Here is a 144179-nt window from a genome sequence, read left to right as displayed (position 1 = left end):
AAAACCCCCTAAAACCCACCCCCGACCCTTTAAATTAAATCCCCCACCCTCCCGAACCCCCCCCCCAAATGACTTAAATAACCTGCGGGTCCAGCGGCGGTCCGGAACGGGCTCCTGCTCCTGAATCTTGTTGTCTTCAGCCGGCGCCATTTTCCAAAATGGCGCCGAAAAATGGCGGCGGCCATAGACGAACACGATTGGATGGCAGGAGGTCCTTCCGGACCCCCGCTGGACTTTTGGCAAGTCTCGTGGGGGTCAGGAGGCCCCCCACAAGCTGGCCAAAAGTTCCTGGAGGTCCAGCGGGGGTCAGGGAGCGATTTCCCGCCGCGAATCGTTTTCGTACGGAAAATGGCGCCGGCCATACGCGTATGGCCAGCGCCATTTTCCGTACGGAAAATGGCGCCGACAGGAGATCGACTGCAGGAGGTCGTTCAGCGAGGGTTCTGGCGCCTCGCTGAACAACCTCCTGCAGTCGATCTCCTGCCGGCGCCATTTTCCGTACGAAAACGATTCGCGGCGGGAAATCGCTCCCTGACCCCCGCTGGACCTCCAGGAACTTTTGGCCAGCTTGTGGGGGGCCTCCTGACCCCCACGAGACTTGCCAAAAGTCCAGCGGGGGTCCGGAAGGACCTCCTGCCGTCCAATCGTGTTCGTCTATGGCCGCCGCCATTTTTCGGCGCCATTTTGGAAAATGGCGCCGGCTGAAGACAACAAGATTCAGGAGCAGGAGCCCGTTCCAGACCGCTGCCGTTCCGGACCGCCGCTGGACCCGCAGGTTATTTAAGTCATTTGGGGGGGGGGGGTTCGGGAGGGTGGGGGATTTAATTTAAAGGGTCGGGGGTGGGTTTTAGGGGGTTTTAGTGTGCCGGCTCACGATTCTAACGATTTATAACGATAAATCGTTAGAATCTCTATTGTATTGTGTTCCATAACGGTTTAAGACGATATTAAAATTATCGGACGATAATTTTAATCGTCCTAAAACGATTCACATCCCTATTTGCTACAATCTTTGCAACAAGATCCTGAAGTACAAGGTTTTAAGTTCAAAGATATAGAATATATAAGCTTTCAGCTTATGCAGATATGTTATTGTTCATCTCTCACCCTGAAGATGTTCTGCCTCTATCATGCATCATATCTCTCTTTTCCACCAATTTAGGAATAGCATATTAATTGGAAGAAATCTGAAATTATGCCACTTAATTTCCAAGCCAGTCTTCTTTCCACCTAGTTACCTAATTTTTGATGGATTCCAGAAGGTCTAAAATACTTGGGGGTTAATTTCTTCTGTACTATCCAATCAAAAAAAAGCTATGTTAATGAAGCTAAATGATGCCATCTCCCAATGGTCACCCCTTCAAATATCATGGTGGGGTGATTGGGCATGATTAAAATGGTAATAGCTCGTTGGATTAATTTTATTTTAAGTATATGTTTCCTATGTATTTTGATCAAACGTTCTATACACATTTAGATTACTTTTTCTCTGTCCAATTTCCATCCTCCTGATGTTGAAGCAGCTGTTAATGCTTGGATTACAATTTTAAATGAAGCCTTAGATGACATTTCTCCCATAAAGAACATCCCGATAATACAGCATTATGAGTATAGGAGTTGGATCACCCCTGTAGTCAGAGATAAGCTATGCCAGTTGCATGGTGTAAAAATCCTCTATGTTCTACAGAAAAATAATGCTTGAATACAAGTCTTTAATAGCATCATCTAAGAAAGGTTTGTATTCTAAACTAATTCAAGAAATTGGGTTCAATCCTAAGATTCTTTTTGGTCTAGCTAAGAAGCTCTCTAATGAGCTGTCTCTAGGTGAGAAAGGTAATGAGTTTAAGGATTACTTAGAGTCCAAAAATTCAATCTTTGATAAATAATTTTCAATCAAGCCTCCTGATGCAGACTAATTCTCTAGATGCTTGTCCTTTACTATGATCCAATTTTAGTCCTACATCCACTTTTGAAATTGTCCAGGCCAGTTCAAAACTAACTCCTCTAGTTGTTCTCACAACATCTGCAGTGTTCCAACCTTGAAATCCTATAGAGAGCTAATTGCCCTTTCTTTGACCAAATTTGTCAATCTTTCTTTATGTGATGGGGTAGTTCTGAAACAATCTGCTGTTAGACCTTTACTTAAAAAAGTTGGTTTAGATCCTTCACTACAGACCTATTTCTTCTTTACCATTTCTTGCTAAACTTCTAGAAAATGTAGTCTTTAAGCAACTGTCCAATTTTGTAGAAGATCACAAGATTTTGGATCCCTTCCAGTTTGGTTTCAGAAAAACTCTCAACACTGAGATTCTACTTGTTTCCCTTCTTGACCGCATTAGACAGGATATTGATCATGGCCATAGTTATGTTTTGGTCATGCTAGATATTTCCTCAGCTTTCAACACTCTTGATTATCATGTTCTTCTTCAGCAGCTGAAGGAAGTGGGATAGATGGGCAAGTTCAAAACTGGTTTACATCCTACTTGCTAATTGTTTTTGACAGGTAAAAATGGGAAACCAGAACTCTTTAGGATTTGCTAATAAAACAGGTTGCTGATCCCACTCAGTGGAATTCCATTCCCATATCACTGAGACTTTTGGAATGTACAAAAAAGGTTTAAAACTGCGTTAAAGACATTCCTGATCAAGCAGGTGTTCAGCTAACTTTACCCTGTTAAGATCTGGACTATGTTGATATTATAGCTTTTTTTTTCTTTTGTTTTATTGCTGTTCGTTAATCTTGTTTTTGTTAAATAATGATTATGTATGTTATTTTGTTAATCACATGACCAAATTTTAAATCCCCTGCACGCACAAAAAATGGGGATTACACCTGTGGCCGGGCTTTGTGCGTGCTGCGCATATCTTCAAAGTAGCCTGCAACGCGCGTAACCTCCATTACATATCAAAGTGCTGGGCCCAGTTAAAGGGACAGTCCAGGCAGCGTGGAGGGGCGGGCTGGAGGTAGCTGCTACAGCGGTTATTTGCCGCTGTACCGGAGAAGGGACAGAAGGCATGCGCAAGTTGCTACTGCTCCGTTAGAGCAGTAAACAACAAAATAAAAAAATTGAAAGGTAGGCAAAAGAGTTTAGAAGGTAGGGAGGAGAGGGGAAGGGTTGAGAAGGTGAGATAGGGAGGTAAGGAAGTTCCCTCTCAGTCTGCTCAAATTAAGGAGTGGACTGGGAGGGAACTGCGGAAGGCTGGGATGCGCTGCCGCGAGGGAATTGCATAGCTGCTCCCCCCCACACGTGCCACACGCACATGTGTGCGCGGATTACAAGATCTACCGTGCATGTGCGTGCACCGCTAATATTTTATATCACGTGCACAGCCATGCGCACATGTTATAAAATTTGCACACCCATGTGCGTGTGCTGGATCCCACACACACATGGACATATGCGCGCTTTGTTTAAAATCTACATCTTAGAGCGTATGCTTTAAGGGGTTGATCTTAAAAGGCATGCACACATGGATGTACCGATTTTATAACATGTGCACGTCAGCATGTTAAACTAAACTAAACTAATCTAATTTTCTATTGAATAATAAACCCCCATGTATTGCTCTCTGTAAATTAAAACTTCCTAGATAAAAGAGGGGATTTAACTTTCCTGACTTTCACTACTATCATATTGCCTTCATATTACAACAAGAAATGGCTTGATTAGAAGGTAAATCTAAGTTGGATTACCACACAATATCATGAGCTTTGGAGGGTGCAAGAGCTTACCCTTTACCATTATGGTCTACACCTGGTTTACTTGCTAAATTCAGTTATAATTCATACCCCCTTATTAAAACTACATATTTTTGCTTTTTGGCTGCTTGAGCATATGGTAGGAGTACTGAAGACTCCATGGACATGGTTGGAACTGACCCCAATTTGGTTGAACTTCACATTTGCAATAGATGCAAGATGCATCAACTGTCCCTTTTTGTGTCAGCTGCATTTGGATAATAGATCAGCTACTCACTGACTTTCAATTCCAGTCTTTTACTCAATTGGCAGCCAAATTTAATGTTCCTTTCTCTCAAAATTTTCCCTTGTTACAATTACAATCCTGCATATGTTCTCTTTCAACAGATGTAGCACCTTATACTAGCTTTCTACAAGTGGTTGCACTTTTAGTATCACTATCCGCATAAGGCCATGTATCATCACATATCTACAAATATCTTAAAGATGTTAGATTTACACGTTGTATTGGTTTAGAAGAGATATGGCTCCATGAATTTTTGTTACCTGAAAATTTTCCTTCAGATTATTTTTGGAACACAACTCTATAACCATCATTGTCTTCTCAAATTACCCAATTCATGTTCTTTTTAGCCCACCAAGCTGTTTGGACCCCGTGGACATTACATAAAGCTGGGTTATCTATCTATCATACCTGTTGCACGTGTGGTGCTATTAAGACTTCCCTCTCTCACCTTTTTTACTATATGCATGCATACCTATACTTTTTGGCAGGCTGTTTGGGGAGAACATTTCCAATACATATTGAATTTTTACAGTCCTCTTACCTTCTTTTTTCTTATATTGAAGTCTTTAGCCCTCCCTATTAAACTTCCCTACTGTAAAGCAAAATAATTAGATTTTCTTTTTACTATTGCCTCTCAAATGATTTTGGTTAATTGGAAAAATGCTTCATTGTTGAATGTACATTTTTTGTGGAACTCCATTAATTTAAATTATAAATATGAGAGAGAAGCCATGATCTGCTATCACAGGATTGATAGTTGGGTTGTGAGGTAGAGGCCAGTGGATTACTACTTTAACTCTTAAAAAAAATTAATATAACTCTTAATTTCATTTGGATTCTTAATGCATGATCTGTGTATCTTTCTGAATTAATATTACTCTGGTATCCTATGCTGTATCCACACTGTTTTGTATTATGATACCAGTGTACAAATGCTATGTTGTACTACCTGTTGCAATTTCTTCTTTCTTTTTCATGCATACTGTGTGTGTATCTCCTGAATCCCTTGAAGGCGCAGAAGGTAACTTATGTGGATAACTCTGCTCCACCCCAGAATGCATCCTGCCTGATCCCAGAATGCCCCCTTCTTTTCTGGCTAAATATAGCTAGGTAAGCCAATTAAACAGATAAATGGCTTTTGAATATGGACCTCTCAATATCTGTGAAGACTCAGTTGGGTATAGTAAGCAACTCGGGTGACACTTATAATAAGATAGTAAAAAAATAATTCATTGCAAAATGTTGGTAGATATATGGTAGAGCCTCCCAATGGACGTGGTAGCATCAGAAAAGCATGGTAAAAAGCCTAGAGAATTACTGGCAAAGAAAGGGTAAATCTGGAAATGTGGTAGGGACTGCAGTATTGGAACAAGAACAGAACATGGGTAAACTAAATGTGCCTTCCCATCATTATCTATAATAATGTTCTATGTTTCTAAGTTATCAGACTATCATGAACTACTATTGCTATGTTCAATTGAAAGATATACAATAGTTTTAAAAATAGAGTTTGTGGGGCCTAATGTCACCTTGACTCTTCTTGAAAGTGTTTATTCTTTGTTGTGTCATGCTATGTTCTTTTTACCCACCAACCTAACTAGAAGAAACTGTTCTCAGAAAAGTGTTTTTTTACAGAAAATACTGAGCTATTACTTCATTTACCCATTATGGATATGAGTTTACTGTTACGTGAATTAATGATGAAAACTAAAAAGACAACTCGGCAATTTAATATTTCTATTTCTATTAAGCAGAAGTAGTGGTATAATATAATGATTTTGAATCCCACCCTTGGGACCCTTCCAGTCAATCTGATTTTCAGGATATCCCTGTGAATGAATAAGTATATTTATTATTTATTTTTATCAGAATAGTATTTTTTATTGGTACATCAAGCAAGTAGCAACCAAAGCACTCCCTAACAACCAGAGCTATATTAACAGTAAACACAGAAACTCAAGGTAAAAGGGATAACAATAGGTACATCAGGGTTGCCACCTCCTGACCCACCTTTTTAACGTAATGTCCAATCTGTACCCTAGATCTCCCCCTCCCCTCCCCCCCTCTCCAAGGCAGCCATCCTTACCGCATTCATTCACACTCATCCCCCACTTTAAGTACCCCCCCCCCCTTGAACAGCCCAATCAGACGCGTACCCATTCGCCCGGAGCTCATCCTGCAATTCTGTAGACAATGTCAATACAAAAGCATCCCAACAAGCACAATAAACCTTGTCCGGTGTCCGGCGGCCCAATATGAAATCCATTCGTTCCAAAAGTACCATTTCGGCCATGCGTCGAGCCCAGGCTTTAAATGTAGGTGTGAGGTCCGGATCCAGCCAGTCACTTAATATGGTGCGGCACGCCTGCATGATTACCACCCTCTCAAATTTAACCTTGGAACGTCTATCCAACAAGGAGGGCGGTAAAGAACTGCTCAGGAGCACCCGCCCTGTGAGTCGAACGGTCACTCCCAGACAGGTACTCAGCACGGTCTCTATGGCGGCCCAGAAAACCCTGAGCGTCGGACAATCAAACAGTCTATGGGCCAAAGTCCCGGGCCGCAAGCCACATTTAATACACAACGACGTGAGGGCCAGTCGCATCTGAAATCGCCGGGTATCGTCACAGTAGAGCCAATGCAAAATCTTGAACTGCATTTCCCGCAGTCCAACATCCGGAAGGAGTTTCTGCAAACGTGCAAATGCGATACGGATATGTGCAGTTGTCACCGAAAAGTCGAAGGCTTCAGTCCAGCGGCCCGCCAAATACGCTGTCCTGTCCATAGTGCGCAATTTTTGTCCCAGAGTCTTCCATCCAGTAATGGTATTAGCAAGATAAGCAGTATCAAAAGTTTCATTAGCAAATTTAATTTCCGCCGCTATGTCCGTTGCAGTCCATGCGCAGGAAGTAATATAGTGACGGGCCTGGAGAAAAGCATAAAATTGCTTGGCTGGAATATGGTATGTACGTTGTATAGCTGCAAAGTCCAAGATGTGGCCTGTCCCCTCATCCAGCATGTGATAAAGAAACAACAACCCTTGAGTAGCCCAAAACTGAAAAATCGCCCCGCTGTCCCGCCCCGGCAAAAATTCCAGATTATGAACCAGAGGAAGCAGGAGAGACCGAACCCCCGATCTTGCGTTCAACCGTCTCCACCATCGCCAGGCTTGGATACAGGGAGAGAGCAAAACAACAGGATATTGGGCAGGGGACCGAATCACGGCCCGAGCCTGGATAATGCTCACTGGAGAGTAAGGTGCCGACATGCACATTAGCATTCCAGCCGCATATACCAGTGTTAGTGGGTACATCACATCAGTTCACATATGAACAACAGGCTAGAAAATTACAATTTAACAGGGTGTGGGAACTGGGAGGGGAAAAACAACAGCGCAGTATAGAAGGATACACCAATAACATTAAATGAAAATTAAAATAACCCTAGTAACATAAAATACATAAAATACATAAAATATTTGTAAAAAGATAGTACATGAAAATATATTTCATGCATTTTCATTGTAGATATACTGAAAATTGGATAGGTCAAGGACAGAGCTGAGAGAACCACTAGTGTAATATATTATTAATCTGCATGCCAGGTTTGGAGATAATTGTGTACAACTTATATAATGGCATTTTTCAGACTGAGATAAAACAAAACTAGGTAGAAGATGGTAACAAAATATTTTGGATGTTTTCAATTTTCTGCAAATGCTATTAATGTGTGAAATATCTGAGAACTGGGTCATGTCCCCTGAGCTCAGATGAAGAATGGAATTTATATTGTTAATTTGGATAACTATCTTTGTTCAATCAAATGGAAAACACTTTGCACAGAAACTGTCATGCATTCCCAAGCACATTATTTTGTCTAATTCCAGAAGATATAGCTTGTGGTTGGCATTTTTTTCCACAGAGAGACAAGAAGGTGAACCTTAAATGCTTCACAGCTTTCTAGGATCCTTTGTGATTTTCTGATTATAATGCTGTGGCTGAATATTACCCTGGTTCTGTTTTTATAAAACTAGATGAAAAGATGTGTTCATGCACTTTGGCACCATTCTCTTGCACAAAGTGGTTTTATTTGCTGATCTTGCAGAATATTTTGTCTTAAAGGTGTGTATGCATCATATTTTTTTATTTCCCCAGAAAATGCTTGTGGCAGGATTCTTTATTGCTCAGATTTTTTTTTGTTAAGGGAAATGAGGGAGTAAGCCCAAATTTGCCTTGAATAATCCTAGGACTCACTCCTTTTGATTTTCCTTTAAAGCAGTGATTGAATAACAAGGCCTCCAGTCACAAGTCAAATTATTTAAGACAAAATGAAATATTTATAAAGATATACAACTTTCTCACACAAATTCTTTTTCTTATGCATAACTACCTTAGAGGCTGATTAAATAAGTATGGTAACCCATGTTGTCATAAATGTGAGTAATGAGTGTGTTTTTTAGTGAACTGGCTCCATTATAATGGGACCCATGGCAATTTATGTGCATGTTGATCCATGTTAACATTAGTGCAAGTTACTGAGGTTTTCTGAAAAGGTTCCTAAAATGTTAATGCACTAAACTATATATACATTTCTGATAGCCTGCATGCTATTTCAGTTTCAGCAATCAATATTTTGCTTTTGAGCATTATATGCAAATGAATCCAGTAGCTAAAAGGGCGACCAAAATGATAAAGGAGATGGAACAGCTCCCATACGAGGAAAGGCTAAAGAGGTTAGGGATGTTCAGCTTGAAGAAGAGATGGCTGAGGGGGGATATGATAGAGGTGTTTAAAATCATGAGAGGTCTAGAACGGATAATTGTGAATTGGTTATTTACTCTTTCAGATAATAGAAGAACTAGAGGACACTCCATGAAGTTAGCAAGTAGCACATTTAAAACTAATCGGAGAAAATTAATTTTCACAAAGCACACAATTAAACTCTGGAATTTGTTGCCAGAGGATGTGGTTAGTGCAGTTAGTGCAACTAGGTTTAAAAAAGGTTTAGATACGTTCTTGGAGGAGAAATCCATTAATTGCTATTAATCAAGTTGACTTATTGAGTAGCCACTGCTATTACTGCCATCAATACCATGGGATCTACTTAGTGTTTGGGTACTTGTCAAGTACTAATAGCCTGGATTGGCCACTGTTGGAAACAGGACGCTGGGCTTGATGGACCCTTGGCTTCACCCAGTATTGCAATCTCTTATGTTCTTAATACTGCATTTAGTTTTCCTATGGACCTTAAAAACAAAATGCTTAACTACACCTCCCTGAGGTATAGTTAAATTTGTTGCAATATTGTAACAGTTCAGAAATTTTCCATGACCTAGACTGGTGCTTCTAGCATTGATAGAGGAATGCTATCTGGAAGCATATATTTCTAGAGTAGCTCCCTTAGAAATGACAGAAACTCGGGGCTTGGGTCGCAATAGGGTGCTACCACAATCTGGGATGAAGTAAATAGTTTAAATCTACTGGGAGGGGGTTTTGGAAGGCAAATTTTTGCAGGACCAGGAAGTGGGCAGGCACTGGGCCCTTAAAATGTACTTTTTTAAGATGACATTGAGGGGAATGGGTGCTGCAGGCATGACACGGCAGGGCCATGTAATTCTAGTTTTGAGTGGGCTGGGCTGCTACCTTTTTACTTATTTAAAACCTGCAGCCTGGCACTTAACCAGCTATATTCTTTTGAATATTGCCAGTTAAAGCTAAAGTTATCCAGCCACTTAAGGCCAGATAACTTTAGATCTGCTTTCAGGCATGTCTAGTGATTAGGGTTGCCAAGTTTCCCACAGACCAGACCAGAAGCTTGAGCATGGAGGGATGATTTGCATAAATTAGCATACATCATGGATCCCATCTCTGTACTATCTCAATAGCTCATGCATAATATTTTTCGTTAATACTTACATAGATCCAATAGAAGCTATCCCAGACTGCAAGAATACAGTTAATCCCAGGAGCCATAGATCAAAGTGTTATATATTGCATTCACTAAACTGAAAATAAAATGCTCACAGGAATTGTTAAGCCCTTTAAAAATGATAAAATTGTGTATGAATATGAATACAAATTCTACATTTACAATAGATTTTATACAGGCTGTGCTCTAAAAGAAATGCACATTAGAATATTACTTTATATGATTTCAGTTCTGCAACTTAGAAACAAGTTTTCTCTTGTAAATGTTCTGTGCAATTTCATGTTCTATTCAAAGGTAGATAGCCCAACAAGTATTTATTGCATTCCTGAAGAATGAATACATTATTTGGATCAACTTTAGCTTTGCTCAGAACAGAGTCAAAACAGTGCTAACTTCCAAGATTCAAAGAGCAAAAACCTTATCCAAGAAAAACTATTACTGCAGATATTACACTGAGCTCTAGAACAATAATACACCTCCAAAGGAAAACTAAAACTGAATAAGCCAGACTGCTATATACCCCTAAACAGAAACTTACATATTCAGAACGCAGTGTTACGATCCTGCCCGCGAGGAGCGCGGGCAGGCCCTCACCTCCATGCGGCCAGTCGGGCTGCTGACGCTGCTGCCTCTGCGGCAGCTCTGCTGCAGTGTCTGGGCTCCTCCCCGGCTGCCTCCAGCCCTGTGCTGCAGGGTCTGCCCACCGGGAGCCTTCCCATGTGGCTGAGTCAGCTGTGTCAGCCCCTGTGTCTCCCCGACGTGTCTCTGCCGATCCCGGGGCTTTCAGACAGCAGGGAGGCCGTCCCTGCTGGTGCCTGCTTCTGCCCGGGTCCTCGACCGGCAGGGAGCCGTCCCTGCTGGTGCCTGCAGTTTCCCACAGCTCCCTGCAGCCAGCCTTACCTCTCTGCCTGCAGCCTGCTATAGCTCCCTGCTCGTCCTGCAGCCAGCACTTCTCTCTCTCTGCTTCAATCCTGGCGGCTGGGAGCCGCTCCAGCAACCTGCATTCACCCAGCTCTAGCCCAGGGCTGCTCCGCTGCTTCCCTGGGTTTTCCACGTGGCTGAGGACGCCACCAGCTTCCAGCACTCATCTCTCCAGCTTCCTAGGGCGCGAGCGCGCACCTCTCGTCTGTTCTTCAAGGGCCAGCCAGGTGTGGCCCCTGCTGGCTCCTCCCTAGGAGTTGTCCACCTCAGCTCTACAAAGGGATTCAATGTTCAGTCTGTCTTTGCCTTCGCAAGGAGTTGGTCACTCCTGAGACCCTCGTTCCAGGAGCTGCCTTGAGTTCCAGCCTTTTGCAAGGTCTAAGTGTTCTTTGTTTTCCGTCGGAGCTTCTTGTCCAGTTGTTCCAGTCCTGATGTGTCCAGTTGTTCCAGTCCTGATGTCTTCAGTTGTTCCAGTCCTGTTGTTCGCTTGTTTCTGTTCCTGCCTTGAGGTCTGATTCCTAATCCGGTATCCATGATCCAGTCCAGATATTACAAGCCTTGCACCTTGTTCCTGAAACTCGCCTGAAAGCTAAGTACCTTGCCTTGAATCTCCTGAAAGCTAGCACCTTGATCCTGTGTCTCCCAATGTCCTGGTACCTCGCGGCAAGCCACGCCGTGGTCCGTGACCAGCCCTCGGGGCGGGCTGTTTAGGGCCATCTGTGACGCAAGCCATGTACCTCGTTTCTAAGTCTCTGAGAAGTCCTTGTTCCTGATCCTGTTACCTGCCTTGGCTGCCGGTGTGCAGCAATCCTGCCTTGGCTGCCGGTGTGCAGCAATCCTGCTTTGGCTGCCGGTGTGCAACAACCAGCTTCTTCCCTGTTACCTTGATGTCGGTGCCAGATCCAGTCCCATATGTTCTGCCCTTCGTCTTGTCTGGCTCCTGAGCCTTCTGGCCTGTTGGGCCCTGGAGTGGCCAACAGGTGGGATTCGTCCCTGTGCTTTGGAGCTTCCCTTCCTGCCAGCTGACGGGGCTTCGGATGTCAGTATCCCAGCATCGGAGTTTGCTTCGCCTGGATCTCTCCTGCATTCTCCTGTTCTCAGCGTGGTCCGTGACCTGCCCTCCAAGGCAGTGTTGGGGATGCGTAGGACAGGGTGGCCCTTGACTCAGTCCCAGGAGTGGTCTGAGCGGGGTGCCCTGAGGGACAATGCCCATGTCTTCCTTCAGCCCTTGTTCCTGAGTCTACATCTGCACCTTCAGTACCTCGCTTCTGAATCTACCTCTGCATCCTCAGTACCTCGCTTCTGAATCTACGTCAGCACGTCCAGTACCTTGCTTCTGAGTCTACGTCTGCACTTCCAGTACCTTGCTTCTGAGTCTCGTCTGAATCTATGTTCCAGCCTTCGCTGTCCTGGCCTCCATCCGGCCTGCCGCTTCGTGCCGTACCCTGCTGCAGGTCCGAAAGGGCTGGGAATGGTCGGAGGACTGTTCACAAGACCAACATTGCGTTGTTGGGTCTTCCGAAGCATGCAGGTCCGGAGGAGGGCCTGTCGCCTGGTCATCACTCCAGTCTTGCTTCCGTCCTACCCATGCTCGGGCATGCCAATCCTCCCACGGCCCTCTTCGGAATCCTCTGGGGTCGAGCCGCGGCCCAAGGACACCTCTCTCAGGAAGTGGGATCGCTCTCCGAGCACTCCGCAACACGCAGACAAATCCTCACCAAATACAAATAATGAATAACGAACCACAAACTACAAACTGAAATGTACAAAAATTGAACTGAAAACCCCCAACAATGGAAAAATAAAAACACTATCAGTGTCCAACACTGCTGCCCCCTGCACCTACCCCGTTTTTCCAAATGCTGCTGATTCTAGGTGTGGACTAGGGCCAAAGGTGCCTCCTCCTCTCACCCCAAAAGATCCCCCACCCTCTTCCCAGTATCTCCCTCAATGCCCTCCCATATCTCTTGCCAAGCATTTCCCTCATTTACTTCCTCTGCCCCATCCTCTTTCCACCATCCCTCTGACTCCCAGCTCAGTGCCCACCATCCTTTACAACCATCCTCTACCCACTCTCCCTACACTCGTCCCATGATGCATGAGCTCCATCTTCACCATCCTCCTCTCTCTGCTCACCATTCCCCTGACCCCACCATCATCCTCCCCTCTGCCCTCATCATCTTCCCACCTCCCCATTAGCTCCCCTCTCTTAGGCTTCTAACCCTGGTCTTTGTCCATCATCCCCCTGACCATTTTCCTAGTATTAACATCTCTCCCTCCCCACTTCCCTACCTAGTAACATGGGTATTTTTATTTTCTCTTCCTCAAAGCTGGCTCCCAGATAGCAGTCTTTCCCTGTTCCTTACTGGTGTAGGATCTCTCCTTTGGACCGGCCAGTCAAGTGTGGATGTGATGACAGCTAAAATTTGAGGCACTCTTTCCTTTGGTTAAGCAACTCGGTCTGTGGCCATGTCTTGCATGGCATTGGAAGGCAGCTTTTCTTTCATGTCAGGTTCATCTAATGGATAGGCTCTTAAAACAGGTAAAACTGAAACTGTGCTTTCCATAAACTGATCCACTGCCATCACCATATCTTACCTCCCCACCCAAGACACAGCACTCATTCTTCACCTCCCCATCACTCCCCTGCAGCTCCAAGATCTGCAGCCTGATCTCGATTTTTTTTTTAAACAGCTTTATCTGCTTATCTACTATTTTCCATTCCTGGCTACCTCACATGCACACATGCAACACACAGTGGAAGCCTTTCATAAGGACCCCTCGCCAGACTCCAGTCAACCCTTGGGTGACCTTCATAGTACCTGTCTGCAATTCCCTTCCAGTTATCACTGATAGTGACTGCAGCTGAGTGCACTACCCCCTCAAGTCTCAGATGCTCAGACCATCTAGAGGGGGAAAACTGAACAGTTGGCAACCCTACTAGTGATAGCCAAAAAACGTATTCAGCTAACTCCAAATATAAAGAGCTAGTCAGATAAGTTATTTGGCTAACTCGTCCCTACCATGGAATGCTCCCAAACACCCCTTTCTTATTCAGCTAAACCTTAGCCGGATAATGATTTAACCAGTTAACTTTTAGCCGGCTAAGCATGGGGTATATTCAAAGCTTGCCATTTAGCAGGACAATGTGAGTTATACCTACAATACCTGAATGTAATTTGCTTTGAAGTGTCAAAAAATGGAATATAAGCAAATAAATAATTAAATAATATCAATACTACTACTACTACTACTACTAATAATAATAAATGGCTTTGAGTATGGAGCTCTTTATGGAACTATATACTTAATTTTGTTAGGGTCGCCGGTCACGGCGGCCCGCAACCGGGACCAGGTGTCATGGTCGCCAGCCACGGCGGGTTGCGACTCAGGTCGGGCCGACGGCCACAGCAATAGTGCTCACTTAGAGTGTCCTGCGGTGGCAGGCAGCCTTCTTCGACCTTCCCGCGTGACTGCTGCTGCTGCTCAGCCCGGCCGCATGGTTCCTCTTGGCCGGGCTGGATCCTCCCCCTCTGTTGCAGCTAAGGGCCACGCGCACGGCTGAAGAAGATATTTAAAGGAGCCATGACAGGAAATGGTCATGGCTCCTCCTGGGACTCCGCCTCCTGGTTCCTGTACTCAGACCTTGCCTTGGTATTGAGGCTCTGTGCTTGGTTCCTGTGTCAGTGTTCCAGATCCGCTCTTTGCCCCACTTCTGCTCTTCTCCTCGTTGGACTGATTCTTTGGCTTCTGACCCTCGGACCGGTGGTGGTGATCTTCTGGTATTGACTTGGACTGGCTCTGGACCCTTCTCCTTCTTTGCTCCTGGATTGGCTTTGGACCATTCTCACATCTGCTCCTGGACTGGCCCTTAGACCTCTCTCTGGACTTCGACCCTTGGACTGAATTGGGACTATTCTACAACGTATACTCCCGGACTTCTCATGACCTGCTGGAGGCACCAGCCATCTGGAACCCACGACCTGCAGGAGGTGCCTGCATCCAGACCATCTTCATTCTTCAGGGAGTCTCCTAAGTCCCAGTGGCCGTGTGCCTACGGGCTCCTCCTGGGGGGATCACAAGCTTCTAGGGTGAAGCCTTCATCTCAACATCTTCAACAGGCCTTGCCATCCGATGGTAGAGACCAACGAGGGTTAACTTCCTTCTTGGCAGTGCTGACTCTACCTCGGAACAGGGGTCCACTCTCCGATTCATAACAGTATACCAAGGCCATGGACCCGGCAGAGGCCTCAGCTCGCCAGGCCATTCCTGGATTAGCCCAGAAGGTCATGGAGCAGCAACTTATACTAGAATCCATGGCGGCTTCCTTGGAACAACTTAACGCCCATCTGGATTCTATAGCTGCAGCTCAAGCCATCCTGCCACCACTGCCCTCGGTGGTGCAGAGTAATACCCGGTCCGTGATTCCATTATTGACTCCTCCACGTTACGCTGGAGACCCTCGCTTGTGTCAAGGATTTCTCGACCAGTGCAGCATGCACTTTCATCTTCAAGCCTCCCTCTTTCCAGATGATCTTACCAAAACTACATATATCCTATCGTTGTTGGAGGGTAAGGCCCTGGCCTGGACTTCCCCTTTCTGGCGACGGTCAGATCCAGTCCTACAAAATCTGCCTAAACTCTTGGAATTGTTTCAAGCGGTGTTTGATGATCCCGGGAAACAAGTGGTTGCGGGTTCCAAGATTTTACAACTCCGGCAAGGAGGGCAATCGCTGGCAGATTATACCATTGAATTCAGAACTCTGGCATCCGAACTCCATTAGGAGGAGAACTGTCTCCGGACCATATTCTTAGAGGGTCTGTCACCCAGAATAAAAGATGAAATGGCAGCCCGAGAGTTACCTCAATCCTTGGATTCCATCGTGGATTTGGTAACCCAAATTGATCGACAACTACAGGAAAGAGCGCGGGAGGAATCAAGCACAAGAAGGCACATAGTGGGTGCTACTTCTTCCCATTCGGTTCCCGCCTCCCAAACGGCACCTAAATCCTTTCTGCAAGTTGTCTTGAATATATTTTATTGCTGGTGTTAAACATAGTTTGATCCTGGGGAACTAGATAGTAAATGGAGCAAGGCAGCAGTAAGAAGTCTTAGAGGTACAGGACATATACTATACATTCTCATAGTCATGAAGCTACGCACTCTTAGAATGCATAGTTTATGTTATGTGACAGCCTAAAGTCAAAGAAAGGTAATGAAAGAGTCTGAATTTACAACTTTGCAGCCTAGAAATATATTTAATAAGTTCCAATAAAATATGAATCATTTACATCTAGTATGAAAACATATCTTCACATTTTTAAATTTTTTAAAGGATGCATAAACCTTGTATCAGTTTTTTCCCAACCAGTGTGCCATGGTTCACTGATGTGCCTTCAGATCTGATGAAATGTGCCACCAAAAAATCATCATTGCTTGAAGCTCAGATACAAGCCAACAGTTATGGTCACTGGTCAGCATCTCACAGCAACAGCATAGCAACAAGAAACACCAGAGATGGTTCTTTATAGGAACTCCTGCATGCATATCTCTTATTCCCAGCTACAGCATGAACCCAGGAGTGTGGCAATTATTGATCAACATGCAGGGCATGGATAGCTAGGCTCACTTTATGCACACAGCACCTCCTCATATTTCTCATCTTTGGGTCCTTCTAGTCTTTCTGTTATCCCCAGAGTGTATACTAGGGATGTGCAGGCAAAAAGTTTTCGTTGAAACGTTGATACGTTGAAGGTGAGGGTTGATTCCATTCAATATGGAAGTATGGAGAAATCCATAAGTTGTGGATCTGTCCATACGTTTCCCGGTTCCCTAAATAAAAATTTAAACCCCCCACCCTCCTTAATCCCCCCCCCAAGACTTACCAAAACTCCCTGGTGGTCCAGCGGGGAGTCAGGTAGCCATCCCTGCACTCCTTTGCGATTTCCTCACGGCGCCGATAGCCTGTGTCACAGGGGCTGCCCGTGCCATTGGACAGCCCCTATCACATGGTCATGGCGCCATCTTGTGCTTCTACCACGTGACAGGTAGGTCATGTGGCAGGAGGTCGCTCCGGGACCCCCGCTGGACCGAACGGAACTTTTGGCCAGCTTGGGGGGGCCTCCTGACTCCCCCAAGCTGGCCAAAAGTTCCGGTTGGGTCCAACGGGGGTCCGGGAGCGGAGGCATGGAGGAGCATGTGACGTCGGCGTCACGTGCTCCTCCGCGCCTCCGCTCCCGGACCCCCGCTGGACCGAACCGGAACTTTTGGCCAGCTTGGGGGTGGGCCTCCTGACCCCCCCAAGCTGGCCAAAAGTTCCGGTTCGGTCCAGCGGGGGTCCCGGAGCGACCTCCTGCCACATGACCTACCTGTCACGTGGTAGAAGTAGTAAGTCTTGGGGGGGTGGGGGGTTAAATTGTTTATTTAGGTTCAACGTATTCAACATAGCTATGTTGAATAAGTTGGAAGTCGCGATGCGTTGTGCATCAAACCTTTTTTTTCTCTTTTAAAAATATAAGTTGCGTTTTACATATGCGTTCAGAACGAATGCACACCCCTAGTGAATACCAAGCACTGGACATAACTCTCTCAGCGTGTTGGGAGCAGCAGCAGTGGAGGAGCTCTGACAGCTATATTCAGCTGCCAAGATATTAAGAGAATTGTTTTAAATTTTGAAAGTGAGTCAGGTGGGGTTTTCAGTGCTTCCCTAATTCTTCTTTTGGCTATATGAGTCCTCTCAAAGTCCTCCCTGCCTGCTTCATGGATGTTGGTATGTCACACAATATTTTGTTAATGTAAATGTGCCTTGGTAGGAAATGGTTGGGAAACAGTGCCTTAGACGGAAGATGCCTGACTTCTTCTAAACCTAACAAAATGTTATCATACTTAAGGACCATCTCTATTAAAGGCGTTCTCTCAATCTTTTCCTGATTTACTGAGTTTTATTTTTCATAAATTCAAAATCAGGCTCTATATCTACAGAGAAAATGTTTGCTTGGTACACAGTGGGGTTCATATATTCAGTGCAGTAGTTACATCTCTCTGCTTTCTTAACCAAGTAACCAGCTATCTTTAGTTTACTTTGCAATTGAATTTATTATGGGACAGCAAACTCTGCTGACATGACATCTTATGTAATTCATTGCAGTGGTTGTCATTCAGCCAATACTAAATAGCCTTAGTGCTGTAGTAACAAACATATAAATAAAATAATGAAAATGCATGCATTACATGATGAATACAATTTTCAGTATCAAACTTTGAGTGGCATAATGATACTTATCTTCATAATCTTTTTAATGTTCTTTTTAGCTCAAGCATTTTGATTATGTAATTATAGTAGTTAGCTATTAAATCTCATTTTATTTCTTACCACAGTTAGCTGGGAATTTGCAATACTGAGACTTAGACCTCTAATAATGAGATGACAGGATGCAATTACTGATGTAATATAATCTTAAAGATAATCATAGTTCTCCATTATCCATAACTAGTAGGGGATCCATATATTGCTTGTATTAAAACTCCTGAAAACATTCTAGCAAGCCTGTGAAAAAATATTGGTGAGTATTAGGGATGTATGCAGAAAGTTTTTTATATTTCAGTTTGTTAATTCATTTTGTATGCCTTCGTAAATTTTTTTGTTAGTTTCAAATGGAAAATAAAGTGTTTGTTTATTTGTGACATTTGTTCATTTGTATCCCATTAAAATCAAAGGGGAAAGCAATTTATTCTATTTTATGCTTCAAACTGGAATTATCAACTCAATTCTGAATCTTGCAGGTGTTGACATCATCAGAAGAGGAAAGAACATTACAAGACACCAAGGCTGTCAAGTGGAACCAAAAGACACATTAATAGTAGGGATGTGCATTCGTTTTGAACATATGTGCAATCTGCAAAGGATAGGTCCCTTTTCGTTGCATTCATTGGTCCATGAAACGTATGGCGAACCCCCACAAATGCAACATATCATTACCAAATTTTTTGTGCGTCTTAAGAAGCGAATATAAAAAAAACTAACTAAATCCCTCACCTCCTGACCACCCCAAGACTTGCCAAAAGTCCTTGGTGGTCCAGCGGGGGTCCGGGAGCGATTTCCTGCACTCGGGCCGTCGGCTGCCAGTATTCAAAATGGTGCCGATAGCCTTTGCCCTTACTATGTCACAGGGGCTACCAGTGCCATTGGTCGGCCCCTATGACATAGTAAGGGCAAAGGGCCATTGGCGCCATTTTGATTACTGGCAGCCAATGGCCCAAGTGCAGGAGATCGCTCCCCGACCCCTGCTGGACCACCAGGGACTTTTGGCAAGTTTTGGGGGGGTCATCAGGATGGGTGGGTTGTAGTTAATTAAATATAAAGGGTTAGGATGGGTTTTTTGTTTCTTTGTTTTTCCAACTTTAATAGAAAACGAATACCAAATGCAACTAATGAACGATTCGGGTTTCCCCCTATGAAAACGGATGCAACAGATTTGGGTCCCGGCGCAACAAATACCGAATAGCAACGCATCTTTTCCCTCTGCACAGCCCTAATTAATGGCAGAAAGCATTATGACAGGGCAAAGTAGCCCAAACAGATGCAGCAAAACTATATTGCACTGTGAGAGGAGCAAAGCAGCACCTAAAATGGCAAAAAAACATCCTAAGAAAGAGAGGGGCAAAAGACACCAACATCAGTGGCTTGAATACCCCAATGGGGAAAAAAGAGAGAAGCAAAGCACCACTGACAATGGCATGAATAGTCCAAGGCATCATGAGAGGGGGAATGCAGTTCCCAAAAGTGGCAGGGATATCCCAAGGCTCCAAAAAGAGGGGCAAAGCAGCACAGACAGTGACATAAACTGTCCAAAGCACCAGGAACGGGCAAAACAGCCACCCACAGTGGCAAGACCACCTGAATGCATGAGTGGGGCAAACAACCTGAAGAATAAGCAGAAACCAAAGGAAACTCTGGAGGAGTCCTGACATTGACAGATTCCCTGTGGCATCAACGGAGGAAAGGAAGAGTGTTACAGTTGGATTGTGGTGAGAGATTGGGGGAAGAGTGCTGAGGAATGACTTTTTACTCATCATTTTTGATAGATAATTCCAATTGTCCTGGGCCCTGCAAACTCTTGGGATTTGTCTTGAAATTATAATTTTACTCAAGCATTTTTTCCTGCTCGCTGTTACTCATCTTAGACTTCAATGTCCTCTTGCTTATTCAACTGTTTTGTTTTGTTTTTTTTTAAATTAAGCAACCAATAAATATAACTATTAACTATCTATTTACTAACTTAATAAGTAACCATAAAAACATAAGATTAGAACAGGGCTTCCAAAACTATGGATTGGGACGCCAAATGGGATCTCAAAATATTCAATTGGGGTGAAAAGTATTTCCAACAGCAAGTGCCAGCAGCATTAAGAGTGAAAGTTGCTCACAGGTAATGCTGAGTGCACATAGGCCAGGGAGACTTCCACTGCTCCTCTCTCATCATCTACCATTGAACCTACTACTCAAGAGAAGAATGTTGTCCCTGCTATCAGCCTGATGTCTTTTCTCATCAGTTGTCATCCATCTTTTGCCTGGGGGCCCAAAGGAAAATATGTTTACCCTTACCAGGGGGATGTTTAGAGGGGATGCCATTTGAAGGGAAGGATCAGATGCAGGTGGGGCTTGAGGATTAGATCAGGTGGAGAGTGAAAGAGAGTGAATGACAGAAGATCGACTTGGAGATGTAAGGGAGGAACTGGGGGATGTGAGAAGATTTGTGAGGAAGTGAGACTGGGAAGGGAGAGGGAGGGATTGGGGATGAAAGTGAGGAGGGAAGGGATGACAGAAGATAAATTTGCATTATAGGAAGGGCTTGGAGTGAGAACAGCTAGGGTGATATGAAAATGACTGGAAGGAGTAAGAGAGGATGGGTTTGGAAGGTGCTGAGGCTGTTAAAGGGGATCAGCTGGAGTGACAGAGATAGAGAGGGGGCTGCTGGAAGTGGGGAAGAGGTTAAGAGAGGAGTTTCTTTGAATTGGGTAAAGGTTGGAAGAAAGTTTTGACTGCAGAGTGTGGAGTTTGATACAGGTGATCACCTGGAGTATGGGGAGGATATGATGAGTGGAGTGATTGCTGGAGAAAGATTGTACCACTGCTAATTTGTTTTGACCATCCTCTGGGGACATGTGAATTTTCAAGTTCTAAAATGGGGTCACACTAGCAAAAGATTTAGGGAGCCCTAGATTAGAGATATGCTTTTCTGGGTCAGATTAAGGTACATCATCTCTAGTAGGTCACAAGTTTTCATTCCGGCAGTTATCATGAATAGGAATGCTAGGGCTGGGATTGGGTGCAGATTGGGGAGTGCTAAATTCACACTGGAAGGGGTATAGGCTAAGTACTGGGGATGAATAGAATGCTGGGATTGTGCTAGGATTTAAGGGGGGGGGGGAGTGCTTGCTAGGGTTGTGCAGCAGGGACGGATTCATCCCATTCGGTATTCGTATTCATTGGGACCCAAATCTGTTGCATCTGTTTTCGGGGGACCCCGATCCATTCATTAGTTACATATGTATTTGTTTCCCCAAAAAACCCCATCCCAACCCTTAAAATTTAATTAACTACAACTCCCCACCCTCCTGAACCCCCCAAGACTTGCCAAAAGTCTCTGGTGGTCCAGCGGGGGTCCTGGAGCAATCTCCTGCACTCGGGCCATCGGCTGCCGGTATTCAAAATGGCGCTGATAGCCTTTGCCCTTACTGTGTCACAGGGGCTACCAGTGCCATTGGTCATCCCCTGTCACATGGTAGGAGCACAAGATGGTGCCGGCCGTCCATTGCTCCTACCATGTGACAGGGGCCGACTCGCACAGGTTGCCAGCTGGTACCAGTGCCACTGGGTTGATCAATCCTAGCAGGGCTAGATCTCAGTCAGATCTGAGGGTCCTCCCACGTGGAGACCCTCCAAGGTGGTCGTCATATTGTCCGCATGGTTGCCGTCACCATCTTCACCTGTTCGCCACCCTGTCCGCCGCCCCGACCCGTGCACACAGAGGCGAGCTGTGTGCACAAATATCTTGTGTGCACAACGTCGCACACACAAGTACCATGTGCACAAGCAATGCGCAAGGCCACACACTTTCTGTACCGGGCGCATAACTTTGGTCTGTGCGCACAACAGCACGCACATCTCTCTGAGCGCGTACCAAGCCTATGCGCACAACTTCGACGCATCAGAGTGCATAACTAAGCCACCCGGGCCCTGTATTTTACGTGCACAAGCCATGGCACCACCGGAGAAGAAGCTCAAGGCTCAAGGCCTTTTCCAAGCATGCCACATCAGAGCTGCGCCGCATAAGGAGGCCATGGCCCTGTGTATACAGTGCGAGGAGGCCCTGGGGTATCCAGCCCATGGTCCTCCACAGCTGGTACTTTGTTCCAGCTTCTCAAACTGTACGCCGGACCTAGCATCCCCCAGTGGGAGCCTCCCTCAAACGGGGCTCCCCAAGGACACAGCGCCTCTTAATTTAGACCCAGCATCTATCTCCTGGGTGAAATTCTTCAAAGGCCTTCATACCTTCATCCACATGCAGCCGGGGCCTCTGATAATATGGCCACAGGCTCAGCCAGAGGACCTCAATATCCCAGGACCCTCTATGCCCAGAGAAGTGCCTCCCCCACCCAGAAGCTCCACCTTTGGGGACACAGACAACTCAGATGAGGATTCATAACCCCTGGAGGAAGGGGAACTTCCCCCAGGGACCGAAACCCACCGAATCATGAGTCGCTTCTTCACCAAAGATGAGCTTCCAGACCTGGTCACACACAGCTTGAAAGAGCTCGCTATCCCGGGCACAAATGCCTCAGGGTAACCTAAAACGAATCCTTTTCTAGAGGGACTTAGTCAGACCTCCCGTTATTTCCCACTGTTACAAGCCGTCCAGCAGCTAATTGACCTGGAATGGGAAGTCCCGGAGACCACGTTGAAAGGGGGGCATGCCCTGGCAGCCATGTACCTTCTGGATCCCGCAGCCAAAGACCTTTTGGTATGTCCGAAAGTGGATGCCATGGTCTGCGCAGTCTCGAAGCCCACTACTATCCCAGTTGAGGGAGGAGCAGCACACAAGGATTCTCAAGACAGACATCTAGAATCTATCCTCAAACAGTCTTTTGACGTCTCCACTATGTCTCTGCAGATCGCGGCCTGCTGTGCCGTGTTGACACATGCCTGCTTATCAAAGACCAGGAACAACACTCTCGGGGAAGCCCTGGAACCAGCAGTGTCATTCCTCATGGATGCTGCTTCAGATCTGGTGAGCACCGCAGCTAGAGGCGTGTCATCCACCGTGGCGGCCAGAAGACAACTCTGGCTCCGAAGCTGGTCGGCCGACACATCGTCCAAAATGAGACTCACAAGGATGCCCTTCAAGGGAACCCTCCTGTTCGGAAGCAAACTATAGAAGCTAGCCAACAAATGGGGTGAATCCCCACTGCCGTGGCTAACGGAGGACAGGAATAAGAGAAACCAGTGACCCTTCCCCTGAACCTCTAGGGGCAGAGACTCACAGCGCTTCAACCCATACAGAAGCACATATCAAGCGGCTCACCCCGCAGGCAGGAGCCAGTCTTTTCAGAACAAGCATAACAAAAGGGGAGCCGGCTCAGGCCCAGGTCCCAGCTGCACCCCACAATGAAAATCATCCGACCCGTCCAAAGGAAGAAGCCATAGGGGGCAGATTTGCCTTATTCTACCAAAGATGGGTTGAGATAACTTCAGACAAGTGGGTCCTAGCCATCATTCGAGAGGGATATTACCTGGATTTCCACCACCTCCCTCCGGACAAGTTTGTGGTATCCCCCTGTCACGATCCTTCCAAGAGGATGGCAGTGGAAGCTACACTGACCAGATTACTAGCCTTAGAGGCTATAACACCGGTGCTCGCACAACAAATAAATACTGGACATTATTCCATCTATTTTATAGTTCCCAAGAAATAAGGAACGTTCTGGCCCATACTGGACCTCAAGTCGGTCAATCACCACCTGAAGATTCCTCATTTCTGCATGGAAACCCTACGCTCAGTAATAAGGGTGATACAACCGGGAGAGTTCCTTACATCCCTGGATCTGTCAGAAGCCTACCTACACATTCCGGTCCATCAAGAGCATCAGCGTTTCCTGCGCTTCACGATCCTGGACCACCACTACCAGTTCCGGGCACTACAATTCGGGTTAGCCACAGCACCCCGGACATTTACCAAAATCATGGTGGTAGTGTCAGCAGCACTGAGGAAGGAAGGAATCCTCATACACCCTTATCTCGATGATTGGCTGATCAGAGTGAAATCCCCAGAGGAAAGTCACCAGGCGACCAACAGAATCAAAACTCTATTGGAGAGCCTCAGGTGGTGGTCAACACAAACAAGAGCTGTTTGCAGCCCTCCCAATCTCTAGAATACCTGGGAGTTCGGTTCAACACCAAACAAGACATGGTCATCCTGACACCGACAAGGAGATCAAAACTGATGACCCAGTTGCGAACCCTATTGAGCGAGGTAGTCCCATGCTGTGGGACGAAGCTCGCATCCACACTGGAAGTAGTGCCATGGGCAAGAGCTCACATGAGACCCCTACAGCCCTCCCTACTATCACGATGGAATCCTCTGTCACAGAACTACACTGTGTATCTTCAGCTCCCGGACAAAGTTCGGACCCAACTATGATGGTGGCTACAAGAAGGCCAACTGAGCCAGGGAGTGAGGCTATCCTCACCGACCTGGATTCTGCTCACCACGGACGCCAGCCTACAAGGATGGGGAGCACACTGCCAGGAGCTAACCGCCCAGGGGCATTGGAACAAAGAAGAGTCGGGATGGAACATCAATCACCTAGAAGCCCGGGCAGTCATACTAGCCTGCCTATGGTTCAGTCACAGACTCCGAGACAAATCGGTCAGAGTCATGTCAGACAATGCCACAACAGTGGCCTACATCAACCATCAGGAAGGAACCAGAAGCCAACAGGTGTCTCTGGAAATAGACCCCCTAATGTCATGGGTGGAAGCAAACCTTCAAGAGATCCCGGCCGTCCACATCGCGGAGAAAGACAACGTCGCTGCGGATTACATCAGCAGAGAAAGTCTAGACCCAGGAGAATGGAGACTGTCGACCACAGCATTCCAGTTGATAGTAAGCCATTGGGGAACACCAACCATGGACCTCCTGGCAAACCGGTCCAATGCCCAAGTGCCCAGCTTCTTCAGCCGCAGACGAGACCCTCAGTCCCAGGGAATTGATGCCCTGGTACAGACCTGGCCACAGGAAACTCTATTATACACCTTACCACCATGACCCCTATTGGGCACAATCATCCACAAGATAGAATACCACAAGGGACCAGTACTTCTAGTGGAACCCGGACTGGCCAAGAAGGCCGTGGTATGCAGACATGCGAAGGCTACTGACAGGGAGCCCTCTCCCGCTACCGTCACACAGGGATCTGCTCCAACAAGGGCCGATCCTCACAAGGATCCAGCTCGATTCTCTCTTATGGCCTAGCCATTGAGAGGACTCGCCTGAGGAAGAGCGGATACTCAGGGGCAGTAATTGACACCCTGCTCCGAGCACGCAAGTTCTCTACATCCCTAACATACATAAGGATTTGGAGTGTATTCGAAGCCTGCTGTGAGGACTGTGACATCATCCCATGCTCAGTCAAAATTCTCATGATTTTGGAATTCCTGCAGAGCGGCCTATAGAAGAGATTGTCTCTCAACTCCATCAAGGTATAGGTGGCCGCATTGTCATGCTACGGAACCAAGAGTGAGGACGGTAGACTAGCCTCTCACCCAGATGTCTCCCACTTCCTGAAAAGAGTCAAGCAGATCCGACCACCCCTAAAGTGGCTGGTACCTCTATGGAACCTCAACCTCCTTCAGACCTCTTCGTGGCCTGTCTCTCCGACTATTAACATTGAAAACAGTCTTCCTGCTGGCAGTATGTTCGGCCCGTCGTATCTCTGAGCTACAAGCACTGTCCTGCCAGGAGCCGTTCCTCAGGCTCACTCCGGGAACCATCCAATAACGCACGGTCCCGTCCTTCCTCCCCAAAGTGGTTTCTCACGTCCACCTCAACCAAATCATCTTGCTTCCATCGCCTGATGAGAATCGTTGAAAAACGTATCTGGTATCGTTGAAAAACGATACCAGATAAGTCGGGACATTTAAATCATGCTTTTTAAATTATTTTTGGCACATAATTTACAAAGAAAAAAATATATGCAGTTTTCACCTAGGGTGTACAGAATCATTGACAAAAACATTGGATGGAGGAGGTTTGGTTGATGATTATACACAAAAAGAGTTCACCCATGGGGGTTTAATACTCATATATATGAAACCCTTCCTCTATCTTTCCAAAAATTTTTCTTTGGTTAAATAGCTGGGCTATAGGAGCCACCAGAGACTCCGCAGCCCTCAGTGAATATCGTTTGGATCAATACATGACTCATTGTTTTGAGCATATAATAGTGTATTTTGAATGTTCAGAGAAAATATATTTATGGGGCATTAATCCATTGATTTGATAGTTTATCATAAATTCCCCAGAATAATTGGGTGCTTTTTGAGGTTTGGTATCTTACCTATAGGAAGTATTGCATAACAGGCATTTGCAACCCAGCAAAGGCTACTGGTGTGTAGCTGCCTGACAACCTTCAACACATATGTAAGAGGTGGGTCATCTGTGGTGCAAGCTAATGCCGTAACTAATGCTGTGCAGCTAAATGTCCTTGGCAGCTGTGCAGTCTGTCCAGCATAGAAACCCATTAGTGAGCCCACATAGAGAATACAGCAGGCTTGCAACATGCAGTGCAGACTGCTCGTGGTACAGGTGTGTGAGGCTGTACAGAAATTGTTGACTATCTTCCTGAAGCCTCAGTAACGGCCCACGTGTAAAGGTACTGTGCCGGCAGCGTGCACAGTGCATGGTTCGAATTCACCTGAGATATTGTAACAGGCACAAAAGGGAGGATAGGAATGGGGTATTTTAGGTTATAAATATGTGCTACATATATAGTGGATCCTCAGTTTAGGATCTGTGGCTTGTTTGCTGCACTTCTTTGGCAGGCCTCTGAAACATGGCCAGAAAAAGAAATGCCCTTGGCCAATAACTAACATACACAACAGCACAATTCAGTTGTAATGCTATGCCACTGATCGTGTCCTCCTGCCCCCACCCCGCCCCATTTTGGGTGCCATTAGTCACATACCCATAGGCAGAGATGGAATTGAGAAAACAAAGTGTGTCTTACCTACGAGCCAGCATCACCGTACAGGCTGGCCTCAAAATTGTCGGAGGGCGGATTACCTAAGTATAAACGAATCATGGGCTGCTCCCAGGTATCTGTCTACCTCGTCCAGGATGTGCATTCAAGTGACACAGACCACTTCCACGTTGAGGGAGTGGAAGAGCTTTCTGTTGCAGTATGTCTCCTCCCTCTGATGGAGTGGAATGATAGCCACCTGAGTGCAGTCAATAGCGCCAATGACATTGGGAAAGTGTGTGAAGGCATAGAAACCTCTCTTCAAGTCCATCAAATCCTGCCAATCCTGAGGAAATTGTATGTATCAATTAATGCGGTCTGTGACAGCTTTGATGACCTGGTCCAGACAGCATTAGAATGTGGTTTGGTACATTCCCCCCCACAAGCCCTACTGTGGTTTGAAAAGAGCTGCTTGCTGTGAAATGGAGGGTGGCAAAGAATTTGGTGAGGCCGGGATGGCATGGGACCTTGTAGTGAAAGGATCCAGATCCCCACAGGTGTCTTCATATAATTCAAGGATTGCCTGAGATGATACCTGCTTACCACAAAGTCCTCTGGCATGCCCAGCAAGAATGTTCGTAGCTGAAAGGTACACTCCCTGTATCTCCTGGGCCATGGCTGGACACGTGCCCGCTCGCTGGGCCGGGGCCTGAGCCAGTGACAGTGGAGCCTCAGCCTGTGCTGCTGGTACTTCCCTTGGACATCTTGGAAGTAGCCTTGGCTGTTGTTCTGGTTATCCATCTTTCACATCTTGTCATCTGCGACAAGCCTGGTGAGGCATGAAGTGTGCTTGTACAAATACACTTGACAGTGACAAAATCATGTTAGGAAGGTTGACCTAGCAAAAACAGGCATTTTGATTGGTCCAGGAATGCTTGGTAGATGTATGGGGATTGTTTGGAATGTTTATTGTGTGCGATATGTGCCGCGATAATACCACAGTTTGCAATTCTGTCTGCATTCGGACCATACTGCCAAGAAAAAAGGTGTATCTATTAGCCACGTTACAGACCTGCGGTAACATACGATACTTATTACATGCTGCACTACCACCCCCCTACTTTACATTTAACCTGTCCCAACTTCTCCCACTTGAATATCAATTTATCTATTTGCATACACATTTTTCAATAGACCGTTTTAGTGCACGGCGCAGTAGTACAGCATGCGATACTGCCGTAATGCGTGTGATAACGGCCTATCGCAATTTGATAAATGACCCTGTAAGATCATTAAGTGACTAAGACACAGTAATCTCAACTTAACTGTCAGTAAAATTGAAGTATTTAAACATGGAACTCCTAAGATGCCTAGTCAAAGTTCCGTTGATAGATTGGAGATTTGGGAGTATTTGTTGACCCTGCTTTTGACCGAGTCCCCCATATTCCAAAGGTAGCATAAAAGCCTCTATGGAAGTAACTGTTAGTCCTCCAGTTGATCCCATTCTTGTCTTTACCCCATTTCAAAATGGTTATGCATGCTATTCTATCCAGTCAAATTGAGTTTGATTTATTTGATTCAAATTCCACCTTCCAGACACTTTGAAGCATATTATATTCAGGTACAGTGATACTTACCTAATCCCAGAGGACTTAGAATCTAAGGCCTGATTTTCTAAAGTTCTGTTTCCATTCTGTATCAATGGGGAAAATGCTTAGCAAATGAGGACCCTAAGTTTGTATCTGAGGCAATAAAAGATGAAGTGACTTGGCCAAGGTCACAAGGAATGGAATCAGGATTTGAACCCCAGTTTCCAACCTCCTGCTTTAACCACTGGTCTACTTTTCCACTCTACATTTCTAACATTATTCTGATAGGACTTCCTAAGAAAGCAGCACACAAGCTGCAGCTAATACAAAAATGCTGAAGCTAGTGTAACTTTGAGAATTCTATGGTGGGAAAGCACACTCTTGGAAGATCTCCACTATCTTCCAGTAGTGTATAGGGTCAGATGTAAGATATTTTCCCTCTCCTTCAAGACCTTGCTGAGAACTGGGCCACAATATTTACGGTCCTGTTCAAACTGGTATGAGCCAAAACAAAATGTTAATATTTAGCCTAGAAGCTTTTCTCAGTGCCCTGGCTATGCAGGAGATTTGTTTGATTAGATTGAGAGCTAAAGCCTTCCTTGCAGCAGCTTTGCTCCTATGGAATGCAATGCTGCCTGAGCTTAAACAAATGTCTAAATTTGGAAGATTTAGGAAACTCCAAAAAAAGTTCTATAGAAGTTGCCAAAAGAGTAAACTATTCAAATGGAAATTGAGTGGATCTATTCAACTTCAGGTGGTGTAATGAAGTTTATGATCAAGAGTAAAAGGGTGAGATGGGCTAAGCTGAGCCTGTGTGTACTTTGTACTCAATATATCTGTTTGTACTCCAGTTGATTTGAGGAAAAACGGTTAAGAGAATTCAAATTATCCCTTTGAGTATGTATGTACATGTGTGTGTGTGTGTGGGGAGAGGGGGGCGGGCTGTATATATGTTGCTTGAATCTTATTTAGGTTTCCTTTTTTGAGTGTTGATATGTATGTGACTGGTGAATTTTGTGTTAGATAGATTCTGTGTTAATTTTTGTCAGTGCTTATCTTAAAGGTTATAATTTGTTTTTGCTTATTTGTATTTTATGTTATTTTCTGGCTGAACATCAGTTGATTGAATCCTTTTTATTTGCTGTAATTTACATTGCTGATTTTGTCACTCTGAAGTAGAATATAAATTCTTGAAATTAATTTAAGTTCAATTTACAATGCAGGTGTGGCATTTCCCAGCCGCATTCACTCCGCAGCCGGGCCTGCTCACCTTTCTCTCCCGTCCACTAGCTCCGGGCTTTCCTCGTCCACAGTCGCAGCCAGTTCACGGTGTCCCTAGCTCCCCTGCGCTCAGGCTCCTGTCCAGGCCTCACGGCGGAGCTCGGTGTCCTCAGTGGTGTTGGCCTCGCCCCTAGGCGCGTGAGAGCGGACCACCCGGCCTCTTAAAGGGCCAGGGGCAGATCCCAGCTCAGTGGCACACCATGATTGAGAGCAGTACTTAAAGAAGTGGTAAGACACCACTTCCTTGCCTTGGCAATCAGGTTGGTTACTCCGGTGTCTCTAGTTTGCCTGTTCCAGTGTCTCTTGTTCCAGTCTCTCCTGTTCCAGCGACTCCTGTTCCAGCATCTCCTGTGTCTCCTGTCCCAGTATCTCCTGTGTCTCCTGTTCCAGCGTCTTCAGTTCCTTCGTGTCTCCATTCCTGATAGTACTCTTCAGACTGATCTCACAGTACTGACCTTTGCTTGCTCCTGACTACTCCTGATTGCTGCCCGGACATGACCTCTGCCTGTTCATTGACTACTCCTTGCTGCCTGGAACCGACCTCTGCCTGTCAACTGACAACTCCTGATCGCTGCCTGGAATCGACCTCTGCCTGTCAACTGACAACTCCTGATCGCTGCCTGGAATCGACCTCTGCCTGTCCACTGACTACTTTTGATTGCTGCCTGGAACTTGACTTCTGCCTGACCTGACTACTCCCAGATTGACTACAGGTACTGACCCCTGCTTTGGCTGACCATTCTGGACTGATACTCTGGCCTTTATCCTTGCTATCCACTTGGACACTCTCTTCTGGCCTCCTGCGACCTCTGGACATTCCTGCTTTGATGTCGACTGTGCACCCTTGTTCGTGGTGGGAACTCCCCTGCGTTTCCTCTCTAGGAGACACTGCGAGGCCCACCTAAGACCAGGAGGCCCAGGTAACCAAGGGCTCAACCTGAGGGAACCTCGGATTGCTATTGACAAAGCTCCAGCTAGCCTCTGTCTCATTCTGTGCTCCATCTCCTGGTGGCAGGAGCTCTCCGGGTCCGACTGGAGGGCTGTACCAATCCTGCACCAGGCCAAGGGTCCACCTCCAGTGTAACAGGTTGCCAAGGCCATGGACTCGGCGGAGTCTCCCACCTTGCAGGCCATCCCTGACCTAGCTGCTCATGTCCGAGAACAACATCGAACCTTGGAAGCATTGACTTCATCTGTGGAGAGGCTACGGTCTCAATTTGAGGATTCTGTTATGGCCAATTCAGGGGGATGGGTTCAAACGCTGCTTCCACAGGCATCATTGGCCCTCCCAGCTCCACCCCATTTTAATGGGGATCCGCGCCTCTGCTGAGGCTTCCTCAACCAATGTTTTATGCAATTCACACTACAGCCTGCATTGTTTCCAAGTGAAACCACCAAGATCAACTTTATCCTCTCATGCCTTGAGGGAAAAGCCCTGACATGGGCTTCCCCACTTTGGGAGCATTCTGATGACATCCTCTGTCGCCTCTCCCACTTCATTTCCATTTTCAAGCGGACCTTCGAGGATCCCGGCCAATAGACAGTTGCAGGACACCAGCTTTTCCACTTCCGTCAAGGCTCGCATTCGCTCACCAAATTCACAGTAGAATTCAGGACACTAGCCACAGAACTAGGGTGGAAAGAGGACTGCCTACGGGCAATCTATCTGGATGGCTTGTCTCCTGCCCTCAAGGATGAGCTGGCTGCTCGTGAGATTCACACATCTCTAGATGACCTGATTTCCTTGGTTGGCAAGATTGACCATCGCCTTCGTCAGCGACACCAGGAGGTAAAGGTCTCCTGGCCACCGGCCTCACTCCCAGTTCATGGTACTAGTCCCAAGTTGAAGGCCTTACTGGTACCTCCTCCATCACCAGAGGAGCCAATGCAGATCGATCGCGCTTGTCTCCTGAAGAGTGCCTTCGACGTAAGAAGGAAGGTCTTTGTTTATACTGTGGTGATTCCGGACATCTCCTGCAATCCTGCCCAGTACGTCTGTGAAACTGCAAAGCCTGAGCCTGGTGGTGGTCCTGAGCTTGGGCGCTACTGTTACTGGCCCCCAATTATTACTCCCTGTGTCCCTCTTCAGGGAATCACGCTCCTTTGCCACCACTTCACTTGTGGACACTGGGGCGAGTGGCAACTTTATTCTGGATGATATTGTTATATTACTCCAGATCCTGCTTCAACCTCTGGAAGTACCTCTTCGCATCACATCAATCCAAGGAGAGCATCTTCCTGGACGCATTACTCATCACACTTTAGCCTTCTGCCTCTCCGTGGGAACCCTCCATGAAGAAGAGATATCTCTGTACATCCTGAAGCGTTCTACGCATCCGGTAATCCTAGGACTTCCTTGGCTCCAGGTACATGGACCTCACTTTGACTGGCAATCCCTGCAGTTAATCCAGTGGGGATCCCAGTACCAGAACTGCTGTCTATCACAGGTTTCTCCAGCGGTCACAGCTCTGAACTCTACAACCCTTACCTGGTTACCTGCTCTGTATTCTGACTTCAAAGATGTGTTCTCCAAACAGAATACTGACATCCTGCCTTCACTCCGAGAATTTAATTGTCCCATTGAGCTCCTACCAGGTACCATAACTCCCAAGGGCAGAACCTACCCTCTCTCGCTACCAGAAACGCAAGCAATGTCTGAGTACATTAAGGAGAATCTGAATATAGGATTCATAAGATCCTCTGATTCCCCTGAGGATCTGGTGAATTCTTCATGAAAAAGAAATATGGAAGTTTACGTCCTTGCATTGACTACCATGGGCTAAATGATGTGACCCTGCAAGGATCACAACTCTCTGCCACTCATTAGCAAACTCTTTCATCGCCTATAAGGTGCCCAGATTTTTACAAAGCTAGATCTCTGAGGGGCATACAATCTTGTACGGATCCAGCCAGAGGATATCTGGAAGACCATTTTCAATACCAGGGACGGCCACTACGAGTACGTAGTAATGCTTTTCGGACTTTGTAAAGCCCCTGTGGTCTTTCAGCACTTGATTAATTGAGATCTTCCAACACCTACTATACTCATTTGTCGTGGTATATCTAGACGATATACTGATCTTTTCCAAGGACCTGCAGTCCCACCACTCACATGTTCAAACAGTTCTCCAACATCTCAGAGACAATCATCTCTATGAAAAATTAGAAAAGTGTATCTTCGAACAGACTCATCTGCCATTTCTGGGCTACATTATCTCCAATCATGGTTTCACCATGGACCCTGAGAAACTCCAAGGAATTCGAGATTTGCCCCAACCAGTAGGCCTCCATGCCTTACAAAGATTCCTTGGATTTACAAACTATTACAGGAACTTCATCACTAACTACTCCACACTAGCTGCTCCACTCACGGCCATGACTAGGAAAGGTAGTAACCTTCAAGTTTGGAGCACCACGGCTCAATCTGCTTTCCAAGTCTTGAAAGAGGCCTTCTGGACTGGACCATGTCTATGTCACCCCAATCCTAACCATCCCTTCATCGTCGAAGTTGATGCCTCCGCCATTGGAGCAGGGGTGGTCGTGAGCCAATATTCCTCCAACGGGGTCTTAGTACCCTGCTCCTTCTATTCTCACAAGTTTTCTCCCACAGAGCAAAACAACATGATTGGGGACCGTGAGCTCTTAGTTGTGAAATTGGCCCTTCAAGAATGACGCCCCTGGTTAGAAGGAGCACAGCATAAATTCACAATCTTTATAGACCACAAGAACCTCAACACTTGAAGGAAGCCCAGCTATTGAACCCCAGACAGGCCCGCTGGACATTGTTCTTCGAACGTTTTAACTTTGAACTCTGCTACTGTCTTACAGCAAAGAACACCAGAGCGGATGCTTTCTCTCACTCTCTCAAGCCCGAAGATACACCCAAAACTCCTAGGCACATCATTCACCCAGCCTACATAACCCTCGCAATCACCAATATGGTGCCAGCCGGGAAGATGGTGGTCCCATGCCATCTCCAAGAGCGTGTCCTCTGCTGGGCCATTGACTTGAAGTTGGCCACCCATCCCGGCCAGGGTCGAACCCTTGAGATGTTAAGAAGACATTACTGGTGGCCTAACATGGTTAAGGACTCCTGCAGTTATGTGGACCCCTGCCCCATCTTTCACATCAAAAACCTCCGACTGGCCACCCTTGTGGGCTCCACCAACCTTTTCCGGCTCCTACCGAACCCTGGTCAAGCATTTCTACTGACTTCATGTCAATCTGCCCCCATCAAAGGGAACACAGTCATCTGGGTTACTATCGACCGTTTTTCAAAAATGGCCCACTTCGTTCCACTACAGAGCCTCCCTTTGTGTCCTGAACTGGCAAAACTCTTCCTGAATGATGTATTCCACTTACATGGATTACCCAAAGAGATTGTTTCCGATCATGGGCCACAGTTTGCTGCCAAGTACTGGAAGTCTCTATGTAAAAAGTTTGATATTACCCTGAATATGACTTTGGCCTACCACCCTCAAGCTAATGGCCAGGCCAAGAGGACAAACCACTCTGAAGACATTCGTAAGATCCTACATCAATGATCAGCAGGATAACTGGGCTGACCTCTTGCCATGGGCCGAATTATCTCACAATACTCATGTCGCCTCTGCCACCGACACTTCTCCCTTCTCCATTGTATTCGGTCACCAGCCATGCCTGCCCCTACCAGTGCCACTTTCAGTATTCTCACCTGCAGCCCAGTCTGCGGCACAGACAATTCACCGTCTCTGGAATCAAGTCAAGGAGAGACTGGTTCAGGCCGCCGAGAAAGCCAAATGCTTCACTGATGCTCACCGTCGCACTGCTCCTCTGTTCCAGCCAGGCCAGAAAGTTTGACTCAGCATGAAACACATTAAGTTATGTCTGCACTCACAACAATTGGCTCCCAGGTTCATTGGACAATTCCCAATCATTCGCGCATAGGAGCAGTTACGTACCAGCTGCAGCTTCCCATTTCCATGGGAATCCACAACATGTCTCCTTATTAAAACCATTGGTCTTGACCTGGCCTTCTTGAAGGCCTCCTGCTCCTTCCCAACTCACAGCTGAACCTGAAGACGTCCTCCAGGTAAAGGAGGTTCTTGACTTCCGATGAAAAAGAGGTAATTAGAAATACCTCCTGTCGTGGGAGGGCTTCGGTCCGGAGGAGAACTGGGAGCCCACCCACCACATCTATGACAAAGATCTCCTCACGGAGTTCCACAGGACACATCCTGACAAGCCCAGGCCAGTAAGGAGGAGGCCTTGAAGGGGGGTACTGTTGCGATTCCCGGCCGCGTTCGCTCCACAGCCGGGCCAGCTCACCTTTCTCTCCCATCACTAGCTCCGGGCTTTCTTCTTCCACAGCTGTAGCCAGTTCGCGGCAACCCCGGCTCCCCAGCAGGGCTCGGCGTCCTCCATGGCGTTGTCTCCACCTCTAGGCACGTGCACGCGGTTTGCCTGCCCTCTTAAAGGGCCAGGGGTGTATCCCAGGTCTATGGCACGCTCTGATTGACAGCAGTACTTAAGGAAGTGGTCAGACACCACTTCCTTGCCTTGGCAATTGGGTGTCTCTAGTTTGCCTGTTCCAGTGTCTCTTGTTCCAGTCTCTCCTGTTCCAGTGTCTCCTGTGTCTCCTGTTCCAGTGTCTTCTGTTCCTTCATCTCTCCAACCCTGGTAGTACCCTTTGAACTGATTTCATGGTACTGATCTTTGCTTGCTCCTGACTACTCCTGATTGCTGCCCGGACCTGACCTCTGCCTGTTCACTGACTACTCCTGATCGCTGCCTGGAACCGACCTCTGCCTGTCCATTGACTACTCCTGATTGCTGCCTGGTACTTGACCTCTGCCTGACCTGACTACTCCTGGATTGACTACAGGTACTGACCCCTGCTTCGGCTGACAATTCTGGACTGATACTCTAGCCTTGATCTTCGCTATCCACTCGGACACTCTCTTCTGGCCTCCTGTGACTTCTGGACATTCCTGCTTTGACATCGACCGTGCACCTTTGTTCGTGGTGGGCACTCCCCTGCGCTTTCTCTCTAGGAGACCCTGCGAGGCCCACTTAAGACCAGGAGGCCCGGATAACCAAAGGCTCAACTTGAGGGAACCCCCGGTTGCTATTGGCGAAGCTCCAGCTAGCCTCTGTCTCCTCCTGTGCTCCGCCTCCTGGTGGCAGGCACTCTCCGGGTCCGACTGGAGGGCCGTACCAATCCTCCACCAGGCCAAGGGTCCACCTCCAGTGCAACAGGAGGCATCTTTTAAATTAGGTAAAATAATTATCTTCTCAAATCAGTGGAATGTATTTTTAAAATGCATAATATAAATTGCAGTAGGAAAGATATATGCCAACATTTTACCTTTTAAATGTGAACATTGCCATTTCACTGTGTGGCATTATACCCAAGTTTTGGTTTTCTAATGCTATTATGATGTGATTCACAAGACTGATGAAATACCTAAATCAGTAGTTCACCCTGTAGATTTCTCTATTGATCAGAGCACAAGATTTGTGTGTTTACAAAATATGTGGCAGGGTAAACAGATTACTTTCACCTGCATCTCTCCTTGAGAAATATATTGGCTATGAGGCTTTCTATCTACACAATGGTATAACGCAGAAAAACTGTTGGCAATCTGTACAAACCCTAGAATAGTTATAGCATAGTAACAAATTTTGCCTTTGAGGTAAAAAATGAGTTTTAGGATTATTCCAGATATTTTTAAATAGCCAAGTCAAGACCAAGGCATTTTTAGCACTGTACATGTTATTTTGTTTTCCTTCTTTTTACATTTCATTGCTATATTCTATCTTTGGTAGATGTTTGCAAGATTCCTTCCAGTTTTCAATTTAAATCCTTGATGTTTTAGTACCCTTACAGGATAATAATCTATGATTAGTAAATCAATGTCTATTTTTCAAACTAGAAAACATCTGAAAATGCCAATAATTTATTTCTGTATTTATACAGCATTGCAAATCAGGATCCTATACAACAAATTTCATACAAGTGCAATGAGTCTTTGCCTCTAATGAAATTGTGATCTAAATGGGTAACTGAGGCAATGGTAAATAAAGTGGCTTCTGCATAAAGCAATTCTAGACTTGAAAGCCCTTGACAAAGGCATATTTTGAAGATTGTTATTTTCACAGAGACAATGTGTAGTAAATCCTAATAGGATATAGCTTTACCAAGCCTAGCAGAAAAGAAAGAATAATAGTACCCTCTTTTAGAAATATACATTAATTTGAAATAAATAGGTAAAATACAACAAATGAGACCATTTTTGATTCATTTGTGGACCCCTGAAACAAATGGAGGGTGCCCACAAATTCAAATGAAAAATTTAATCTCATTAGATTAAGTTCCCCATTCAAGTCTATGGTCCTTTCAAAACTGATGAACTGAGAAAACTGTAGGGCAACTATAACAAGTAATCACCAAAAAATTAAGATGTCTAAAGAGCAAACGCACTGAATGCAATGTCCTAACATTTACCATTTAATAAATGTATTTCTTCTTTGTAATATGCAACAACATATACTTGCCCAGAAGCATTAATATAAGTAATGTGGAATGGGATGATCATAACACCCATGTACATCTAACTAAATTGTTTCAACCTAGAATGCCAAGGGTCATTCATAAGCATGGGTCACCATTTCCACAGGATTTTCATATGATCAATATTATCCTAATTCTACTTTCTCAACAATTTTTCATTTTGTAGTTTAAGAGGGATTGATTCCCTTTTCTTCCTCAAATCCATGCCCCATGCAATATCACAATTTGGATTACTGCTTCACGGCCTGTTAATATATCCTTTGGGAGAATGCCACTGAATATGAATATCCCAATTTGTGCATCTGTGAAAAATAATCAAGAACGGGAATATGAAGCTAAATTTGCACTGTGTAATATATTTTATATCTGCACTGGATATTCTTAACTTACTCACTCCTTCGGTCCCTGTACTCACAATTAGCATTCCTTAGCTCCCAGCATCCATTTTTAAGTGCCTCATTAAACATCATAAACATTCTAAATATTCTGTAAAGGGACTCTGGTATTGCCTCAGCTATACAGTTGGCCACTTGACTTTTTAAATTTCAAAATTCACTATACCACTGAATTTTTGATGTTTAATATATTGGAGTATGATGATCCCATCAAAAAATATCCATTTTTCTTTTTTTATACATGTAAACATATTTCATACTGGGGCAACTCTTCTCAAGTAAACCACCTGATCAGTTAGAGCCCTTATTCAAAAAATTCTCCAGCACATGGCAGCCTTTTTTTGGGGGAATATAACACTGGAACTTACACCATTTGAATGAGCTGGCAGTCATTTGTCTTTCTTCCACTTATTTTAATGCATGAAATACATCTGGATTGTGCTTTCAAGATAGTATTTTTAAATAATAACACCTGATGTAAACTCTTAACCTTTGTAGCTGCACCTTTCAGCATTTTTCTAACTATTTTCCTAATTTTATCAAAGTCTTCCTTTTGAAAGTTTAATGCTAGAGCTGTAGATTTGCTTAATCTCCTCTCAGTCATTAAGTCAAATATGATGGCACTGTAATCACTGTTCCTGAACAGCCCCATGACCATTACCTCTCACACCAAATCCCACATTCCACTAAGAATTAAATCTAAAATGTCTCTGCTCTCATCGGTTCCCAGACAACTGTCCATGCAGCAGTCATTTATTTAATCTAGAAACTTTATCTCCTTAGCATGTCCTCAATACCCAATCAGTATTGAGGTAGTTGAAATCTCCCATTATTACTGTGCTGCCAAATTTGTTAGCTTCCCTAATCTCTGTTATCATTTCATCTGCATGTTCATTTTATCCAGGTGGATGGTAGTATACCCCCATCACTATACTATTCCCCATCACGCATGGAATTTCAACCATAAGAATTCTACTGTGTAGTTAGTCTCCTGCAGGATCATTACCCTGTGAACTCTATGCCATTCCTAACATAAAGCACCACCCCCTCCCCTCACCAAGTTAATCCATGCTATCATTACAATATTATTTTTACCCTGGCATAGCACTAATCCATTGGTTGTCCTCTTTCCACCAGGTCTCTGTGATGACAATTATATCTACCTCTTCATTCAGTACTATACATTCTAGCTCTCCCATCTAACTTTTTAGACTTTTGGCATTAGCATACAGACATTTCAGGTTTTTTTTTGTTGCTTTTAACAATTAGCTTATCACTTGACAAGGGTATTTTTTGAATCTGTTAACTCAGGTTTTCTTTACTTATAGGCATATGGGCTACTATTTCTTTTATTGAAGTCTCTCTATCAAGATCCCCTAACTCCTCTGATATTTCAATATTATTTGAAGATACCTCCTTCTGAACCATGCACTGCTGAACAACTCTCAGCTTTCCCCCATAATCCAGTTTAAAAGCCTCTCTATCTCCTTTTTAATGGTTAGTGCCAGCAGCCTGATTCCACCCTGGTTAAGGTGGAGCTCATCCTTTTGGAATAGGCTCTACTTTACTAAAATTTTGCCAGTGCCTAACAAAGCTAAAACCCTCTTTCCTGCATCATTATCTCATGCACACATTGAGACTCTAGAGCTCTGCCTGCCTCTGGGTTCCTGCATGTGGGACAGGGAGAATTTCAGAGAAAGCTACCCTGGAGGTTCTGGATTTCAATTTTCTACCTAAGGGGATCATTTATCAAAGTGCTATATGGCATTTTTGCAAGCGTTATGGCATTTTCACATGCAAAAAAAAGTCTTTAATGCATGCGAAAGCACCATAACATTTGGTGCGATGCAAATGAGAAAGAGGGGAGGATATTGGGGCAGAAATTTTGGCCAAGTGGGCTGGGCTCAGTTTTGCGAAGCCATATTGCACAGCTTTAACATGAATTTTAACTACACCTTTTTCATTTCCGTAAAGCCATGCGATAGGGCTTTATCGCGGTTGCAGTATTTTGCTCACATGCCGTTTTAAGCTCCTGGCGAGCCAGCCAAGCTATTGGGTGAGAAAGAGAGAGAGAGAGAGAGAGAGAGAGAGAATGCCTAGCCCACAGAGGTAAGATTACAGAGAGATTTCAAGACATTCAAAAAGAGCTTAAAGACATGGCTCTTTAGAGAAGCCTTTTCACAAGGAGAGCGAGAAAGAGAGAAACGCTGAAAGCTGTACCACAAAATCTTTATACAGCACTAGCACAGTATATGTATGTATGTCATGGTTTGTTTACTATACCCTTAACTGAAATGTATAAAATGTCTTTATTGTAGTCACAGGTCAGATTAAACAACACTGAACTTATAGCCTTTATTATGAAACTATGTTACCGAGCTTATAAGGCACCACCCTACTATTAGGAACAGAAACATGTACAATTTACTATATGTGCCTCTATGTAAACCGCTGTGACGGTATTATACTGAATGACGGTACAGAAAAGATTTTAAATAAATATATAAATAAATAAATAATGACCTCATACTAGGTAGGTATTTATACCTCTATATGAGGCCCACATAGTTACTTGAGGTAAGGTTTAGGTAGGAGTGTAGGGGTTAGGGGTCACTTTGACATTCAGAGTGAGACATACGAACAGAACAGTGCTCTCTTGTAAAGATTTGATGACCTTTGGAGTGAGGAAACTCACCCAAAGATGAGATTTGTGCAATGTTCTCTCAACCTAGCTTGATGTTACCCAGGTAGAGAGTACCCAGGTAGAGAGGTTTAATGGTTTAATGGAACACAGTCAACATGGATTTACCCAAGGGAAGTCTTGCCTAACAAATCTACTTCATTTTTTTGAAGGGGTTAATAAACATGTGGATAAAGGTGAACCAGTAGATGTAGTGTATTTGGATTTTCAGAAGGCCTTTGACAAAATCCCTCATGAGAGGCTTCTAAGAAAACTAAAAAGTCATTAGATAGGACGCGATGTCCTTTCGTGGACTACAAACTGGTTAAAAGACAGGAAACAGAGAGTAGGATTAAATGGTCAATTTTCTCATGGGAAAAGTGTAAACAGTGGAGTGCCTCAGGGATCTGTACTTGGACTGGTGCTTTTCAATATATATATATATATATATATATATATATATATATATATATATATATATATATATAAATGATCTGGAAAGGAATACGACGAGTAAGGTTATCAAATTTGCGGATGATACAAAATTATTCAGAGTAGTTAAATCACAAGCGGATTATGATAATTACAGGAGGACCATGCAAGACTGGAAGATTGGGCATCCAATTGGCAGATGAAATTTAATGTGGACAAGTGCAAGGTGTTGCATATAGGGAAAAATAACCCTTGCTGTAATTACTCGATGTTAGGTCCCATATTAGGAACTACCACCCAGGAAAAAGATCTAGGCATCATAGTGGATAATACTTTAAAATTGTCGGCTCAGTGTGCTGCAGCAGTCAAAAAAGCAAACAGAATGTTAGGAATTATTAGGAAGGGAATGGTTAATAAAACAGAAAATGTCATAATGCCTCTATATCGCTCCATGGTGAGACTGCACCTTGAATACTGTGTACAGTTCTGGTCGCCGCATCTCAAAAGAGATATAGTTGTGATGGAGAAGGTACAGAGAAGGGCAACCAAAATGATAAAGGGGATGGAACAGCTCCCCTATGAGGAAAGGCTGAAGAGGTTAGGGCTGTTCAGCTTGGAGAAGAGATGGCTGAGGGGGGGATATGATAGAGGTCTTTAAGATCATGAGAGGTCTTGAACGAGTAGATGTGAATCGGTAATTTACACTTTCGAATAATAGAAGGACTAGCTGGCATTCCAGGAAGTTAGCAAATAACACATTTAAGACTAATCGTAGAAAATACTTTTTCACTCAACGAACAATATAACTCTGGAATTTGTTGTCAGAAGATGTGGTTAGTGCAGTTAGTGTAGCTGGGTTCAAAAAAGGTTTGGATAAGTTCTTGCAGGAGAAGTCCATTAACGGCTATTAATCAAGTTTACTTAGGGAATAGCCACTGCTATTAATTGCATCAGTAGCATGGGATCTTCTTAGTGTTTGTGTAATTGCCAGGTTCTTGTGGCCTGGTTTGGCCTCTGTTGGAAACAGGATGCTGGGCTTGATGGCCCCTTGGTCTGACCCAGTATGGCACTTTCTTATATTCTTATGTTCTTATGATTACTTCCTGCTACACCAGGGAAATGCTCTTCAATCAGGTAACATTGTTCCTCCAAAGTAGCACATGGGATGCTGGACTGGAGATGGGAATTGGCTACTATGTTCCTGAACATATCCTCTATATACAACTTTGTGTATCCCAGCTCCTCCAGATCTGTCACCTAGCCTCCAGAGGTCAGACTCATTCTCTGGGAGCCAGGAGCTCTTTGCGCACCTGGTACTCACATACAACTTCTCATCAACTGGCAGATAATGATACATTTAGCATTCTGCAGAAGTCTAGAAGGTCATCCTCTTGCTGCTGGACATCCGTTTGCATCTTAATATTGCTGAGTTCCTAGTTAATTTAGGGTCAGATTCATTAAGGCTTTTCTCCCATTTTGTTATGATTCCGAACGTGAACCCCTGTTCCGAGGTAGAGTCAGCGCTACCAAAAAAGGAAGTCAACCCTCTTTGGTCTCTACCGTTGGATGGCAAGGCCTGTTGAAGATGTAGCAATGAAGGCTTCACCCTGGAAGTGCATGATCCCCCCCCCTAGGAGGAGCCTGTAGGGATACGGCCATTGGGACTTAGGAGACTCCCAGAAGAGTGACAATGGTCTGGATGCAGGCACTTCCTGCAGGTTATGGATTCCAGACGGCTGGCGGCTCCAGCAGGTTGTGGTCAGTCTGGGAGTATTCGTCAAAGGATACTCCTAATCCAGTCCAAGGGTCGAAGTCCAGCGAGAGGTTGAGAGCCGGTCCAGGAGCAGGCGGGAGAATGGTCTGAAGCCAATCCAGGAGCAAGAAGGAGAAGGGTCCAGAGCCAGTCCAAGTCAAAAACCAGAACACCACCACCGGTCTGAGGGTCAGGAGCCAAAGAGTCAGTCCAACGAGGAGAAGAGCAGAAGCGGAACGGAGAGCAAATCCAGAACACAGACACAGGAACCAAGCACAGAGCCTCAATACCAAGGCAAGGTCTGGGTGTCAGACCTTGCCTTAAGTACAGGAACCAGGAGGCAGAGTCCCAGGGGGAACCATGAGAATATCCGGTCATGCCTCCTTGAAATATCTTCTGCAGCCGCGCGCGTGGCTCCTAGGAGGCTGAGGGGGAGGAGCCGGACCACCGAGAACCATGTGGCCAGGTAAGGCAGCGGCAGTGGCCACGAAGAAGCTGCAACAGAGGGCTGCCTGCCACCGTGGGAGCAACTGAAGCTCCTGGTGAGTTTTCTTAATGCTGTGGCCACTGACCTGACCCTGGTCGGGGCCCGCCGCGGCTGGCGGCCATGGCACCCGGCCGCCAGTACCTCCTCCTTTAGGCCTTCCCTGAGAAGTCTTGGGTTTTCCAGGGTGTTCAACATGAAAGTTTGTGAGAAGAGACTTATCCAGTATATTCTTAGCAGGTTCCCAAGAATTCTCCTCAGGTCCGAATCCTTCCCACGATAGAAGATACTCCCATGTTTTGTCTCTTTTCCGGTTGTCCAGAACCTCTTGTACCTGGTATATGGTCTCATCCTCAGCCCTATGCTATGGTACTTCGGGAGTTTTCCGGGAAGGCCAAGGGAGGACCAACGGTTTCAGAAGGGACACATGGAAGGAGTTATGAATCCTCAATGTGGTCAGTAAACGGAGTTGGTAAGTTATAGGACCAAGCTGACGTAGTACAGGAAAAAGTCCAATATAACGTGGGGCCAACCACATTCAAGGAACTCGCAATGGGATATTCCATGTGCTAAGCCATACTTTCTCTCCTGGATGAAAACGTGGAGCTGCTCGACGATGCTTGTCAGCTAATGTCTTGGCGGTATGGGCAGCTTTCTGGAGCATGCGCTGGGTGTGAATCCAGAGCCGCCGCAACTGAACTGCGGTAAGCTGAGCTGCCAGTGATGGTACTGGTAATGGCAAAGGTAGAGGCGGCCTGGGGTGTCGTCCAAATATAATCTGGAACGGAGATGTCCCTGTTGCGGAGCAGACATGTGAGTTATGAGAGAACTCAGCCCATGAAAGAAGCAATGCCCAATCGTCCTGGCGGGAGTTGACATACATCCAAAGAAATTGCTTTAACATACGATTTGTATGTTCTTCCTGTCCGTTAGCCTGCGGATGAAATGCAGTGGTATAGTCCAGGGAAATGTTAAATTTCTTGCAAAGATTGAGCCAGTAATGGGCCATGAACTGAGGGCCTCGATCAGATACGATATGCTGTGGGAGGCCATGGAGGCAGAAAATATGAAGCATAAACAGTTGGGCCAGATGAGTAGCAGATGGGAGGAGTGAGGGAAGTGGGATAAAGTGGGCCATTTTGGAGAATCGATCCACAACCACCCATATCACCGTATTGCCCTCATATGGCGGAAGATCCACAATAAAATCTATGGAAATATGTGTCCAGGGTTTCTGGGGAATGGGTAGTAGCTGTAAAAGTCCCCAAGTCTTCCTGGTAGGAATCTTGTGTTGTGCACAGGTTGGGCAAGAATCCACATATGCACAAATATCTTTATGCATGTCGGGCCACCAATAGTATTGTTATAAAAGCGTCTGAGTCCGAACTCTGCCTGGATGTCCGGCCAACTGAGAATCATGTCCCCATTTTAATACTTTAGTATGAAGCCTCTTAGGTACCACAGTCTTGCCCGGTGGGACTGTGAATGGTGCAGAGAGGATAATGCGAGCTGGGTCAATAATATTTTGAATTGGCTCCTCAATGTCAACATTGGAAAAAGAGCGAGACAGTGCATCTCCCTTGACGTTCTTATTAGCAGGTCGATATTGGAGCTCAAAATCAAAATGTGTAAAGAAAAGTGCCCAGCAAGCCTGGCGTGGGTTCAGACGTTGGGCTTGTTGGAGATATACCAAGTTTTTGTGGTCCGTGAAGACAGTGATATGGTGTTGTGCCCCCTCCAACCACTGTTGCCATTCTTCGAAACGAGAGCTTGATAGCTAGAAGTTCTTTATCGCCTATGGAATAATTGCGTTCTGCTGGAGAAAATTTTCTAGAGAAATAGGAGCATGGATGAAACTTCCCTGATGCGTTGTTTTGGCTCAGGACAGCTCCTACTCCTTCAGCAGAGGCATCAACCTCCACTGTAAACGGGCATCTGGGACTAGGATGTCAGAGGCAAGGTTGTTGTAGAAAGGATTCTTTCAGAGCCTGGAAAGCTTCTACTGCCTCCAAGGGCCAGACCTTGATGTTTGCCCCCTTACAATTGAGTGCAGTAAGGGGCGCAGCCAACTTGGAAAAGTTCTGTATAAAACTGCAATAGTAGTTTGCAAATCCAAGGAATTGTTGAAGTGCACATAGACCATTAGGCTGAGGCCATTCTTAGATGCATTTTAATTTAGTGGGGTCCATTTGAAAACCTTGCTTAGAAATAATATACCCCAAAAAAGGTAAAGCTTCTCTTTCAAAAATAAATTTTTCTAGTTTTGCATAGAGTTGATGTTCTCTCAGACATTGCAGTACTTGAATAACGTGTTGACGATGCACCTGTAAATCACAGGAAAAAACTAAAATGTCGTCTAGGTAGACTACCACGCAGACATAGAGCAGGTCTCTAATTAACTCGTTAATAAAATGTTGAAAGACGGCAGGAGCATTGGTCAGTCCGAATGGCATAACAAGATATTCATAGTGTCCATCTCTTGTGTTAAAAGCCATCTTCCACTCATCTCCCTCACAAATCCTGACTAAATTATATGCTCCTCGGAGATCCAACTTCAAAAACACTTTGGCCCCCTGTAGACAGTCGAAGAGTTCAGCTATAAGTGGTAATGGGTACCGGTCCTTGATGGTAATGGCATTTAGCCCGCAGTAGTCTATACATGGATGCAAGGTCCCATCTTTTTTTCCAACAAAGAAGCCGGCCCCAGCTGGAGATTTAGAGCACCTAATGAATCCTTTCTGTAAGTTGCCTGAATATATTCCGCCATAGCACGGGTTTCCAAGGCAGACAATGGATAGACCCTACCCCATGGCGGGGTAGTGCCAGGAATCAGATTAATGCTACAATTGAATTCTTGATGTGAAGGCAAAATGTCAGCAGCTTTTTTGGAAAAGACGTCCGAAAACTGACTGTACTGTGGCAGCAGACCCTCAAGCTGGGAGGTACAGATGAAACTACAGAAGGAGCTTGATCCGTTAATACAGGTCTCCTGACATGCTGGGCCCCAGTGGATATGTTTTAAAGATGTCCAGTCAAACTGTGGGTTGTGTTGTTGTAACCATGGAATACCAAGAACTATAGGATGGATGGCTCTCTGGATGATATAGAAGGAAATACTTTCAGTGTAGTTCGGTGAAATGTGACACTCCATCGGAACTGTATGATGAGTTATCCTCCCTGGCAGGGGATCTCCATGAATGGAGGATATAATTAATGGCTTAGGACACAAGCAAGTAGGAATGTGTAGTTGTTCTACTACATCTTGTAGAATAAATTTTCCACCAGCTCCAGAATTTACTAAAGCCAGAGTGGAGAACTGATGATCATCGAAACTCAGGGTGACATGCAGAGTAAGTGGGGGAGCCGGAGAGGTGATGCTTAGGGTTACTCCCCCAATGGAGCCTAGGCTTTGGAGTTTCCTGGATGTGTTGGACAATGGGCAATGAGATGACCCACTCCTCCACAATAGAGACAGAGGCCTGTCTTGTGGCGTCTTTGCCATTCTTCAGGAGAAAGGGGACCCAGACCCAATTGCATAGGTTCTTCCGTAGTTCCTTCGGGGTTAGATGTAGTTTGAGAAGCAGACACAGAGCGAGAAGGATTGACACCCGCCATGTGCCTCCTCGTGCTTGATCCCTCCCGAGCTCTTTCCTGTAGTCGTCGATCAATTCGGGTTACCAAGTCCACGATGGAGTCCAAGGATTGAGGTAACTCTCGGGCTGCCATTTCATCTTTTATTCTGGGTGATAGACCCTCTAAGAAGATGGACCAGAGACAGTTCTCCTCCCAATGGAGTTCAGATGCAAGAGTCCTGAATTCAATGGTATAATCAGCCAGTGGTCGCCCTCCTTGCCGGAGTTGTAAAAGCTTGGAACCAGCAACCACTTGTTTCCCTGGATCATCAAATACCGCTTGAAACAATTCCAATAACTTAGGAAGATCTTGTAGGACTGGATCCGACCGTCGCCAGAAGGGGGAGGCCCAGGCCAGGGCCTTACCTTCTAACAGTGACAGGATATATGTAGTTTTGGTAAGATCATCTGGAAAGAGGAAGGCTTGAAGATGAAAGTGCATACTGCACTGGTCGAGAAATCCTTGACACAAGCGAGGGTCTCCAGCGTAACATGGAGGAGTCGGTAATAGAATCACGGACCGGGTATTACTCTGCACCACCAATGGTAATGGTGGGGGATGGCCTGAGCAGCAGCTATAGAATCTAGACGGTTGTTAAGTTGTTCCAAGGAGGCCTCCATGGATTCTAGTATGCGTTGCTGCTCCATGACCTTCTGGGCCAGTCCAAGAATGGCCTGGCGAGCTGAGACCTCTGCCGAGTCCATGGCCTTGGTATTCTGTTATGAATCTGAACGTGGACCCTGTTCTGAGGTAGAGTCAGCGCTTCCAAAAAAGGAAGTCAACCCTCTTCAGTCTCTACCGTTGGATGGCAAGGCCTGTTGAAGATGTACCGATGAAGGCTTCACCCTGGAAGCGTGTGATCCCCCCAGGAGGAGCTTCTAGGGATACGGCCGCTGGGACTTAGGAGACTCCCAGAAGAGTGACGATGGTCTGGATGCAGGCGCCTCCTGCAGATCGTGGATTCCAGACAGCTGGCACCTCCAGCAGGATGTGGTCAGTCCAGAAGTATTCATCAAATGATAGTTCCAATCCAGTCCAAGGGTCGAAGTCCAGCGAGAGGTCAAGAGTCGGTCCAGGAGCAGGCGAGAGAATGGTATGAAGCCAATCCAGGAGCAAGAAGGAGAATGGTCCAGAGCCAGGCTAAGTCAAAAACCAGAAGAACACCACCACCGGTCTGAGGGTCAGGAGCCAAAGAGTCAGTCCAACGAGGAGAAGAGCAGAAGTGGGACGGAGAGCAAATCCTGAACACAGACACAGGAACCAAGCACAGAGCCTCAATACCAAGGCAAGGTCTGGGTGTCAGACCTTGCCTTAAGTACAGGAACCAGGAGGCGGAGTCCCAGGGGGAGCCATGACAATATCCAGTCATGGCTCCTTTAAATATCTTCTGCAGCCACGCGAGAGGCTCCTAGGAGGCTGAGGGGGAGGAGCCGGACCGCCGAGAACCATGCGGCCGGGTAAGGCAGCGGCAGTGGCCGTGAAGAAGCTGCAACAGAGGGCTGCCTGCTGCTGCGGGAGCCACTGAAGCTCCTGGTGAGTTTTCTTAATGCTGTGGTCACCGACCCAACCCTGGTTGCGGCCCGCCGCGGCCGGCGGCCATGACACCCGGCTGCGGGGCGCCGCGGACGGTGTTTCTAACACATTTTGTATCTAAGGGAAAAACTCTTAGTGAATCAGTTGCTATGGAAGTGGGATATGTAAATCAAAGTTCTTAAATATATGTGATGTATTTAATTAATGCTAATTTGGCAATAACCTGCAAGAGGACAATTAAACTAATAGAAAAGGGCTAGATCAACCCTTTATTCTTGATAAATCTCTGATTGATTTTTTTAAGGAAAAATGTATCTTTTGTCATATATGGGATAAGAGTTTATAAATCCAGCTAAGTAACAGTGAACCACATCAGATAACTGGATAAGTACTGACTTATCCAGCTATTTGGCAACTTTTACCCTCTGCAAGGTAGTCGAATAAGTCAGTACTTATCCATAGACATTTTTTAAAATGTTAACATTATTTTTTCCCATTTTTTAACAGTTTTTGAATGCCAGCTCTGACTTGGAGTTAAGTTTCCAGCACTAAAAAAGGTGCGCTGGTCAGATGCAAACTCTATGCATCAGGGAGTACTGCTTAATGCCCTCATTTGCATGGGATTTCCATGCGAGGGCACTAAGCAGAACTGACATTTAGAAATGCATATTTTCTGCATGCAAAACTCCTTGCTGTATCACAAGTGAGGGGATTGGGAAGAGAAATGATACTGATGATGTTGATATCAAACCTCAGGGAGATCAGACAGAACAGGAAGTTAGTTTGAATGATGACCCTGCCATTTTTCTTCAAGGTCCACCCTCTATTTCAAGAGCCCCCCCCCTCCGAAATGCTCAGCCTTTTCCAACCACCAGCCCGAGACAGAAACCGCGTCAGTGATGCAAACCATGCCCCCACGATAAGCCGGCAGCCAACCAGAGACAACAGGCAGAGCTGACGACACAGCGCTGCGACTAGAAAGCCCTTTAAACCAGGCTCTTCTCAACAGTGCCCTCTCTTCACCGGCTCACCTCCTGGGCTCGCACGGCCAGTGCTGCCTCTTCAAGGCAAGAGCCCTGCCCGAAACGCTCGATCTTCTCCGACCACCAGCCCGATATGGAAACCACGTCGGCGATGCAAACCGTGCTCCCACAATCAGCCGGCAGCCAACCAGAGGCCACAGGCAGCACTGACGACACAGCGCTGTGACTAGAAAGCCCTTTAAACCAGGGCTCTTTTTAATGGCACCACGCGTTGGGCGTTGCACGCACGAAGGAGCATGACCAAACTGGCAGGCCCCTTTGTGCGTCCGCTTCATGCTCCTTTTATGACATCCAGATCCTTCAAGAAGCAGCCTCTCAAGAGGCCTGGAAACGCTGGCACTGAAGAGTACTAAATATATAGCAAGTGTGCCCCCCGGTGCGATCCATAACACACAGCATCCAGCTCTGAACCATCTGTGCTATAACAACAAGCATCCCAAGCCTTCACATCGCAACCAACAGACACAGAAAAATAGATACCACTACTCCCCTACTAGAAAACACATCTCATGAAGAATGCCGGAAATCAATGAAAAAAAGTGAGTACAATTGCTCAAACATTACATACAAGAATTTGAAGACCTATACCAAATGCATGTTCCTATCATTCATACTTTTTAACGCTCAATCCATTGTAAAAAAAAATGCCCATTCTCACAGACCTACTCACCGATACCAAACCAGACTTCATAGCAATCACAGAGACATGGATCAAAAACTCTGACAACGTCTTAATTAATCAAATAGAAGACCCAAACTACAAAACTTTCTCAATCCCCAGACCAAAAAAAAAAAAAGGCGGAGGTCTCATGTTAATCATCAAAAAAAGCCTGCAGATGAAACTAATCACCTCTAAGATATGTTCCCCCTTCGAAATCGCACTATTTGACTCTCCTAAATTACAAATCTGTCTAGCATACTGTCCACCTGGCTCACTAGAATGAAACTGCTCTCCAGTAATAGAATTTATCATAGCCAACGTAACACTCAATAAACCATTCATTATCCTGGGCGATTTCAACTTGCATATGGACATCCTTCCCCTCACAGCCACATGCAAAACAATCACGGATGCACTAGAAACAATTGGAGTTGAACAAATCGTCAAGGGACCAACTCACAAATCAGGACACACCCTTGATCTAATTTTTATCAGCTCAGACACCTGGGACACACACCAAACCAAAATAACCGAAATCCCCTCATCCAAGCCTCCCTTACTTGCAACATGAAACCCACCAAAAATGAAAACAACATAAAAACCATCGCATACCGCCCTCCCTTTGATATTGAAACACTGCAACAAAATCTCCAAGATGAACTTATGAACATTGACTTTACAAATTCAGAAACAGCCACAAACTCATGGCTCAACATTACCAAAACCATAGCAGATAAAATAAACCCTACAATCATAAAATCAATAAAAAAAACCCCAAAACACCAAAATAGATGGTACAACGAGAGCATAAGATCAGCCAAACGTGAACTCAGGAAAAAAGAAAGATCCTGGTGCAAGAATAAAACTGACCTACTACTCAATGCCTACCGAACCTATCTAGCAAACTATAAAAAACTAATCCATAATGCAAAAAAAGACTTCTACTCGAGCAAAATAAACAAATACCACCATAACCCCAGAATGCTATTCAACATTGTACAAAGTCTCACTAAACCACAAATGAACTAAGAACACCTTCTAACACAAACAAAAGCAACAAATTTGCTGATTATTTCACTGATAAAATAAAAAAACTAATAAACAACTCCACCAACAACACCAACTCACACACCCAAACCCCAAAATTGCAACTGAAAATGACATCAACTTGGTCTAACTTCGACCCCCACCTCCTCGCTGGAAATCCAAAAAATAATTTTAAAAAATGAATCCACCAAACTACCCCATCGATAGTATCCCCATACCGACTAGAGATGTGAATCGTGTCATCGATCGTCTTAACGATCGATTTTAGCTGGGGGGGAGGGAATTGGATCGTCGCGGTTTTAGGTTTGTAAATATCGTTTAAATCGTGTTTTAGTGTGCCGGGAAAACCGGCACACTAAAACAACCCTAAAACCCACCCCGACCCTTTAAAATAAATCCCTCACCCTCCCGAACCCCCCCCAAAATGCCTTAAATTACCTGGGGTCCAGAGGGGGGGGGGGGGGTCCCGGTGTGATCTTTTACTCTCGGGCCTCTGGCGCCATTTTGTTTTTTGTCTCCCAACGTCAGGAGCGTAGGAGATCGCTCCCGGACCCCCGCTGGACCCCCAGGGACTTTTGGCCAGCTTGGGGGGGCCTCCTGACCCCCACAAGACTTGCCAAAAGTCCAGCGGGGGTCCGGGAACGACCTCCTGCAGTCGAATCTTGTTGCCGTACAGCCGGCACCATTTTGCCAAAAGTCCCTGGGGGTCCAGCGGGGGTCCGGGATCGATCTTCTGTGCTCTTGACGTCGGGGGACAGGAACCGAAATGGCGCCGGCGCTACCTTTGCCCTGTCATATGATATGACAGGGCAAAGGTAGCGCCGGCGCCATTAACGCAGACGTGGCCCGAGAGTGGAAGATCACACCGGGACCTCCTCACTGGACCCCAGGTAATTTAAAGCATTTTGGGGGCGTTCTGGAGGGTGGGGGATTTATTTTAAAGGGTCGGGGTGGGTTTTAGGGTTGTTTTAGTGTGCTGGTTTTTTCGCCCTCCCCCTTCCCCTCCCTCTTCCCCCAATTTACGATTTTTGACGATAAATCGGGGGAATTCCTATTATATATCGCCTCTAACGATTTTTGACGATTTAAAATATATCTGACGATATTTTAAATCGTCAAAAAACGATTCACATCCCTAATACCGACTATTAAACTGATTGGAAATTCAATAACCAAAACAATAACAGATATAGTTAACCTCTCCCTCATCGAAGGGAAATACCTTGAGTGCTTAAAATCAGCAATCATTAAACCATTATTAAAAAAGAACAACCTAGACCTGGAGAACATTCAAAACTACCGACCTATATCAAACTTACCTTTCATTGCAAGAATCATAGAGAAAATCGTCCACTCCCAACTTTCCGACTACCTTGACATGAACAACATACTTCACCCCTCTCAATTTGGATTCAGGAAAAACTTAAGCACTGAATCCCTACTCCTCTCACGTACTTAGAGGATTTGACAAAGGACAAAATTACCTATTAATCCTCCAGGATCTATCAGCTGCTTTTGACACAGTCAACCATTCCATCCTAATTGACAGACTATCAGAAATAGGAGTCATGGATAACACATTAAAATGGTTCACCTCTTACCTATCACATAGACATTTTCAAGTAATGTTCAACAACAACCTCTCAAATAAAGTAAACCTCAACACAGGAGTGCCTCAAGGATCTGCCCTATCAGCTACTCTCTACAACATATACCTTCTCCAAATCTGTCATACACTAGAAGAAACATACAAAAGAACAGCTATCTATCTCTCAGAAATCAAACAACATCTAACTGACCTGAAACTCATAATAAACATAGATAAAACCAAATTAATCATCCTTGACAAAAAAACCATCTAAGTTGGGACATTTAAATTCTTTGCATTCCTTTGGTGTTTGACATTGAGATATATTGGAGTGCAGCTGTTGTGTCCCGCGGCCGTGGCGCTCCACGAGTGCGGCCCCCTACCTGATTCGCGGTGCTCTCTCACCGCGGAAGCCCCGGGGGAGGGCTCCGATTCAGGCCGCCGTGCCTGCACGGCCTCCGATCCTGCTTGCTGCAGGGGAAGCAGTCCTGCTTCCCCCCTCGCAGCATCTAGTGGCGTCTCCCCTCCGCGGGGAGATTCAAGATGGCCACCACCATCCTTAGGTGCGAGGCCGCACCTCCTCCACTGATTTAAAGGGACCTAATACCTTTAAATGCTTTCACCTGTTCTCTATCAGGCAGAGCAGAGGAAGTATAAAAGGCAGCATCCTCTGCTCATCCAGCGACTTGGCAATGTCCACTAGCGCTGTCTAGTCTGCTTGCTTCAGTGAGTCTTTAAGTCTTGGATCTTGTTCCTGTTCCGTCTTGACATTCCCAGTTCCTGACTTCGGATTGGCCTTCGGTGATTCTCTGCTTCCTGACTTCGGATTGGCAAGTAGAGATGTGCAGTCATTTATCACGAATTAGGCAATTACAACGAAATTGCCTAATTCGTAGTGGTTCGGGGGCCCCGAAACCCGAAAAAGATTTTCCCCGAACTTCGGGGAAATTTTGTTTTTCGGGTTTGCATGGGGAGAGGGGCACATTTTTTTTTTAAATTAAAAACCACCCCAAACCACCCCAAACATTTAGATTACCTATAATACAACCCCCCCCCCCCATCCCGATCCCTCCCCAAGACTTACGAACATCCCTGGTGGTCCAGCGGGGTCCCGGATGCCATTTGTTCCTCCGTGCCCATGTGCGCCATTGCCAGCCTTGCTCAAAATGGTGCCGAATAGCCTCTGAACTACTATGTCACAGGGGCTACCGGCGCCATTGGTCAGCCCCTGTCACATGATAGGAGAACCAACCAATGGCGCTGAAAGCCCCTGTGACATAGTATGAGCAAAGTCTATCGGCGCCATTTTGATTACTGGCAGCCGACAATGAAATCTCTCGCAGAACCCCGGGGCTCCTGACCCCCCCAAGGCTTGCCAATGATCCCTGGGGGTCCAGCGGGGGTCCGGGAGCGATTTCAGAAATGGTAATTTTGAATATAGTAAACTTCCATCCCAAAACAACCCTAACGGCCAGTATTCAAACAGTAACAACTCTGGGCAGATATTCAGCCATGGAGCAGCTAGTTGGATTATAGGTCTCTGACTAACTTAACTGGGATATTCAGCAGTGTGGCCAAGCCATTGGACATCTCCAGCTATCTTAATGTTACGAGCGCGCGCGGGTGCGGTCGTCTCGGGCGGGTGGTGAGCCCTTGGGCCACGGCAGGACCCCAGAAGGAGCCCAAGGCCACACCGTGGGAGGTGAGCTGAGCAGGCATGGTGAGCCAGGCAGGCAGGAACAGAAGCAGGAAGTCCGGCCCTCAGCCGGACCTGCATGCCCATGGTAGCCAACACGGAGAAGTTGACTAATGAACGGTCCTCCGACTGTTCCCGGCCCTTTCGGACCTGCCGCAGGGAACGGCAATGGGCAGCAGGCCGGACAGAGGCGAGGGCAGACAGAGTCCTTAAACAGACAACATCAGACAGGGCAGAAGCAGGCTGAAGCAGACGGAGACATCAGGACAAGGGCTGAAGCGAGACACTAGAAGGATCCAGGCGAGTAGGAACTCCGATGCTGGGATACTCACATCCGAAGCCCCCTCGGCTGGCAGAAGAAGACATCAGGGTACGGGCTGAAGCAGACACTGTAGACAAGGCTGGACGGGAACATTGCACTGTCCATCAGGGCGCCCTACTCAGCCCACCCGTGGGACTGAGTCGCGGACCACCCTGTCCCAGACGCGCCCTACACAGCCCTGAGAGGCTGGTCGCGGACCACGCTGAGAAGGAGGGCGCGGGGAAGACCCAGGCGAACAGGACTCCGATGCTGGGAAACTCACATCCGAAGCCCTTACGGCTGGCAGGCACAGGAACAAACATCTAGGCAGGGTCAGAGACAGACATCAAGGCAGAGACACTGGACATCAGGAACAGCAAGCAGAGACAGGACAAGGCGCCATCAAACATGGAGGACCTGGATCGGCTAGGTTACAGGCGACTGTAATGCTCAGATCCAAGGCCAAGACACAGTGAACAGAAAGTCCTTAAATACTGGAGGTAGAAGGCAACTCCCTGGGAGGAGCTTGCCAGGACTGCCCACCGCTGGTCCTATAACTAGGGTAGAGAGCTGCGGGCCAGCCCCTAGGGAAGGGCGTCGCCCAACAGGAAGTCCAAACACTGAGGCTGCAAGCCACCGGCATGCCTCAGGAGCAGCTAGGCCTCTCAGGCCCTGGAGCAAGTCCTGGATGATGCGCAGGCGAGGCCCTGGCTTCAGAGCGGCCTCTGGAGGAAGGTAAGAGACCTCCTGCAGCGCAGCAGCAGGGGGGATCGCAACACTTAAAGTTAGCTAGATAAGTATTTCCAGCCAAATTTAGGAGAACCCTACAGCATGACAAGAGTTATCTATTATTTTAGATATTTATATTCCACTTTTCAGTACTTCAAAGCACTATAGGTATTTCCTTACCTAATTTTGTACCTGAGACAATGGAGGGCAAAGTGACTTGCCCAAGGTGACATTGAACAACAGAGGGATTTGAACCATGGTTTCCCTAATGTGCAGCACATTGCTCTAACCAGTAGGCTATTCATCTTCTCCTACTAGTGAAGTAAGTGGCATAATTTATGTAGCTAGATCTGGCTCCACCCAGAAATGCCTCCTAGCTGCCTCTGGAATGCTCCCCAACTTCTGCAACTAAATTCTAGCCGCATAAGTCATTATGCGGCTAGAATTTAGCCACATACAGAATTGAATATAGCCAGGAAGCCATTTACATGCATACACACACACCAGTAAGACTCACATTTACACACACAGGCAGTCTTCTTCTTTCACAAGCACACACACATGCATGCAGATTTACATTTCATACAAACTCATATACACACACAGTGAAGTAGGCTCTTCCATGGTAGCCAGTGGTGCAGCAGCCTCTCCTAAATTTTAGATTTCGGTAGATTGGGATCTACTGGTAGCCAACAGTCTCTTCTCTTTTTGTGTCCCCAGTACGTTGGGCTCTCTCAGCAGACAAGTGGCTTTTCTTCTTCTTGTGCCACTGGTGTGCTACCCCATGCAAATATTCAAATCCAAGCTATGCATAGCTGGTCTCGCTGAGTCTGTTTGTCCCTTTATTGGTGCCTTGGGGATTTCCTGCCAACTTCTCTGCTATGTTTCCCCTTCATGGTGTCTTAGGATTTTGATGACATTCTTGGTGCCACTTTGCCTCTCATGCTGCCTTCAATGAAATACTAAAAGAAATTAGAGAAGCTAACAAATTAGGCACAGCAATAATAATGAGAGATTTCAATTACCACAATACTGACTGGGTAAACAAACCATCTGTATATGCTAGGAAGGTAAAGTTCCTGGCTAGAATAAAATACTATTTCGTGGAGCAATTGGTTCAGCCATTTTAGATTTGTTTCTTGGTAGAAAGCAGGATGTGGTGTGAGAAGTAACGGTGGTGAATCCACTTTGCAATAGTGATGATAAAATAATCAAATTTGACTTAATGACTAGAAGGGGACATTAAGTAAATCTACAGCTCTAGCACTGAACTTTCAGAATGGTGACTTTGATAAGATTAGGAAAAGAGTTAGAAAAAAAACTGAAAGGTGCAGTTCAAAGGTTAAGGGCCTGATTTTAAAAAGTTTACTGCGCCAGGCCTATTTTCAAAAGACCCGGCGACACACGTAAAACCTCGGGACACGTGTAAGTCCCGGGGCTTTACAAAAGGGGCAGGGCGTGGGTAGGATAGAGCGATCCGAGGGCGGGGCGGGGTCAGGCTCCCGGCACAGCAGCCATATTCGCCGCAGTGCCAGGGATCGCGTGCCAGCAGTCGTCCGGTGCGCGCAACTTGTGCCTGCCCAGAGGCAAGTGCAAAAGGTAAAATAAAGTTCGGGGGGGGGGGTAGAGTAGGGCTGGGAGGGGGAAAGGTTAGGAGAAGGGGTGGGAAGGTCAGACTAGGGGGAATGGGGAAAGGCAGCGCGGCTCGGCGCGAGCAAGGTGCACAATTGTGCACCCTCTTGCGCTCGCCGACCCCGGATAATAAAATTGGGCGAACATGTGCATGCGCCGGGTAGCACGCGCACTTATAGGCCACGCGCACGTCTTCTAAAATCTACCCCTAAGTCAACTTGATTAATAGAAGTTAATGGACTCTCCTCCAAGAACTTATCCAAACCTTTTTTAAATCCAGCTACCCTAACTGCAGAAACCACATCCTCTGGCAACAAATTCCAGAGTTTAATTGTGCATTAAGTGAAAAAGAATTTTCTCTGATTAGTTTTAAATGTGTACTTGCTAACTTCATGGAGTGCCCCCTAGTCTTTCTATTATCCGAAAGAGTAAATAACCAATTCACATCTACCCTTTCTAGACCTCTCATGATTTTAAAGACCTCTATCATATCCCCCTCAGCCGTCTCTTCTCCAAACTGAAGAGACCTAACCTCTTTAGCCTTTCCTCATAGGGGAGATGTTCCATCCCCTTTAACATTTTGGACGCCCTTCCAGTTTATTTAGATTTTCAGAAGGTGTTCGACAAAGTCCTGCATGAGATATGTGCATTAATTCTTTAGGGTTATATAAATATATCTATCATACCTCTCCTTCTCCTCCTTTCCATCTGAGCATGTTTTGATCTTTAAGTCTGTTCCCATATACTTTATCATGAAGACCATTGAATATTTTAGTACATGCACTCTGGACTGACTTTGGTTTATATCATTTTGAAGATGTGATCTCCAGAACTGTACACAGTACTCCAAATCAAATCACAGCAGATTTATAAAGAGGTAATATCACCTCTTTTTTTTCCTGCTGACTATTATTCCTCCTATGCACCCAAGTATCCATTAGTATTTTGCCATTTTTTTATCTACCTCTGGCTACCTTAAGATCATCAGATATAATCACCCCCAGATCTCACTATTGTTTTGTGCACATGATTTCATTCCCTATACTATACTACTCCCTTGGGTTTTTGCATTCCAAATGTATGACCCTGTATTTTATTAGCATTAAATCTTAGCTAACATTAGAGATGTGAATCGGAACTGAAATCCGAACCGATTCTGGTTCCGATTCCCATCTATAGAGATGTGAATCGGAACTGAAATCCGAACCGATTCTGGTTCCGATTCACATCTCTAGCTAACATCCAAGTACATTACATCTGGCATTCTCCCCTCTTCTAGCTCCTGATCACCCAGTCAAAGAAATTGATTAGATTAATCTTACAAGACTTGCCTTTGGTAAAATAATATTGTCTAAGATCCTGAAAACGTCTTGTTTCCCGAACAGCGATTAAATTAATCTATTTATTTATTTATTTACGAACAAAGATTTACTGTCCACACAATCCTAAAAAGTTTAGCTCATAAAGGATCACAAATGAAATTCATAATAATAATTTACTCCCACAAAGGCCAAACTAACTAGCCTGTAGTTCTCAGCCCCTCCTTTCTTCCACTTTTATGAAAAGAAAGCACAGCTGCCTGTCTTCAGTCTTTTGGAACTACTCCCAACTCTAAAGAAGCATTAAAAAGGTTAAACCGTGGAGCTCCCAGAACTTCTCTAATAACTTCTGATGTATCCCATCCAGCCACACTGCTTTATCTACTTTTGTTTGGCAAGATCCTCACAAACACATTCTAAAAATTAATTGAAGTTAACTTCATTTCCATTTCTATCTGTGACAGTTTTATGCATTCCTATTCCAAGTCTTTCCTAATTGAAAACTGAACAAAAATATTTGTTAAAGATTTCTGCTTTTTCCTTGTCAGCTGCAACATATTATCCCCTTCACCTCTGAGTCTTACAACCCAATATTTCCACTTCCTCCTGTCCCTAATATATCTAAAAATGGTTATTCCTCCCTCATTTACTGTGCTAGCTATTTTTCTTTTATTTGTGCCTAAGTTCTCTTGACTACTACCTTAGCTTTTCTTAGTTTTTCTGATATTTTTATACTTCATGAATACTAACTTTTTTTTTCCTTACCTTTTCAGCCAGGTCACCTTTTCTCTTACCTTTATTTACTTTCCTAACAAAATGTTTTGTTGCCCTTACAATATTTCTTTTCAATTTTTCTCATTGTTCTTCTACTTCTCATAGCTTATCCCATTTCGTTAATGACTCCTTTTGTTTCTTTCCATCTTAACAAAGCTAGTTTTCCTGAAGTCAAGGAAACTCGCTTTTGAATAAAGCACCTCTGATTGTGCTATAATACTGAACTACAGCATTCAGTTCTCTCTGGTGGATCCCAGGTGATTCTTCACTGTAACATCTGAAACACTCTTCCCATTTGTAAACACCAGTCCAGTACAGCCTCCTCACATGTTGGTCCTGTTACTGAAACAATTTTTCCAGCAGACAATCCAAGATCTCCCTGCTTCTAGATGACTGCACATGAGCTTCTAGATGAAATTAACATCCAGCAGATTGAAAGCACCTAGCAATAGCACCTCCCCATTCATAGCAATTTTGTGAATGCCTTCAATTAAATCCCTATCCAATTCACCACATCTCAAAAATATATATATTGGAATTAGAAAAGGTAATGAGAAGGGTGACCAGAATGATAAAGTGATTAAACGATATTCCTATGAGGAAAGGCTAAAAGGGTTAGGGCTTTTTAGCTTGGAGAAGAGATGACTGAAAGGAGATATGATAAAGGTATATAAAATAATGAGTGTTTTAGAATGGGTAAAAGTGAATCAGTTGTTTACACTTTCAAAAATTGCAAAGACTAGGGGCCATGCAATGAAGTTACTAGGTAATACATTTAAGACAAATAGGTGAAAATGCTTTTTTACTCAACACATAACTCATGTCTGGAATTCATTGCCAGAAGATGAGGTAAAAGCTGTTAGTGGTGCTGGGTTTAAAAAAGGTTTGAACAAGTTATTGGAAGAAAAGTCCATAAACCATTATTAAACAGACTTGGGGAAATCCACTGCTTGTCCCTGGGATAAGCAGCATGGAATGTATTCTGCCAGGTACTTGTGACCTGGATTTGCCATTCAAGCCCAGTATCCTGTTTCCAGGATACTGGGCTTGAATGACCTTTGATCTGACCCAGCATTGCAAAACTTATGTTTTTATGTTCTCATGATCCATGAAGAAAGAAGATGTTGGATAGTCGGCCTCGGTGACAGGACCTGTCCTTGGGCTTAGCCCTGGCATCAGGTGTGATCCTAGGCCTGGGTCTTAGCAATGGGATCTGTCCTTGGGCCAGGCCCAGAATCTAACCTGGGACTAGGCCTGGACCTCAGAGATGTGACCTGGCCTTAGGCTGAGTCTTGGTAGCAGGCCTGTGCCTAGACCTGGGCTTGGTGTCAGAGCCCATCCTCAGGCAAGGCCCTGGATTTGGACCTAGGACTAGGCCTTGGCCTTGGTGATGGAACTTGGCCTCGGGCCTAGGCCTTGTAGACTGGACCTGTCCTTACACCAGGCCTCAACTTTGGGCCTGGGCTTCCACAATGGTATGGACAACAGTGTCAGGCTTGGGTCTGGGTTTGGGCCTCAATAACAGGATCCAGTATTGGGCTGGGCTTAAGATTTGATGATGGGACCTGGCCTCAGGAAGGCTTCAGCATCATATCTGGCCCTCCTGATGGTATGAACCTTGGAGTCAGGCATGGGCCTCATTGATGGGACCTGGGCCCTGGCACCAAGGCTAGGACTCAGTGAATGGACAGGCTAAGGTCCTGTTGGAGGTGCATTTCCATTTAAATATATGAAAATACCCCCAAAATTGTGTGGATTTTTTCAGAAGTTATTTTTGATTCATTTTATTCAGAATGAATAAAAAATAGCTTCATTTGTCATGTTTTATGCATTTATTTGACAGAACACACATCCCTATTAGTGTACATAACTTTCCACATGTTTTCCTTTTTTCCAATTTTTCTATAAATATTAGAGGTTTTTTTTTACCTGAGTATTTTTACTTTAGGGTTTTGTCTGCCCATCCCAATGATCCTAGTTTAAAGACCTCCTCAACACCTTTATCAGTCTCTTTTGGAAGATGATGTACCCCTTCTTTAACAGGTGGACCCAATCTCTGCTCAGCAGTCCTTGGAATATCCTGCTATTGTCCAGGAAGTTGAAATGCTCTTGTCAACCCATCTATGCAGCCATTCAACATGTTCTAGGAAGAAATCTTCTTTGCTTATGATTTTATCCTTCACTGGAGGACTGAGGAGAATATCATCTTTCTCCAAGATATCATTTTTAATATGCTCTGTGTGCTATCTAGCAGTATCAATCATGCCAGCATGGATGAGCAGCATCAGATATTTGTCAGTAAACTTGATGATTCTCGGCAATATCTCCATAACATTTTGGCTGTTGACACCTGGCAGGTAGCACCTCTCCTACGACAACATAACTGACAGATGAATGCCTCCATGCCCCTCAGATGTAAGTCACCAACTACCACCACCTTTCCACTTCTTTGGTACAATGGTTGTTGAGCCCACAGCTTTTGGTTTTATAAGTTTTGGTTCCTTCTTTTTCTAAGATGGTTCCTGCTCCTCCACCTCTATCCCTGCATAGTGCATATTGGTTCTACAGCTTAAGGTAATCTTGAGTCAGGGTGTATGTGTAATAGCTGTAGTAAACTGGGTCAAGCTGTTATCTTATGATCCAGTTTCACCTTCCCCTCTGCTTCGAGCCTTCTATTTATTTATTTATTTATTTAACGTTTCTTTTATACCGATGACCGTTCGCACATCGCATCGGTTTACAGTGAACAAAAAAACCATTGGGTGGAGCCCTTACAAATAACAGATAACATAGTAAACTAGGCAACATATAAATAATATTTGGGAGGAGCCCTTACAAGAAATACAAACATCAATGAGTAAATGCTAGGGATGTGCAGAGCAAAATTTTATGTTCATATTTTTTATGTCCGAAAGGGGGTCCCACTTGCAGCCAATATGGACATAAAAAAAATCCAATGAGTTGGGTATATGTACATATGTGCAAAAAAAAAATTTAAACCCCCTCACCCTCCTTAATCCCCCCCCCAGACTTACCACAACTCCCTGGTGATCGAGCGAGGAGTGAGGACGTCATTTCTGCAATCCTTGGCGAGAAGCATGTGACGTCGGTGGCACGTCGAGTGACGCGGCGTCACGTGATTCCCGGCGAGTTCGCGCCGGACGGCTCGTTCGGCCCAAAAAGAACTTTTGGCCAGCTTGGGGGGGCCTCCTGACCCCCCCAAGCTGGCCAAAAGTTCTTTTTGGGCCGAACGAGCCGTCCGGCGCGAACGAGCCGGGAATCACGTGACGCCGGCGTCACTCGACGTGCCGCCGACGTCACATGCTTCTCGCCAAGGATTGCAGAAATGGCGTCCTCACTCCTCGCTCCATCACCAGGGAGTTGTGGTAAGTCGGGGGGGGGGATTAAGGAGGGTGAGGGGGTTTATATTTTTATTTTGGCTCAACAATCGCGATTTCCCACATATCGAACATATCTATGTTCGATATGTGGGAAATCCGATCGTTTATGTCGAATCAATTTTTTAAGTAAAAAAAAAATATGAGTTGCGTTTTACTAATGCGGTCAATCCGAATGCACACCCCTAGTAAATGCTATGGGGATATGCTATGGGATTGAACTATAACAGAAACTATATACAAGTTAGTGCACAGTACCAAATCAGCAGGCAAAAAGGCGTTCATACCAGGATATCAGAAAAACATCAGAAAAACATTTGTAGGGGGAAATTATGTGATAGGGGGTGAGATGGAGTAGGCTTGCTGGAAGAGCCAGGTTTTAAGTTTCTTTTTGAAGGCGGGGGTATGGGTCTCAATGCGAATATCATGTGGCAGTGAGTTCCATATAGTTGGGCCGGCAAGGGAAAAAGCTCTGTTCATGGTGGAGGAGAGTTTAAAAGGTTTGATGGATTGGGCATGGAGTGTTCCTTGGAGTGCTGGGCGGGTGGGTCTCTTGGAGGTACGGTGAGGTCCCCATTTTCAAGGACGCTTCTCAGACTTACCACCTCCTCTCTCAGTTCTTCTACCTGTTTCCTAGTTTCCTGTGGGAGTCAACCTGCATACATCTTTCTGACTTAACCTGTTCTTCACTGTGAATCAGGATATCAATCTGAGCAGCAGCAGCAGAAGTAGTGACAGTGGTGACATCTTTGCAATACAATGTTTCTCAGTCATCCTTCTAGGTCTCCAAAAGGGTTAATTTTACTCATAGCTTGACAGGTATGAACCTTACTCATAAGCCAGGATATGTTTTTGAGTATTATCTCAGTCTCTCAAATGCACTGGTAAAGCCCTTCTTAATACTTCCTTTGTGTCAAAGCGAGCTTCCTTCTGAAGTTCATAAGATGTTATATGCACAAGCACCATGTCTATAAGTAGATGGAAATCTTTTTTAACCAGGCCATTGGCAAACAATAACAATTGGGACACTTTCTGTATCTTTCTGCCATTTTTTTTGGTATCTGATTGCATCATTTGATACTTGAAGATCGTATCTCTTTCTCTTTCCATATTATCCACTGAATAGTTGCATGGCACTAACATTTCTATCAACAATGTTGGTTTTTGTGCTTTTCTCCTATACAATTATATCTGGTTTTCATGCATTAAGCTTTTATCTGTTGGGATATTGATGTCCCAGCTAATCATGACTTCCTCATTCTCTATAATTTGCTCATGGTTATGCTTCCAGTGCTTTTCTTGTATATTGATATTATAATGTTATAACAGTGGCAGAGAGTCATTAAAAGGGAGCCATGACTAATAATGTTTGGTCAGATATATAACAATGTTTATTCATGCACAAGCTGAAAATAGCAGCATGTAACTCACAATAAAGAGTTCCCCAGAAAGCATAGGCAATGTAACCAGTAATGTAACAGCAAAGCATTTACATTATATCTTGAGCCTAGCAAATAACGTTGCATGTAAATATGGTGCCATATGAAAGAGCATATACTCTACATGCAAGACTATATAAGAGAATGGTCTAAAATAGGGGTGAGAAAACTGGGGGTGGGCCCCCCAGATGGGGCCTAAAGGGAGGCACACTGACTGCCCAATAAGGAAAGACAAAAATGACTATACTGTTGAGTCTCTGTACCGTGGAGGCACTGCAAGCTCAGGAGGGAGGAAGCTGCCAGAACATAGTGACATCATTGTAAGTCTGCCACAGCTTAGCCATGTGTCTCTTTTGATTGGCCACAGTGGCATCTGCTGGGGTGGGCCCAGGTGGGGAGGGAATTGCTTATTCTGTGTCAGAATTAGACATGGGAACTGCCACTGTGGTATTCCACAACCCAGGAAGAGCTGCCACCCTCACAGCTCAGCCCAGGAGCAGTACCTGCTGCTGCCAGGTCCTTACCCAGAGAGAGCGATATCAAAGCTTCGCCTATTGAAGAAAAGAGGTTGAGGAGGGGAACGGGCAAAGAGGCCAGAGAGAATAATGAAGTGGGTGGAGAGATGGAGGAGATGGGGAAGAAAGAATAAAGGCAAAAAGTAAGCAAATCAAAATATGAGAAAATAAAAAAGTTGAGCAAACTAAGAAAAATAAACAAACAAATAAAGAGAAAAATAGGATAAATTAATGAGAAAAAAGCAAATTTAAAAAGTTGGGCAGATTGGGATAGAGGTTTTCTCAGTTCCCAAAATATTCTGGCTGGCATCTAAGTTTTAAAAAAATATTCAGCTCTAACCAGTGAGGTGTGGAATGTTTTTCTGTGTTTGGTATGGTTTGGTCTATATGTGTGGTCTGTCTGCGTGTGTGTGTTTGTGTGTGTGTGTGTGTCTCTCTCTCTCTCTCTCTCTCGCTCTCTCTGTGGTGTGGAGTGTGTTTCTCTGTGTCTGTCTGAAGTGCTTTGGTCTGGGTGTGTGGTCTATGGCTCTATGCTTGATGTGTCTGTTTTCATCTGGGTGTGTTGCATCTATGTCTCTTTCTGTGTCTGTCTTCTGACTGGAGGGTGGTGTGGCTCTTTTCTTCTAGCTATAGTATGTCTGGTGTCTCTGTACCTGTCTGGATGTTTAGTTTGTGTCTCTCTGTCAGGTGTCTATGTTTAGGGTTCCTTGGTCTCTCTGTATCTATCTTGGTATGGGATACCCGTGTCTGTTTGTGCATGGGGACTCTGTGGCTGTTTGGATATCTGTTTCAGTCTGTTGGTCTGGGTGTGAGGTGTCTCTGTCTGTCTGCATATGAGGAATCTGTTTCCCTCTGTGTCTGTCTGGATATGGGATCCCTGCCTATCTGCCTCTCTGTGTGAACTTAATAATTTCAGAAACTTGAAGAGAAAAAAATGGAGGCTTTGAGCCACTGGTGGGCAGTGTGGCTGCCTGGTAAATACATTTCACGTTAGGAATGTGCAGGGTTAAAAAATGTGTTATTTTTATTCGTTACATTTTCAGGAGATTTTTTTTCAATTTGGTGAATGCTTGATTCATTTCATTTGCGTAAAAAAACACAAAACAAATCAAGCAATAAAAAAAAAACAAAAAAAGAAAGGCCAAAAAATGAAAGCAAAGCCTCCCTCCCACCTTCCTGTAAGAATTCCAGGGCCTGGATTCCCCCCGGCCCACACAATACCGGTTGGGATCCACCAGCAAGGACCAGGCTGAAGCCTTAGGATTGTGAAGGCTGAGGACATGGTAGGTTCTCTCGGTGTAGGCCAGGACCCAATGCTGGGGCCTCAGCCTGGGCTCAGGCCCAAAGTTGTGACCCAACCAGGAGGCCAGGACACTAACACCTGGGCCTCAGCCTACGCTGGAGCTAGAGCCTAGGCCTGACACTGTGACCCCCACCTGGTGGCCAGGTCCTGATTCTGGGGACTTGGTCCGAACCCAGGCCTGATGCCATGACCCAACCCAGAGGCTGGGTCATGATGCTCAAGTCTCAGTCTCAGCTGGAACCTGACCCAATGCAAAGACCACATGTGATGGCCAGGTCCTGATGCCAGAGCCTTGACCCAGACCCAGGCCTAACACTGCAACCTAACACAAAGGCTCGGTCCTGACACCTGTGCCAAGGCCTAGGCCCGAGCCCGAGCCCAGGTTTGATGCAGCAACCTGACCCGGCGGCAGGATTGTGATGCTAGGTCCTTGGCCCGGAAGCTGTTTTCCAATGCAGGGGTACCTTTCTAGGCCAGATCCCAAGTCTAGGCCCAAAGCTGGGACCCAACCCAGAGGCTGGGACATGACGCCAGGGCCCAGGATGGGACTTGGCCTAAGATCAGGCCCAGGCATCGGGAGATCCTCTTCAGGACCTCTTCTCTCTTCAGCTCTTCAATGCCAAATGATAGCATCTGCTGGGGTCATGCCAGAGTTAGTTAACTTTGGCGCATTCACCGCAGTGGACAGTGATATTTTGATGTATGGCAATACCGTACAATGCTGTACATCAATTTATTTATTTATGTATTTATTTATTTATTTAGCTGTTTTATATACTATCGTTCCTAAAGAAGATCACAACGGTTTATAGAATTGGCATTCATATTCATGGCCAACGATCATGTGCTTTCTGTTAGTGTTTACCTTTCTAATTCAACATCACAGCATATACACATTTTAGTTCATAGTTAAACATATTCAAAAATACTATAGAGGTTCCTATCAAATTTAGTTCCAATTAATTCATTCTAGGTCTACATAACAGTGACAATAGATACTAATCCTACTAGTAATACTTTTCAGTCATTCATTATTTAATGAATGTTCGAATAGCACTATCTCAGGAACAGTCAGTGCAATTAGCAGGTTTATTGCATCTAATGTTACATTAGCTCATATACTTTTCTAAAGAGCCACATTTTTATTTCATGCTTGAAGTTCTTTCTTTCTGTTATCTGCTGTAATGTTTCTAGAAGAGAGTTCCAAAGCTTGGGGCCTGCTATTGTGAATATTCAGTCAGTCTCTTATTTGTGTTAGGTGAATGTTTTGAGTGGAGGGTACTAGTAGTAGACCTTTATTTTGTGATCTTAGTTCTCTTTGTGGTATATAGAGCTGTAGAGTTACTCCTAGTAGGCAAGGATCAGTATTGTTGATGATGTTAAAAATTAGGGATAACACTTCATAATGAATTCTGGATTGTACAGGAAGCCAGAGCAGAGTTATCAGAGAGGGGGTGTTCAAATGATGTTCCTTGTCTGCTAATCAGATATTTAAAGAGATTTTTTTCTCTTGTTTTTCAAATACCATTGCCTCTTTCCCAACATGTACTGGTAAATTTTCATTCATTACTTCTATTCGCCAAAACAATAATTTGATTTTAAGGATGAATTGCAATTTAGGCCATTTACGTTTGTACTTCAGCACATTTTGAGTTTTATGATCTGTTGATGTTGCTAGCGTATGCTTGAAGGCCTATAATAACAGTTATATTTGTATATATGTATATATAGTTATAGTCAGAATCGATACCAGACAAACCCCAATGAATTAAGTGCTCTATTAATGCATACATATAATTACCTTAAGGTAAACCATAACTCATGCCTGATTTACAAACCACACTATTAACTACATCAAAACTTTATTTATAATAATGAAATATTCCACAAAGCTTCAAATATGTGTAAAGACTATCCATATATTAAATAATTGACATATTACTTGACAATATTGTTAAATATGTATATTAAAAAAAACATATGCCAAATTTAATATATAAATAGGCAAAAATATTACTCCAGAGTACAAAACACATACACACACACCACACATATATACCAGTTGCTCCTTAAAGCACCATCATCTTTCAGTTTTGGTAATTACTATCTCCTGAATTATTGAAAAGTACAATTAATTGATAACAATTACAGCATACAATAAACTAATATATATATTTAGAACAAACAGTGACCATGTAACCACAAACTAATATCTAAACACACTGTGCAGTGTTGAAATTCTTCTGTAAATATATATTTAGACCAAACAAAATATATTTAGAACAAACAGTGACCATGTAACCACAAACTAATATCAAAACACACTGTGCAATGTTGAAATTTTTCTATAAAAACCCTGACAGGATCCTCTTTCACCGACTGGCTTCTTCAGGGTAATTTAAGCATAAAGAAGCACTGTGAATTCTGAAAATCAAATATTTAAATACATAAAAAGTATGGTTTCAATGTCATTAAAATAAGTACTTTTAAATAAAACTCTCTTGATAGCTCATATTGTTCGAATTATTATTCTCAAAGGAATTTTAAATGGGTAAACTTATGCTGTGGTTTGAATTATGTGTGTCTATCTTTGAAGACTGTCGTTATTTTTAGGCCATCAAAATGTATGATTTGAATTACACCAACTGTTCTAAATCAAAAATAAAAACTAAATAGACACACAAGTCAAAACAAAAAACCTCACATATGATACTTCATCAGCCACCTTAAAACTATTACTTGATGAATGAACTAATGACATAGTACTCCAAGGTTTACCTTAATCATGGTTTTGAGATGCAAATATTTCATTATTCTAAATAAAGCTTTGATATAATTATAGCATGTTTTGTAAATGAGGCATTAGTGCTGTTTAACTTAAGGTAATTATATATAGAGAGAGTAATTATGTGTGTGTGTGTGTGTATGTGTGTGTGTGTGTCTGTGTGTGTGTGCATATATAATCCATTTCTATAAAAGCAATGCCTCCTTCAGTTCTTGCAATTTGCTATATTCCTATGGAATGCATAATGTGCATGAAGAAGTTCTCTTGCTCTTTCATCTCTTGTTTAAAGACTTTACCTGGCCAGTTGATTATTTAAAATTATAGGAAAGTGCAAGAATTGTTGATAGCTTGTATCTTATTTTGTGTTGTTAAAGTACTTTTCAAAATCAATTTCAATTTTTTTATTATACTTTATGGGTCTTTTCTCTGTGCTGAATTTGTGCACCTTTATCCACTTCTAGATATTTGTTTATACCATTTTGCACAATTTATTTTATGCTATAGTCCTCTGTGAATGAGATGTTTTCTGTTTTACTTAATGCTTTTTTATTGAAAGTTTCCTTAGCATATTTATCTAGATTGAATGTCATCCTGATGACAAACACAGGTACTATAAATCTTCAAGCCATCTACTTGCACTTTGCGCAATGTTAGCCAAATTTTCAAACACCCCGCTGCGCGTAAAATCCGGCAGTTATGCGCGCAGCTGGTCCTTGCGTGTGCCGCGTGCATTATAGAAGGGGCCCTGCTGCGCATGTAACCCCTGTTACGCGCACCAGAGCCGGATCTCACAAAGGGGCAGTTTGGGGGGTGGGGAGGGACGGTCCAGGGGTTGTGGAGGGGGTGGAACTGGAGGCAGCCAGTACCGCAGCCATTTGCTGCTGTGCTGGGAGATTGCGCGCCAGCAGCCTGCCAGCTCGCACAGCTTACACCAGCTCTGGAGATGGCGTAAGTTCTGAAATAAAGAAAAAAAAATAGTAGTCCGTGTTAAGGGGTCGAGGAGGAGAGGGGAGGGGAGGAGAGGAGAGGAGAGGTGGGGGATAGGAAAGTTCCCTCCCAGACTCCTTAATTGGAGCGGACTGGGAAGGAACTGGGGGAGGCCCGATCTCGTCGCAGTGTGTAAATTGGCCACATCTACTCCCCCTGCGCGCACTGGCCCGGATTTTATAACATGCACGCGCGCCAGCATGTGCATGTTATAAAATTGCATGTCCATGTGTATGCGCCGGGTAGCGCATGCATAAGGAGGCGCACACGTATGTTTTTAAAATCTACCCCTGTGTGTGGATCATTAATATCTCTGGAATTAGGGCAGAATCTGTAAGGGTATTCAGTGGGTTCAATGTAAGACAAAACAAAAGTGGTAAAAGGGAATCTTCCTGAAATATTCCTTGTTAGATATTGATGTTAAAGATGACATTTTGTCCATCTTCATATTTCAGATGATGTGTAGTCTGTCACATTTTGAAACTTGATATACTCAAAAAAGGATTTACTCTGTACATTGCAAGACGATTTCTTATTTAGGAGTGTGGGGGATACTATCAAAAGCTTTTTGATAGTTTGACCAGGCTATGCTAAGGTTTTGTTCTGTCTTACAGGTTTAATTAGAATCAACTAATCCTTGGATTCATATGTCCCTGTTTTATTTCTCTTCTGTTCTACTGCCATGATTTTATTAAACTATTTATGATCATATATTCTTTCTATATCTATTCAATGAAGAGCTTATAGACTATAGGTAGCCTGTTATTGGTTAATATTTTTTTGGAAAAGTCCATAAAGCATTATTAAGATGGATTTGGGGAAATCTACTGCTTATTCCTGAAAGAAGCAGCATGTAAAATATTAACCTTTTGAGATCTAGCCAGGTATTTGTGCCCTGGATTGGCCACTGTTGGAAACAGGATGCTGGGCTTGATGTACCTTTAGATAAACCCAGTATGGAAAATCTTATGTTCTTATGTTGTTTGCTGCTATGGAATATTACTCGGGTTTCCATTGGGAACAGAAATGTTATTCCTGTTATTAACCATTTTGATGTTAATTATGATTGACCAATCCACCAATTTTTGAAGTTTGCCAGATTTTAATGTAAAGATATTAAGGACGGCAGAAACAATCAGGAACAGCAACTAAGTACTCACTGGGAGCGACCTCGTTGCAAGGCAAGGTAGGAGAGACAGACGCTGGTTTAAATAGCTAGCCGGCGTCTGACGTCAGGAGGAGGGCGGTTCAGCACTTCCGGGTGCTGGACCTACAAGAAGCGTGCCTTCGCGCACGCGCGTTCCCCAGCAGGGGGAGGAGTCGGTTTCGGGCCTCGGCGGCATCTCCACAAGGGAGACGCTGCTGCCATGCGGCCAGGCAGGCCCCTTTCCTCGCGGTTCGCAGCGTGACTGGAGGGACCGGGACAGAGTTAAGGACCCGGTCGCTAGCCTGGCGACCGGGACCGCAACATCTAGAACCTTGCCATACAGTCACAGCACTGACTCTCAGGATTCAAATAACAGCAACCTTATGAAAAAGCAGCAATGCAAATACTATACCAGGCCCTAGAACATTAATATATCACCTATGGGAATAACAGAACAAGATGGACTACTACTACAGAGAAACTACAAGCGAACAGAAATACTGCATTTTAGTCACACACACAGGCAAAACAGAGACCAATCTTTATCTAATATAGAAATAAAAGACTACAAATTAAAAACAGAAACATGCAGCTAAAACCAAAATAGAAAGCCTGAGAAAGTCTCTAAACAGTGAAATACTGAAGAAAGAGCAAAATACAAAAATATAAGAAATGCACATACCCAAAGCTGGCATGTCTAACATCTCAAAATATATATTTTTTTACCTTTGTTGTCTGATCTTTGTATTTTTCTAATCAATTGGTCCTGGTCTCTTTTACCTGATTTTTTCCCTTGTTGCTCATTTCCTAATTCCTTTTCAGTGTCTTTCTTCTACTACTCTCTTCTTCCCTTCCACACACACACATAAACACTTTCTCTCACAGACTCCCTCACACACTCAAGCTCTCACTCTCATATGCTCTCCCTCCCCCCCACACACAAGCTCACATTCTCTGCAGACACACATAAAAGCTCTCACTTTCTCACCCCTCCAGGCTTACATTCCTATGCACACACAGACGCACATCCAGGCACCCATTCTCACCCACACACTCAAACCCAGACTCCCATTCTCACCCACAAACCGATGCTCCTATTCTCACCCACACAAACACATATTCAAGCACCCATTCTCACCCACACATACACATTTTCAAGCTTCCATTCTCACCCACTCACAAACCCAGATTCCTATTCTCACCCACACATTCACACATTTAAGGTCCCATTCTCACCCACATATATACACATTCAAGCACCCATTCTTACCCACATATTCAAGCTTTCATTATCACCCATACACAAACCCAGGCTCCCATTCTCACCCACACACAAACCCAGGCTTCCATTCTCACCTACATATTCAAGCTTACATTCTCACCCACACACAAACCCAGGCTTCTATTCTCACCCACACATATCTACATTCAAGCTCTCATTCACGCACACACACACACACTCACACACACACACACACACCCAGGCTCCCATTCTAACCCACACATACACATTCAAGCCCATGCACAGCTTCTGCTTCCTCCCCCTCCCAAACAGGAAGATCAGTTGGCCTCTCCTGCTGCCACCGGCCTCCTTCTATCTTTGGGCTGTATGGCTCACCGATCTTCCTGCTTGGGTGGGGGAGGGGGAGGAAGCGGAAGCTGTGTGCGGCGCTTCTGCTCCCTCCCCCCCCTCCCAAAATAAGAAGATCGGTGGGCCATACGGCCGCAGGATTGCTTCCCCATTTGTGCCGTGCAAATGCACAGAATGTGCGCCAGCCCTGTGTCCTTCTCTTTGCTGCGTGGAGATGGGATCCCATGATGGCCTTGCAGGTGTGGTCTCCACTTCCAGTTCTGGTTGGGTGGGCCTGGGTCCAAATTGGGTGGGCAGCTGTGCCACTGCACTCAAATTGAATTTCTTAATAGACCTATATAGACCTTTGAAATCCTCAATTTTATTTCATCTAGTAAACCTGGTAAAGCCCCTGGACCAGATGGGTTATCTTACAACTATTATAAAATTTTGAAAGACTATATCACAGAACCATTACAGGTCCTTTTTCATGAGGCTTTATGCCATGGTCATTTTCTGAAAAACTTTAATGCTGCGCATATCACAGTGCTACCTAAACCGGGCAAGGATCCCTCTCTTCCAGCATCTTATAGACCAATCTCACTGTTTAACTGCAACTTGAAACTCTTTGCAAAAGTCCTTGCTGATAGGCTGAGTCTCATCCTTCTCACTATTATTTCTTCCCATCAGGTTGCCTGTTCCATCCTGCCTCCGGTTCCGCCTGTTCCTGCCTCCGCTCTCCCGGATCCGCTCCTGCTACTCCAGTTCCTTGCCTTGTCTTCAGCCAGGTTGGATTTCTTAAAGGCAGGATGGCTAGGACCCATATTATTAAATTAATATTGGCAATGAACTTTTGTAGTAAAAAGAGAATCCTGGCCATAGCTGTTAGTTTTGATTCCAAAAATGTTTTTGATATAGTATCTTGGCCTACTTATTTTTGGTGTTAGGTAGATTTTGTTTGTGTGACAATTTTTTGACCTATATCTCCTTTCTTTATGATAACCAACTTCATTTATTTTAGCAAACGGTGACAAATCTTCTCCCTTCCTGATTCATCAAGGGGATCGAACAGGGGTGTTCCCTCTCCTTGCTCTTATGCTTACTTTCTATTCATTCCCTCCCGTGGATTATCGCTGAAGATGATTCCATTTTAGGGCTTGAAATAGAAGGCACCTCATTTAAAATTGCTGCATTCACTGATGATATCCTAATATTTGTCACTGCTCTTCAAATCTCACTTCCAAAAGTATTGGCATATCAAGTGCAATTTGTCACTTTTGCAGGTTTAAAAATTAATCAAGGCAAGTCAGAGGTGTCGTGACTGGGATGGTACACCTGACATGGGAGGGCTCCATCCCTTTATGATGGGTCCACTCAGAATTGAAATATTTGGGGGTTTATATCCCAGCTGATATACAATCCCTTTATAAGGTGAATATACAGCCACTCCTTTGGTCTATGCGTAGCAACCTCTGTAAATGGATGAACTTATCACCTTCCCTTATGGGAACTATTCATCTTTTGAAGATGATTGAGCTTCCTATGTGGCTCTACTTATTACAAATGTTACCAGTCTGGCTACTCTAAAAAGATATTTGGGAGATTGAGAAAGCATTTAAAATGTTCCTGTGGCAAGGGAGGAGGGCTAGACTTTTATTAAGCTCACTACAAATACTGCTAGTAAGTGAAGGATTTAAGTGTCCCAACATCAGACACTATAACTTAGCTTGCATGTTGCACATCCTTCAGGACTTGCTGATGGGTTCCTCACTCTTTTCACCAAATGATCATTTAGAGGCGTGGTTGGGTGGACTTTCTCTGTTTTCTGAATTGCAGCTTGATGGGGCTGCCCTTCCAAAGTCCCTCAAATCCTTCATGACAGTTCATTCTTGTTGGCAAGCTTGGCACTCAATCTGCAAATGGTTGGGCCCAATAATAGAATTTACAGCTTTGTTAGAGATTTGTGGCAATCCAGATGTCTCCCCAGGGTTGACATAAGGGATGTTTAAAGTGTGGAAACAGAAAGGCCTCATGCAACTCTGCCTTATTTACAGATGATAAAGGTACACTATATAGCTTCCTTGAGTTGCAAAGCAAATATAACCTGCCACGCAATGACTTTTTTGCTTTTTTACAACTCTGGCATTACTTCACTTCACTTCTCAAAAATCCCAACCTGGGCCACCTTGGTAATTTGAATACAATATTTCAGGTAGCAAAGAAGCAGAAACCTTCCTGCACTATGTTCTCTAAACACTTATCTCTGTTGGCAGACTCTATGGAATTCTCTCAAATTTCAACTTGCTGGTCTCTTAGGTCAGGGGTACAGTTGTCCAATAAAGATCTTCAATATTATTTTGCTCATTTCCCAGAGATTTGATAAAGTGTGACTTTACGAGAGACATACTGGCAGATTTACACTTCTTAATCTATTGCATTTAAAACTAAACTCTGTTTATCTCCGATATGAGAAATGTACAGTGGCAGTTAGTAACAACAGTGGAGTGAGACCAATCGCTGTATAAGGAGGTCTTTATTAAGCACAACATTGATTAAAATACTCTTGTCCAACACTGGCCAGAGTATTTTAAGCATTCTTTTTTCCCATAGGCAGAATAAAGAAGAGATATAATATCAGATTCCTGTGGCATTTATACTTGAAAGAATGGATTTCTGAGTTTCTCAAATGTTTTAATATAAATTGTAGCTTGTTTATATACAAAATTACATTACTTTTTGACTTTTTCCCATCTATGTTCATATTTCTTACTTTCTTGCTTCATAGTCTTAAGTTCATCTGAAAACCAAAGTTATGGTTTCCAACTTAATTTTAAAACTACTATTATGGAGGTGCATCAAATGCATAAATGCCTGTCTCAGTTCAGTCTCCCATAATCCAGCCCTTTATAATAACTCCTTGATTTATATATTCTCATGGGGCAGGCTCCAAAATGTCATCAAATTGCTCTAGAACTAGCACAAGTCTAATGAAAAATCAATTTTAGAGTATGTCCCAAGCTCTCTCTTATTTTAACATGGACTCCATAACTGAAATTTGCCCCAAAAATGGTCAGATCATGCAGCAACAGCCAAGGGACATATTCCCTGAAAAGAGAAGGTAGAATCACTAATCTACAATCTGGGTTAACCCCAGCATCTGAAATAAACCTGAAAAGACAAATTGTCCAATGGGTTTTCATAGTGCTCATTTCTCCTAAGATCCTTCATTAATTAAAAAAAATCATAAATATCTATTTTAAAGTTGCAAAAAACCCCTCAAAAACATTGTACCAGAAACTTTTGTAAGTCTCAAACAAATAAAACTCTGTAAATACAGGGAACTGCAATAATGCTGATTTCTGGAATAGAAATAATAGTACAAATAGAGCAAAAAGGAAAACTTAGAGAAGCACTGAGGTGAGGTCCATCCACATCCCTAAGGGTTTACTTTCTTCAAGCAATTTCTGCACTTTTTTGAACAGTCCTTCCATGCAACCTTTTTTGTAAGTTGTTGCAAATATTAATATTTGGTTTGTCACTTCCACCATTGAAAATCATTTTGGGGCAGATTTTAAATTCTTGCGCGAGCGGGTACTTTTGTTCGCGCAGCAGGCGCGAACAAATGTACGCTGGATTTTATAAGATACGCGCATAGCCGCGCATATCTTATAAAATCCGGGGTCGGCGCACGCAAGGGGGTGCAGATTTGTGCAACCTGCACGCGCCGAGCCCAGCGCAGCCTGCCTGTTCCCTCCGAGGCCGCTCTGATTTCGGAGCGGCCTCAGAGGGAACTTTTCTTAGCCCTCCCCCCACCTTTCCCTCCCTTTCCCTACCTAACCCACCCCCCCCCGGCCCTATCTAAACCCCCCCCCCTACCTTTGTCGGCAAAGTTACGCCTGCTGAAAGCAGGCGTAACTTTGCGCGCGGCGGCCGGCAGCCCCGCTCCGTCCTCCGGTCCCGGTGGCTGGTCCGGAGGCCTCGACAACGCCCCCGGGCTGGCGCCACGCCCCCGGGCCCGCCCCCGAAACGCCACGGCCCGCCCCCGAAACGCCGCGTCATTTCGGGAACGCCCCCGGACACGCCCCCTCCCTCCCCATTTCGAAAGCCCCAGGACGTACGCGCGTCCCGGGGCTTTACGCGTGCCGGCGGCCTATGCAAAATAGGCGCACTGACGCGCGAGGGCCCTGCGCGTGTAAATCCGGAAGGATTTACGTGCGCTGGCCTTTTAAAATCCGCCCCATAATGTCTAGTAGTCTTATATGCCCTTGTCCAGAAGAATTTTATCATTTTTTCTAGAATGTTTTCACTTTTATATTTCAGTAGTCACTTTTCTCTGTTGGTGGCTAGTCACTCATTTCTCTGTTTGTCTGCTACTGTAATAAATCAACAGTTTGCATTAGTTTGTTGAGATCCCCTGTGATGTTTTCACAAAAAAAGATCACTTCTAAAGTGTTAATGCAATTGATATGCTAAACTCATTTCAACCATCAGGTAAAAAGACTTTACTGAAACAAGATGCAAATTATTCCATCTCTTAAGTTAAATTGCCAGTGTCATATTGCTTTCATTATTTCAGAATTCTAAGCTAGTAAAACTTCTTAGTCATTTTTAATTGCTCTCCTGAGCTCTAAACAATGTTGCCATTTTGACATCTTTAAATCCATTTTCCCAAAGAATTGCATTATTTCCATGGCTTACAAAGTCTTAAAAATTGGCCTTCAGTACTGTGTGTTTATTAGGTCATTACTGTATATTACATTCAATTTGTTTTTGTGTTTCCTGTTACCATCCTAATGTTCTCCATTAGAACATACCTTATCTTATTTTTTTTGTTTTGTGCAGTCAAGTTATATATCTGATTATTTTGTATACCATTTTTTAAAATGCTATTTAGAAATATGATTTCAAGTGCACTGAAAGGTGAATTTTAAAAGCCTGAGACAAGCATTAATTAGGGGATTCTAAAAGCTGCCCAGATAAACATCTCCCCCAGTGTGCTCAAAGTTTTGAAAAAGTGGCAAGTAGTGGGCATGGTATCGGCAGGGCATGGGTGTTTCTGTGCGTGAGCCAGAAATGTATGTATATATACTTGCGCACCTGGGTGTGCCTACATCCCCTGCCATATAAGTTTACTTCTTCTATGGAGGAGGTGTAAGTTATAAAATAAAGAAAATAGACAGTTCTGCAGAGTTTTAAGGGCCAGGCTAACTGAGGGACATGAAGGCTATTAAATTAGGGGTAAGTGGAGGACCCTCCCTTTAACTGGGTGAACTGGGGATAAAATGGTTTAACTTGAAATGGCATTGGCACACGTCACTTTTAAAATTCCTCGACTTATGCGGTAGAAGCGAGATTTGTGTGCTCATGTGGGCACCCAATTAAAATTTGGTGCAAATATGCATGCAGGCAGACTTTAATATAACATGCATGCATATGCACGTATGTTATAAAATGGCTTTGACTCTGGACATGGGTTGATGATGTACATGCTCAAATGTGCACCTGCATATCAGTTTGAAAGTTACCATCCCAATGAATACAAATACACTGAACAGACTTCAAAATATATCAAAATGGCACCATTCTAAGGGATGAAAGCAACAGAGATAATTAACTTTGGCATGACTCCAGCAGACAGCATCAGTTGAAGAAGAATGAAGAGGACATTGGCGCAGCAGTTCTGAGACCTAGGCTCTGGGCCTGGGCCTAGGTCATTGCCCAGGCATCAGATCTGAGTCTGGGCCAGACCCTGGCATTGGGCCAGGTTCTAGGTTAAGGCCCTGGAATTAAGACCTGGCCTCCGGGCCAGGCTGCAGTGTTGGGCCTGGGCCCAGGCCATGGTCTAGGCTGAAGCCCAGCAATCAGAACCCAGTCTCTGGGTCAGGTCCAGCATTGGGCCTGGATCTGGGTCAAGGCCTGGCATTGGGACCTGGCTTCCTGGCCTGGGTCCAGGCTCTGGCCTAGGCCATGGTTGAGGTGTCAGTATCCAGACTCCAGGCCAGGCCCGGGCACAGCATTGGGACCCAGCCTCTGGGCTGGGTCATATCATCATCTGCTATGAAGGCCAAATCTTTGGCCTGGACCTAGGCCTCACCAGAAGTTCCCCACCAGACAGGGTAAGTGGTAACCGGAGGAGATCCTGGCCCCAACATTTTCCATGTTGGTGGGTGGGAGGAATGAGAGACCTTGAGAAGCCCTGTATTTTTTTTTTTTGTTTGATTTGGTTTTTTTTCACATAAATGAAATTAATTAAACATTCCATGAACCAAAATTTGAGGGGAAAAACCTCCTGAAAACAAACCAAGAACAGCATGCAAATTTTATTCCCCTGCACACCAGTAGTAACTGCATATAGAAACATAAGACAAAGGACTATCCATTTAGTCAGTACACATTCACTAAGCCATACCTGAGTACTGAAAAATTCATATTCCTACTATATGATACTTACAATACATCCAACATAAGGAGTTACCGGTTTCTTTCAATTTATCCAAAGCTGTGATTGGAGGTGTGTTTTAAAACGATTCCCAGGGGCACAACCGGGCTCATACCGCCCAATTTCGCTTCTTAACCAAGATGTAAAAATTTATGCTAAAATCCTTGCCAATCAAGGCACAACCGGGTTCATACCGCCCAATTTGCTTCTTAACCAAGATGTAAAAATGTATGCTAAAATCCTTGCCAATCGATTAAAGTTCATTCTCCCCCACCTTATCTCTCAAGAACAGACGGGATTCGTCCATGGTAGACGGCCAGTTGCTAATATCAGGCGCTTATTGGTTGCACTGGAAACATGTCGCCGGACTCCCACAGTAGATCCCTTATTGGTGAGCTTCGACGCAGAAAAAGCGTTTGACCGCGTAGCGTGGCCCTATTTGTTTGATGCACTGAATTGTTTTGGCTTTACTGGCCCCTTTCTTACAGCTATTAAGATCTTATATGGGAACCCCAAAGCGTTTATCTGTGTCAATGGTTCCACCTCTCCCTTATTTACGTTGGGTAGGGGAACTAGACAAGGCTGTCCCCTGTCTCCCCTTCTATATATCCTCTCCTTGGAACCCTTAACCCAAAAAATCAAACAATCTCCTTTAATATCTGGCATTACTTCAGGAGGCATAGAGCAAAAGATGATGCTATTTGCAGATGACATGTTGATGACAATTTCTAATGCTCGCAGTTCCTTACCAAAGCTTTTGCAGCTCATTCAGTCTTTTGGCACTTTTTCTGGGCTGAAACTTAATCTAACTAAATCTGAAGCACTGGATATTATGGGTTCTCTCAAAGATACATGGCAGGACTTTCCGTTATTATGGGCGACTGATACGATCAAGTACCTAGGAATTAAAATACATGTAAACCCTCAGCGCTGGTATCATTACAACATTACCCCCCTAGTGAAATTATTCCAACAGAGGGTCAACAGTTGGATGTCATTACCACTCTCTATTTCCGGCCGGATAGCTTTAGTTAATATGATTTTGCTTCCCAAACTACTATATATTATGCAAATGACCCCCTTTTATCTGAAACCCAAGGATGTGCGTCTCTTTAATCCGATTTTGGGCACTTTTTTTTGGAGTCCTAAGAAAGCCAGGATGGCTTTCTCTAAGTTAATGGTACCCAAATCAGAAGGGGGATTAGGAGTTGCTAATTTGCGGTATTATAATATTGCGTGTTTACTGCCTACGTTGAGGGAGTGGTTGGATTATGGGAGCGAATCTGAAGTCCTGCAACTGGAGAGGGCAGCTTTCTATCCTCATCATTTGGCGATGGTACTACATTCCCCTACTGGGGCATTACCACTCTACATAACCAGTAGTTTAGTCGCTGGTGGTCTGCGTAACTGTTGGAAGTATATTCGGGTATTTTTACATTTGGATTGGAAAGTATCTTATTGTCTCCCATTAATTCATAACCCGACACTGCCTGCTGGGATCCCTAATCAACTGTTGCAGAGATTGCAGGAGAGGGGTATTGTTAACATTTTTCCCTTTGTAGATTTGCAGACCAATACGATTCGCTCCTTTGATTACTGCTGCCAAAACCATAACTTACTCCCATCGGATTATCTCACGTATTTGCAGATTCGCAGCTATATTCAGAATTGCCTGGTGGGCAGTAGAGGGGAGATGACTAATGGTCCCTTCCAGAGGCTGTTACACATCAGTTCACTAAAAATAGTAAGATTATCCATGTACTATAAGTTTTTACATGATAATTCTTCTTACTATTTACATCATATGTGTGCCTCCACATGGTCGATAGATTTAGCATGTGAAATTTCAGTAAAGGCCCTACGAACGAGCTATCAAGCAACCCATAAGGCTGCAGTTGGTATATCTCTTCGGGAAACTCATTTGAAAGTTCTCCATAAATTGGTATTTGTGCATGTATACAGGTTTTTTGGTTACAGGTATCCCAGCATTATTCCAGCAAGTGTACATCAACCACGGACTGGCCCATTCAGTTCTGTTTGTTGGGCATCCAGAATGGACCACGATCTTCCCTTGGCCTGTCATCCCTTTTGTTTCAGAAGAGTAGACTAATTGCACTACGCCTCATTCTACGCCATTGGTTATCCAACACTGCTCCAACCCTTCGTGAATGGAGAGGTGCCATGCTTACTTTGTATCTAATGGAAAAAAAAAATCCTTGGGGACAGCAGCCCATAAGCAACAGCTTCGATTTACAGCATTGTGGGACCCATTTATCAAAAAAACTGCCCTCATCCATGGTGGGAAATGTACCACCAGCACCGTCTTAAGATATTGACTTCCGTTCATATCTTTGATATTTAGTATTACTATTTTTATTACTGAATTATCATTATTGTCTTCTTAATGACTTCTTCTTATTATTGACGTATTGTTCCCAATAGTACTCTGTCAGAGTTGGGTGTCTTGGGGAGGGGGGATTCTACAGGGAAGGGGGGAGGGTAAAGGTGAGGCCTCTTAGTTTTCGGGTATTACATTCATGCATAATCGTTATGATTTTACCTTGTGGTTGTGACATTGTTGTGCACATGATATGCTTTTTGTTGTAAAACCTCAATAAAAATGATTACAAACAAAAAAAACCCGATTCCCAGGCTCCCATACAATCTTTAACAACTCTACTATACATAGATATAGCATACAATATTTCACTTTGCATCCAGTCCATCATCTTCTTTGTATACCATTTCAATACTTACTTTTAAAATATAATCACATTGAGGTTGATATTCAAAGGCATTTATCCGGATAACTAAAAAATTATCAAGATAAATGCCAAATTTTGAAAAAAAGGCCATTTATTTGGATAAATGGTAGGCATTTTAGAGGCATTCCAGAATGTTGGTGAAATGACCAAATAATTTATTTGGCTAGCTAAAATATTTTGAGATAGCCAATTAAACTATTTGACTAGCTCTAGATGTGCAGGAACAGGGATAAAGTTATCTGGGAACATCTTCCTGCATAACTTTTACTAAGAAACACTTGAATTTATAAAAAAAAATCAGCTCCTGAGTGGGCCAACTAGATAAATTTCCCACCTCCACCCCCCTACCCCAGTGAAATTAGTGCTGGCCTGTCAGCCCACCCTTCTAACATCTTATAATTTGTCTCAAACGTTGAAGGACTACAGTTCTGAAGAGTTTCCCACAGCCCCAAAGTCAAAAAATAATTTAAGCAAAGGTCCCCAGGATAAGGCCTCCCTGTCCCCTCCCATGTCCCCACCCCCATCAATCCTTCCCTAACTTTCTCACTTCTGTTGTACAATCCCCCAATCCCTATACTTTGGCCAGGAGCTCTGAACTGAGATCTGGCTCCTGGCATTTCCAGCATTGCTCTCACAGTATATCTTCGACAGAAATTCTGGTAGATTATACTACCAGCTTTGCTGTCAGAGCAACATTGTATGTGTTGGGATCTGGATACTAGTTCCAAGCACCTTGTCATAGAAAAGGGATTTTGGGGGTGGTGGCCAGCTTGGGTAGGAGACTTAGCATGGGAGTGTAGAAAGTGGGTGGAAGAGGGGAGAATATGGCCTTATGCTTGACAATCTTTGCTTAAATAATATCTTGACTTTTGGGTGGTGAAGGGGAAGGAAGCTTTCCAGGCCTGTAAGCCTTTAAAGATTGATACAAAATTTAGGGGGTTTAGGGAGAAGGCTCATTGGCCGGCAGGTCTAGTATCAATTTCATTGGAATGGGGGAAGTGGGGGTTTGGGCTGTAGGGCCTGTACAGGAGCCTTTTTTTTTATAAATAAATTTAAGTGCTTCTTAACCATCTATTTGTTTTGAATATATCTGTCTAAGTTAAAGTAATGTGGAAATAACTTCCTGGATAACTCTAAAACCTAATCGATGATTTAGGCAAACATAACTAGTTATATTTCAAAGTTTTCTGGGTAGATTTATCCAGATAACTTTATTTGAGACTCCCGCTGAATATACCTCATAACTTAAGTCATCCATTTTCAGGTTTCTGAAAATCAACCTTGTGTGCAATTTAAAGAATGATATTTATTGTATTGGTTATGGAAATATTCACAATAGAATAATAAATTCCTTAGTATCGGGTGTTGCATATGCATAACATTTGAGTTTCAATGTGTGGATGAGACGATGGTGCAGGAAAGAGGGATTCAGTTTTGTAAGGTACTAGGGAAACATTTGGGGAAGGGGCAGACTTTTCCGAAAGGATGGGCTCCACCTTAAACAGAGTAGAACCAAGCTACTGGCACTAACTTTCAAAAATCAGATTGAGCAGCTTTTAAAGTAGAACAAGAGGGAAAGCCAACAGTCACTCAGCAGTGCATGGTTCAGAGAAATGTATCCTTGAAGGATACTAATGAAACAGGAGAGTTAGGGCATCCCAACAGAGAGGTTCCAATAAAAGCAAACGTAGTCCATGTGCCTATATATAAAAAAATCACCAAAGCTAATGATTTCCAAATTATCACTACAACTGAAAAGCAGGTTGTTAATACAAACAAAAAACACACTTTGAAATGTCTGTATACCAATGCCAGAAGTCTAAGAAGTAAGATGGGAGAGTTAGAGTGTATAGCAGCAAATGATGAGATTGACATAATTGGCATCACAAAGACTTGGTGGAAGGAGGATAACCAATGGGACAGTGCTATATCAGGATACAATTTATATCGCAATGATAGAGAGGATCAACTTGGTGGGGGTGTGGCACTTTATGTCTGAGAGGGTATAGCGTGATACAGCAGTCAAAAAAGAAAACAGAATGTTAGGAATTATTAGGAAGGGAATGGTTAATAAAATGGAAAATGTCATAATGCCTCTGAATTGCTCCATGGTGAGACTGCACCTTGAATACTGTGTACAATTCTGTTTGAGCATCTCAAAAAAGATATAATTGCGATAGAGAAGGTACAGAGATATAGTTGTGATGGAGAAGGTAGAGAGAAGGACAATCAAAATGATAAAGGGGATGGAACAGCTCCCCTATGAGGAAAGACTGAAGAGGTTAGGGCTGTTCAGCTTGGAGAAGAGATGTCTGAGGGGGGATATGATAGAGGTCTTTAAGATCATGAGAGGCCTTGAACGAGTAGATGTGAATCGGTTATTTACACTTTCGGATAATAGAAGGACTAGGGGGCATTCCATGAAGTTAGAAAGTAGCACATTTAAGACTAATTGGAGAAAAATTCTTTTTCACTCAACTCACAATTAAGCTCTGGAATTTGTTGCCAGAGGATGTGGTTAGTGCAGTTAGTGTAGCTGGGTTCAAAAAGGGTTTGGATACGTTCTTGGAGAAGTCCATTAATGGCTATTAATCAAGTTTACTTAGGGAATAACCACTGCTATTAATTGTATCAGTAGCATGGGATCTTCTTGTTGTTTGGGTAAGCCAGGTTCTTGTGGCCTGGTTTGGCCTCTGTTGGAAACAGGATGCTGGGCTTGATGGACCCTTGGTCTGACCCAGCATGGCATTTTCTTATGTTCTTATGCCATTAAGCTAAGCCTGCTTAATATATAACTTACTTACTCCTGGTCCCAACTTCAGATGATATCTCTCTGTTTACCTCTGAAGCAAGCTTCAGCTAGAGAGCTGGAGAATGTTCGCAGGGGAGGAAACTTCCTCCTGGTCTGGTACTGGCAGAGCTGCCAGTTGTCTGAGGGCTTGCTTCTGTGTTCCATACCAGCAGAGCTGTCAAGCTTCTCTCAGCGCCCTGTTGTCTCAGGCTTCATACCTTCTTCAGACCCTGGACAGGGCCTCGTCTCTTTCCAATCTCCTGGCCACACCTTAGTCTTCTCCCTCCTTGATAGCAGGGGCTGCGGGGATGCTTGGGGTCCACTCTTTCTTTCAGAGTTGCTTTCATCTCCTTATTTGCCCCCGTCTTATACTTTCCAGCTGATAAATATGCATAAGCTCATGCATAATCATGTGTTGGATGGAGGGTCTTTGCCACATTACAGGTCCTTTCCCCACCCCATTTCTTCAGGGAGATCCTGCCACTTCAAGGATAAGGCCAGTGGATCATTTGAATTTAGGGTCTCTGCCCCCCCCCCATCAACTGTGTGTTAGTGTCAGTGTTTTCCCCATTTCAGACTGCCCCCCTTCTTGCAAGGATGGGCTTACTTCTGACCTCGTTTGTATATCTGCTAACTCCACCAGATTTTAAAAGACCAGCGAGAGCTCATTAGACGCCAACGGAAACAGCCACTCTAGTGGCAAACCCATTCTAGGGAGCCCTTTCCTGAAGAAAGGAAAGGCAACTCTCTCCTGGTGTAGCAAGCCTGTATCTACCCTCTGCCTCTGTGCCTTGCTGCCATACACCAGATGACTCATTCAACTCCTTGTGGTGTTCTGGCCACTATCATAGTTGCTCAGTGTGTTGGTGCTAGTCTTTCTGCTTGCTATGTTTCCCCTTCATTGTGCTGTAGGATGTTGATGCCACTTGTCTTGCCGCTTTGCCTTTGAGGGTTCATGCATCTGTTATCGGTGCTCTCTTTTGAAGCTGTGGTGTGTTTTTTACACTCTTGCTGCTGCTTTGCACCTCTATTAAAGCACTCTTCTTGCCACTTCTGGTACCCCTTTTCCCCTTTAAAGTACCTTAAGCTATTCATGCCACTTTGGTGCCACTTTGCCACAGTCTTAGTACCTTGGAGTTCTTTTGTTGTTCTGATGATTGCTCCCCAGAGGTTTCATCAAAATTGATAAGAAAACCCCAATTCTGCAGCCAAAAATAGGCTGCAAATACTTCCCCCATTGACTTTAATGGGAACCGGAAAACGAATGCATGTAGCAACGTATTGGGGGCGCCATTGGATGAATGCAATGAATTTGGCTGCCGACGAATACCGAATATGACAAATCCGTACCCTCTGCACATCCCTAATGGTAACTATCAAAATGTAACACAGAATTTCTGTCAGTAGGCTTTTGGTATACTGAAGTATAAATATTCCCCTGACATTTAAATACCTAATAATCCAAAAATGCCAACCTGTTCTCACTATATTGAAAAGTAAATTTCAAATTGTAATCAACATAATTCTTCCACTCTCTAAATGCCAAAAGTTCCATATATCCATCCATCCATATCCAAAATAGGTCGTCAATGCATCTTTTCCAAAATAAAACATGCTTAAAAAATGGTGATGGATAAATATGCTCCTCTTCAAAAGCAGCGACGTACAGGCATGCAACAGATGGTGGCAAAGGAGACCCCCATAAGAATGAAACTCTCCTTTCTCTTGCAATAGTTTTGAGAAAGCAGAAATATTTTCTTGCAATCAATTCTTTGGCAAGGGAGTTAAGGGTTTTCTCAAGGAAGACAGCCTTAATAGTCCTTTCCCTTTTTCTGCTTCTTCTAACCTTGGAGTTAGACTTATTGTTCACCTAACACTGAAACCATGTTTTAAATTTTATACTGAGACATTCAAAACAAATACTCACTTTTTGGGAAAGCTTTAGGGACCTTAGGTTTTACTTCTGCATCTTATTTAACTAAAAAAAGATTAAGATCTTAGGTGTGATTAGTTGTTCCTTTATCCCAGGCTTCATTAAAACTGGTGCTGATTTGAACCTCAGAGAACCGTTCTAGTGCAATACCTTTTAGTTTCTGCTCTGAGTATTTTCACAAAGTTAATATTGTAAAGTTCCCTTAGGGAGGGCTCATGGAAAAACTAAATACTCTCTTAGGGCCTGGTTTTCAAAAGCATTTACATGCATAAAACTGGGCTTTCCACCCTTTATATGCACTCTACTTGTTTAAATAGGCTTTTGAAAATTGTTACAATATATGCCATTGAATTGTCCATAGATTGACTCATATACATGTTCTTTACGCATGCAAATGTCTTTTGAAAATTGCAATAATGGTATGTTACATTTACACTCATAATTCCTTTGAAAATTTACCTGAAAATGAGCATGTGTATTTCAGGTCTCTGAGAGACAGTTTACGAGTACACTGATAGCATTAATAGCTTTGTTCTGAGTATGACCTTCTTCAGTTTCCAATTAAAATTTCACTTATGAAGCACTTAATCTCAATAAAGCTTTGCAAAGTAGGGTCACGGGTAACTTTCCTTTGAAAAATTTGATTTTTCTTTTATGTTTTGTGTTCACTGTGAACCGATACGATGTGCGAACGGATATCGGTATATAAGAAATGTTAAATAAACAAATAAATAAATAAATAAAATGTCTGAGGATTTCTATTCATGGTTCTGTGGCCATAACAATAATCTCACTTAGTTCTCTCATTTGTTTCACTTCCTGACTAACTGAATATTTTACCACAACTTCAGTATTTAATTTAATTTTCTAGTATCCATTTTTTATTCCTTACCTTTAGGTCAGGAACTTAAAAGACAATTTCTAATAAAAAAAAACAAAACATATTCACTTAGAGGTAGATTTTAAAAGGTTGCGCTCGCGCATCCATGGGCACGCACTACCCGGTATGCACACATGGACGCCTGAATTTATAACATGCGCACGCAGGTGCTTGCATAATAAAAAATCGGGGGTTGGCACGCTCAAGGGGGGTGCACAATTGTGCAATCTGTGCACGCCAACGCCCGGGGCCTTCCCCTGTTCTCTCCCAGGGTGCTCCGATTTCGGAGTGGCCTCGGAAGGAAATTCCTAACCCCCTAACCTAACTTCCCTTCCTGATTTTCCCTAACCCTCCCGCCCACTAGCCCTATCCTAACCCCCCCTCCCCCCCAACCTTTAGTTTACCTCTTGCGCCTGCCGGTACGCGATCCTCCAACACAACGGCAAATGGCCGCTGTGCCAAAGGCCTCTGTCCCCGCCCCCTTCTGTCCCTTTTTCGAACCCCCAGGATATTCGCTTGTCCCTGGGAGTTAAACGCGTCGCCGAGCCTTTCTAAAATAGGCCCAGCATGCGTAACCCGATTTACGCACGTAGGCTTTTGAAAATCTACCCCTTAATCTCATTCGCTCAGTAGTATATGCCTGAACAAGTCTCCCTGATTATGTTTTCACTTTTAAAAGGCATTTTAGCAGGGTCCATGGCAAGACAACCTCATAGAACTTCTGCTTTCTTATTTTTTTCTCTCTTATTTATTGCATTTTCACAAATTAACAAGCATTTCAGCTTTTAGAAACATGCAAGAGAGAACAAGCAAAATATACATTGGATAATTATCTTATTTCAGTAACATAATGTATCTCACTTGTAATATTAAGGAAAAAGGGGGAGTTCCAAGATGTAAAATTACAGGAACAGATTTTTACAGCGGTAATAATAAATGAAACTGAAAGGCTGCCACTGTGCCATTTACAAATGATTACCGCAATCGAGTTTATACATTTATTTAGACAGTACCAATCGAAGTACAAGAATCTAAATATATACGCAAGTGTTCTGGATCGAAATATACACGTTTAACACTTTGATGAGTTATAATACATTGGCAAGGAAATCTAAGATTAAATTTAGCACCCATAGCCAAAACCTCAGCATGCATTTGAAGAAACTTTTTCCTACATTCCTGTGTGGCATGGGTAATATCTGGAAAAATCCAGACAGGATACCCAAGAAATAAGAATTGCCTATGGCGGAAGAAAGACCTCAATATCAAATCTCTGTCCTGGGAAAAAAACATATGACAAAAAAAGAGTCCCTTGTCTACTTATCGAAATATCAGGTGAAGTTTCCCAAAGCTGAGTTTAATCCAGTTCTGACTCCAAACCTTGTTCCGACATATCTGGTTTAAGGATTTTATCATATAGGTTTTAGCAACTGTAGGCATAATTTCTTGAGAAATTTCCAATATCCCAGTAAGATGTTTCTTAATCAAGTCCGTAGGAGACATTAGATTACATTGAGGGAAATTCAAAACACATACATTTAAGTAACGAATAGAATTTTCAATATTTTCCAGTTTTCTCAGATGTGAAAAATCAGACTTGATTAACTGATCTTGAGTTTGCTGTAGAGAGGAGACTTTAAGTTCTAAAGCAGACATTTTTTGTGTATGAGAAGCAGTTTCCAAAGCTTGAAATCTTCCAGCAAAAACAGAAGTTACCTCTACTAGGGAAGAAATAGACCTCTCTAACAGCATTAAAGCAGACCACAAAGAGTCCATAGTAATAACTAATGGCTTCGGTAGGGCTGGGCGCATTATATTAAATTCCATACCGCAATCTTCTTGTCCAAACTTCTACTCCCCAGAATCTCTACTTTTACCTTTTAAAGTTGAAATTTTCGCTGGTGGGGGGACCGATATGTTGGCCCCTGGCGTGGAGCTCTTCAAAATCACTGAGGCCTCAAAGCCAGAAGAAGGAGCCGACATTAACACGGTCACTCTCCCGACATGAGAAGTTTTATCCAAAGCTACCAATCTAGGACACAATGGTCCACATGGTGGTGAGGAGAAATCCAGATTTAAGCTGGGATTTTCCATTCTCACAGAGAATGGTGAATCCCGGCGGTAATGGGGGCGGGGGGGGGAGAAGAGGGTGGGCCTGCGAAAGCCAGCAGTGATTGCACCACTGCGGTGTTATCGCTGCCGGCTTTCACACCCAATAGTGCCACCATGAAAGATGGTGCTATTGGGCGTGCTACTGGCAGCGATAACGGGTCTTACCTTATCGCCGCCAGCAAAGTTATCGCCGCATCTGCCTCCTCACCGCCCTGCCTCTTCCCCTCCCCGCCCCAACTCTGCCCTGACTCCACCCCGGCAACCTATGCGAAAAGTCCCTTTACACATGCAATAGGCTTACAAAATAACCCCCTTAGAGGCACTGAAGGTAAAGGAGGGGTAAGCGGTGCTCCGGGGCTAAGTGTAGTCTGAATGTCCGGCGACCGGTCCATCCGCTCCTCGTGGGCCACCACCAAGGACCCCTCTGGAGTAGTAGCGCTAGCAGCCGGGTACAGAAACCCCTTGATAGTCGGTTGCAATGGATCTAGGATAGGGGTAGTTGCCCCCGTTTCCCTAATCTTTGCCTTCTTCTTAGTATGCGGCATTGTGGAAAATGTTTTTTTAAAGAAATAAGGAGCTCCACCGTCCTGTGCCTTTCATCTGGTGGCCATCTTGGAACCAGAATTTCTGCTTTCTTAATGTCTCCTGAGGTTCTGCAGTATTCTGTAACTGTCTGTGGATTTTTGTTTTCAGGAATATCCCTACTTTTGATGATATTATAGCAGAAAATAGTTCCTAGGAAAGCATTAAATCAACACTAACCCTTTTTTAAACTTTACCATTTGTTGTCTAGTGATGGGAATTAAAGTTAAGAATTTTTGAACTGATGGTAGTTGAAGAAAACATTTTCTAGCCAAATTAATGTACATTTTACAGTATCGTTATGCTGGCCCTCTCATGTGCTTGTACAGTATGAGACATGCTGGTAACTAGGGTAAGGATTTGGTTTGATATATTTAGCCAGCATGGAATGTTTCTGAGCTGTGCTTAGAACTATTGGCTAGAGCATAGAGCAATATCCTGGATAGACTAGCTAAAACCATCCGGATCTGAGTCATTTTGTGCAATTTATTTGCATTTACATTATTTCTTCCCTCAGATATTATTAATTAGATAATCATAAGATGGAATGCAAAGTCCATTTTACCCCTCTTTTATCCTATTAAGGAGTCAAATATTCACAGGTGTTCAATTCTCTCACTTTTCCATTCTAAAGCAAATAATAGCCCATGTTAGGATTAGGATATCCTATTCTTGTGTCATCTATAATTATTAAGGTCCTTTTTGACCATTTGTCTTTAGCCTTTTGATATGTACATTGGTGTAAATCACTCTGGATAGGAACTGATTATGTCACAATGTTTTAGTCTAATGTTAAATGTGGTTTCCTTAAAGATAATTAGTTCCTTAAATGTTAACCCAGGTATGTTTACATTCAAGAATAGAATTTTAAATAAGAGACACTTTCAAATGGTTAAAGTTAGATTATTTTCAGAAATTTTTTCTCAAGTGAATTAAGCTGGTATTAAGCAAACATAAAATAAATGCAGTTATTTTTCTTCTTCAAATAGTTTTCTCATAAACACAATTTAATTCTCAGCAATATTCTTACTTTGTCTTCACCAATGCTGCAAGAATAACAATGATTGTGAATAACAAGGAAAAAATGAATAAGTAAGAACCAGTTCTTTTACAGATAGTAAATCAGATAAGTATAATATTCACTTTCTTTCTTTCAAACACTGTATTTTTTTTAACAAATACTTAGCACTAATTCCTAAGAAATGATCCTCTGTAAATTATTTAAGTCTTTCAGGAATATCTCTACCAAGACCAAAAAGAAGCAAAGTGTTAGGTGAGTATTCTTCTACGTGTGTTTGTCCCTTTCCCTGGTATGGTATGTGTTTTCTCTATTTTTTTTTTAATAAAAAGTCTCTACTAGCAGTTGTGTATTCATTTTCAGCATGTATCTTAGACTCCGTAGATGCAGCTGCTTGGGGGAGGAGCTTGTATTTGTTGTTAGTGATCGAGCCTTGATTTTACCAAGGGAATGAAGAGAAGCATTAGAAGATAGAGTTTGAACTTGCTTTTCAGGCTTGATAATGCAGGCTGCAATCATTAGGGGTGTGCATTCGTTTTGAACTTATAGGTAAAACGCAACTTTTTTTTTTTTTTAACTTAAAAAAGTGATGAGGCGAAAACGATCGGATTTCCAACGTATTCAACATAGCTATGTTGAATACGTTGGAAATTGCGATTGTTGATCCTAAATAAAATTTAAACCCCTCACCCTCCTTAATCCCCCCCAAGACTTACCAAAACTCCCTGGTGGTCTAGCGGGGAGTCAGGACGCCATTTCTGTACTCCTTTGCGAGGAGCATGTGACGTCGGCGTCACGTCGGAGTGACGCGGACGTCACGTGATTCCCCGTGCGTTCGCTCCGGGACCCTCGTTGGACCCAAAAGGAACTTTTGGCCAGCTTGGGAGGGCCTCCTGACCCCCCCAAGCTGGCCAAAAGGTGAGCTGGTGCAAGCATGGGTAATGAAAGCAGGACAAGGCTGAAGCAAGGACCAGGGTAAAATGTCTGACCCTCAACCGGACTTGCATGCCCCAGGATAACCAACAACTCAATGTTGATTAATGAACAGTCCTACGACTGTTCCAGGCCCTTTCGGACCTGCCGCTGGGTACAGCAATGGGCGGCAGGTCGGACAGAGGATGAGGGTAGACGGAGTCCTTAGAACACAGAAGACTTTGGACGAAGACTGAAGCGGGAACGTTGAAGACAAAGGCGCTATAGACAAGGACTGAAACGAGGATGCTGTAGACGAGGGCTGGAGTAAGACATCATAGATGAGGACTGAAGCAAGACACCATAGACGAGGACTAAAGCGAAGACATCATGGATGATGACTGAAGTGAGACATCGTAGATGAGGGCTGAAGTGAGACATTTTAGGTGAGGGCTGAAGCAAGACACTGTAGATGAGGGCTGAAGCAGGATGAAGAGCTGAGGCGAGTCTGCGATGCAACGCGCCCTACACAGTCCACCCGCGAGACTGGTCACGGACCAAGTTGGGCTCAAGGCAGTACTCCAGGAGGAATAGTGGAAGTTGAAACCAGAACATGACAAAGCAACTGTAGAGACCTGCACTGGGGCGCGCCCTACACAGCCCCTCGCGGGACTGGTCGGGGACCACGCTGGACTCAGGGCAAGTTCATACAGAGACTTGACATGGACTTCACGCAGGTTACAATAGGCTCTGAAGACCGGGACAACTCTGAAGCAGGATTCGATTCTCAAGGATTAAAAACAACGGACTGAAGCAGGAGGTCTTCCAGAGGGTTGCGCTGTGGAGATGAGGATGGCCTTGTACCGTGAGGCGCCTTACACAGCCCACCCGTGGGACTGGTCATGGATTACGACAGTGGTATGCCAGGAAGGTGGACATCTGGGAACCAAGGCATGGAGGCAGAAACAAAAGCAAGGACATCAGGAACATCGAGACAACAGAAGACCTGGATGAAGAACATCTGGAACATGGAGAGGATTGAAGACCTGGACAACGGACATCTGGAACATGGAGACAACTGAAGATCTGGATGATGGACATCTGGAACATGGAGATGACTGAAGATCTGGATGATGGACATCTGGAACATGAAGATGACTGAAGACCTGGACGAAGGGCATCTGGAACATGAAGACAACTGAAGACCTGGACAACGGACATCTGGAACATGGAGATGACTGAAGACCTGGATGATGGACATCTGGAACATGAAGATGACTGAAGACCTGGACGAAGGACATCTGGAACATGGAGATGAAGCTGTAAAAGCAGAAGAAGACCACGGAGGACCTGGACTGGTCAGAAGACACAGACAACTGTGGAACCTGATCCAAAGGCCACGAGAGACTGAAGAGGAATCCCTTTTATAGGGCTGAAGCAGGAAGTCATTATCAGAAGGAGCCAGCAGCACTTCCTGTGGCTGGCCCTTTAAATGGAGTGAAGGGGCATGCGCTGGCACCTAAAGAAGGCTGAAACAAGAAGAGAAGAACTGCAGCACCATGGACAGTTGCACTTGGCCATGCAGGGGCAAGGAGGAGCAGGCAGGCTTCGGGGCGACCTCCAAGCCACAGGATGATGTCGGAGCGGCAGCGGGCTATCTCCTGCCACTCGAAGAGGCTCCAGGGTGGCGGCTTCCTGCCGCAAGAGTGCTGGTAGGTGCGGCCTTCAGGCTGCAGATCTCGGTGGCGGCATTAGGCCGTGAAGAAGGCAGGGAGAGGCAGGCATTAGCAGAGGCAGCCTCCCTGCCCAGCAAGGACCCCAGGAGCGGCTCCCTGCAGTGAAGGAAGAGCAGCAGCGGTGGTGGCTCCTGGCCGCGGGAGGAGCACCAGGTGGGTGGAGAGGCCTGCTCGCAGAGAGTAGCTCCACGGGCAGGAATCGTAACAACATCATGAATAATATATCACTCAACAAATCCATCATCATCCTGGGTAACTTCAACATACACTTTGACTCACTCACCCACTCAAAAGCCTGCCAAACCATCATCAATGCCCTATCAACCCTACATCTAAAACAAGTAATTGAAACTCCAACTCACAAAGCAGGTCACACCATTGACTTCATATTCATCAACACTGAAGATTGGCAAACAAACGCAATCCACACCACAGAAATGCCTTGGTCTGACCACCACCTAATCCAAGCCAACTTGACTCTCAACTCCATCCTTACATCTCCTCAAAACACATTGAGTAAAATAACATACCATCTTCCATTCAACACTGAACTCCTACAAAAAACTCTTCAAACAGAACTAACATACATAGATTTATCAAACTCTGACAATGCCACAGCATCATGGCTAATCATCACAAAAAAAGTGGCAGATAGCATCAACCCCACCATAACAAAAACAATAAAACAATCAAAACACAACAATCAATGGTACAATGATAACATCAGAGCAACCAAACGTATACTCCGAAAAAGAGAAAAAGAATGGAGAAGGAACAAAACTACAGCCACGCTAAACATATATTGGAGCCACCTAACACAATATAAAAACACCATCAACAACGCAAAAAAAGAATACTTCTCAAACAAAATCAACAAATTTCATCATAACCCCAGAATGCTTTTCTCAATAGTACAAAACCTCACAGAAACCACCCAGAAAACCACATGCACCACTCACGGAAGCGACAACTTTGCAGAATTCTTTAACAAAAAAAATATCAAACTTAATACAATCCAACCTTATAAACAACACCCAGCCCATAAGAATGAACATAAATGAAACTTCAAAATGGGCAAACTTTGATACAGCCTCCACCCTCGAAATCCAATCACTCATCAAAAAATTGAACCCCGCCAACCACCCCTAGACAGCATCCCCATAATAAGCCTCAAAGCAATCGAACCCACTATAACAAAAACACTTACCGAGTTCGTCAATCTATCCCTAACTGAAGGAAGCTACCCCAAGTGCCTCAAATCAGCAATAATCAAACCTATGCTAAAAACCTAACAAACTACTGCCCTATTTCTAACCTATCCCTCATAGCCAAGATCATCGAAAAGGTTGTACACTCCCAACTTGACGAATACCTTGAAACAAACAACATCCCATCCCCAACCCAATATGGACTTAGAAAGAACCTCAGCATAGAGACTCTCCTACTATCATTAAATGACACCATATTAAGAGGATTCAACAAAGGAAAAAAATACCTACTCATACTCCTTGACCTTTCGGCAGCCTTCGACACAGTAAACCATGACATACTCTTAGAATGACTGACAGAAATTGGTATAACTGACACTACCTTACGATGGTTCTCATCCTATCTATCCAACAGAAGCTAGCAAGCATCAATCAACAACAACATTTCCAAAATAATTAACCTCAACCCTGGAGTTCCACAGGGCTCAGCACTGTCGGCAACTTTATTTAACATATACCTTCTACCCATTTACCAATTACTAAACGATCATCAAATCACCCACTTCCTCTACGCAGATGACATACAACTTCTAATTCCCATCCAAAACTCCCTCGATGAAATATACAAAGAAACATCTGCTCTACTTGACTCAATCAAGCAACTTCTAACACATTTGAAACTCATAATAAACATCGACAAAACTGAAATTATCATCATGGACAGAAAACCCAATCCAACACCACCACCCCAACTCTTACCTGGCAATCAAATGAACCCAATATCCTCTGTCACACACACCAGAAACCTTGGAGTAATCATTGACAAAGATCTATCCTACAAAAACCACATAACAACCAAAATCAAAGAAGGATATATCAAACTGCTAACCTTAAGACGTCTAAACCTATTTCTAAACTCATATGACTTCAGAACTGTACTGCAACTACTAATTTTCTTGACTATTGACTATTGCAACTCCCTACTGATTGGTCTACCATACACCAACATCAAACTCTTCAGATTCTTCAGAACTCAGCTGCCAGAATTCTAACAGGAAAAAAAAAGAATGATCACATAATCCTATACTGATTTCACTATACTGGCTTCCAATAAAATCCCGAATTGAACACAAAACCATGACCATCATACATAAATTACTACACAACGAGCATCAAGGACAATCTGGTTTAAAAATAACCCCCTTAAAGGCCCATTGGAACCTACGTTCAAACAACACATTTCGTCTAACAGTCCCCACCCATCAGAAATGCTCACCTAGCAATTACAAGAGATAGAGCGTTCTCCATTAGAGATGTGCTTCGTGGTTCGCCCGAAGTAGGAAATTGCCCGAAATTTCCTACTTCGGGTTTTTTTCGGAGGCCCGAAACCCGAAAAGAATTTTCCCCGACTTTCGGGGAAATTTCGGTTTTCGGGTTTGCCTGGGGGAGGGGCACACATTTTTTTTTTTTAATTAAAACCCACCCCAAACCACCCCAAACATTTACCTTAACTATAGTTCACCACCACCCCCCATCCCGATCCCTCCCCAAGACTTACAAAGTAGATCCCTGGTGGTCCAGCGGGGTCCCGGGATCCATTTGCCCTCCTCCGTGCCCATGTTTCTGCAGCCATGCTCTTTAAAATGGTGACGCGCAGCCTCTGAACACCATGTCACAGGGGCTACCGGCGCCATTGGTCAGCCCCTGTCACATGGCCATCGGCACCATCTTGTGCTCCTGTCATGTGACTGGAGCTGACCAATGGCGCCGAAAGCCTCTGTGACATAATATGGGCAAAGGCTATCGGCGCCATTTTGATTACTGGCAGCCGACAACGAAATGGCTCCCGGACCTCCACTGGACCCCCAGAGATTATTGGCAAGCCTTGGGGGGGTCAGGAGCCCCCCTTCTGACCCCCCAAGGCTTGCCAATAATCTCTGGGGGTCCAGCGGGGGTCCGGGAGCCATTTCGTTGTCGGCTGCCAGTAATCAAAATGGCGCCGATAGCCTTTGCCCATATTATGTCACAGAGGCTTTCGGCGCCATTGGTCAGCTCCAGTCACATGACAGGAGCACAAGATGGCGCCGATGGCCATGTGACAGGGGCTGACCAATGGCGCCGGTAGCCCCTGTGACATGGTGTTCAGAGGCTGCGCGTCACCATTTTAAAGAGCATGGCTGCAGAAACATGGGCACGGAGGAGGGCAAATGGATCCCGGGACCCCGCTGGACTACCAGGGATCTACTTTGTAAGTCTTGGGGAGGGATCGGGATGGGGGGGGTGGTAGTGATAGATATGTAAAAAAAGAATTTTAAATGCTTGGGGTGGATTTTTTTAAAGATTCCTTTGCCGTTTCGTTTTTTGGCCCGGTTTCGAGTTTCCTCTTTTCGTTTTTTCGAAAAACGAGACGAGGAAACCCGAAATTTACCACAAAGTATCCGAGTCAAAAAACGACCCAGCAGGAAAAAACGAAGCACATCTCTATTCTCCATTGCCTGCCCCAAAATATGGAACTCCCTACCAAAAGATTTCAGAACACAAACCAACCTTAAAACATTCAAGAAGGATCTGAAAACATGGTTATTCTACAAAGTCAAATTCTACAAATATTCAACTTGACATGGCCCATGTCGGGTTGAATATTTGAATGACCTTCTTTTTGGCTAAGTATTTTTCAAAAAATGTTTTTGGGTAACAAGCCGGTTTTGCGATTTTTCCTATAGATGCTTTATATTCAAATTTGTTTAAACTTGAACAGTTGATATTTAAATAAAGAAAAAAAAATTAAATTTAGGTTATATTAGACGTGGGACAATAAATGATTACAAATTTCTCTGCTCATAGGCTGACTACTGCCTGCGGCCCATTGAGGGCGAGAGACAGCGGATTACATTTTACCTTGAGCATATACTGATGATATTGTCTCTAGTCTGGGTTAAATGTGTTCTTGGTAAATAGTTACAAATACTATTTCCCTCTCTAGAGTTACCACTTTTGTTGTGAGTGATCATTTGAGAGGAGTTTGCTTCTGGTTAGTGATTTATTCTACAAAGTCTACATCGACAATCAAATAACACAACAACCAAACACTAATCAGCACTACCAACTAAACCCACGCAAGAACAAAACAAGAACCAGCAACAACCATCTTCATACAACAATGAACTTATGATGAACTCTACAAAGGAACTGTCTCTAAGATTAACAAATCATACCGTCTGTATTACCCTCCAAACACAAAACTGTCAGTTTAACCCCCATGTTATCCCTCCCTTCCTTCTTTCCCCCCCTCCCCTGAACCCTCCCGTTGTTTCATCGATTAGCAAATGTTAAACTACCATTAATCTGTTTGAATCTTGTAAACCGTTATGATGACTACACCAAATGACGGTATATAAAACTCAACAAATAAAATAAATAAATAAATAAATAAATAAATAAATAAATAATGAATCCAGGCCTAAATAAGAATCTTAGTGTTGTCCTGAAGTCTTAATTGGACTTTGATACTTATTACAGGAAAATAATGATAACTGATTTTCCCTATCAATTGAGAGAGATCTGAATCTTTGGGAGTAAATGAGAAGAGAGTGTAAATTGAACAGCAAATGAGAATGAGATGCATGTGATCAGCCTTACCATTAAAGAAATGTGTATTCTTTAGAGAAACCCTCTCCCAATACCTTGTGTGAGACATAAGAGTATTTTTTAGAAAAGTAAAGGACTTATGTATGATTCTGTTACAACATTCAAATCCAGTCATATAGGTTTGTGCTTCATACTTTTATTCCTGTTTCTCAATTCTGTTTGGTTTCAAGGATTAATAACAAAATCTTGAGAAATTAAATATCTCAACAAATTTTCTAGTCATCAAATTATGAAATACACTATCTAAAAATTGTGAAAAAACTCTGTATGGTTAAACAGCCTAGGAGTTCAAATTCATTTAACCTTTCCTTCAACAAACCTTCACTACCAATGATGTGTCTCAGGTTAAGAATTACTGTAGTGCTCCAGAGAAAATGCACACACAAACAGGGAATTTGTTTAAGCTGCCAATCAGAATTTATTTTCTCAGTGTATTCTTTATTTACAGAAGACCTTAATCTGTTTATCCTTTTCAAATATGTCAATGTTGATTATAAAGGAACTTTCTTAAGTGGAAGAATCCTTTTTTTTTTATAACTTGAAAGCCAAGGGCTTATTTTCTAAAGTCATTACCTTTTTTTTACTTTTTAATGTTCAATCATTCAACTTTTTCTGTCACACCTTTAACTATGCTGATTAAAACCCATGGACCAGTACTTCAAATTGGGGTAGATTTTCAAAGGGTTATGTGCATAATATACGCGCTTAACCCTTTAAAATCACTCCTGTGCATGCCCCGGGACCTGCGAATGTCCCGGGGCTTTGAAAAAGGGGCGGGAAGGGGGCAGGACTCTCACACTCACATACATGCATTCACTATGGGATTCCTATTAAATCAGTGTATTTCACAATAATTTGGCTTCTCTGTGTTGCCATCACAGTGTCCCTGCCTGCATGTCTCTCTTTTATTCTCAGCAGCAACAATAAAAAATTGACATTATGTTTTCAAAAAGAATATTCCTATATTAGTGACATAATGAGAGAACAGTTCCACCTCCATCTGATTTATAGCTCGAATCACCAAGAATCTACTGAGAAACCTACTAGGGATGTAATCGTTTTTTGATGATTTAAAATATCGTCCGATATATTTTAAATCGTCAAAAATCGTTAGAGGCGCAATACAATAGGAATTCCCCCGATTTATCATCAAAAATCGTAAATCGGGGGAGGGGGGAGGGGGGGAAAACCGGCACACTAAAACAAACCTAAAACCCACCCCGACCCTTTAAAATAAAACCCCACCCTCCCGAACCCCCCAAAATGTTTTAAATTACCTGGGGTTCAGTGGGGGGGTCCCGGTGTGATCTTCCACTCTCGGGCCATGGCTGCGTTAATAGAAATGGTGCCGGCGCTAGCTTTGCCCTGCCATATGACAGGGCAAAGCTAGCGCCGGCGCCATTTTGGTTCCTGTCCCCCGACGTCACGAGCGCAGGAGATCACTCCCGGACCCCCGGACCCCCAGCGGGGGTCCGGGAGCGATCTCCTGCGCTCGTGACGTCGGGGGACAGGAACCAAAATGGCGCCAGCACTACCTTTGCCCTGTCATATGACAGGGCAAAGTTAGCACCGGCGCCATTTCTATTAACGCAGCCGTGGCCCGAGAGTGGAAGATCACACCGGGACCCCCCCCACTGGACCCCAGGTAATTTAAAACATTTTGGGGGGGTTCGGGAGGGTGGGGGATTTATTTTAAAGGGTCGGGGTGGGTTTTAGGGTTGTTTTAGTGTGCCGGTTTTCCAGCCCTCCCCCGATTTACGATTTAAACGATTTAAAAAAACAAAACAAAACCGCGACGATCAGATTCCCTCCCCCCCCCAGCCAAAATTGATCGTTAAGACGATCGATCACACGATTCACATCTCTAAAACCTACTGGTCATTACTTTTATGAGATTAAGATTTTTAAATGATCTCAATATGTTATTTATAAATTAGATTAATTTATAACATCCACTGTGTTTTGACTGATTTATGTGTTTCTTCAGTAAGAACATAGGAACATAAGAACATAAGAACATGCCATACTGGGTCAGACCAAGGGTCCATCAAGCCCAGCATCCTGTTTCCAACAGTGGCCAATCCAGGCCATAAGAACCTGGCAAGTACCCAAAAACTAAGTCTATTCCATTTTACCATTGCTAGTAATAGCAGTGGCTATTTTCTAAGTCAACTTAATTAATAGCAGGTAATGGATTTCTCCTCCAAGAACTTATCCAATCCTTTTTTAAACACAGTTATACTAACTGAACTAACCACATCTTCTGGCAACAAATTCCAGAGTTTAATTGTACGTTGAGTAAAAAAGAACTTTCTCCGATTAGTTTTAAATGTGCCACATGCTAACTTCATGGAGTGCCCCCTAGTCTTTCTAGTATCTGAAAGACTAATCGATTCACATCTACCCGTTCTAGACCTCTCATGATTTTAAACACCTCTATCATATCCCCCCTCAGCCATCTCTTCTCCAAGCCGAAAAGTCCTAACTTCTTTAGCCTTTCCTCATAGGGTAGCTGTTCCATTCCCCTTATCATTTTGGACGCCCTTTTCTGTACCTTCTCGATTGCAATTATATCTTTTTTGAGATGTGACAACCAGAATTCTACACAGTATTCAAGGTGGGGTCGCATCATGGAGCAATACAGAGGCATTATGACATTTTCCGTTTTATTCACCATTCCCTTCCTAATAATTCCGAACATTCTGTTTGCTTTTTTGACTGCCGCAGCACACTGAACCGACGATTTCAATGTGTTATCCACTATGATGCCTAGATCTCTTTCTTGGGAGGTAGCACCTAATATGGAACCTAACATTGTGTAACTATAGCATGGGTTATTATGTTTACTTAACTTTATGCCTTCTTAGGCCTTTCTTTCCAGCTGCTTAAGCTTCCAAGTTTTTACCATCCCTGTTGAATGTAACTTTGGATTCTTCTGTTTATTTACTTATTTAAATATGTATTTTCTGTTACAATCCCCTTGTTCGATGTAAACTGACCTGATATGGTATTTAACCATGAAGGTCGGTATAGAAAAATACTAAATAAATAAATAAATAAATATATGCATCACCTTGCACTTATCCACATTCAATTTCATCTTCCATCTGGATGCCCAATTTTTCAGTCTCACAAGGTCTTCCTGCAATTTATCACAATCTGCTTGTGATTTAACTACTCTGAACAATTTTGTATCATCTGCAAATCTGATTACCTCACTCATCGTATTTCTTTCCAGATCATTTATAAATAAATTGAAAAGTAAGGGTCCCAATACAGATCCCTGAGGCACTCCACTGCCCACTCCCTTCCACTGAGAAAATTGTCCATTTAATCCTACTCTGTTTCCTGTCTTTTAGCCAGTTTGTAATCCACAAAAGAACATCACCACCTATTCCATGACATTTTACTTTTCCTAGAAGCCTCTCATGAGGAACTATATGAAACGCCTTCTGAAAATCCAAGTACACTACATCTGTTGGTTCACTTGTATCCACAGGTTTATTAACTCCTTCAAAAAAGTGAAGCAGATTTGTGAGGCAAGAATTGCCTTGGGTAAAGCCATGCTGACTTTGTTCCATTAAACCATGTCTTTCTATATGTTCTGTGATTTTGATGCTTAGAACACTTTCCACTATTTTTCCTGGCACTGAAGTCAGGCTAACCGGTCTGTAGTTTCCCGGATCGCCCCTGGAGCCCTTTTTAAATATTGGGGTTACATTAGCTATCCTCCAGTCTTCAGATACAATGGATGATTTTAATGATAGGTTACACATTTTTACTAATAGGTCTGAAATTTCATTTTTTTACTTCCTTTAGAACCCTGGGGTGTATACCATTCGGTCCAGGTGATTTATTACGCTTCAGTTTATCAGTCAGGCCTACCACATCTTCTAGGTTCACTGTGTTTTGGTTCAGTCCATCTGAATCATTACCCATGAAAACTTTCTCAGGAATGAGTATCTCCCCAACATACTCTTTAGTAAACACCGAACCAAATAAATCATTGCCTGCTCATTGCCTGCTCATTGCCTGCTCATTGCCAGCTCATTTGCCAGCTCGTTATAAATATTCAGTCACTATGGCATTTCTATGATGACATTCCCCTAGCTCTGTTTTATTTTCTTTCCTTCAGGAAAAATGGACCTTGTTTTTACCAGCTTCACTAGAAAAGTTTTAATAGGAATGTAAATTTACTTGAAAGAATCAACCCAAATTTCAAGGAAAAAGTCGTCAAAACCCACAAAATTCACTACAGATCACAGAAAATACATTCTGAGAAATCCCCATCCTGCCAAATCCTGTGAAAAAAATCCTGAAATCACTCCCAAAACAATAGTTTCCATATGTAGAGAATACTAACTTTAATTCCAAAATAAGGATAAATACGTTCTCAGATATGCACTACCAAAGTTTAGCTTGCTTTAAAAAGTTTTTTTTTACTTCTCAGAGCCTCTGAAGCTCCCTCTCCCAAGCAGGATAAATAACTCATTTAAAAATAAACATTAGGTTCCAACTCCAGTGATTTTCATGTCATCATACTCCATCCCCCCACTCTCATGACCACAACCTGCAAAACAAACAAACATTTATATTGAAATGAAACTTTTAATTTTTTGGGGATTGATTTCACCAAGGTTTACCCGGGACAATGAAAATTGGTAGGGAGCTTCCCCCGCCTCCCCTTACTTTAATCACCAATGATTTATATTTTAAAAGTGTTTATTTTACTTTTAATTTCAGTTTTAATGTTAGTCTTATGCCCACTTTAACTGGGACCTTCTGACATTAGCAATGATATCAGTGGCCCAGCCTGCACCTCTCCACTATACACTGAATGCTCTCCCAGACCTTTAATGTCTTCCATGGCCTCCTCCTGCAGTGAGCCAGAACATAGGAGGAAGACTCAGAACAACAGCGTCAGGTAAATTAGCTGATTTCAGTGTTTCTCTTTCTCTAGCCATGCCTTGATGTCTCAAAATGATGATGGGAGCTCCCAGGGCTCCCTCAGCATTCAGGCACATATGCGTCTGACAGCTACTGGATGCAGCAACACTGCCCTACTCTCTACATGTGTTTCCCACTCTCTACATGTCACAGAACTGCCCAAAGCAGCAGGAATCTGCTCTCTTTCCCAGGCCTTCTCTTAAACACGTCATGGCGGGAACCTCGGGAACGCCCCCTCCGCATGACGTCACCGCCAGTGTATTTAAGCTATTCAGACTTTGCTTCCTACGAGTTAGCAAGGATTTCCTTCCTGCTGAATTCCACTTCACTTGGAGATGCTTTGCTGTTCACTACTCTGAACTTGTTCCTGCACTATGGACCTTGAACACTTTAGATACCTGTTCCTTGGGGGCCTTGTTGCATTCTGGCTATCTGAAACTCGGAGGGCCTTTCTGCCTGGAGAATCCATCTACTCATATTGGGACCCAGCCTATTTCAGCCTTGTGAGTACACTACTCATTTGCTACTATCTTTCTGATGGAACCTCTGGTGTACCCCGTGCCTTGGGCCACTACCGTGCTCAACTCAGCATACCTGTTTCTAAACTTCGGAGTGAGTACCCTCATCTATTCTGCTCTGATGACCTCCTGCACTTTTCTTACCATCACTGCTGATTCTCAGCGTATCCTACACTGCGGGCCACTACCGGATCTACCCCTGAGAAGTGTTCATCTGGAGAAGTTCCCTGGCGTACCCCATTCCACGGGCCACTACCGGGGATATCATCACTGAGCCAGTCTACTACTCTGGACTGTGTCTTCCTTCCCACTCGGTGGGTATTTCACCTAAGTTCCAGTCCAATAAAGTCTCGTTACTAACTGTGTCCATCTCAGCTGAGGCCACGCCTATCGTGGTGAGACCCCACAGAGCTCCTCCCTGTGGGTGGAGTCAGATCTCACTATGATCCAGGGTCCACAACCATACCAGAACATAACAATTGCTAGTTCTAACTGATAGTGTTAAGAGGATTTGACGCAGGGTGTTGATACCTGTTGGACTTATTGGACCTCTCAGCCACATTTGGTACCATAGATCACAACATTATGATCCAAAGGCTGATTTAAATTGGTTTGGAAGGAAAAACATTAGATTGGTTTACATCTTTTCTATCACACTCTACGGGCCAACCCATTTCAGGGAACCCTTTCCTGCGCAAAGGAAAGGGAACTCTCCCCGGGTTTAGCCAGCCTATCTCTTAGTACCCATTGACCCATGTTGAACCAGATCCACTATTCACATGGAAACCTCCTCCATGTCAACTTCCTATGCTTTAAGGCTCATGCTCCACTCTAGGGGCCAACCCATTTCAGGGAGCCCTTTCCTGTGCAAAGGAAAGGGAACTCTCCCAGGGTATAGCCAGCCTATCTCTTAACACCCGTCGACCCATGTTGAACCGGTGTTCACATGGAAACCTCCTCTATCTCGGCCTTCAAAATTCTCGTTTGTATATCTTCTATGTCCACCAGATTTTAAAAGAGCAGTGAAAGCTCACTAGACGCCAACAGAAATACCCCACTCTATAGGCAAACACCTTCTACGGAGCCCTTTCCTGTGCATAGAAAAGGGAACTCTCCTTGGGGCCAGCCTGTCTTGCCCCTATCAAAACCACAGGGACCTGACTACCTCAGCTCTGCCAGCCATTCTTGCTCCTATCAAAACCACAGGGACCAGGCTACCTCCGCTCTGCCAGCCTGTCTTGCCTCTATCAACTTTCTGCCACTCTGCCTTGCTGCCATGCACCAGATGACTCACTCTACTCCTTGTGGTGTTCTTGCAAATATCATGGTTCCTCAGTGTGTTGGTGCTAGTCTTTCTGCTGCTTTGTCCCTTTACCAGTGCCTTGTGGTTTTTTCTGACATTCTTTCTGCTTGCTATGTTCCCCCTTCAATTTGCTGTAAATGTTGATGCCACTTGTCTTGCCACTTCATCCGTCGTGCTGCCTTCGAGGGTTCATGCAACTGCAAATGGTGCTCTCTTTTGAAGCTGTGGTATATTTTTTACACTCTCGCTGCTGTTTTGTACCTCTGTTAAAGCACTCTTGCCACTCCTGGTACCCCTTTGCCCCTTTACAGTGCCTTAGGCTATTCATGCCACTTTGGTGCCACTTTGCCACAGTCTAAGTAACTTGGAACTCTTTTCTCGTTCTGATGGTTGCTCCCCAGAAGTTTCATCAGAATTCATAAGAAAACCCCAATTCTGCAGCCAAAAATAGGCTGCAAATCTTCCCCCATTGACTTTAATTGGAAAACGGGAAACAAATACAACTAATCAACGAATTGTTTTTTCCTCTATGAAACTAATGCAATGAATTTTTGTCCTGGTGAAACGAGAACCGAAATGAAACAAATTTTTTCCTTCTGCACATCCCTATGGGAGAGGTAACAGTGTTAGAGCCACTTGGCAATAGTGATCACAACATTATCAAATTTGACTTACTAACTGGAGAGAGCACAAAAATAGAAATCTATTATGACAGCATTTAAATTTCAGAAAGGTTAGTATGATAAAATGAGGAAAATGGTTAGGAAAAAAATGAAAGGAGCAACTGCAAAGTGTAAGAGTTTAGCTCAGGCATGGATGTTGTTTCAAAATAACATCTCAGAAGCTCAGAACAGATATATTCCATGCATTAAAAAAGGTGGAAAGAAAGCTAAACAATTACAGGCATTGTTGTAAGGTGAGGTGAGAGAGGCTATAATATCTAAAAGAACAACTTTCAAAGAAATGGAAAAGGGATCCGAATGAAGAAAACAGGAAATAGCATAAGCACTGCCAAGTTCGATGGCAGTATCCTATAGGGATGTGCAGCAGGGACGGATATGTTCGATTCGGTATTCGTATTCGTTGGGACCCAAATCCATTACATCCGTTATCGGGGGACCCCAATTCGTCCATAAGGCCTTTAAATTTGCGCTTACCCCCTACGGGCTCCTCCACCGACCACGAGGCTAATCTTCTCGGCCCTCCGCTCCACCGGGCCCTCCGCCACCTTTGTGATCTTCTCCTCAGCGGCCAATCGGGCTCCGGACGCTGGTCCAACGTCATCTTCTGGCATCCCCGCCGAACTCAAAAGTCCTCTCTCTTCCCGGCGGCTCTCTCTTCAGCAGCGGACGGCAGGGTAGCGGCAGTCAGGGCCTGCGTGATCGGCGCTAAAGCCCATCGGGGTAAGGCCTTTAAATTTGCGCTTACCCCCTATGGACTCCTCCGCCGACCACGAGGTTAGTCTTCTCGGCCCTCCACTCCACCGGGCCCTCCTCCACCTTTGCAATCTCCTCAGCAGCCAATCGGGCTCTGGGCACCGGTCCGACGTCATCTTCGGGTGTCCCTGCCGAACTCAAAAGTCCTCTCTCCTCCCGGCGTCACGTGACGCACAAAGGGGCAGGCCCCTTTGTGCATCCCTTCGTGCACCTACCAGAGTGCCCTGCATCATCTAAGTGCTGCACCCTTTACATTTCACTGTTTCTGCAATTCCTCCCTTACCTCTTCTCTCCTTTCTCACCCTTTCTACAGAAAGATTCTACTGGTCCCCTTTTCACCTCCTCGTCTCTTGCCCTCAACCATTCAACAATGCCACCCTTCATATGCAACTGCCCTATATCCCTCCAGCGTTGATACCACTCTAAATTACCCCCCCTCATACCGTACCCACCCACACACCTCCGAAGAAGGCTTACCTCTATTCCAATTTCCCCCCTTACCCAATTCCTTGGCCTCTCTCTAATATCACTACTCCTTTTCAATGCCCAATCTCTCCAAAAAAACCACATCTCCTTCATGACCTCCTAACAGACTCCAACCCAGAAATCTGCGCCATAACCGAAACTTGGTTTAAACACCATGACACTCCCCTTATTAACCAGCTTCCAACCGACATATATGACATTTTCTCGATACCCCACAAAAAGAAGAGGAGGCAGCTTACTCCTGGCTGCCTCCTCCCAAAAATGCAATCTCCCCAACCAGTACGAAATTGGCTTCCTTAAATCAAAATCGCTACAAGTCTGTCTCATCTACACCCCTACGGGTCTACTAGAGAAAGACTCCTCCCCTCTTATTGAATTCTTTGCCGACACTCTCTCTCCAGACCTAACCACGATTCTCCTTGGAGATTTTAACCTACATGTTGATACCACCCCCAATCCCCAGCTTGTGAAGCTTTCATATCTTCCCTCGAAGCAATGGGCTTTAATCAAATCGTATACTCCCTCACCCACAAAGCTGGCCATACCCTAGATCTCATATTTACCAACTCCCCTATCAAAACCATCAACTCTCCATCATGTCTTCTGGTACCATGGTCTGATCACTCCATTATCCAAACAACCCTCGCACTACCGCAACCTTCCCCTGCCCCTTCAGCCCAGCCACTATCCTTCAAATACTGCAAAACCTGCACCTTGGATACCCTCACACTAGCATGCTCAGACATATCTAACCAACTTGACCTCTCATCACCAGACAACGTCTTTTCCTCCTGGGTTGACCTCACCCTTAACATTGCAAACAAACTCTGTCCCATTGCTACAAAAACTATCAAGCTGGCCCATCCAAATAAAAAACCCTGGTTCTCACCTGAATTCAAGAAGCTCAAAACCCACCTTAGAACCTCAGAAAGGCACTGGCGCAAGCACCCCTCCCCAGCAACTAAAACTGCTTACTATCAACTCATGCATGAATACAGAAATACAATCCTTCTTACTAAATGAGAATACTATGCTAGAAAGATACACGGTCTCCAATACAATCCTAAGGCCCTTTTTACTATGATCACTGCCCTCACCAGCTCCTCCCCTGCACAACCCCAAACTCCCACGTCAAAGAATCGCTGCAATGAATTAGCACTATAGCAATGGTAACATGGAATAGACTTAGTTTTTGGGTACTTGCCAGGTTCTTATTGCCTGGATTGGCCACTGTTGCAAACAGGATGCTGGGCTTGATGGACCCTTGGTCTGACCCAGTATGGCATTTTCTTATGTTCTTATGTTCTTTAAAGATAAAGTCTCCTCCCTCACCACACAATTCTCTCTTAACAGCAATAAAGTGATTCTTCCCAACTTCAACTTCTCGGCTACCCTGTCAACTTTTGACTCATCTTCCTCCCTGGAAATAGAGAACATCTTAAGAAAGATGAGACCCTCCTCCCATCCCTCCTCCCATCCCTTCCAAACTTCTTCTATCTATTCCCAAAGCAATTGCCAAACCTCTGTCTAACATTTGCAACTGCTCCTTGGAACAAGGCACGGTCCCCAATATACTCAAACAAGCAGCGGTTAAACCCATCCTCAAAAAACCTAATCTTGATCCTGCCACCCTTTCCAATTTCAGACCTGTCTCCAACCTCCCCCTCTTAGCTAAAATCCTAGAAAAACTAGTCAACTCTCGCCTATCTCACTACCTCGAACAACACAACATTCTTCCCTCAATGCAATATGGTTTCAGGAAGCATCTGAGTACTGAAACCTTACTACTATCCCTAACTGACACCATAATCAAAGGAATTTATACTGGTTATTCATATCTTATTGCTATGTTGGACATCTCTGCGGCATTCGACACTGTCAACCACACTATCCTCACCATCCTCAGCAGTATTGGGATCTCTGGAACCACACTCTCCTGGTTTGAATCTTACCTACAAAATCGTTACTTCACAGTCCTTACAGATAGCAATGAATCCGAACCTATTAGTCTTGATCAGGGCATTCCCCAGGGCTCCTCACTCTCCTCTACTCTCGTCAACATTTACATGCTTCCCCTCACCACCCTTGGTATCAAACACTTCATCTACGCAGATGATGTGCAAATTCTTTTCCCCTTTTCTGACTCCCTACAAACCGCTCTCCAAAACTGGGAATCCTGCCTTACTGCCATCAACCAACTCCTCACAGACATGCACCTTGCCCTCAACCCTTAAAAAACTGAACTCCTCATTATTTCTACCAAACGTCCATCACCCCCTATCCCCCTCTCTTACTCATCCACTTCCTTCCCCTCGCACACCCATAACCTGGGTGTTCTTATTGACAACCAACTCACCTTCAAACCCTTTATTATATGTCTTAAGTGACTGCTTTTTCAAGCTTCAAACAATTAAAAAACTCAAACCCTTATTACATTTCTCCGATTTTCGCACAGTACTTCAGTCTATTATTTTCTCCAAAATCGACTACTGTAATACTCTCCTCCTTGGCCTCCCCCCCACGTACACCAAACCTTTCCAACTCTTACAGAATACCGCAGCACGTATTCTCTCAAACTCTAAAAAAAGAGACCACATTACACCAACTCTTATCGAACTGCATTGGCTACCAATACAATCACGAATCCTTTTCAAAGCACTTTCCCTCATCCATAAAAGCATTATAAATAAAAACCTCCACTGGATCAGCCCTCCCCTCCTTCCTCGCACCTCCACAAGACCCACTCGTCCTGCCCTCCAAGGAACACTCCGCACACCCTCAATCAAATCCACCAAACTTATCTCCACAATGAACAGAGCTTTTTCCCTTGCTGGCCCTACCCTTTGGAACTCCCTCCCTCCAGATTTACGCACAGAGACTCCTAAATAAAAAAAACAAAAAACTAAAAACATGGCTGTTCCTACAGACCTACCCTGCTAACTCTTCCCACTCTGTGAAAAATACCTAAAATTTGTGTAATTTAGTCACTGAATATTTATAATACTTGGCCTTTCTCCTCCTGATGTTTCACTCATCAAATCATGTACCCTCACTGATTAACTTTGTATTATTGACTAGAGATGTGCATCGTTTTTTATGTTCGTGTCGTTCTTCATTTTTCGGCCGCCATGGAAATTGTCGTTTTTTTTCAGTTCGGTCTTTTTTTTTGCGAAAAATCGATTTTTAGTTAGTGCACGCTAACTCCCCATTAGTGCGCGCTAACTCCCGTTAGCGCGCACTAACAAAAACCGTTAGATTTTGTTACTTTTTGTTAGTTTTTGTTAGTGCGCGCTAACGGGAGTTAGCGCGCACTAACGGGGAGATAGCGCGCACTGACTTCCATTAGTGCGCACTAATCGGAAAAACGAATATTTGTGAAAAAACGGGAAAATCCTGATTTTTTTCGGACTCCCTGAAACATGCCGAATTGGACAATTTCATTGCAATTTTCCAATTCGGAAAAAATGAATGCAGATCTCTATTATTGACCACTACATTATTGCCGTCTAACTCCTCTCACCCTTTGATGAACCCCTGAAACTCGTGCAACTTATTCACAGAATTATGTTTGTATTATTTACTGTTAGTTCCCTCTGGATACATTTCCTCCTGAATTTTATGTAAACAACATGCTTTATTTTTCACTATGCCAATGATCCTGTAACTTTGCTTTGCCTTACCTTATTGATCAATAGTTTCTGCTCGTTATCTCATATAATTCCTTGTTTTGCATATAGTTACAGTTACTGTTCCTTGTCTCATATAGTTATTGTTACTGTTCCATATAAAGGCTTTGCCTAAAAGTTTCTAGTTATTTGTAAACCGATACAATGTGCAAACGGATGTCGGTATATAAAAAATTCTAAATAAATAAAATAAATAGTTACGTATGGTATTCGTTTCCCATTAAAGTTAAAAAAAGCCCCATCCCAACCTTTTAAATTTAATTTACAACCCACCACCCTCCTGAACCCCCCCCCCCCCCAAGACTTGCCAAAAGTCCTTGGTGGTCCAGCGGGGGTCCTGGAGCATTCACCTGCACTCAGGCCATCGGCTGTCGGTATTCAAAATGGCACCAATAGCCTTTGCCCTTACTATGTCACAGGGGCTACCGGTGCCATTGGTTGGCCCCTGTCACATGGTAGGAGCACAAGATGGAGCCGGCCGTCCATGGCTCCTACCATGTGACAGGGGCCGACCAATGGCATTGGTAGCCCCTGTAACATAGTAAGGGCAAAGGCTATCGGTGCCATTTTGAATACCGGCAGCCGACTGCTCGAGTGCAGGTGATCGCTCCAGGACCCCTGCTGGACCATCAGGGACTTTTGGCAAGTCTTGGGGGGGTCAGAAGGGTGAGGGGTTTATTCGTTAGTGATACATTGCATTCGTGTGGGTTCGCCATACATTTTGGAACCCCGCAAATGCAACGAATAGGGATCTATACTTTGCGGATTGCGCATTCGTTCAAAACAAATGCACATCCCTAGTATCCTATTGTGGACTGCCAACTGGTTAAAAAATAGAAAACAAAAAGTAGGGCTAAATGGTAAATTTTCCCAATGGAAAAAGGTAAATAGTGGAGTGCCCCAAGGTTCTGTTCTGAGACTGATATTTTTAATATATTTATAAATGTCCTGGAAATGGGAACGACAAGTAAGGTGTTCAAATTTGCTGATGACACAAAATTATTCATAGGTGTTAAATCACAAGAGGGTTGTGAGAAATTGCAATAGGACATTGCAAAACTGGGAGACTGGGCATAAAAATGGCAAATGAAATTTAATGTAGACAAATGATGCACTTGGGGAAGAGAAACCCAAAGTATAGGTAAAAATGCAGTTCCACATTAGGAAAAGGATCTAGATATTAGGGATGTGAATCATGTGCCCGATCATTTTAACGATCTGGATCGGCTGGGGGGAGAAAAAAATCTGATCGGCATGATTTTTTTTGTAAAAAAAATGTTTTTCTGACTAGTGCGCACTAACACGAGTTAGTGCGCACTATCAAAAATTGTTACTTAATGGTTTAAAAGTAACATTTGAGGAAATGTTCATTAGCTAGAAGTGCACACTAAGAAGAAAGGATAAAGAGGTTAGGACTCTTCAGCTTGGAGAAGAGACAGTTGAGGGGAGATATAGTAGAAGTCTATAAAATAATGAGTGGAATGGAACAAGTAAACCTTAATCAGTTGTTTACCCTTTTGAAATGTACAAAGACAAGGTGACACATAATGAAGTTACTGGGTAATACATTTAAAACCCCATTCTTACATTTAAAACTAATAAGAGAAAATATATTTTTTTTACTCAATGCATAATTAAGCTCTGAAATTCATTGCCAGAGGATGTGGTGAAAGCTATTAGTATAGCTGAATTTAAAAAAAAGTTTTGGATAAGGTCTTAGAGGAAAAGCCCATTAACATTTAATAAGGGTAGGTTGCAAAAATTCACTGTTTATTCTTGGGATAAGCAACTTGGTATCTATCTACCCCTTAGGATACTGCCAGGTACTCATGAATTGGCTTAGCCATGGTTCGAAACTGGATACTGGTCTTGATGAATCTTTGGTCTGACCCAATATGGCAAGCCTTATGTCTTATGTTCTTAGCCTATCCTCCCTTTTAGAGTGATCTTGTAACATGGACTGTCTGGACCTTCACTTGAACTTTGCTGCTTTTGCTTTTAGCCTGCCCCCTGTTATAGTGTGCTCTTTCAACATGGATGGTATGGAGCCTTCATTTGAACTCTGCTACCTTGACCCTAAGCCTGTCCCCCCTTTGAGTGTACTCTTTCAACATGGACTATCTTGAACCCATTAGGATAACATCACATAATTGTGCTGCTATCAGCTCTAACATTAGAGATATACTGTAGCTATTGGAATACCACTTCTGCTTCCATGATCTTTGCTGTAATCATGATTATGCAAAAGGATAAGATGCTAATACTGTATATTTATTTATTTATTTTATTTATTTATTAAGGCTTTTATATACCGACTTTCTTGATACAAATCAAATCAATTTGGTTTGTATATGTAATATTGCCAATTGTAACAATGTATGCAGACGTATACAGTCAATGTGCTGCTCATTTCAATTACAATGTGATGTGCAGTTACATATCTTGCCCTTGCAGAATGTGATTACTCAAGATGTTGACTTTTGTAGTGCAATAAAGTGGTCACAGGTTTAAAAGAACACTTTCTGCTTGTCTGTTTTAATTGCATGCTTTTTATTTTAAAGGTTATTTAGGTCAAATGTTTGGGATCCACAGGACCTTTTCTGCTAGAGTGTCAGTGCCCATTCCAAGTGGGTACTTTTCTTGCAGACAAGACCATATGGCCTACGGCTTATAACAAAAAGCTGATTGTATGATCCCAAGGAAGACAGCAAGCACTAAACAGGAAGCTCCTTACTGTGGAGCTTCAGTATAGGCTCTAGCTGCCTTCTCCAGAGATCTTACTTTTAGCTAACAGTTGGGTACATGGGCATGTATATGAGGTGGGCACTAGTGAGCTAGTGTTCACCTCCATATGCAGTATGGTAGAATAGGTATACAAATGTTTGGCTAGAAGTGCATTAGCTATGTCTTCACTTTGTTATAAGAGCATAAGAACATAAAAAATTGCCATGCTGGGTCAGACCAAGGGTCCATCAAGCCCAGCATCCTGTTTCCAACAGAGGCCAAACCAGGCCACAAGAACCTGGCAATTACCCAAACACTAAGAAGATCCCATGCCACTGATGCAATTAATAGCAGTGGCTATTCCCTAAGTAAATTTGATTAATAGCCATTAATGGACTTCTCCTCCAAGAACTTATCCAAACCTTTTTTGAACCCAGCTATACTGACTGCACTAACCACATCCTCTGGCAACAAATTCCAAAGCTTTATTGTGCGTTGAGTGAAAAAAAGATTTTTCTCCGATTAGTCTTAAATGTGCTACTTGCTAACTTCATGGAATGCCCCCTAGTCCTTCTATTATTCAAAAGTGTAAATAACCGATTCACATCTACCCATTCAAGACCTCTCATGATCCTAAAGACCACTATCTTATCCCCCCTCAGCCGTCTCTTCTCCAAGCTGAACAGCCCTAACCTCTTCAGCATTTCCTCATAGGGGAGCTGTTCCATCCCCTTTATCATTTTGGTTGCCCTTCTCTGTACCTTGTCCATCGCAACTATATATTTTTTGAGATGTGGTGACCAGAATTGTACACAGTATTCCAGGTGCGGTCTCATTATGGAGCGATATAGAGGCATTATGACATTTTCCATTTTATTAACCATTCCCTTCCTAATAATTCTTAACATTCTGTTTGCTTTTTTGACTGCTGCAGCACACTGAGCTGACGATTTTAAAGTATTATCCACTTTGATGCCTAGATCTTTTTCCTGGGTGGTAGCTCCTAATATGAAACCTAACATCATGTAACTACAGCAAGGGTTATTTTTCCCTGTATGCAACACCTTGCACTTGTCCACATTAAATTTCATCTGCCATTTGGATACCCAGTCTTCCAGTCTTGCAAGGTCCTCCTGTAATTATCATAATCCGCTTGTGATTTAACTACTCTGAATAATTTTGTATCATCTGCAAATTTGATAACCTCACTCATCGTATTCCTTTCCAGATCATTTATATATATATTGAAAAGCACCGGCCCACATACAGATCCCAAAGGCACTGCACTGTTTTCCCTTTTCCACTGAGAAAATTGACCATTTAATCCTACTCTCTGTTTCCTGTCTTTTAACCAGTTTGTAATCCATGAAAGGACATCGCCTCCTATCCCATGACTTTTTAATTTGCTTAGAAGCCTCTCATGAGGGACTTTGTCAAACGCCTTCTGAAAATCCAAATACACTACATCTACCGGTTCACCTTTATCCACATGTTTATTAATCCCTTCAAAAAAATGAAGCAGATTTGTTAGGCAAGACTCCCTTGGGTAAATCCATGTTGACTGTGTTCCTTTAAACCATGGCTTTCTATATGCTCTACGATTTTGATCATCTAATGGTCCAACCAACTCCCTCACAGGTTTCTTGCTTTGGAGGCCAATCAGTTGTCTAACTATGAGAAGGTCAGAGTGCACCTCTTACAAACCATTGACCTGTAATATTGTGAAAATATATAATCTCTGACCAAACAATGGGCCTTCTCTTTGGCTCTGGCACCAAATTCAATCATGACATAAGCCTTCAGTCAGAGGGCTACTTTAAAATGACATAAAACCCTAGGCATGCTTTATCACTAGGGGGCATAAAAGTACAGCTGCAGGTCCTGGGACAGAGAGTACATAGTGTACATATAAAGCCTATGTGGTATTAAGGGAAAGTTACAGTAATCACCCCGCAAGGCTTTACATTGGGACCCTTACTTGAGTCCTTACTCCACCTAAAAAGAAATCTGAAAAAAAACCCTTTTAAGGTTCCACACTAAACAAAATGTCTTCTACTTGCAGTCTGCTTTAACACCATCTCAGCAGCTGTGTGACATCTGAGAAGGAGTGATGGAGTTGTGTATGTTAGTAAAACCCCAAGGTGCCAGAGCAGAAGCTAGGAGGCCTGCTATTGCTTGGAAGCAAGCATACTTCCACAGACTGGCTGCCTCCCCTGTACTGGTCTAGCATGTGGATCACTAAGGCTAATAAATCAGCTACAGAAATGTGCAACCACTTCCATGTTTGCACACAAAAATATTGAGGAGGCACAAAATATTTGGCCTGATGTGGCAGCTTCTATGTGGAGTGTTCAGGAACTATTCTACAGAGAGGAGGGTAAGTAGGCCACAGTCTCAAAAAAGGGTACTTGTAATAGGAGTGCTAGCAGGCCTCAAGCAACCCCCCCCCCCAAAAAAAAAAAAAAACAAACAAAAAACAGCTAAGCATCTCTGCTAGCAAAAGCTTTTAGAGCCTTGCATACCCCCAAATAACAGGACAATTAGGCCCACTCCAAGTATGAGGTAGAAGAGCATCTGGGTACTGCGGTTGGAAGGGGTACACTACAGGCAGATATCTACTCATCCAGAAATGTGACACACAATATCTGAGGTCTGAAGTTGTCAAGTTTCATATCCCTCCTCTCAACACAAGGAAGAAACAGTGTGAGCCATAGGTGGAATGTTCTTTTAGTAAGCATCAGGACATTTTCTCCCCATATGATACAATTGTATCTCTGAAGCACCTGTTGTAAACAGTTGAAGTAAGGCTCACTAGTCTGTGCAAAATGGATGCACACTTACTGCCTGCTCTGGGGTATGCATATGTGTGGTAATGGAGGGAACAACAAAGTAAAATCACCCCCAGACTAGATGCACACAGTCACAACAAATATGGCCCTATTCGTTGCGGATTACCAATACTTAGGAAACGAATGCACACCCCTACCATCCTCTAGCTTTTATGGATCCACAGTGTTTATCCCATGCCCCCTTGAAATCCTTCACAGTTTTAGTCTTCACCACTTCCTCCGGAAGGGCATTCCAGGCATCCACCACTCTCTCCGTGAAGAAATACTTCCTGACATTTGTTCTCAGTCTTCCTCCCTGGAGCTTCAAATCGTGACCCCTAACTCTGCTGATTTTTTTTCCCAAAGTAAATGGTTTGTTGTTGACCATGGATCATTAAAACCTTTCAGGTATCTGAAAGTCTGTATCATATCACCCCTGCTCTTCCTCTCCTCCAGGGTGTACATATTTATGTTCTTCAATCTCTCCACATAAGTCATTTTATGTAGACCATCCACCTTTCTGGTCGCCCTTCTCTGAAACACAGAGGACAGAAAAGAAGTAGCACTTAAATTTGACGCATTAGACCACTCGGCCATCTTGACAATTGAAATGTGTTTTTTTTCCACCCATAGACTGTGCAAAACCAACCCCATTCTTACAGTAAAATGGTTTCCTTCCTCTTACATTGGAAATCACTGCTTCGAAGCTTAACTCATGTATAATAGCAATCGAAAGGACACACTCAAAATTGTATGTAGATAACATTAAAACCAAGATTTGTGCTCATGCTTTGTCAAAGTGGGTCCAGCTCTGGAAATGGAAATACTTCATGTTATACAATTCCATTCCTTGCACTGAGTGGACTTTAGCCACCTGACTCAACGTTTTAAGGGAGACTAGAAGTGTGTATGTGGGTGAGTGGCACAAATATGGCTGCAAGCAGATTCACACTAGTGTTTTATAACCTGAGCATATGAAATATATGCATTTTATAAAATATGCATATCTCTACCCTGAAACATATGGATGTATGTGGGCTTACACATGAATACATGAAATTCAGTTAAAGAGCATGTATCAATGCATGGAATGTGCTAGAGATGTACAGTCCTTTCCTATTTCGTTGCATTAAAGGAACTAAAAAAAACAATAGAAAACCCATGAAATTTCGTGGGTTTTCCTATCATTGATTTTTTTTTTCCAAGAACTGCACATCTAACAAAAAAAAAAAAAAACCCAAAACACCCCAATCCTTCAAATGTATCTAAAAGTAAATCCCCCCACCCTCCTGATCCCCCCAAGACTCACTCAATATCCCTGGTTGTCCAGCGGGGTGGGGGGGGGGGGGGGCGGCCCAGGAGCTCAGAGCAATCTCCAGCTCCCGGGGCATCAGCTGCCATTATTCAAAATGGCGCTGGTGGCCCTTTGCCCTTACTATGTGACCGGGCTACCGGTGCCATTGGTTGGCCCTGTCACATGACAAGGGCAAAAGGCCACTGGTACAATTTTGAATACTGGCAGCTGAAGGCCCCCAGGAGCTGAAGATCGTGCTGTGCTCCCGGGCCCCTTGCTGGACCATCAGGGATATTGAGTGAGTCTTGGTGGGCTCAGGAGAGTGGGGGCCTTTACATTTGATAAAATTTGAAGGATTGGGGTGGGGGGTTTTTTGTTTGTTTTTTTAAAACAAAATAAAAATTTATGATTCGGGGGTGGACAGAAATGGTCCAACCCCGAACCGAAAAATTGGAATGTAACTTAGTGTCCTAATGGAAGAGGATGTAACTTAAGTGTCCTCCCTGGAGGAGAGGAAGTGCAGGGGTGATATGATATAGACTTTCAGATACTTGAAAGGTTTTAATGATCCATGGTCAACAACAAACCATTTACTTTGTAAAAAAAAATCAGCAGAGCTAGGGGCCATGATTTGAAGCTCCAGGGAGGAAGACTGAGGTTCAAGTAGCCGCACTGACCTGCTTCAGAGCTGAAGTGGATGGTATCCAGCTATCAACCCATCCGGATTTGTCCCGCTTCCTGAAAGGGGTTAAACAACTCAGACCACCCCTAAAGTGACCAGTGTCTCTATGGAATCTCAATCTAGTATTAGACTTCCTAGCAGGGGCTTCCTTCAGACCAATGCGTGGTCTGTCACTACGCCTCTTAACATTGAAGACGGTATTGCTGGTGGCAATATGTTCAGGTCATTGCATCTCCGAACTATAGGCACTATCAGAAACCATTCCTTAGGTTCACTCCTGAAACCATACAGCTGCACATCCTTCCCTCCTTTCTACCGAAAGTGGTTTGAGTTTCACTTGAACCAAGCCATCTCACTACTATCTCCATATGAACATAAGGACTCTGAAGACTCACACCTTATTCACCATCTAAATGTCAGCAGAGTCCTAGTGCGGTACCTGGAAAGATTGGAACCGGTGCGCAAAACAGATTGCTTGTTCGTTCTTCACAGAGGGAAGAATCAAGGAGAAGCGGCCTCGCGGGCAACCATAGCCCACTGGATCAAAGAAGTAATCAAGGCAGCCTACATAGAGGCAGGAAAGCCCTTACCACTACAGGTTAAGGCTCATTCTATGAGGGCACAGGCAGTTTCTTGGGCAGAAACCAAGCTGCTGTCGCCTGCTGAGATCTGTCGGGTGGCAACGTGGTTCTCCATACACACCACCTCCAGGTTCTACCTGGAGGTGGTGTGTATGGAGAACCTGGATGGTGTATGGTGTGCCTGGATGTTCAAGCTTTAAGTATTATTAATAAATGTGAAAGAAAGTTGGTAGAAGTTTTTTCTGTTTAAGATTAATATTTTTATATATTGAAGGTTTACTGTATGCTGTGAACCCAGTATAGGACACAGCACATTCTCCCATAGTCCCTGAAGCAGGCACCCCGTGCCGAAACATGGCCCGTGTCGGACAAGCAGCTCCGTACCCATAAGACATTACAGAGGCGACGATCCTGATAAGTATGAAATAAGATAACAGTGGGACGGAAAAGCAGCAGGGGAGAAGGGATTTTTAGAAAAATTGAAAAATTAAAAATTAAAAAAGAGATTCGTGAGAGATATTGTTCAATTTAATAAAAGAATAATAGACGGAGGTTAAAGAGAGGATAACTGCAAATTGGTTACCCTCATTCAATAACCTCCGTACAAGATTACCACCAAGCAAACATTCCCTTGTATGTTCAAGTTGGTGTATTTTTGAAAAGGGAAAGAGGTTGGTTAGCGACTGATGCAATTAATAGCAGTGGCTATTCTCTAAGTAAACTTGATTAATAGCCGTTAATGGACTTCTCCTCCAAGAACTTATCCAAATCTTTTTTGAACCCAGATATACTAACTGCACTAACCACATCCTCTGGCAACAAATTCCAGAGCTTTATTGTGCATTGACTGAAAAATAATTTTCTCCTATTAGTCTTAAATGTGCTACTTGCTAATGTCATGGAATGCCCCCTAGTCCTTCTATTATTCAAAAGTGTAAATAACCGATTCACATCTACTCGTTCAAGACCTCTCATGATCTTAAAGACCTCTATCATATCCCCCCTCAGCTGTTTCTTCTCCAAGCTGAACAGCCCTAACCTCTTCAGCCTTTCCTCATAGGGGAGCTGTTCCATCCCCTTTATCATTTTGGTTGCCCTCCTCTGTACCTTCTCCATCGCAACTTATCTTTTTTGAGATGTGGCGACCAGAATTGTACACAGTATTCAAGGTGCGGTCTCTCCGTGGAACGAGATATAGGCATTATGACATTTTCCGTTTTATTAACCATTCCCTTCCCCCAATAATTCCTAACATTGTTTGCTTTTTTGACTGCTGCAGCACATTGAGCCAACGATTTCAAAGTAGTATCCACTATGCTGCCTAGATCTTTTTCCTGGGTGGTAGTTCCTAATATGGAAAGACTGATACTTCATGCATATCCATCATAGCTCTCTGCTTCAACGGCAGGGGAGAAAGTCTGATACTTCGTGCATATCCAGCATAGCTCTCTGCTTCAACGGCAGGGGGGGAATGTAGAAAAGTGGATCTATATACAGACAACAACCAACCAGGACTGAATCACATAGTCTGGGTAAACAAGCATGGGTGTAGCTTGCTTATTGCGGCGGTTACTACCCCTAACTAATTAAGCTAGATATTTCACTTAGATGCAGCTCCAACACTGCTCTTTGCATTAATGGTGGGGGTAGAAGGGAAATAGAACCAAAGGGTTAATAAGAGCCAAGAGTAACAGATAAGTATGAGAGAAAAAAAAAAGTGTGAAGCTTGCTGGGCAGACTGGATGGGCTGTTTGGTCTTATTCTGCCATCATTTCTATGTTTCTATGTTTCTAATGCTTCCAGGGGACGTTAGCTACAACTTTTGAGTTGCAACTAAATTCAAGTCAAATTACACAGCCTGAGATTTTTGAGGCAAGCTGCATTATTTGATTTGCATGGTTTAGAGTAGCAATGAGCAGATTAGCAATCATTTGCATGCTAATCAGCTCAATCTAATATGTGCCGTGCTGGCAGCATGAGGTATTTCAAATACCCTTGTGTTTTCACTGCATTAGGCCATTTACTGTGTATTAAACATTTATTATTGCATAGTAAACAGCCTAAAAGGCCTTATTAAATGACCTACTAGTTTGAAATTAGTTCCAGATGCATTGGAACTGAAAGTTAAATGAGTACTAGTCCTCAACTATGAAACAATGAGTTTCTACTGCAAAAGAAAAAAAAACTGTTGTTAAATTTCTCTTCATGCAGTACAAACAGATATTTCATTGGAAAATAAAAAAGAGAACAAAATAATGCTCATAAATGAATCCTTAAAACAATTATTCCAGACATAACTAAAGTAAAAAGGACTGAATCACCAGCATTTCATTCTTTGATCAATATGTGATTCTTTCCAATTATAGCTGAAGAAAAACAGGCCATTTAAAGTGAAGATAAAAAGGAGATTAGCGATAGATATGAGGAATAATGGTTAATTTTACTAATCAGAAGCCCTATTAAATTAAATATTCTAGGCTAAAATGTAGTTAAGGATCTAACAAATGACAAAAGCAAGGAAATGTAAGGTTAAGACTAGAGTACAGAAAACATTTTTCACTTAGGGCCAGATATACTAAATATTTCTTACTATTTGGTTTCTAGGAAATGGAATTGCCATTCTCCTCCTTCCCAACCTTTGCTGACAGGGTTAGCTGTGGAATGATATAGGGCAAGTGGAAAAAATAACCTTTAAACTATCCACTAGCAGTGTAAATATTGGAAGATGCTTGAACTAGGTAAGTCAAGTCTGCTTAAATGTAAAGAAATAGAAAGCTGTATTCATTTTTTAAAGGGCAGTAGCCATATAGTAACATAGTAAATTAGTAAAGATGGCAGAAAAAGATGAAATGGTCCATCCAGTCTGCCCAGTAAGTTGTTCGTGCTAGAGATGGGCATTCGGGAGAAACAAAATAGGAAATGAGATGACATTTCCTGTTTCAGTTTGGATCATTTTCAAAATGGAATAAGTTAAATTCTGCTGAAATTTCATCAGAATCTCATTTTGTTTTAAAAACCTATTTTAAAACGTCACCAGTCAAGCCTAGCCCTAGGCCCTCCCCAGGGCCTCACCTAGGGAGTAGAATGAGACCCAACCTAGGCTCGGAGCCTGGGCCTTGCCTTACATAGGCCATGACCTGATGAAGAGGATGTTGCCTATGCATGAGCAGGACACTGGAGTTTTGGCCTGGGAAATTTCCCGGTGACACCCCCCCCCCCCCCACACACACACATACTTATCAAGTCTAATGCTGCATCCTGGCCATGTCCCAATGCTAGGGGCTCAGCTTGGACCCAGACCTGATGGCCCCTGTGACATAGTGTGGGTCCCCTGTGACATAGTGAGGGCAAAGGCAATCTGCACCATTTTGAATACTGGCATCTGATGGCCGGCGGGCAGGAGGTTGCTCTTGGACCCCCGCTGGACTTTTGGCAAGTCTTGTGGGAGTCAGGAGGGTCCTTCAAGACTTGTCGAAAGTCCCTGGTGGTCCAGTGGGAGTCTGGGAGCGATCTCCTGCACTCGGGCCGTCGGCCGCCAGTAATCAAAATGGCACCGATAGCTTTTGCTCTTACTATGTCACAGGGGCTACCGGTGCCATTGGTCAGCCCCTGTCACATGGTAGGAGCACAAGATGGCACCGATGGCCATGTGACAGGGGCTGACCAATGGCACCGGTAGCTCCTGTGACATAGTAGGTCAAAGGCTATTGGCGCCATTTTGAAACCGGCAGCCGAGGGTGTGAGTGCAGGGGATGACTCCCGGACCCCCCGCTGGACCACCAGGGAGTTTTGGTAAGTCTTGGGGGGGTCAGGAGGGTGGGGGGTTTGTTTAAATTGGCTCCTTTAGGCGGACAGATAATTCGGCGAAGATTCGTTGTATTCGTGGGGAATCGCAAATCGTTTTGCTTCCCCATGAATACAACGAATAGTGCCCTATATGTTGTGGATTCCTGATTCGTAAGGAATGGATGCACACCCCTACCAGAAATGAAGCCCGACATGATATAGCAACCCGAAGCACATCTCTAATATGAACTAAATTGTGAATTTTCATTTTGGTTTATTTTACCCTATATTGAATGCACAATCCCCCCAAAAATTTCCATAATTTTTTAATTAATTTTTTTCTGAAAATAGTATACACTAATCATAAACAGTGTATACTGTTCTTTTAAATGAATACAAATGAAAAAAAAAGAAGAAATCCTGTCAAACAAAAAATGAATAAAATATAATTGAAAATGAATAAAATAAATCAAACTGAAAAGCAATTTTCCTTTATATCACTACTGAGAAAAGTACAGATGTACATTACATGTATGTTTGGTGGCTATTCCTATTTTAAAAATGAAAAATAAAGCTTGGGCAATTTTATTGTATCCTAGTGTTCTTTGTAGAACAGAGGAAACATCTTACCTTCATATTTCCAATATACTATAGATTTAGAAACTTTTGCTTGGATGAATGAATCCAATTTTCATTTCATATAGTGCTTGGATATATAAGCTGGGTGATAATTCATGCTCATTCCCTACAGTTGAAAAGGCTGCAATAAAAAGTTACTGATGCTATACATGAACATATTATCTGATAGATGTTTATCTATGTTGTCACTGAAGTCCTTCCCAGATTGTAACTTTTTTCCACATATATATAACCTGTAAAGACATATTTCTATCTAGCCTCTTACTACCTCCTCCTAATATTTATCAGTTTCTTACTGTCACTTCACAGAACCAGAGTTTTGCTGGATATTTTTGAAAAATATTGCCTCTAGCCAAGATAAGTTTTTGCTGGGTAACACATTTTAATTAGTCAGTTAGATCTTGAACTGGACTCTGGTACTTTACATGTTATTGGGACAATCCCCTCTACTTTATCACTGTTGTAATATGATTGAGCAACAGAATGAATAAACAATACTTGCCATACTTCTTGAGGATCTAAACAATCTACTTTTATTCACAGACTACTAAACACATACTCCAGTCAATAGAATCATGAACAATAATTAATCTTTATCTCTTTGACCTGTTAACACATAGACATAAGCATTGATCTTTGTGATATGCAGCAGCACTTAAACACTACTTGTTCAACTATTAATTGTGGATTTACCACTCATAACTCTATAGGAGGGACTTTACAATTGTGTGTTCACTATGCAGGTGCTGTCAGTAAAGGTCCTTCCAAAATGGAGAACACTGCACAACATCTAATTGGCATCTTCTTTCCTGGAGCTACTTCTATTCAACAAAGCAGCGACATTACTTGAGAAGATTTTCTACTGCAGACTGCTGCAGAAGAGACTGAACACATCATACTTATTCCCACACATAGAGGACTCCCAAGATCTCACAAGTGACTCCACAAAGATTGGTTCTCTCCAACTGAAGTATGGGCAATATACATGTGGCTAAATCATTATTTGTTTCTGCACAGGGTGATTGGAACATACTATAATAACTAGAAATTTATAAAAGTGAAAAAAAAGACCAAAAACAATAATAACAAGTAGGAAAAGAATGCAGAGGCATGGCTTCAGGAATGCTTTCTGACATAGATTTGTAAAAGAGAGTATTCATATGTGTGAGGAAGAGTGTGGAAGTGGGATTATAGGTTATGTGGATGGTCTTAGCATGCTGGGTATATGCAGGGAGTGTATGAATGGAGGTGTAAGGATGTAGTTAGTAGGATGTGTGGAAGTATGGTTTGGGTATACTATATGTGGGGTTCATGGGTATGAGTGTGGATATGGTGTACAGAGTATATAGGAGTGAGGCATGGAATATTTTGTGTTGATGTACATTATATGGGTAGTGTGAGGTTGTGGTGTTTATGAATTATGGTTAATTGTAGGTGGGAGTATGGACATATATAGGTGAGGTATGTGTGAGGGGTGTATGTATATGGGTATGCATGGGGAGTTGTGTGTATGAGGAACTTTGTGTGTGGGAAGGGGTGTTGAGTGTACGAGTATAGGGGTTGGGGCATTTGTATAAGTGCATAGGGGTACATAGATGTGGTAGATATGTTTACATGGGTGAGTATGATTGTAGATTGTTTGGTTGTAAGGTATCAAATATGTTTGGTGATATATTACTGTCATGTAAGACAATAGCCTACAAGAGATGACAAACAGATCATACATAACTTATGAAATCTATAGAATTAGCTTGAATATAAGGGGCCAAGTCAATAAACCTGCAGCAAAAAAAAAAAAAAAAAAAGAAAATCTGCTTAGTTTTGTTTATATATTTTGTATTAGGTTCTCAAAATTGTATACCACCTTTTTGCCCAACTGGGGATCCAAAATGGTACACATTAAGAAGTGGTCTACATCAACACAATGTAATCCATACAGTAAAGGTTTAAAAATCCCTGATATGACCCTTCCCCATCTCCCACTCTGACAAGGAAAAGTGAACAGGCTGCATCAGATAACGGAACAGAACATTCCCTCCCAATCAAAATAACATCAAAGCCAAACTCTAGTATATAGATACAAAGCATATCCCTTCAGTCTGCTTTTTGGACATCCCAGCTCTTGTGAAAGAGCCCATGGCCCAAATGGCTGGCCGACCAGTGCCTTCAATACTACTAGAGGTAGATCAGGTGCCAGCACAGGGTGCCCAGAGCTGCTCCCATAACTTTGTATGAGTAATCGTGGAAATAGACAACCATGCACAGGAATATGAAGATCCAAAACACCAGCAGGGCTTCATTCAGCAGGAACACTATGCACAGTAGCATGCCGGCTGGCCTAGCCTACTCCAGGAAGTCACATATGAAATTAATGAGAGTCTATTTATTAACCAAAATAACACAATTCAGATAACAACATGGTTGTGTATATAGAGTGTGGTATTTATACAGTATTGATGTTATTTGAATTGTGTTATTTTGGTTAATAAATACAGACTCTCATTAATTTCATTTGTCATTGATATTGCATTTGAGAGTCACATGTAAATTTACCCATATTAAGATTACCACTCCAGGAAGTGCCAGAAGATGGTTGCCTCATCTGCGATGGCCAGGCAGCAGTAGGTCAGCATGAAGGTGTGGCCTGAGATGCTGTAGCTGTGCTAGAGCTACCCTGCCCCTTCACAGGAGCTCTTGTCCACTAGGTTGGGTAGAAGCAGCAGCCATCCTTCTGGCATGGCCTGAAAGGAGGCGGCCATGGGCTCCTTAGGGCCTGATTTTCAAAAGCATTTACATGCTTAAAAATGGAGTGTATATGTGTAAATGCTCTTTACCCAAGTTAGTGGGCTTTTAAAATTTGCTACAATACATGCCGTTGAATTGCCCAAAGGATTTATCCGTGTACATGCACTGTACCCGGGTAAATGGCATTTGAAAATTGCACAATAGTGGTTACATTTACAAATGTAAATCATTTTGAAAAATACCTCCCATGAGCAGGAGGAGATGTCATGAGCCCACACAGTTAACTTCATCCACCAGCAAGCAGCTGAGATACTGCAGGATGGACAGGATGCTGCCTGTGAAGATGTAGGTAATCAGCAGGATGTATCCACCCAACAGGATAGAACACGCCGACAGGCTTGCTGATGCCGCACTTTACAAACATTTATTACATTGGTGCTTACACTATCTTTTTGTAATAGGAGAGCTTTTTTGAAAAGTTTTGGTTTGTTTCCAGTTACCCTGGTGTTAGACAGTCTACCCAACAGGAGACAGGTCCAACCACTGGTGGACTACACAAACTTCATTTATTTTGTCCTATTAGGAATTACAGCCTAAACATCCTGCCAGTTTTATCATTGCTAAAGCAATAGACAACTCAGCATATATTCAATTCAAACAAAATCCTCACTGGCCCTGAAACCTCTATGATATATTTTTCTGTCATAGGCAACCAGTTCCATGTATCACACTACTAAGGAACAGGACATTATTTTAAGGTAGAATATTAAATTATAACTGCAGAATAACTTGTACAGATGGTTCTGTAATTTCAGTGACATGCAAACATTATCGGTTTTTAAAGGTAAATAACAAAGTCTTTCTGATATACTAGTTCTTCAGCCTACACAAATGTTAAGTATGTTTTGTGTCTTCCTACAGACTTGACATTTGAACTGAAGAAATCCGTAATTATACCCTATAGGTACTGAGGATCACAAAGGATTGCAGTGGTATTACTCAGCCCCTGGATGACAATTCTATTCCCAAATATCTACAATAATGTTTAAATTTTTGAGATGCGTGATGTTATTTAAATTGTTCAGCTCTCTGCTTTCAGTCTGGAGTTTATTCTAGTTAGTCTAAAAGTATATTTGACATTGATGACAATTGTCTGATACTAGTTTAGAGTTTGGTGTATATGTGTGTATGCTTAAAGAAAAAATCCATGATTGTTATAGAAATATTGAATATACATATTTTGTCGATATCTGTGAACCTTGTTGATTTCTAATTTGTTTTTTTCTATGACATTACAAACAATGCAATTATGCTACCTTATTATATAAAAAGATAGCAGAATTTAAAGACTTTAAGCCCTTAAGTAAGTCATTGTCATCACTTTCTATTAATTGAATCTCTTTGGCCAGCTCATGAACAAAATCCCCAGAAGGAATCTTGGACTATAAAGAGTTGCTACATAGTGGAAAAAACCAGAGAAAAAGACACAGAAAAACAAATTGGAAAATCACTTTTGCAAATGTGTGTAATCTATCAAATAAAAGCATTGGCCTAAAAGCCTTAATGATGGAACAAGAACTCGATGTAGGTGTATTCACTGAATTCATAATTAGTAATTAGGAACTTGAATGGCAAAAAGGCAGAACATAAGAACATGCCATACTGGGTCAGACCAAGGGTCTATCAAGCCCAACATCCTGTTTCCAATAGTGGCCAATCCATGTGATAAGAACCTGGCAAGTACCCAAACATTAAGTCTATCCCATGCTATTGTTGCTAGTAATAGCAGTGGCTATTTTCTAAGTCAACTTAATTAATAGCAGGTAATGGACTTCTCCTCCAAGAACTTATCCAGATAAACCCAGCTACACTAACTGCACTAACCACATCCCCTAGCAACAAATTCCAGAGTTTAATTGTGCGTTGAGTGAAAAACAACTTTCTCTGATTAGTTTTAAATGTGCCACATGCTAACTTCATGGAGTGCCCCCTAGTCCTTCTATTATCCAAAAGAGTAAATAACCAAATCACATTTACCCATTCTAGACCTCTTATGAATTTAAATACCTCTATCATATCCCCCCTCAGCCGTCTCTTCTCCAAGCTGAACAGTCCTAATCTCTTTAGTCTTTCCTCATAGGGAAGCTGTTCCATCCTCTTTATCATTTTGGTAGCCCTACTCTGTACCTTCTCCATCGCAACTATATCTTTTTTGCGATGCGGCAAACAGAATTGTACACAGTATTCAAGGTGTGGTCTCACCATGGAGCGATAAAGAGGCATTATGACATTTTCTGTTTTATTCACATTCTCTTTCTAATAATTTCTAACATTCTGCATGCTTTTTTGAGTGCCGTAGCACACTGAACCAACAATTTCAATGTGTTATCCATTATGATGCCTAGCTCTCTTTCTTGGGTGGTAGCTCCTAATATGGAACCTAATATTGTGTAACTATAGCATAGGTTATTTTACCCTATTGTTATGTTTGTGCCTGCTTTTCGCCCTCGCTCCACCCTCTCTACCTCTTTGGCAACTCCCTCCGGGCCTGATGGACGGCTTGCCGCCGCAGCGTCTCCATGCCGCTTCTCTCTGGCGTCTCCGAACCAGCCTGATGCTGCGGATCCACCATGTTCCTGATGATGTAGGGCATGCACGTGCGCACCGAAGTTTGTACCAGCAAGGGCACGAACCTCGGGGGCATCCCCCCCCCCGTAGTGATGTTATCCGCTTCCAACATAAAAGGTCTTTGCTTATGCTTACGAATTGAGTTAGCAAGGATTCGTCCAAGCTACTCTGCCTCTTTGGACTTACTTGCGGTACCCACTCCTCGGGGGCCTCACTCTCTCTTCTTGTTTTCAGATTGCTAAGACGGGATCCGGTACTCGCTCCTCGAGGACCTATGTCCCTGAACACTCAGAAGACTCCCTATTGCCTGGAAGCAATCGCAGACATGAACTTTGTGAGTTTCTATTCCAGTTGCATATAGGAACCGGTACTCGCTCCTCAAGGGCCCATGTTCCTAAAATTCTGAAGATTCTCCTTTGTCTAGACGCTATCACAGGTACGGAGATTGTGAGTTATTATTGCAGATTGCAGAAACTATTTCATTTACAGATAACTGTGAGTTACCATCGCTCTCTCAGAGCTGTCCCTGGAACCAGGTACTCGCTCCTCAAGGGCCTAACTCTCTCCAGCTACTGAGCCTTCTTATTAATCTATGTGAGTGTATCATCTACTTCTGGTTATGTATCCAGCATACCCTGTCTACTCACTATGAGTCTCTCTCTACAGCTCAGCAAACCCGGAGATATAAGTTACAGGATCTGAAGGACTTCAGCCCTGCCGGGCACATCAGCTCACTACTGCCACCTCTGGTGGTTCTACTACCTGTCTAATAAAGAACTATCTGTGTCTGTCTCCATACTCCAGCCTAGCCTGTGGTCCCTCTCATGATATCTTCCTGAGGGCACTGTCATCTGCCATCAGCCCAAGGATTCACCATTTCACATTAGAATGCTCATCTCTCACACTTCAAGAGCTGAGTACATTGCTAGCCCCTCCCCTCTGGGGGAGCAACTCTAACAGATTGCTAACTCCTAGCAGAAAAGATAACACCTATATGCATTTCCTTGCACTTATCCACATTAAATTTCATCTGCCATTTGGATGCCCAATTTTCCAGTCTCACAAGGTCTTCCTGCAATTTATCACAATCTGCTTGTGATTTATCTACTCTGAATAATTTTGTTTCATCAAATTTGATTACCTCACTCGATGTATTCTTTCCAGATCATTTATAAATATATTGAAAAACACGGGTCCCAGTACAGATCCCTGAGGCACTCCACTGCCCACTCCCCTCCATGGAGAAAATTGTCTATTTAATCCTACTCTCTGTTTCCTGTCTTTTAGCAAGTTTGTAATCCACGAAAGGACATCGCTACCTATCCCATGACTTTTAACTGTTTCCTAGAAACATCTCATGAGGAACTTTGTCAAATGCCGTCTGGAAATCCAAATACACTATATCTACTGGTTCACCTTTATCTACATGTTTATTAACTCCTTCAAAAAAGTGAAGCAGATTTGTGAGACAAGACTTGCCTTGGGTACAGCCAGGCTGAAATTGTTCCATTAAACCATGTCTTTCCATATGTTCTGTGATTTTGATATTTAGAACACTTTCCACTATTTTTCCTGGCACTGAAGTCGGGCTAACTGGTCTGTAGTTTCCTGGATCGTCTCTGGAGCCCTTTTTAAATATTGGGGTTAGAGTAGCCACCCTCCAGTCTTCAGGTATAATGGATGATTTTAATGATAGGTTACAAATTTTTACTAATAGACCTGAAATTTCATTTTTGAGTTCCTTCAGAACCATAGTGGGTATACCATCCGATCCAATTGATTTACTACTCTTCAGTTTGTTAATCAGGCCTACCACATCTTCTAGGTTCACCGTGATTTGGTTCAGTCCATCTGAATCCTTACCCATGAAAACCTTCTCTGGAATGGAATCTCCCAACATCCTCTTCAGTAAACACCGAAGTAAAGAAATTGTTTAATCTTTCCGCGATGGCCTTATCTTCTCTAAGTGCCCCTTTAACCCCTTGATCATCTAACGGTCCAACTGACCAACTTCGCAGGCTTTCTGCTTCAGATATATTTAAGAAAGTTTTTACTATGAGTTTTTGCCTCTATGACCAACTTCTTTTCAAATTCTCTCTTAGCTTTTCTTATCAATGTCTTACATTTAACTTGCCAACACTTATGCTTTATCCTATTTTCTTCTTGGTGAGGGTCTGTCTCTGTTCTGTGTGTGTGACCATGATGAGAGATTCTGCTAGCATGTAATGTCTGTATAGGGATCTATAGCAATCGGGTTTGGTTTGTTTCCTCAGTAGGTGGTGTATTGGTATTCTAGGACCTAGTGTAATATTTACCCTTGCTTTTTCACAAGTAGGGTTATTGTTGTTTGAGTCCTTGGTGTTATTACTGTAATGTTACAATGGGATTGCAGTATAGATTTTGAGTGTCTTTTTTGTGGGGTTTTGTGTTAGTTCACAATGTGCCTGGCAGTGGAAGGTGTTTGTGCTGCTGTTACTCTGAGGTGACACCAGAATTTGAAAATATCTTTTAGTATGAGGAGCTGTAAGGGAAACATCCAAGTTCCATTGTTTTGGGGAATTTCAGTGGATGCACAGAACTACAGAACTGGAGGTGCAGGATTTATATTGACATTCTGTCCCTTCCTATATATTCCAGACTTCACTCTCATAGCCATGTTGAATTAGTTGAATGAGGCTTTCAAATAATTTTATAGTGTGAAACTGGCCAGCTTTTTAAAATAACGCAGAGGACCCTTTGGACTTTTTTATTAACACTTTTTTTTAATAACCAATTTTAAAGCAGGACCCATGCTATAGAGGTGGGTGTGATAAAGAAATGTCATTTTGGCTTCCCCCCCCAAAAAAAATTCTTCTGTCTAGAGACACCACTGATTTTCTGTGACCTTAAGCATTAGTACAAGAAGGATTAAGGGGGGATGCTGGAGACGCACACAAATGCATTGGCCCCTGGGCGCCAGAGACCCTTGGTACGCCACTGGGTGCGAGCCATATGGGGCCGCAAGAAGTGGCAAAGAGGAGTGGAGATTTGGTGGGCTGTGAGCAGTGCCCAACCTTCTCATGACCCAAAAAACCACACAGTCGGCGGGCATGATTGAGAATGAGATAGGAGTCAGGGCCGAGACCAGGGGGGGGGGGTGGCACAAGGGAGAAGGCTCACCTAGTCTGTATCTCATATGGTAGACAATTACAAATGTGGGGCTACATAAGAAAAAGTACATTTCCAGGTACAATCAAATCTATGGTAGAAGTTCAACCGAGAAAGAAATATATGCAGACGACAAAGGATGTATGCAGTCAATCCCTCAAATACTTGATTTCCATATCATTAATTGCTTTAAAATCCAAACAAGCAATTTTAAATTATAAAAGAAACTTGACTGGGAGCCAGTGTAGCTTTTTCAGTACAAGAGTCATCCTGTTGCTGAAGCTGCAGCCAACTACAACGTACACTCAGCATTCTTCACTAATTTCAGACATTTTATCAATTTGTTTGGGTAAGTCAATAAAGCATTATAATAGGTGAATAATGTCATGTAATGGCTACAGCTGGCACCCTTTTTAACTTCCTAGTTATGAGCATGGTACTACATACCCACCATGGCATTATAAAGTGCATCCTAGTAACACACATCTCACTTCTGCCAAACAATACCCTCCAGGGTTCCAGTCACAGCTGCCGCATATAGTAATCTAACACTTCAAAATCAGCTGTCACTTCTGAAATAGGGCAGCTTTTTTTTCCCCCTTTCCAAGTAATGAGAGGCAGTATTGCACATCACAGCCACCTGTGTCACTCAATCATTCTTTTTACTTACCATCATTTTGTCGGTACTGGTTTCTCCAGGATCTCACATGAAATTGCATGTTCGGGATGCAGTGACAAAACAAGCAAGGGTGACTCCTCTCCTGTCATTCTTTTTTATATATATTTTTTATTCAAGTCATACATGTCCTGTAATCAATAACTAGCAATTGTAACAAGAACAAATTATAAATGAGTCATATCACAAAAAGCTTAAGTTATAACACATCTCCCTTTTTTTTTTTTTTTAAATTCCATATTACTCATCCATACTATAACCTACCCCCTTACAGCAAAAAACACACACACACTCACATTTTCCTGGTGAGTGTACATAACTACACACAATCATTCAGCACACATACACACTAAGAAAATGTCAGATTAACTAAGCAGCACCTGAAACAATGTTATGGAAGAGTTAGTTTCCACCGGCAATGTCTTGTAAAAATTGTTCCATAACTGAAGAGATCCCTTTGCATTTAATGGTCTTTTTCCACTTAAGATGAGGATATTCTTTATAAAAGTATGCTACCATTAACTGTTCCCATAAAGAGAAGCAAGGAGGAGAATCATTCAGCCATTGTTTTAATATTGCTTTTTTACCTAATAATAGAATTGCCAAGCACAAGAAGTGTTTCTCGACATTTATATATTTAATTTCCTCAACATCCACACCTATGTAGTATAATGAAAGCAGGCGAGAACTCTACTGTTTCCCCTAGACTCTTCATCAGATTGTTTTGAATTATTTGCCAATAAGGCCTCAGTCTGCTACAATTAAAGTACATGTGAATAATGGTAACCTCATTACACTGACATTTAGGGCATAAATTAATATCAAAATACCCATTCTATACCCCTATGCAGTAATTTAAACTGAGTTTCTCTAGTATAAATATAAGATGTCAAGTGATATAAAGCTGAGAAATAACCAGATAAGTCATCTTCATCTATCTCAGTTCCCAAATCTTCAGACCACTTTTCAGCTAAAGGCTTCAAGTATACTACTTCAACATTATCCCATAACAATTTATACCAACAAGCTATTCTATTAAATTGAATCGGCATATTTAATTTCTCTGCTATGGACTTCACAGCTTACAAAGAGATATTATGAAATGCCTGGTTTGCAGATACTCATAGATTAGAGCAGCAGAAATATTTATTTCAGAAGTATTTATTACATGAATGGGTATGTATTTATTTGCAACATTTGAAATGATGTTGTTATGATTCTGCCCACGACTAGACTGCGGGCAGTCTCTCACCTCCAGCCAGCTGGCCTAGCTGTCCAGATGTCGTCCTCGTCCCTTTGCAGTCCGGAGACCGCTCACTTTCCACTCCTGCACAGCGGGCCTTGCCGCTGTGCCTCCATGTAGCCCAGAGGCCGCCACAGCTCATCGCCGCTGTCACAGCCTGGAACCGCCACCGTCACCCCTCCATCTGTCACTCCATCTGATTTCCTTAACCACACCCACAATTTTACAACCAATTAATGTAGAATCAGAAGCAACTTGATATCCTTAGAGCAGATATTAAAAAAATTAAAATATCAAAATTGCAGAGGGATGAGAGAGATTACATGAATGGGTATGTATATATTTGGATGTCTAAGAACAGGAAGGGAAGATACAAGGCTAAAGGGGATTTTTCATCATCAGATGTCCTCTTCCTCTTCGCAGACTGGAGGCTGCCAATGCCGTGGTTTCTTCGTAGCATGGAGCCACTCTCACCAGGACCTTCCTGCTGTAGGAGCCACCAACTGGTTTCCTCTTTTGCAGCCGGGAGGCCACCCTGGAGCTCCTCTTCATGGCCCGGAGCCCTCTGATGCCTCAGGTCTACTTCTTCTTCACAGCATTGCTGCTGTCCCTGGTTCTGCCTCCTTAGGCGTGGGGCTACGCCTCTCCTCAAGATTTAAAGGGCCAGTCCTCCTGGCTCCTCCCATGATGTCATCCTGGGTGTTCCTCTTCAGCCCTACAAAAGGACTCAGCCTTCAGTTCCTCTTTGCCTTCGCAAGGAGTCAGTCATGGAGTCAGACTGCTCTTGGATCCTCTGTTCCAGCTTTTCGGCCTTGATGGGCGAAACGAGGCTCCTTGTTGGGGAGGTGGATCCATAAATTAATTGAGAAGTGAAAGATGAAAATATCAAATATGTGAAGATCGTGGATCTGAATTAAGTGCATTTTGAATACCCGTGTTCTGAATCAAGGAATAATATATGTTGAAAAGTTGGGTTACGGTGCAATAAAGCACGGTGGGGTGGTGTTTTAATTGGTGTATGATAATATAAGGATGAAGTGGATGGATGAATGTAGGTATTAAATTTTAGGGAATGGGGTATTTATCATTGTACAATAGGGGCATTGGTGTATGATATAGGTGTCCAATGTTAACGTTCAAGGGAAGTGCTAGTCAGTTAGTGGGCCCTTGGACCGGGCTGCCAGGGTAGACAGACTGGCAGGCCGTGGGGCGGAGTCAGAGGCTAGGTAGGACTTCACCCGGGACCCAGAATCCCCCCGGGAGGAGCCCTTGGGACCCAGGCCCTTGGGACTTAGCCAGCAAGGAGGAAGTTCAGAGACAGAACAGAGACAGGGCCAAGGCTCTGTGGACAAGGTCAGGGCAAGAGTCCAATGGAGAGAGTCCTGTAGCAAGACGGGGTCTAGACCGGCAGCAGGTAGGCAGGCCGGGTGCAGAAGCAAACCGGGATCGAGCCAGATGGCCGGCAGGCAGGCAGAGTACTGAAGCAAACCGGGATCGAGGCAGACGGCAGGCAGGCAGGCAGAGTACTGAAGCAAACCGGGATCGAGGCAGACGGCAGGCAGGCAGGCAGAGTACTGAAGCAAACAGGGATCGAGGCAGGTGGCAGGCAGGCAGGCAGAGTACTGAAGCAAACTGGAGTCGTAAACCAGGAAGACAAATGAGACATCACTGAAGCAGGTACAGGAACGGAAGGCAACTAGTATTCAGAGAACCTCGTTGCAAGGCGTTTAGTCGGAGAATGGACGCCGGTTAAATGCGGTCCGGGGCGTGACGTCAGAAAGAGGGGCCGTCCTGAACTTCCGGGTGCTGGACGCACATAAGGGCCCTCCTCGCGCGCGAGGCAACAAGGAGGGCGGAGCTTCTGGCGGCCTGGACGGCGTTCTCCACATGGCGAGGCAGTGGCCTGGTGGCTTACTGGGCCGGGGGCCCGGCGCGGTCCTCCGTGGACCGAGACGCAGGTAAGCGGACCCGACCCCGAACATGGGGAAGGCGGTTGGGACCACAACATCCAAAGGTTTTACAAAATATTGTTTAAAAACATTATAAACAATTAAAATTTGTGATTAAACATCATGTATGGAGATTGTATTTCTAATAAAATTCTAATACGAAAAAATAAAAAAAATTGATTATATGAATGTTAAAAACTGCAATATTTAAAACCACTAATTAGTGTCCGTATGTTGTGATAATATGATCCTTGGTATAGCCATGACTGGACTTTTCTCAAAGCCATGTCTGAACTTTTGCATAGCCAAGATTGAACTTTGATGTAGCCATGTCTGAACCCTGACATACCCTTGCCTTCACCGTGATGTAACCATGCCTTGTAACCATGCCTTGACCTTGACTTAACCGTGCTTTGACCCTGATGTAACCATGACCTAGCCTTGCTTTCTTGACTATTTTACCCAACCATGATTCCAAGTACCTTAGTCTGACCATGTCTTCAAGTATCATCTGATCATGTCTTCAAGCATCCTCGTCTGACCATGTATTCAGTGTCCTCGACCGACCATGTCTTGAGTCTTCATCTTGTTCCAGTATCATTGCCTGTCCTCGACCTCTCTACGTCCTTGCGCATTTGCCATTCCCATACAGCAGGTCCGAGAGGGCTATCGAGTGGCTGGAGGGCTACCCCAGAGACCAGCATTGAGTTGTTGGGTCTCTACTGATGCGTCAGGTTCGGCAGAGGCCTGCGTCCCTGGTCTTCAGCCTGTCTGCCTGTGCTGGGATACGTTTCACCTGCCTCGACGCTTCCACAGAGCTCTTCTCTGCAGTCGTGTCATGGTCCAAGGGCACACCCTCTCCCCGGAAGTGGGATTGTTCCCTAGCGCTCCCCCAACATATGTTATATAGGGTGACCCTGAACATAAAAAATCTCAAACGCTGTTCAATCCTTTGTCCTTTTGCATATGAAAAAGTCCAAATTCTTGACCCAGGGAAAAATGAATGTGATTAGTAAACTGCATAAAGGGGGAAATATGAGGGGATAATATAAAAAATTGTCTAATCCACTTCCAGGTTTTAACCTGGGATTGGAGCATATGTGAGTCAACAATTGGATAGGCAGCATTTGTCCCTTGGAAATGTAGTAGATTAATTAAAGAAATATCTTCTACTTCAGGTTGTAGTAAAAGGATGAAATCATATTAATTAGAACCTAATAATAGATTGACTGTTAATCTCAACTGACAGGCCACATTATACAAGCACAATTCCAGTAAACTGAGCCTGCACCCATTTGCCTGTCATTTATCAGCTTTGCATAACATATCCTCATAGTTTTCCCTTACCAGACAAACTGTGTGACACAGATTTTAACATATTAATATCACTCTGTTTAATCCAGCAAGGAACCATTTGTAAAGGGTATAACAGTTTTGGTAGGTCTATCATTTTTGCCAGCTCACATGTCCCATATAAGTATAACGGTAAGTCCTACCACTCAGCGAGGAGTTTCTTCACATTTATCTATGGTATCTATCTATAACATTCAGTTTATAAATACATGGATATGTTCTAGCTAGTTGTATACCTAAATATGTAAATTTCTCAGTTTAACATGCAAAGGGGAAATTCCCATGTCATCTTACTGATAAGTTTCTGTTAAGAGGGAATGCAACAGATTTAGTGCAATTTTAATACTCAGTCCAGAGAATTGACCAAAAGATGCTATTGTATCTACTATTATAGGGATTGCCTCTTATGGATCATTTAAAAACAGCAACATATCGCCAGCAAAGAGATACATTTTAAATTTGTGGCCTTGAGATCGAATCCTTCTGAATTCTCTCAATTCTCAAATTCTAATTCAATTCTAAAGGCTCCAAAAAAAGAAGCACAACAATGGAGATAAAGTGCATCCCTGACAATTAATCCTACAAAGAGAAAAATAATCAGATGGATGTCCATTTACCAAACTTTGTACACAAATTTGGGTCATACAATGCTTGTATGCCATGAAGGAAAAAAAATCACAAAATCCAAATTAAGGAAGTAATAAAAAAAGATATGACCAATTAACTTTGTCAAATGCTTTTTCTGCATGCAAGTTAAGCAGAAGAGAATCCAAAATTTTTACCTCCAAAGCCAACAACACTTTAACTATATTCACTAGGGATGTGCAGAAGGAAAAAAGTTGTTTCAATTTGTTTTTTGTTTTGCCGGGACTCAAATTTGTTGCATTAGTTTCATACGGGGAAAAACCAATTTGTTGATTAGTTTTATTCATTTTACGTTTTCCCATTAAAGTCAATGGGGGATGTATTTGCAGCCTATTTTTGGCTGCAGAATTGGGGTTTTCATATCAATTCTGATGAAACTTCTGTGGAGCAATCATCAGAATGAAAAAAGAGCTCCAAGGTACGTAGACCTTGGCAAAGTGGCACCAAAGTGACATGAATAGCCTAAGGCACTGTAAAGGGGCAAAGAGGTACCAGGAGTGGCAAGAGTGCTTTAACAGAGGTGCAAAGCAGCACCAAGAGTGTCAAAAACACACCACAGGTTCAAAAGGGAGCACCAATAGCAGTTGCATGAACCCTCGAAGGCAGATTGACAGGCAAAGTGGCAAGACAAGTGGCATCAGCACCCTACAGCACAATTAAGGGGGAACATAGCAAGCAGAAAGAGCATCAGAAAAAAACACAAGGTGCCGATAAAGGGAAAAAGCAGCAGAAGGACTAGCACCAACAGACTGAGGAACCATAATAGTGGCAAGAACACCACAAGGAGTAGACTGAGTCATCTGGTGTATGGCAGAAAGCAGAGTGGCAGAAAGTTAATAGGGGCAAGACAGGCTGGCAGAGCGGAGGTAGTCTGGTCCCTGTGGTTTTGATAGGGGCAAGACAGGCTGGCCCCGGGGAGAGGTCCCTTTCCTTTGTGCAGGAAAGGGCTCCCTAGAATGGGTTTGCCCCTAGAGTGGGATGTTTCCATTGGCATCTAGTGAGCTCTCGTTGGTCTTTTAAAATCTGTTTGACGTAGCAGATATACAAACGAGAATTTTGAAGGCCGAGGCAGAGGAGGTTTCCATGTGAACAGCGGTTCAAGATGGGTCAGCGGGTGTTAAGAGATAGGCTGGCTACACCCGGGGACAGTTCCCTTTGCACAGGAAAGGGCTCCCTAGAATGGGTTGTTGGCCCCTAGAGTGGAGCACAAGCCTTCAAAGCGAGGCAAGTCGACGTGGAGGAGGTTTCCATGTGAACAGCGGTTCAACATGGGTCGGCGGGCATTAAGAGATAGGCTGGTTACACCCGGGGAGAGTTCTCTTTCCTTTGCACAGGAAAAGGCTCCCTAGAATGGGTTGGCCCCTAGAGTGGGGCACGAGCCTTGAAATCGTGGCGAGTCGACATAGAGGAGGTTTCCATGTGAACAGCGCTTCTGGGTCAACACAGGTCAACGGGTTCTAAGAAATAGGCTGGCTACACCAGGGGTGAATTCCCTTTCCTCAGAGCAGGAAACGGCTCCCTGAAGGCTCAAGTGGAGCACGAGCCTTCAAAGCATGTTGATTTGAAGTGAAGGAGGTTTCCATGTGAACTGCGGTTCAACAAGGGTCAGAGGCTGCTAAAAGATAGATTGGCTAGATCCAGGGAAGTTCCCTTTCCTTTGCACAGGAAAGGGCTCCCTAGAATGGGTTGGCCCCGAAAGTGTGGTGGTTCCGTTGGCGTCTAGTGAATACCCAGAAGCTATTAATTGTACTTATGCACTTCAGCTGATGACAAAGGAACTTGAAGAGCTCTCATAAATAAGAAAACTGCTACTCAAGTCCAAATCTACAATATCAACCTATGTTGACTTTGTACCCTACAGTGCCTCTGTAAACTATGGAAATACAGAGGATGAACTAGAGTACAACTACAACCAGTTTTCTATAGGACTAGAAACATTAATGTTGGCACCTAAGAAAGATTTAGGGAAAATGGCCCATATTATGAAGGTAATGAAAACTATTGAGCATATGAAATATCCAAGCTCCAAGCTGGACAGACAGGAACAGCATTTGAAGTCAAGCCCTTGTAGGGATGTAAGGCCTGGACAGTGGACAAACTGGCACAGCGTTTGAGGTCAGGCCCTTCTAGGGACGTACGGCCTGAACAGACAGGCACAGCGTTTGAGGTCAGGTCCTTGTAGGGATGTACGGCCTGGACAGCGGACAGACTGGTACAGCATTTCAGGTCAGGCCCTTGTAGGGACTTAAGGCATGGATGGACAGGCACAGCGTTTCAGGTCAAGCCCCACAGATGCAATGCCTGGATGTTCACTACAACTGAGACTGCTGTATGAGCACAGACCAAACTTGTAACTACAAAAGAGGCCTACTGGGTATTTGGCTTAAAAGAGCACTGCTGTCTCAATATATGTGAGTCTGCAAAACTGCCCACAGATTCACGATGCAGTGCCTTGATGTACACTACAACTTGAGACCCCTGTATTTACACACACCAAATTTGTAACTACAAAAGAGGCCTACTGGGGATTTGCCTTAAAAGAGCACTGCTGTCCCAATATATGTGAATCTGCAAAACTGCCCACAGACGCATGATGCAGTGCCTTGATATACACTACAACTGAGACTGCTCTGTGTGCAAACAAAAAATGAAACAGCAGAGAAAAGACTTGACTGGAAGCCTGAGCAAGCACAATTTCTAGTGATGCTGCTTCTTGTTTGAAAATACCAACTCACACTATCTCCCTCCCACACCACCCAAACCCTGCCTGTGCCTGCACAACCTACCCCAGGGGGGTAAGATCAGCAGCAAAATGCCACTGCTGGCAGCTTGTCTCAGTGGGAGAGACAGAAGCAATCTGAGTTCAATTTAAAAAAAAAAAGTGCAGTCAAAAAAGCCTGGCTGGCACAGCAGCAAAAAACGAACAAATATATTTTTCAATGGAAAATTCTATCAAAGTAGCTAGCAATTGAATATATCTCCTACCCACACCACCCAAACCCTGCCTGCAACCTTCTCCAGGGGGGGGTAGAATCAGCAGCAAAATGCCACTGCTGGCTGCTTGTCTCAATGGGTGAGACAGAGAGACCTTCTGAGTTCAATAAAAAAAAAAGTGTGGTCAAAAAACACCTGGCTGGCTGGCACTGCAGCAAAAATGAACACATATATTTTTCAATGGAAAATTCTATCAAAGTAGCTAGCAATTGAACACAGTTTGGAGACTCTCAGACTAGCTCTGAGTAAAACCTCCCCGGACAACTCCCGCAAAGAAAGAGCGTGGTATGCCATGTGCTTCACATATAAATAGTGCTGCATCATCAGGAACATGCTTAGCTCTGATAGGTTGCATTCCGGTCTCCTTGCCAACCTGTCTGACCCACTCTGTGACAGGGCTGTGAGGTCACTTATAACACTTATAACACACAGGAAAGGGCTAGTTTTTTCTATCTCCTATTTCAAATGGCTGCTAAGAAATCACTGCGAGCCAAAAGAATGAAACTAATGATATGTTTGTATTTGTGGGGAATCACGATCTGTTTCGCGAACCCACGAATACAATGGATAGGGACGTATACATTGTGGATTGCCAATAAGTTGCAAATGAATGCACATCCCTAATACCCCACACAACATGGATTCCGGAAATATCACAGCACAGAAACACTACTTCTCAACCTAACCAACACAATACTAAAAGGTTTCAACAAAGGAAATCAATACATCCTCATACTTCTAGACCTATCTGCAGCCTTTGATATGGTCGACCATCAAACACTTCTCCACAGACTGAAATTGGCCTAACTGGTAAAACAAAAAACTGGTTCACTTCTTTCCTTCTAAACAGATCATTTCAAGTAAACATTAACAACTCCCTTTCAGAACTAATTCCTCTAAAAACCAGAGTGCCACAAGACTCAGCCCTATCTACCACACTGTTCAACATCTACATACTCCCTTTATGCCAAACTACTTTCAAGCCTCAGCATCACATACTATCTGTACGTAGATGACATACAATTACTCATCCCCGTAACTAATACCATTGAGAATGCTCTCAAACTAGCAGCCACCCATCTCAGCACAATAAAAAATACCCTAAATCAAATGAATCTATGCCTTAACATGGACAAGGCCGAATGTATACTACTTGAATGAAAAAAACAACTAAACCAAACCAAGAACGCAATCCAAATAGACAACACCATGATCAAACTAAGTGATAATATAAAAGACCTTGGGATATGGCTCGACCCTGAATTGAGCTTCAAAAAACACATAGCCATGAAAACAAAAGAAGGATTCTAGAAGCTATCAATACTTAAGAGACTAAAACCACTACTAAACTACCTGAATTCAGAACCATTCTCCAATCCCTAATATTCACAAGCTTTGACTACTGCAATTAACCACTAATAGGACTATCCAAATCATCCACATGCCCTCTACAACTACTACAGAATGCCACAGCGAAAATACTCACAAATCACAAAAGATCTGAACACATCACTCCAGTACTAAAGGAACTCCTTTGGCTACCCATAGAGAAACGCATAGAATACAAATTGCTTTCCATAATCCACAAAACCATAAATAACATCGAAAATGAAAGTCTAAATGCTATATTCCAAAAACATATCCCACAGCGCAACACAAGGTCAGCTAATAAGGCTCTGCTATCCATCCCATCAGTCACATCTGCTAGCCTTACAACAGTTAGAGATAGAGCAGCATCAATAGCTGGACCTCAGCTATGAAACTTATTACCTGAAAACCTAAGGTTACAAAATGACACTAAACTATTCAAAAAGCAACTCAAAACATGGCTATTTTAACAAACTTACAAAGACAGCATTGGTTAGTAAACCCCTCACAAACAATCAAGTCACCTGATTCATGAATTCCACCCCCCCCCCCCCCCCACTACCGAAATCTGAACCACCCTACCCCACTCCTGAGAACTGAACCACTCTCCCTCCACACCTACCGATCCACATTTACACATCAAGATATGAAACCATCTTCACATAGAATTTGGACAAGTAAATATTAACAATGTATAACATTAACCTAAAGTTACCATACCTGTTATTAAAGTTAATTGTTGCCATGTTACCATTAGTATAGTTAAAAATTACCAAGCTACCGTTAGTAAAGATAAATGTTAAAGTGTATCTTTAATATATCATATCAATGTTATGACCTTAATGTAAGAAGTTGTTATACTTGTAAACCGGAATGAAGGCTTGTACCAAATTTTGGTATATAAAAACATACAAATAAAATAAAAATAAATAAATAAAAATACTTTACTCTTAAGTCATCTCTACAGTGGGAAATGGCGGTCATTATTATTCAATTTTGCAGTTTGGAAAAAATGTAGTAATTTTGATTCAAATTGTAGCAAAACTTGGTCATAATTAAACACAGTTCTTGCACATAAAGTAATTTTCCTTCAGTGCTACAGGGTTTTTGTTCAGCCACCAAAAGTATGTAATACCTGGGCTAGCATCCCATCCCAAGACTCCAAAAACCAAACATCAATTAAGCTGTAACATTCCTTTCCTGATATTAAGCCTCTCTAACATCCAAGATTCTTTTTTTTTTTGTGGGAGGGAGGGGGGAGATTATCTTCTAGGCACTGAACATTTGTCACTTGCTAATTCTCTGATAATAATAGTCTTATAATTTAAAACACTAAAAAGAAAAATCTAAACTTATAACATCAGCACTGCTGCCCCTTTTATCTTATCCCTTCAAATTGCCTTCCGAAGATCTTACACCCAGGCCATAATTAACAGAGGTGCAAAGCACTGGACAGCCCAAACTCCCTTATAAATATACTAGGGATATGAATCGCTTTTTGACGATTTAAAATATCGTCCGATATATTTTAAATCGTCAAAAATTGTTAGGGCCACGATACAATACCAATTCCCCCCGATTTATCGTCAAAAATCGTAAATCGGGGGAAGGGGGAGGGCAGGAAAACCGGCACACTAAAACCCCCTAAAACCCACCCCCGACCCTTTAAATTAAATCCCCCACCCTCCCGAACCCCCCCAAATGCCTTAAATTACCTGGGGGTCCAGCGGTGGTCCGGAACGGCAGCGGTTCGGAACGGTCTCCTGCAATTGAATCGTGTTGTCTTCAGCCGGTGCCATTTTTCAAAATGGTGGCGCAAAATGGCGGCGGCCATAGACCAACATGATTCGACTGCAGGAGGTCATTCCGGACCCCCGCTGGACTTTTGGCAAGTCTTGTGGGGGTCAGGAGGCCCCCCCCAAGCTGGCCAAAAGTCCCTGGGGGTCCAGCGGGGGTCCGGAAAATGATCTCCTGCCGCAAATTGTTTTCCGTACGGAAAATGGCGCCGGCAGGAGATCGACTGCAGGAGGTCGTTCAGCGGGGGTTCCGGACTGCTACTTTGCATCAGGCTTTAATACTAGTCAAGCAATAATTCAATAAATGAATTGTCTCATCCAAATCAAATTATGTAGGATTTAGATACTAGATGTTCTTGT

General features: G+C 43.5%; 1 long non-coding RNA gene across 2 annotated transcripts; it reads left to right on the top strand.

The window, feature by feature from the left end:
* Positions 1–73033: 73033 nt before the first annotated feature.
* LOC115085162 lies at positions 73034–127580 on the top strand. 2 transcript variants are annotated; one of them, XR_003854748.1, is made up of 3 exons: positions 73034–73129; positions 124019–124245; positions 126942–127580. It is a non-coding gene; the product is annotated as an uncharacterized LOC115085162 (long non-coding RNA). The 2 variants fall into 2 exon arrangements; XR_003854747.1 differs by lacking the exon at positions 73034–73129 and adding an exon at positions 90005–91116.
* Positions 127581–144179: the final 16599 nt, after the last annotated feature.

This window comes from Rhinatrema bivittatum, chromosome 2, assembly GCF_901001135.1.
Source record: "Rhinatrema bivittatum chromosome 2, aRhiBiv1.1, whole genome shotgun sequence".
Classification (NCBI taxonomy): Eukaryota; Metazoa; Chordata; class Amphibia; order Gymnophiona; family Rhinatrematidae; genus Rhinatrema; species Rhinatrema bivittatum.
The sequence above is the reverse complement of the archived record's forward strand: the minus strand, read 5'-3'. Positions and strand labels throughout refer to the sequence as shown.